General features: G+C 34.3%; 1 protein-coding gene and 1 long non-coding RNA gene across 6 annotated transcripts in view; one reads left to right on the forward strand and one right to left on the reverse strand.

Moving 5' to 3' along the window:
• LOC143257997 (uncharacterized) overlaps positions 1-5,086 on the forward strand; it is a 5,562-nt gene extending 476 nt beyond the window's left edge. Inside the window, exons 2-3 of the long non-coding RNA XR_013032082.1 lie at positions 4,640-4,801; positions 4,943-5,086. This is a non-coding gene — a long non-coding RNA (uncharacterized LOC143257997). The remainder of the gene's footprint in view (positions 1-4,639; positions 4,802-4,942) is intronic.
• An 18,013-nt stretch (positions 5,087-23,099) lies between these two features.
• LOC143255682 (serine/threonine-protein kinase 32B-like) lies at positions 23,100-98,846 on the reverse strand. 5 transcript variants are annotated; one of them, XM_076511731.1, is made up of 13 exons: positions 98,572-98,846; positions 97,902-98,027; positions 82,829-82,884; positions 63,822-63,986; positions 59,861-60,021; positions 52,323-52,360; positions 49,438-49,527; positions 37,922-38,025; positions 37,056-37,172; positions 32,982-33,107; positions 26,161-26,298; positions 25,507-25,574; positions 23,100-23,990 (listed from the first exon to the last, which is right to left on the reverse strand). In XM_076511731.1, exons 2-13 carry the CDS (start codon positions 97,972-97,974, stop codon positions 23,945-23,947), a joined length of 1,182 nt encoding a protein of 393 aa, XP_076367846.1. In that variant the 5' UTR covers positions 97,975-98,027; positions 98,572-98,846; the 3' UTR covers positions 23,100-23,944. The 5 variants fall into 5 exon arrangements, 3 of the variants coding, with proteins under 3 accessions (XP_076367846.1, XP_076367845.1, XP_076367848.1); XM_076511730.1 differs by having other exon boundaries at positions 26,152-26,298; XR_013030786.1 differs by lacking the exon at positions 23,100-23,990 and adding an exon at positions 31,698-31,865.
• Positions 98,847-114,826: the final 15,980 nt, after the last annotated feature.

The following is a 114,826-nucleotide window of genomic DNA, read 5'->3' on the forward strand; positions in this document are numbered from 1 at the left end:
TAAAACCCTATAATGCACCTTGTGTGTGTGTCATGTGTAATGAAGTTAATAAAATTGGTATTTTATCAGGCAAAAAAGTACATTATTTTTTATTAAGGTATAAGGTATAGTTTCCAATCCTCGTGTTTGAGGTTGCTTTTAAATTATTTATCTTAAACTTAGTGAAAATTATTCTGCAGTGCAAGTAATTCTCATCAACATGTTCTTTTCAAACAAATTATGATAACTGAGACTTTTGAAACAATCAGATGCTTATTTTATTTTGTTATAAGCATGATACGATTTTGTTGTTTTTTTGTTTGTTTTGGAATTTCGCACAAAGCTACTCGAGGGCTATCTGTGCTAGCCATCCCTAATTTAGCAGTGTAAGACTAGAGGGAAGGCAGCTTGTCATCACCACCCACCGCCAACTCTTGGGCTACTCTTTTACCAACGAATAGTGGGATTGACCGTCACATTATACGCCCTCACGGCTGGGAGGGCGAGCATGTTTAGCGCGACGCAGCCGCGAACCCGCGACCCTCGGATTATGAATCGCACGCCTTACGCGCTTGGCCATGCCAAGCATTATAAGTTTGCAGACATTCCGCTGTGCCACTGGGGGAAGCCAGTGATGGGGGGGTTCTTGGCGAAGTAGATACTAATGCCCCTCTGGTTAGATTTGCTTCTAAAAATATCATATTGATAATAAACAAAGAAAATTTTATATTTCTTATAAAAAGAGGTTTATTGTTGTTATTTATTATTGTACTCGCAACGCGTGGTTGGCCCTGGGGAAGTGCAGTTTTTGCCCATTGGATAAAACGATTCTAAGTATACCTATATTCTCTACTCTAGATAGTGTGAAATATTAAAATATTAATTTTGTAACATAGAAAATAATGTCCAAAAGTTTAAAAAACTTAACATATAATAATAACATCTATGCAAGAAAATCTCCACGCGATGTCATGTGACATCAAAAGAAAAAATATTAAACTCATTTCATTTTTTGGTGCCATGTCAAAGTGAAAACAGTGTCTAAGAATAATCAGTGATGTCGAGAAAACCCACTTGTAGAGAAGTATATATGCAATAACGGCTCGTTTGGGTTGAGGAAATATTTTACACGACAATATTTGTCGAGATTATTGTATAGCGAGATAAATCGCTATTTATATTTGATGGCATACTTAAAGAATGCCGTTAAGTAAGGCATACTTGTATATACACACACAATGGCTAAAAATAATACATTTTCATCATTTAAGAATAAGGTCGTACGTAAAGCTGAGAATAATTTAATGGAGAAAATTAAATAATGCATCCATAATTAATTTCTTCAGGCCATATGTTCTGTTTATATGAACATCTTGTTATAGACAGTGTTTCTTCAGACCAAAAAAAAACAAAACAACACTAAATATAAGGCACTGACACATGATCATGCTTTATAGTCCCCCTGTGGGGGAGTTGTACGTTTATGGATTTACAACGTTAAGCTCTGGGGTTTGATTCCCTGCGACGTAAACAATAGATAGCCTAATGTTACTTTGCTCAATAAATAAAGCATTATTCAAAAAACCAGGCACAAAACTAAGGTCTATACTATGTAAAAGCTACACTGACAAACACAACACCAGCATTATTTATAAAATACAATGTAATAAACGCCACAACTTCTATATTGGAGAAACAAGTAGAGAAATGGAAACCAGATTCAAAGAACATAAAAAGTTACCTTCACACGTTTTCGAACACTGCAAATCAAATGAACACAATATAACCATAGAAAACACCCAAATACTAAATAAAGAAACAAATATAAACAAATGCAAAATTAAAGAAACCTTACTTATACAACAACTCAAGCCTAAAATAAACCAATACAAAGGAACACCTTTACACCTATATTAATAAATGTATCCAACATATAAGCACGCCCTTTACATTCCTACACTCAATTACACAACCGCCATCAAACATGTGGTCAGCTACTGGTCAGTAACCCTTACTTTCTTTGTGAACCTGACGATGACCAAAGAAGGTCGAAACGTTGTTCGCTCCTCTACTAGTGCTTTCTCTATCCATACCACCCGTTTTTAAATAAAGAAATATTTAAACCGTTAATGAAACGGAAAACTAGTGGTAATTTAACGTTTTCCGGCTATTAAGATTTCCTAACTCACCACTACACAACGGAAGGATGATAACGAGAAACAAAACGTGTATTGAATTAGGTCTTGTTAACTTTGTTGGTACTAATGGAATACTTATTTTACTGTTTGAAACGTGAATTGATCTTACACGTGCCTTGTCTCCAACTGAAAGGAGACCCCACTGATGGCTCAACAGTACGTTGTAGAGTTTATAATACCAAACTTCAGGGTTCGAGTCCTGTAGTTGGCACAATGCAGCGAGCCTATTTGTGAGATTTGCGTTTAACAAAGAAATTCAACAGGGTCACACTGATACACATCATAAAACAAAGCCTTAAACATAATCTCTGATTAGAATTTAAAAGAAACTAACAATTTAGAAAGGCATAGATAGGGATGTTCAATGATTAGCGTGCGGGGCTGTACAACTGAAATTCCATGGTTCGCGCCCTCTTAACACTAGAAACGATGAAAACGTTATATTCTACACTTTGCGATCCCGGATGCGTTATAAAAATGACGGTCCAATCCCACTACTCTGTTTGCCATGGATGATGTTAACTAGCTGCCTTCCTTCTGGGCGGTCACTTCAAAATTAAGGATGGTTAAAGTCCATAGCCTTTGCGTTACGTTTCGCAAATTTTAAAAAAATTAGATAAAAAAATTTATAGCGTTCCTGTAATATGTTATTTGTAACATAACACAAATTATTACTATGGAGCACTGAAGTCCTTTATAAAAATCAATAATTAGGGATATGCAAACGCTCTTTGTAAGTCGCAATTAGAAATACAATTTAGGCCAACCACAGCCAAGTGGTTAAGGCACTCAACTCCTAATATGAGGGTCAGGGTTCAAATCGTCGTCACACCAAACATGCTCGCCCTTTCACCCGTGGGGGTGTTATAAATTTACGGTCAATTCCACTATTTGTTGGTAAAAGAGTAGACCAAGAGTTAGCGATGCGTGGTGATGACTAGCTGCCTTCCCTCTAGTTTTACACTGTTAAATTAGGGATAGCTAGCGAAGATAGCACTTGTGTAGCTTTGCGCGAAATTCAAACAAACAAACAAAATATAATTTGTTAGAACAACTTCTAATGCTACTGCGCAGTAACAAAAGTTACACACATCCTGGCAGAAATTATCCACAACTGATAATAACAAATGATAATTTTTTTAAACAAAAGCCTTTAAAGGAGTGGTGACCGAGTAGGTTGCTAATACTAGTAATTGCGTTTAAAGGATATAATAAAACATGGTCACAAACGTAAAAATGATAAAAATACTGTTTTTTTTAAACTAAAAAGAGCAGGTTTTTGTTTATTTGTTACAAAGCACAAAGTTACACAATGAGCTATCCAAACTATAGGCAACCGTGGGTATTGAAACCCCGCGTTTTTGGTTATAAGCCTTTATGCTTGCTGTTGAGCTACTGGGAAGGATTAATTAATAATTTGATTAATAATTCAAAATGAAAAGTCCTGACTTCCACTAATAGAACAAATCTATATACGTCATTTTTTCGAAGATCAACTTGATGGACTAAGTATGATGTGAGGTATTGTTTTAATATTTAAAATATATCTTAATTATTCAATAAACCAAAGATTTCAAATATGTGTGAGATTTTTTTAATTACAAGCATTTGTAAACAGTTAAATATGGCATGCTAATTGCACGAAATATTCAAGAAATTTTATCGTTATAACCTCAAAACTACCTCGCACTTTTAGGTATGTTGCAGCGCCATCTGTTGTGAAATGGCACACAAACAGCAATCAAGGTTACGACATTTGACATTTATAAATTGTAAACTCCCAGAACGTTAGATCCTTCTAAACATTCAACTAAATCGTATATAGTAGCAAAATATTGTAGGTACATTGTTTGTACCACCAGCACTGTTCAGTCATTCAGGGTGTCATAATGTTCAATTTTAATCAGTTTCGTAAAAATATCAAACTTGCATGAATATATAGTATTATGAAGATTTTAAGCAAGATTTATAACGATAAACTTTTGAAACAGTGAAAATACGTTAGAAGCTTACAAATTAATTAAGGAAATTAATTCCTATTTCATTAATTAGTACTATTTTCATGTACTGGGCGTACTTAGTAATTATGAGGACCCGATATGCTATTAAATATATTCCTCTCGTTTAGTTATGGGTACTTTTTAAATGTTACACAGCAATATTATTTTGTTTGTTGTTGTTGTTGTTTTTACAATTTCAATATCGTAATGAGCTTGAATTAGGTTGAAACAATAAATATTTCAATTAAGACACTTGCTTAGGGATAAAGTCATTGAATTAAATTATTATCATTTTATCGTGATAAGCGGTATATTTCAACCATGTACTTGGTCGTAAGTATTTAAAATCAACCAGTATATTAACTTTTTATCTCCTTTTGCCTTTTTTTTTAATATTAGAAATGTACACCAATTCTGTTCAGACACAACTGCTGTTTAAAACAGACTATTTTTACTTTTAAGAGCGTATTGACCTCGAGTTGGTGACAAAAGGTATTGATGAAAAACGTTGGAAAACTAAACTAGAGTTGCTTAAGCTCCAGAATGACTGCGAAACAGATTTGAGGTCATTGACCCATATACGTAAAATAGACCACTTGCCTCACTTAAGGATATGTTGAACAGGTAAGAGCAAGTATCTTGAGCAAGAAATTTTGTCTGGCTCAATCCGGTCTTTGAAAGCATGATTTAGAATACTTTTCTGACGAGTATGAAGAATGCAGTTGTTGTTTTAAATGCTCCTACGTATTTTGTATCTTTTTATAGAATGTTGGATGTGCTAAATTGAGGTTTCCAATGAGTGGAACAGCCGCCATACCTAGGACTTATTGCTATTAATTTTGCTTTTTTTGAGAAATGTAAAACGTCTAGTTAATGAGAAATGATGATTGCTAATAAATACAATGGGCTACTTTTTAAACAACAAACAGATGGATTGACCGTAACATTATAACGTTCCCACAACTAAAAGGACTAACATATTTGGTTTGACGGGGAATTCGAATGTGCAACCGTCAGATTGAAAGCCTAGCGCCCTAACCACTTGGTATATTAAGAACATAATATTCTATCTCATGAAGGTATACAGAATGATTCTACCCCCTCCAATTCATCTAATAGCAAACACTGTTTATTTTTCGATTTACTAATATATATATATATATATATATATATATACACTATATCAATAATACAAGGCAGCGATGTTTTTATTGTCTTGAAATATTTACATATTCTACAGTAATTGTAGTGCTCTTAATCCGAAAATAATATTAATTATTCTCAGGTATGTACAAAATATTCACAAAACGTCATATGTACTTTTACATAAATTAATCGTTTTTACTGAAATCGAGTTAAAATTTGTTGTGTTTAAAATATTAACAACTACTGGTTATAGACTTTTTATAAATCAACGCAACGTGTTTGTTTTCTTACAGCAAAGCCACATGGGCTATCTGCTGAGCCCACCGAGGGGGAATTGAACCGCTGATTTTAGCGTTGTAAATCCGGAGACATACCGCTGTACTAGCGGGGGGCCAACGTGCCGTTAAACTCTTATTGATTTTTCTCGAACGCACGAGAAACACATCACTAGTATATGAATATTTAATAGAATAGCATTTGTTTGTACGTGCACTTTGGTATTTTTTTTTCAATATAATTCATTCGTCGCTATGGTAACAAAAGGTTATGTAAACGACCCAAACATATCCTATTATATTCGTGGTAAATGTATCGTAAAGAAAGAAAGGCAAAACATGCCAGGATTAGTAAAAACAAAACAAAAAAACAGCACATTACGCGTATTTTGAAATCAGACTTGGGAACCAAGAGAAATTACGGGCTCTGCACAAAGTTTGGACAATTTTCGTAGAAGAGTTCAGACAATGGACTAAAGGTAAGATAAAAAGCTTTGCCTTTTGGAATCCCAATAGTCTTGAAAACACGCAGACGACTGCAACTTTTGCTCAGGTAACATGCAAGGCTACAACACTAAATAAAAAGAAAATTTCTTTCCGGAACCTTCACTCTGCTGTAAGACCTGTTTCTTATGATGTATCTGTTCTTACTCCACCAGAGACTCTTCATACAGTTTCATCTGATTCTGAATCTGATTTTAATAGAAATGATAATAGGGATTATTTTTAACCTGAAGTATCTGATGAACCAGAACTTTTAACACAAAGTGAAATTAATTTGGTGAGAAATCTGGGGCTTTTTCAGAGATTTTGAGGTAAACGATATAATGATTTGATCTAAGTAAGAGTTATAAGTTTTCAGCTTTATTATGAACTAACCTTGTTTACTTTTATCTTGAAGTATTTGTCTAAACCTTGAATACTAGAAAAAGAGGAGATGAACATTTAATTTTTTTTTTATTATCGAGAGTTTTCCTGCTTAAGATACAAACAATACGAAAATTCTTAATTTTCATTATTCGAACAGTGATAAACATTGTCTTTAAACATTCTCATTGTGTTACATTCAATTCGTTTTTCTAAAGACGTTCACATTGATATCGAGCGAAACACTTACCAATATGTTCATGCACGATAAAACTATTATATGTAGCTAGTACCTCTATAGATACGGTTTACTATAAAACCGTACTGAGTAGCCAGCCATAATATGCTTCACTATAAAACTGTATTGGAATAGCTAGCTAAACTTGCTTCTTACTAGATAAGTGTTATATGAAGGTACCTAATTGTATCTTTTTCATGTATAATATCAACACTAGGCTACTTAGTGTATAGTCGAAATTTAATCATTACTTTTAGTAACCTCGCCTATATATATAACCTGCTGTTTATACTTTGATAAATTGCATCAGGCTTTACTAATAGTTAGAGTTGATATTAAACAAGTGAATCATTCAGCTGTGATACTAAGTTCTTAAAGAAGTAATTTCTATCAAAAAAGCAGAATAGTAACGAAGGAAAATGCAGATGATTATTTTTGGATAAACAGACGAAGTTTCATGTTCCAAACTACCCGTCATCTCTTCATGAACTACTCTCGTCAGCAGCGTACAGCATTATATATATATATATATACCTGTTGTAATAATTACGTCACATAATTACAGTGGGTGGTAATGATTGGCTGCTTTCCCTCTAGTCTTACACTGCTAAATTAGGGACGACTAACGAAAATACTCTTCGTGTACCTTTGCGCGAAATTCAAAATAAACAAACAAACAAGCCATGTGTGAATAATATTCACAAGACAAGCAAAGCACAAAAAATATCCTCCGAAACTGTACAGGAACGCAAACTCCCCAGACCACAACTTTGGCAAAATTCCTAGGTTTAACCTTCGATACGAAGCTAACGTGGGTTAGACATACAAATAATATATTTACAAAAATTTGAAAACGCACAAATTATGCAAGAAGTCTAACCGGCAAAAACGAAGGAACCTCACAAGGCAACATAATTAAAATCTACAAAAATAAATGAGACCAATCATAAAATATGCATATCCAGCATGGTTAAATATAGCACCTAAACACATAAATAAAATACAGTCAGTTCAAAACTCAGTACTTACTTCAGCATACAAATTTCCTCACAGTACATCGTCAAAATTTATACACAAATACGCAAATATACAAACCATAGCCAATAGAGTCTTGCATAATTCTCTAAATTACTTTCAGAAAAGCTGACAAAAATAACACAACAAAAAACGATCTTCTACGATAACTTGATCAATACAATATACACGATGAAAGTGGGCCAAAGTATCTTTCTCCTGTTAATATATATTTTAGAAATTAACATTTTATAAAACCACCTGTTACTAGACTATAAAATACACACTATTTTTCGGCTAATATATTAATATCTAAAAATAATGTAGTTTTTATGTGAAGAATGTTATTGTGTCAGTCGAGATTTTTAAATACTAAAATGTTTGTTTAATTGATTGGTTTGAATTTCGCGCAAAGCTACACGAGAGCTATTTGCGCTAACCGTCCCTAATTTAGCAGTGTAAGACTAGAGGGGGAGACATCTAGTCATCACCACCCACCACCAACTCTTGGGCTTTTCTTTTACCAACAAATAGTTGGATTGACCGTCACGTTCTAACGCTGCAACGCTCCAGGCGAGCATGTATGGTGTGACGGAAATTCGAACTCGCGACCCGCAGATTGCGAGTCGAGTGCCTTAACCACCTGGCCATGCCGGGCCTCCTTTAGTTGAAAGACATTTCAACACAGAACGTTAGAGACGATATGCACAACACATGAACGCTAATTAGGATATCTACATGGACATTTGCCCTGAAAGGGGTCGGAGCAAGTACGGTGTACTGCGACCTTCATGTAACATCACCACCACTATTCAATAGAAAACAAAACAACAGCATAGACAGGAGGAGGTCCAAATTAACCTGACCCTTCCTGGTCTATAAGACTAAAAACCCAACAAGTAAAAGAAGGAGGTCTTCTCTAAATATACATAATTTGTTATGACTTACAGAAAAATAAAAACTCACGATTGGTTTGTTATTTGATTGACTAAATTATCACAAAAGATAAAGATAATCACCAGTTATAGAATGAACACTAAGGAAAGCACCTAGTTGTTACATTTATGTGAAAAGAAATTGCTCCCAGTAGTTTAGTAGTAAGCTTGATATCTGCATTAAACACATCTGAGGTAGCTCACTATGCAGCTGTTCGCTTAAACAAACAAACTAAACGAAATACTTTATCTGAATACAACAGAATTCTCAAACTGAAGTATCTGTTCTTCGTAAAATACATAAAACGAATCAAGTCTTTTCGGCTGAAATTAAAAATAGTAATAATCAAGTTCTTTGTGCGATGCAGTTGGAAGAACTCAAAGAATTTGTAAAAAAATTAACAAATTTTCATTCAAACTAAATTTAGTAATTTCCATGTTTTTTCTTTGTGTCATAATATCTTTTGATTAACAGTTTTTCTTTTATCTCATTCTGATGAACACTATTTTCGAGGCTATGAAGATGAATAAAATTCAGAAAAAAGAAAGAATACATTTCACAATGAACAGCTGAAGTAGTTTGTATCGTATTTTATTTAAATATAATTTTGGATGGTGTATTAAAACATTTATGTTTTCTTTAACCATCAAAATTAAAAGTACAAAATGAAATATTTTTTTCTTTCAGAAGAGAAAGAATATATTTTTATGGTTAATAATCTTACAGTAGATGTTTGTTTTTGGAATTTCGCTCAAAGCTTCTCGAGGGCTATCTGTGCTAGCCGTCCCTAATTTAGTAGTGTAAGACTAGAGGAAAAGCAGCTAGTCATCACCACCCACCGCCAACTCTTGGGCTACTCTTTTACCAACGAATAGTGGGATTGACTGTCACATTATAACGCCCCCAGGGCTGAAAGGACGGGGATGCGAACCCGCGACCTTCAGATTACGAGTCGCACGCCTTAAGACGTTTGCCCATGCCGGGCCCTTACAGTAGAAATAGTTATTTTAAATTTGTACCATTTCTCACGGTATGTTTATATTAAAGAAACAGAATGAGTTTTAATTCACGATTAGGAATTTGAAGAAAGTATTTTTTCGTTTGTTTATTTTCTTGAGATGAGACAATTTATTCGTTTTTATTTTTGTCTGGTGCCCTCACATAACTTCATTTCTTACAACTTTTAAAACTAAATCTCTTCGCTTGTAGACGCTTTTGATTAAAATTTTGTTTCCTTTAAGTTAGTATTCATAATTGGATAATCAAACAGTCTTCTGTATATTCATATTATTTTAGGTCCAATACTTCGTGTTAGACTGTCTTATAAACCAGTCTGAGAAGCGTAAAGGGTCAAACATACGATCCCAAATCCAGTGTAAATATATAAGCTCCTCTTTTGTAGCGTGTGAGTACTACGACAACACATCTTCTGCATACAAAATTTTAATTTTGATAACGTAGTGTATTGGAGAAGGAAGTAGACGTTTTTAATTTCGTAATACAAAGTAAAACGTTTTTGCAACCTAAAGTATAAGAGCTGTTGACTTCTTATCCTCATATATTATTATGGACCCTGTAACTAATAACGTCACGGATGCATAAATAGATTCAGAAAAAGTAGTTGAAAATGGCGATTATTTTAACGTTACTAACTTAGGTTAGTACAATTCACAATGTAATCATTGATAAATTTTATACGAAATTGAATTTTTTCTTTACGTATATAAATGCATGTGTACCAGTTGAATGAATAGTCAGCATCTATGTTTTGGAACTGATTGATAATATGTTTTAACTTCATAAATTTTTCTTAAGTATTCTTAAAACAACATCCCTAAAATCATGGTGAGGATAGTGGCACTGTGTGTTATTAATATTTCAAATTACGTAGTTTTTATTTATGTTTCGCCAAGTTTGGCACTGTCTGTCGTTAATATTTCAAATTACGTAGTTTTTATTTATGTTTCGCCAAGTTTGGCACTGTCTGTCGTTAATATTTTAAATTACGTAGTTTTTATTTATGTTTCGCCAAGTTCTTTGGACTACGATACAATATAAGAAAAAACGTATTTTCAAATTTCTGCGACCTATAAGGAATGTTATTTAGGTTGAAGAGTTAACAGTTTTCTGCTAAGTTCAAGAGGATGAATAACATTACCTAATCAAATGATTACTCAAACTGTCTTAAAGTAAATACTGAATCTATCCAACAATGTTTTGGACTTTCTTAACATAAAATAAATTAACGAATATTAAAATCCAACAGAGAAGACAAAGAAAGAACAGCAGAGAGTGAAAGAGAAAACAATAAAAAAAAATTACAATACAGCATGAATTGTTTAGCTAGAGGAAAGCGGAAATATTTTTAAAAAAGAAGGGAGGAAGATAGCTTAGAAATTTTTCAGTTAAACTGCTTTAAGAACATTTGAACCTCGCGAATTCGAAATGTCTGTTTTTTATTGATATATATATATACATTCACCAGCTTAATAGTTCATTGAGCTGACAAACAAAACAATATTTATTAGCTGTCTTAGGTGCAAAGCTATTGATGTAACTTAAGAAATTAGTACAAAAATAACCAACTACACGAGGAAAAGGGAAGGTAGATTGCCTCAACATTTTCTGTAACATTTTCCTGGTCAGTGACTTGGCAACTGCCAACTGGATTTTATTTTTATCTTTGTGTTTTGAGAACTTTCTTATTCTTTTGATGTAGACTACCTCCTAGAAACCAGGAAAAGACATATCTAATAGAGTTTTTTGTTATTTTTTTTCAGAATCTCGTACAAAGCACATAAGGACTATCTGTGCATACCATTTCCGGGCCCGGCATGGTCAAATGATTAAGAGACTCGACTCCTAATTAGCGATTCGCGGGTTCGAATCCCGGTCACATCAAACATGCTCGCCCTCCCAGCCGTGGGGACGTTAAAATGTGACGGTCAACCCCACTGTTCGTTGGTTAAAGAGTAGCCCAAGAGTTAGTGGTGGGTAGTGATGACTAGCTGCCTTTTCTCTAGTCTTACACTGCTAAGTTATGGACGGCGAGCGCAGATAGCCCTCATGTAGCTTTGCGCGAAATTCAAACCAAAGAGTTCTAATTTTACTGATGGAAAGTCTTATGCATTGTATACTACTCACCGTTCCATAATGCATGTACTAGCTCTAGAGTTAATAAATGCATACTTAAGACTGTACTTCTCGATATAATTATCATAACTCCAGTCAGTCTTGTTTCTTAAACACTATTTCACGCTTAGGTTATGGAACAATAAAAGACTCGTATTTATGTAAAACCATCATTGATTTACAGAAACAAGAAGATTCATGAAAAAAATGTGAAACGTTACTCGTTAAACGTTTCTAGAATTGTGCTAAAACATGTATATTATTTGTTAACTCACAGACATAAAAAGTTCCAGACCCGTATCGAATTTTTTACAGTACGATCACAAATAACAACTAGTAACGTGTTCTGTAGTAAAATCTTTCTTCAAATTAATGTGCACATATTATCGTTCTCGCATGCATGACGGATTATTTAAATAAGTATAATAATACAAATTACAATTGAGAAACAAATTACCCGAGTAACTACCGAGACCCCAGTAGCTAACATACAAGTATACAGTTTATTAGTATGTATAAATAGGTCTCTATGCAAATAGCTATGTCTCCTAGTAACTGGCTTAGCTTCCCGTTTGCTAACAAGGTCTTTATATAGTTTTTAAGGAGGTGATAGTTTTCGAATAGCTAAAAGGTTCTCTACATCATTAGTGAAATTATAGTTTTACTTGAAATTTAGGAATGTCGTTTTAACCATCAAATAGTCATAATTAAGTAAGAACGTTAACAAAATTACAGTATAACAATTAGAAGTAAAATTATTATTTGATTGTTTCTATTATAATTCACAGACTCACAGAAACAAAAGGATATGCAAACAAAAACATAAAAATTAAGCCTAAAGTTTAATTTCTGAAATATAATACAAGAAACAAAAATTATTTACCACTCTCTAATAATCTGTGAGCAACAAAAACGTCACGTAGTACCAGGGATGAGTGTCTGTAAACAATAGGAATACAGTGACTGAGTAAAATTTGTTTACGAGTAAAGTAAGCTACCATATTTTCTTTATTTTATTTTTTTTTAAAGATTACGTTTCACTAAGTTTAACTAGCATAATCAAATTAATATATTTAAACAACAGAATAAAACAGTGATACTACGTCTCTAAGCAACAGAATAAAAGCAAGTCAAAAACAATTGTTAAATGGGGAAAAAATTAAAATAAATATTATTTTACACTCAAGTTCTGGTTAATGTTATGTTTTTACGTTTTAATAAAAAGATATTATTTGATTTCCTTGTATTTCTATTATTTTCTGTCAATGATTTTAAAGTCCAGAAAAATAAGAGTGATTCTTTTGAGTTTTGTATCTAAATACAATGTGAGAAGCTTTTAAGCGTTTCTTTAATCTCGTAGACACTTGTTGGCAAGGTTCTCGGATATATGATTGCCACAGCTCTTATATGTAGTTTGATACATGAAAACTGAAGTGCCCTTGTCAACAAATTTGTGTGATACGAGTTGACCTAGTTTTCTTGCTCGTTGGAAGGAAATTTTCACACATGAATTCACGTTATAATACTTAATTGTTTTTAATTACGTTTTTTGGATGGAATGTGAATGTCTGTTGAAATATATATATATATACACATATGATATAATACAATCTGGTTGCTATTCATTTTCTAATCATGAATACATGGCTTACTGAAATGCATAAGCCAAATTCTTCTTTATATTCTATGATTTTTGCTTTTAAAACTTCTAGAAACACCCCACAAATCTGAAAAATTTTGATCCAAGTGCCTTTTGGGTCAAATTTGACGCAAAAAAAAATATATTCACACAAGTGCCTGTTGAAGAAGCAGTTAACTGTACTCTTATATGTCAAATGAGCTTCAGTCTTAAATGTTTTGTAAATGTTTACGCCGTTACATAATTCCTTCACTTTTCAGGTGGTTAAAACACTCGACTCGTAATCTAAGGGTTGCGGGTTCGAATTCCCGTCACATCAAACATGCTCGCTCTTTCAGCCGTGGGAGCGTTATAATGTGACGGTCAATCCCACTATTCGTTGATGAAAGAGTATCCAATAGTTGGCGGTGGGTGATGATGACTAGCTTCCTTCTCTCTAGTCTTACACTGCTAAATTAGGGACGGCTAGCACAGATAACCCTCGTGTAGCTTTGTGCGTAATTCAAAACAAACAAAACCATTTTTCTGCTTTTCCGATAAAATTTATATATCCACATCAATAGTCTAAGTACAGAAAATTTTGTTTCACCTTTTTTAAGTAATTTATTCATGGTAAGATTTTTTTTAAAAATTCTGTTTAAATAACCTTTTAGTTTTTTGGATCCATTAAATACCTGACATTTTCACGGTTTATTAATGAAGTTAAATATATCGATAGTTTTCTTTCACATTTAAATGTAATACACTCCACAATCAAGTTTACAGTTAAAATGAACTTTATAGAAAAATTTCGTTTTTAAATATTTTGACTGAAGAAAGTGAAAATGAATTTCATAATGCCGATTTTCTTAAAGACACACATTCGGTAGTTCTTCTCATTGGAATTTTTTTCATGATCCTAAACGAGAAATATGGATCATCCAGATTCTTTTCAGCTAAAAATGTTTGTTTTTCTTAATACAAGTTTGAAAATAGAGATGAACGTGTTAAGATTAAAACTTAATTCACAAATCAATCATAAATAAATAAAATTTTATTGACCCCAGAAAATGAACTATAACTTTAAGATATAGCTAATGATCTTAAAAAAAAAAAACATCTTTTTGTTGTCTCATACCATACATCTAGTGACCTAGAGTATACAAAAGGAGGGGGAGCTGAGCTAAAAAGAGGACCAAAAAAGGCCTAACAGACTTAACAGTTGCCGACAAATAATTGAATTTGATTGAATTAAAGGGCTGTTCAACTCTTCTGTTAAGTTAATGGCATCATAAAACCCTTTTCTTTGTGTTTAAATACATGACTCAAAATAAACACTTTTTTGTCCTTTGGATATTAAAGTCATCGACAGAGAAAATAGTTAACGTATAAAAAAAACACGAAGTTTTTTTATGAAAAATTAAAAACTTAAAGTTAACCAATATTTGGAAGTAAAATTATATTTCTGTTAATTTAACGATGTAACGTCTCTGTTGTTTAAACTTATTCACCTTATAACTGTAGATAACTCTAGCGAAACATGAAGTGTTTTTCAACTTTGATTATATGTTCGTAGTTAAGCACAAACCTACATCATGGGCTATTTTTCTATGGCCACCGTGGATATTGTAGCCCTGTTTCTAGCATTAAAAACCTTCAGATTTGCCACTAACGGACTTTAAGAAAAATAAATAAGAATAACCTTTTAAAATATAATTACTTTTTTAAATAAAATAATGAAACTATAATTCTCATATTACAAGTTTTTCTTAAATTTAACACAGTAATTAACTAATATTGATGCTTATGTACAGAAATGGAGTGTATGAGCATACCAATGTTCATTAATTATATTTCTACCAACTATTTCCATTGAACGACTAACAAGTTTAAAATTTTATTAAATCATATAACCATAGGTATGTGTTTGTTTGTTTTTTATAACAAAGCCACATGGGGCTATCTGTGAAGCCCACAGAGGGGAATCGAACCCCTGATGTTAGCGTTGTAACTCCGAAGACATACCGCTGAACCATAGGTAAACCTATGTTGTTGTGTTCAGTGTAAACTAAAGTCACATGGAAGGATATTTAGCTTATTAATAACAGCTGTTCAAAAACATTTGATGTATAAAAAATAATCTGACTTTGATATAACGAGAGACGCCCCCTAGTGGCACAGTACTATGTAAGCGGACTTTTAACGATAGAACCAGGGTTTTGGTACCCGTTGTGTGTAGAGCACAGACAGCCCTTTGTGTAGATTTATGTTTAACTACAAACAAACAAACAAACAGAACGAGAGACTACTTATCTTTAGCTGGTTGTCTATACAATAAATTGATTTTATTTTCTTAAACTCCGTATGGGCTTAGCTAGCAAAAAGCCCACAAATCAAAAATAACCAAACGAATAAAAAATGCCAAAAAACAAACATTTGTTATCCTTAAGTCAATTGCCCTGTTAAGCCATGAAGTTAATGTAGACTTACCGCTGTACCAACGAGGGACAAGTTCGAGAGAAAAGGTCCTCTGGCGGTCAGCAACAAGATTATAGAGTTACGACGTTAAAACATGGGGTTAAATTTTCAGTAGTGGATAGGGATTAGGTCATTCATTGTGTAGCCTTGTGCTAAAATGAAACACATTTTAGAAACAGGACAGCGCACTGTAATTGTAAATAAATGTTTTTCGAATACAAACTGTCAATTAGACATCTATGATAACTATTTTGCGTTTGTACAAACTTTCTTATTTTCTCTGTTGCTGTCTTATCAACCGTTTATCTTGTTTTTCATTCTCATTCAATTAAACAGTTTCATGTTTCTTTTCATTAATGTGACTTAAGTTCTAATATATCATTCATACAAATGCGTATATATATATACTCTTCAAAAAAAGAAACGCAAAAGGCAAAATTTGAGACATATTGTTAACAAGTTTATTCCGGGTAGTTCTGTATGACATGTGTGAAACTTTGCACATTCACTGTTGAACATCCAAAGTCTGCAAAGGCGAAGTTCACGCTCACTAGTTGACGTTTAACGTCACTCAACGTCAATAACGAGTATGCCCCCCGTGAGCATCAATAACTGCTTGGAATATGCTGCCCATGGAAGCGATGAGATGACGGATCACATCCTGTGGAATGGCTGTCCACTCAGCCTGCAAAGCTGCTGCAAGCTGAGGTAGAGTCTGCGGTTGAGGTTGTCGCCGTCGCAGACGTCGGTCCAACTCGTCCCAAAGATGTTCGATGGGGTCTAAATCTGGTGATCTGGAGGGCCAGAAAAGAACGTTGATGTCGTGGTGTCTCAAGAAGACAGTGGTGAGTCGGGCTGTGTAAGGACGGGCGTTGTCATGTTGAAAAACGTCGTTGACGTTCACCATGATGGGTTGCACATGGGGCCTAAGAATCTCGTCGACGGTTGCGTACGGTCTGATCGGAAATCCTACGCAACCCTGGTATGGTTGAGGCAGTAGACGTCGCAGTGGTGGTCCTATCCCGAAGGTGACGTAACCGGATGTAGCGATCTTGTGCAGGCGTGGTCACACGAGGTCTGCCAGATCGTGGACGGTCACGAGTTGATCCATGTTGTTGGTGACGATTCCATAGCCTTGTGATGGTGCTTGGGTAGATATTCACAGCTCTGGCAACATCTGATCGAGATTCGCCTGCTTCAAATCGACCAATGGCGTTGTTGCGTTGTGCTTCAGTCAGTCTTGGCATAACTGTATTCCGTGTCGGTGGCTTAACACTGAGCTATGGAAACCGAGAACCCGTCACTTTTATACGGATTTTGCACATGTTGCATTTGCAGAATATGCAGATCTCTCAAACAAATTTATTGGACACGAATGCGTTTTGGCGAAAAATTCGATGTTTTCCTCCGTTTTCAATGTGCACAACTTTTATTGTAATTTTGGTCTGACAATCAGTGCCTTAACACGTGTAACATTACATACTCTGAGCTTGTAACGTTATTACATATATTTCTCTTTAAAATAATAAAAATATCCTTTTGCGTTTCTTTTTTTGAAGAGTATATAATCAGCGATCACTACGTATATAGCAAGACTGATTGTCTCATGTATACTTAGTCATGTGAAAACGTTAGGACACCCTATGAAAGCCTGTGTATTTTTGTAACATTTTTGGATATATAGATATTTAATCTCAATTTTAACATTACTGAGAGATTGTAGGAATATAACTAAAGAATTGAAATAGAAGAAAATGTAATTCTACAAAAATGCATATTCTAACTGAGGAAAAAGTTAGGACACCCTACCCCCTAATAGCTAGTGTTACCCCCTTTGGCTGAAATAATTGCAATGAGACGCTTCTTGTAGCCATCTACCAGTCTCTGACATCGGTCTGAAGAAAGTTTGCTCCACTCCTCAATGCAGAATTCTGTCAGCTGTGAGATGTTTGAGGGGTTTCTTGCATGTACAGTCCGTTTCAAGTCACCCCACAGCATCTCAATGGGATTAAGATCTGGGCTTTGACTCGGCCATTCCAGGACTCTCCATTTTTTAGTTTTCAGCCAGTCTTTGGTGGATTTACTGGTATGTTTTGGGTCATTATCGTGTTGAAGGATCCAGTTCCGCTTCAGCTTTAATTTTCGTACGAATGATCTCACATCATCCTCAAGCACCCTCTGATACATAATAGAATTCATGATGGATTCTATGATTGTGAGCTGTCCAGGTTCTGCTGCAGCAAAGCAGCCCCAAACCATGACATTTCCACCTCCATGCTTCATAGTTGGTATGAGGTTCATTTCCTGGAATGCTGTATTTGGTTTACGCCAAACATGTCCTCTGTTCTGGTGTCCAAATAATTCAATTTTGGACTCATCTGTCCAAAGAACATTATTCCAAAAGTCCTGGTTTTTGTCTACATTCTCTCTGGCAAACTTCAGTCTGGCCTTGATGTTTCTCTATGAGAGCAAAGGTTTCCTCCTTACACACCTCCCATGCAAGTTAAACTTGTGCAGTCTCTTTCTGATTGTAGAGGCATGCGCTTTCACATCAACAGTAGCCAGAGCCTACTGTAGGTCCCGTGATGACATGTTAGGGTGTTTGGAGACCTCTTTTAGCATTTTGCGGTCTGCTCTCGTGGTGAACTTGTTTGGTCGACCAGACCTGGACATGTTGGCAGTTGTTTTGAAAGCCCTCCACTTGTTGACTATTTCTCCGGACAGTGGAATGGCTGACTTCAAAATATTTTGGGATATTTTTAAATCCCTTACCAGACTCGTAAGCTGCTACAATTTTCTTTCTGAAGACCTCAGACAGCTCTTTTGCTCTCACTATGGTGCTCACTCTCACTTCAACAGTCAGGAGCACACCAAACTAAATGTCTGAGGTATAAAAAGGGCAAGCTTCATTCAAAATGCTGAGTAACGATCTTCTAATCATGTGCACCTGGTGTGATACACCTGTGTGTGAGTTGAGCCATTTTAAGTGGGAATAAATGTGGGGGTGGTCCTAACTTTTTCCTCAGTTAGAATATGCATTTTTGTAGAATTACATTTACAGAAAATCTTGAAAAGTCTTTTCTTCAGTTTTAATTGTTTAGTTATATTCCTATAATCTCTCAGTATTGTTAAAATTGAGATTAAATATCTATATATCCAGAAATGTTACAAAAATACACAGGCTTTCATAGGGTGTCCTAACTTTTTCATATAACTGTACCACAAGAAAAGGAGTCGTTGACTGAAGAGCAGTACTAAAGCTACGAAAGCGCAATTAACATATCGAAATTAAAAAATATATAAATAAACATACACGATATGTTGAACCTGGTGGTGCTTCGAATATTTATATGTGTTTATTAAGCTCGAAAAGATAACGTCCTTATATATAGATAAATATCTTAACATACTGTCCACCCATAAATGTGATTACATAAGAGTGAAAGAATGGCTTCTCATACATATTTTTACAATATCAGTCTATATTCTTCCTATCCCATCTATGAAACTACCTCTCTCACACTTCTGAAAACAAATTCTCATTGTAGCATTAATAGACTATTTACTGTCCCCAGTGAGACGTCGGTAAATTTGGAAACACACTAACTCCAAATTCAGAGTTCAGTTCCTTGCGGTGATTACAGTAGGTACCTCAATGTGGCTTTGCTGTAAAACTAACTTAATCTTATTTTCTTTGTTCCTAAACAAGCTACTAACTTTTTCCTTTAAATACATGATCTCACCTGAAGGTTTAATAATCTCGAGTCGACATTATTTCTAATGATTTTCCTGGTACTATTAAATAACTATCTTTTGCATTCTTACAATATTAAATTTTCAGTATAAAAGAAACAAGACAAACAAAATTACTTATTATTCTGCTCAATTATCTCGTCTTCGAACGATATTTACGATTTTTTGTGTCGTGATACAACACATGGTCTTTTACCTCTCAGTAGATGGCGCTTCTAAAGTTGATGAACCTAAATATATTCATATATGGCTTGAGTATTTATCTTATTTTATCACTGCTATTAAGTTTTCTTCTCTATCGATGTAATAAACAATTCTTTCATCGGTCACTACTTCTGGTGGATATTGCTACTCTTTATTGTCACTGGCTGAAAATGCTGCTAATGGTTGTGATTGTAAACACGAAACAAAACTATTAATTACGTCAAAACAGAAACATGAGTTAATACTGAGGTCTGGCATGGGTAGGTGGTTAAGATACTCGACTTGTAATCCAAAGGTCGCGGATTCGAATCCCTGTCACACCAAACACACTCGCGTTTTCAGCCGTTGGGCTATTATTATGTAACAGTCAATCCCACTATTCGTTGATAAAAGAGTAGCCCAAGAGTTGGCGGTGGGTGGTAATGACTAGCTGCCTTCCTTCTTTCTTACACTGCTAAATTAGGAACGGATAGCGCAGATAGCCCTCGTATCGCTTTGCGCGAAATTCCAAAAACGAAATCTGTTAATACTGAGACTTTCCTCAAATGTTTCGTGTATACGCATTCAAGCAGCACTTTAATATCACGTGTCGTGAAGAGTTTAAGTTTTGGAGTGATTGCAAGAATGACATTAAGTATGACTTAAGAATGTATACTGCATAGTCCAAACACAAAATGAGGTATTCTACTTATCATCATGGTGTCATATACCAATAAAACACCACTGAGCTCTCAAGTGAAATTTTCAGTAAACCGTAATGATGATTAAAGTTGTCGCGTAATCACGCGATAGGAACATAATTTTCATCAATGGGATGAAAAGTACATCTTGTTTTGAAACTTTGCCTTAAATTGTGCTATTGTAAGAACACAATAATAATTTTAGTTCACTTTTAATATATTCTGTTATAAGAAAGAGAGCGGTTAACATACCACACACACACATATATATATACATATATTCGAATATTTGTGAATACAGCGTCAGTTCTTCTGGTTTATCGAATAACACAGAGTTGCGCATGCTTACTTCCACTCTATTGTGGTAAAAGTATTTGTTACTTATATTTTACTGTTGTTCCTAGTTTTGAACTACTGCCTAGAGGGAAGGCAGTAGCACTCTCCCAACCATGCTAAAAGACTGGTTATCACTGTTATAATGCATTCAGTTTAATGTGGGAAAACGGGAATTTCTTGGTTTGCAGGGATCGAACCAGGAACGGCAATTTTGAAATCCAGAGCCACAGGGCCAACACACGCCCAAAAATATAAAATAAATTATATTTTAACACAAATTATCAGTACAATTGGAACGAAACTAAATGACGTTTCTATATCATCATTATATTATGTGTTATCGGAAAGACTTAAGGCTTTAACACTGCTTTATAAATACTAAGGTCGTTAAATAATGCAAGTAAATTACAAATTTAGGTCGTACCCAATACCACCTGTATGTACGCAGGATGAGATAGTTTCTTACCATGCACATTTTGGTACTTTTTTTGTATTTGTACACATTTGTTAATAAATTGTGAAATACAAGTGTACAGTGGCTCACAACTTGATGAAAATTGCGAAGATGTAACTTTTTGTGTGGATAATATGAGTTATGGTATTGATTGAAAGGCCTTTTAAGCAGTAACTTGTGGGAGGCAAAAGATAGCTCTTAAATGCTATTTTTACATGCTTCTGATTCTGAATAAGAAATACACAAATGACATGGAATATAAGGAAAAATTACACTTTACGTGATTTTTATTACTAGTCTTACACGTATTATTATTTAGATAATTATATGTGATTTAAAACGTCACACTCTCGCATTATACAATTTGCGAATTTAAATCCTGATAAGTATACATTATACCAGTTCTGTCAGGTGGTAACACTACTTTTATACTAAATAATGGTGGAACGAGTGAAAAACAGACTGCTGAAAATAAAGTATGTGTACTTCAAAGGCTTTAATATAAGAAATCTTACCACGTGTCAGATCGTTCCACGACGGTTTATTCACTTCCAGCAAAAATGTTATATTGTCATGAGGATTTTCATTTCTTGAACAGACAGATTGCATTACCGAGGGTCTGAATTGTGTTTCTTCTGAAAAGTTTACAAGTATATCTATTTACATAATCGTTTAAAATACAATTTATTAGGGAATAGTACGTATACTTCTCTATTTAAGATTGTGCCCTCCTTGCCAAAAATTGTAGCAACATTATTAAGTACTTATAATGTTATTTACATCTACATTATCAGCAAAACGTGTCAGAAAAATTAAGTACGGGTTAATTACTTAAACTTGAGTAACTAGAAATGAACTGAATTTGTAGATAATACTGTGTTTTATTTCACAACTAAAATGGTAAAATAGTGTTTTCATAGTCTATTATGGCAGACAACCTGTACTTGAAAGCGTAAACTGGAACACAACTCAGAGAATTTTACCTCCGTCTGTTAAGTATAGTCTTGGATAACACAAAACAGTTGAATAAAATTTCTCATTGGCTTTTAATTTCTACATCTCTGAAGCATTCGATAGCATGTTATTATTTTCGGTTTATGGTTTCCTTGTCACAAAATAATATCACATTTTTATTTTACTTATCAAGTTATTACTTCAATACCTGGATATGTTAAAGTCTGGTAACTAAATCTACGACTTTCTTATTGTTAATGTAATCAGCTTGGACAAACAATGTAAACACTGTAGCTGGTAATTGTTTATTAATTTTTCATAGACTAATTCAATGTTTTTTTATGTATAATCTCTTTTATGTACCTTCATGCAATTAAATAAACGCACAAATAACGTAAATACAAACAAAAACAGAGGATATACTTGATGGTTCACGCAGTGTTAAGATAACGTCAGTTAACAATCTTTGCACATTTGTTTCTTGTTTTAATTGCAGTATTTTCGTCTTGATCAAAACAAAGATATTACCAGCTTTGAACAATGGGTTCGATATTCCCTGTGAATTTATTTATTCGGTATAACTTAATCACATTAAAAATATGCTATAAAAGCTTAAACTACGGCAGTCTTATTGCTTTGGTTTCTCCTTATCCGTTACTTAAGCAACACGTATATTTGAACTACAGAAGTTGTAAAATATAACAGCGACATTTGAATAAGATCTAATAAGATTTCTTTTACAGCAAACTCAAAGTCAACTATTCGAGATTTCTTTGTCCCACTGGCTATTTTGCTCACACACACACACATATAAAAGTTGCGAAAATAATACAGTTCTCAGATTAGTTAAATTTTTATTATAACTCAATACATGCGTAATTATGTACAAATACATAGGGATAATATTCCCCATCAGTGAAAGAACATTTGACGTTATAAATTCTCTCGATGCACACATTTTGCATGAGAATGTTGTCTGGCAAGAACATATGGTTTTCAAAAGCAACTAACCATTCTTTTCCAGCTACCATCAAAGCAGTGTAGCATGCAGTCACCATGGAATATTTCAATTCTTTTAAGTCTTTTTTAGGATACACAAGTTAGAAACCAAAGCAAAGGAGATCCTAAGGAATTATTTTTTACTGGTAAGAAATATTCTCTTGTGAACGTTAAATCTCGAAGTTTATCTTTCGTTCTAAGAGCAGTTGTGATTTTTTGTTTTCATTGAGATGTTATTCAATAATATATAGTTTACAACAACAGTACTTTCTTTTAAGATGTATCACGTAGCATTATATGTTTCTTTCTACGTTCAGCTATATACTCAACACCAAAATCAATGTTATGTATATATTACACCACGTTAAAGTTTATGGCCGAGAGAGTCCTCTTTCGTTGTAGCGTATATTTTCACAACTGCTTTGTTTGGATAAGGTTCGTGTCGAAGAACTTATTTTTTATGCGTGTAAACCTTTATGTAACTTTAGGTAACAAGGCTTCCATATAAAAACTTTCTTAATGCTTTCTTTGTTATAGGCCAATGCACGTGCAAGACGTGAAAAAACTAAACAATCGTTGATTAAAAAGAGAGAATATTTGAAGGTATATTTCAACGTCACAATAAAAAACGTTTGAATAATGTATTACATCAGTTCATGCAGATTCTCGTTCCTCACGTCGGTCTACCTATGTTTATCATTGTCTTCCTTGACTTCTTTTTTAAGATCCCTACGGAAACGAAATATACAAAGTTATTTCAGTAGCAAATTATAAAAGTAAACAATATATTTTCTGTTACAATTTTAAACGATGATAGCAGATAAAATTATAATAAAACAAATAAGCTTAATATTAGTGATAGAATCACATCAGTCTGAAGAGGGTTTTCACGATACTTTTAATCAGTCCATTATGAGTCCATATTAGGAGCATGTTAAACTCAGTCTTTTGTCTGTCATCACAACAAGGCTATCTGATTTTATCATTAACATCAGGCCACATATCTTTACTCTTTACATTTTATCATTCAAACTAATTTATTTAATTGGTTTAAACCAATTTTCTTACATAAAACAAATATCGTAGTTATACGGAATTCGGAAATGAAGACTTTTAATTAGTTTAAGTATGTAATTTCTAATAGACCAACTTAAATATATTTAACGAAGTTACACACACAATAACTTCTAATCAATTATTATGTTTCATTCCATTTAAATTCATTAAAATAAAGGGAACTCTGTGAAATTACTATGTCTGCTTAATTTGTTTGTCAATTAAGGAATATAGTTATGTATAACCATAAAAGAAGGTAATAAATATGGTACTATTTGCTGTCGCGTGCTCCAGGGATAACACCATACATGTTAGAATGTGCTTCGGCTCGTGACGTACAAACGTTGACAGCGCATTGAACTATTAGTTTAGAAGCAAAGAGAAGCGGTGTTGTTTACATAATACCAAGGAAGGAATTTGATATTGTTACTTAATTACCGCCAGTCAATGACAATACACTTCTAAAAATAATAAAAATAAAATGCAATTCACATACGTTTTCAAAAATTTGTCACTACAACAAACGAAGTTTCGTTCATACGGGGGCCTATAAAGTACAACAGTTGTATGCATTCAGTTTAAATGGTATTATAATAATAACAGTTTAAAACATATTTCTTTCTTCTCTCTTCACTTGGTTTCCAGGAGAGAGGAAATGCTTGAAAAGCTCTGGCACTGTCCTTTTACCTACCGTGGAGGTTTTGCACCCATAAAATGAGTCCGTAAGACCACCTTGACACAGTCAGGAGAGAAAATGTTTTTCACAGTTAATACTGTTTTTACCACAAGGAACTCTCGCATAACCATTTCTTTGTTATTTCTATTCGTAATTAGTATCTATAATAATAAATATTCATACTTATTACTTATTAGGGTTAGATGATTATTAAGGTTATCAACCATGACATATATCATACAATGTGATAAATGAATTGTAAGAAACAGAAAAACAACATTAAATTATTTCAGTTCTATGTTTCTGATCTTACTCAGATACAAAGTTAAAAATCTCACTATTCATCAATCTTTTCAACACCTTCCCCCAGTGACACAGCAGTATGTCTGCAAACTTACAACGCTAAAAACCGGATTTCAATACCGTAGTGTATAGAACACATATATCCCTTTGAGTAGCTTTGGTGTTAACTACAAACAAACTTTCCAACAAACTAACAAAGAGAATGGTTACCTTTCTCTATTATAAACTATAAAATCCCTTTTAATAGACTCTAGGCGTAACTGTAGAGGCGTCATTTCCTAGAATAGAAAAAATCAGAATGTATATATCTTTAAACAAAGAAGTATATTAAGAAATCGTTAGATCAATTTTGGTCAATATTGCGTCAAAATTCCTGGTTTAAACACATTAGAGAACAGTTTACGCTGAAACAATTTAGTAAGGTGTCTAGCAGTATTAATTACCATTAGCACTGACGCTTTGTTCCAGATAGTAAGTCAAATAGATATGTTGGATTTATATCAGTGGATCCGTTAAATTATTACGAAATTACTATACATGAATAACAGTGATAGTTTACTAAATTCTAAGATACGTGATACAACAAATCTGGTAGATTTTCCAGTTTTATTCACTTTGTTATGATCAAATTAATTTATTAAGATAAATTGATAGCAATCAGTTTGACAACGAATGTACGAAAGCCATAAAAGAAAAAAAATTTAGAAAGACATCATATTACATAACACTTATAAACGTATAAGTTCTTCTCTTAATATTATGCACAATCCTTTCTCCTTGTAAATATTTCTGAAACAAGATTAAAAATAAAACTATTAAACAGGATTATAACCAGTTTTGATCAAAAGATCTTACTTTTCTTACCTCTCCACTGCCAGATCCAGTTGTACCTTCCTTCCCACAGTTACGTTTTGAAAGTCTCTTTTTCTTCTTATGCAATGGTTTCGATTCGATGATCATCTCCTCCAGTTCATAGGTTGGATCACAGTTCAAATGATGTTTCTGAAAGTGAATATTTAAGAATAGTTGAACTGCTAACAGTTTTGGTAATTGAAAAATTAAATAATTGTGTTTTCCAGCCCAAAAAATGTGATGCATTTTATTCTAGACCATTAAATGTTATTCTCTCAAGTAATTTAATCTAATTTTGTTTTACTAGGTAGTGATGACTTCGCTGGAGAGAATATGTTGCAAAGAAGTCCAGTCAGATATTATGGTGTTATGAATAAGTGTTAATACCCATACCAACCGTTCTGAGATACATTTTTATTTCACGTTGGTCACGTCATCAAGAAGTCGATTTTGTGTTTTTCACATATCAAACTGGCTGTTTTATCAGAATTATTATTATGATAAAACAAAAAACTACAAGAATAGCAACTCCTTTTTGCTCTAAACAGTCATTTAGCTTTTTAACCATATATCTTACAAGTACATTAAATGTATGCTGATAGTAAGTTCACAGTTGTATTACTTGGACAACAATTTACCATAATGGCTGAAATTCTCTGTGACCATATTTTTGTGTGCTTTTAAATTATTTTTCACAGACTTAAATGTGATAAATGGATTGTAAGAAACACAGAAAAAACAACATTAAATTATTTCAGTTCTATGTTTCTGACCTTACTCAGATACAACGTTAAAAATCTCACTATTCATCAATCTTTCCAACACCTTCCCCCAGTGACATAGCAGTATGTCTGCAAACTTACAACGCTAAAAACCGTTAAAACTTCTGTACAAGTGAAAGCCACTTTCTATGGGTAAAAAGTGGTATTTTTTCTGCAGAATACAGCATTACTACTTCTGAATACTCTATTTGGAATAACATTTTACGTATAAAGTAATGCGATAAGTACTTTACATCAGAAAATTATTTATTTTGCAGATTCAAAATTTCAAATGTTTTTGTCTTGTTTATTATTTCTAATACAAAAATAAAATATTTATTTTTTCATAATTACCAACATTTTAAAAATTCAAGTCAGAAACACACACTTCCAAAACGAATCGTAGTATTATTACAACAGTATCCACAAGTTTTAAAAAGTATGCTATTCCTTGCAACGCTACTTATTTTAACACATGCAAACAACAAGCAATTATAAAAAAGTGTCAATAAAGATTTCAACTGTGTTACAACTGAGTTACAATGTAGCACCACGCCATCTAATGATGAAAAATATAGTATTTTTTTAAGTTAACCAAAGTATTTTTTGTCACTTAAACGAAATCCTGTCTTCAATATTTACCATACTTTTAAAAGGACGTACATGAAGAGCTTCTCTTCACGGAAATTCAGTACTTCACCTTTTTTTTTACAAATTTTTATCACAAGATAAAAACTTAATATAAAATGTAGGATAATTAGAAAAAAACTGCCAGTCCTTTACAAAATAAAAATAATAGAAGTTTAGTAAAATGGATCAAAACCTTCTGTACAAGTGAAAACCACTTTTTATGGGTAAAAATGGTTTTTTTTCTGCAGAATACAACATTACTACTTCTGAATACTCTATTTGGAATAACATTTCACAAATAAAGTAATACAATAAGTACTTTACATCTGAAAAGTATTTATTTTCATGATGCCAGTCAAGCGCTCTAACTATCTGTTCATCCCGCACCCAGTAAGTAAAGAGGCTATACTACTACCTGATCAGTATTGCTTGGAATAGCAGCACGAACAGGAAAACCGAAAGTCAGAATGGTTCGTTATTCCAAAAGTTTAAGAACTATGTGATTTATCACAATATATATAAGGTAAAGGAAAACGTTATATATCTGAGATACCATCTGAAAGTGTGAAAATGTTTCCTTACTGTATAATGTTATATTTTGAGGTAACTGACAGTTACGTTGGTGATTGTCAAACAACGATCAAGAAGACAATGAGAGGATTTAAAATACGAGTTGAAAGAAAACATGAAAAACATAAATAGATCTGATTTAAGACAAGATCGATGAATCTATTGGAGACGTACAAAAGAATTACAAGATTGAAAAAGTAAAAAAAAATGTGATGGTAAAATCGGTAAAGTACAAAAATATAAATCATTGAGGTACAAAAAATAACAGGCAGAATAAAACATCTAAAAAACGAATTGATAATTGCAAATATTAAACCAATCACACCTCTCTCTGCATTTACTCAATAATTCCAGCATAAAATATCATCTAATACAAAATATGAGGAGGGGAACTTTATGGTTACACCTATTACCACTATTGCAGGACATTTCTGGACTGCTCCAACCGTTATTACCAAATCCAGTACTAGAATTTAGCTGGTCAATTCAACAATACAATTGAAAAACTAGCTTACTATGATGAAAATGTACCATGTGAGACATGCCAGGCTCAATTCGATATAACTTACAGAATGAAGAGATGGAATAATAAACAACAAGCTATTAATCTTGTTTTGCACTTAAAATATTAAGTTTTAATAGTATTAAATAATCTTTGAGTTGATAATTGTAACAACTGTCAAGTACTGGTAGCTTCCATATTGAACAGATTCAAAACAGAGTACAAAGAAAAGAAGAAAGAGACCTTGGCCTAGCTTATAGAAGATTTGGAAAAGATTGTTCAATTTTCTTACCCAGATGCTCATTATAAACAACTGATTCATTGATACGTGAACAGTCGATGATGCCATAATAGTTGAGCATTTGAAACAAATTAGGTGAAGATTTTTAAAAGGAGCTCCTCGTTGGCAGTGGAACTTGAATTGTTAAATACACAAATGAACGACTAAAGTTATCATCCAGAAATAATGGGATCATAAGATAAAATATTATTGAAACATTAACTCACATTCACGATAATCTAGAGAAACTGAAAGGATTGTTGTTGCAGCTAGTTACACTGAATGTGGGAAATAGCTTCACAGTGTGTGAAAAGGAAATCTGTGTATAACATGCCAATTACTACACCAGAGATGGAACTTCCCGTGGTAACTAGCATGACAATCATTTTTTCATTAAGAAGTGAAATACTTATAACCTGACTTGATAGTTACATCTAGAACTTGGCCATGGTAGAACCAAACACTCTAGCATATTTTGATTAATTAATGGTTGGAACTATCGTGGATCTGAAGAATAAAAATGTCATCATTTGTGCCACAAACACTACAAACTCTAAAATTTAAGTCAAGTCTGGTTGTGATATTGAAAGATCTGATGTTCTACAGGTAATACAGTACCTTTACATCAAAGAAAATCATAAGTAGTTATCTTTGAGATATGATGTAGGCATTCTGATGTCAAATCCTTACATGAGCTAGCTTACTACTTCACTTACAGAGATGCATAACTTACAGCTGATCCATATCATTAATTAAGTAACTTACTCATGGAATATCAATATAACTTTTCCAGTAAATCTTACGAGTTAGGTTGAATAAATACAATATTGGAGAAACGCTGTCCCAGTAAGCCAGTCTGCTATACAACCCCACTTGTTTAAACAGGTTAAGGCTTTCAAGAAAATAGAAGCTACAAAAAACAAGGATTGTTAGAACAACTTAGTAGTATTTTACTATTCTACTTGTGGAGAATAATAATAATAGATCCACAAGGTTTTGTATGAAATATTGCATATTAACAATAATACAGTATGATTTTTCTAAATTACCCTGGAATGGCATACTCATTTACTTAAATGACAAAATCACGCATAGGAAGACCTTAAATAATGGTTATGATGGATTAATGAAACTACTGCATCGTTGAAGAAAGAGAACCTTAAGTAGAATCCCAAGAAGTGTGAATTATTCTGTCAGTACGTGAATTTTCTAGGACACAATCACCAGAGAAGAAGTGTCTACAGTCCAGTCTGTTACTGAAAATGTTCAGAACTGGCCAGCAACAATGAATTTGTATGGGATGAGAGGATTTCTTGAACTATGTTCTTACTGATGTCATTTTGTAACATATTTTTTCACGAAGCTTATCCATTCTCTATACAAACTACTTGAAAAGGCAAACAAGTTTTGTTATACCACCTGTTGTGAATAGGCTAAAAAATAAATTAAATTAAATAAATAAGTTAACCACACTACAGTACTAGTGTACTAAGCTGTGGAAGACATACTCATTTTGTATGCAAATTCCAGTAAATTTCCAGTGAGAGCAGTATTATCACAAGTTAAACGTGGGAGAGAACAAGTGATTGCTTACTCTAGTAAAGAAATGCCTGTCACAGAAATGATGTGTTTTACCACTCAAAAAGAGTTGTTCGAACCCAGATTCAATTCTTAAGTTCCTATGTTGACAAACGTGTACAGTCAAGATAGATTATGTAGCATCAGAGTGGTTGGTGAAGTTTTACAATCCAGAAGGCCAAGTAGCAAGATCGCTTTAAAAATTGTGCATGCCAGGATGAAACGAGAAGACCACGTGTTAATGAAGAATGGCAACATTGTGAAAAGTGAAGTATGAGATAGTAATGATGACCAACATAAGATACAATAGAGTATAATCCAAGATGGGACGTCCATAAGTGAGGATGATGAAGTACTGTGGCCTAACACTCAACTGAAAGATGCACAAGTTTGAAACTAGTATTCAATATCCATGAAAAGTGCAAAAAAACTCTTAAGGCAAACAGTCATTCCAAAGAGCTTGATAAGAAAATTTTACTGGGCATAGTAGAATTAACAAATACATCATGGTTGTGATGGTCTAGTTCATCAAATAGTCAAAAGCATTTGTTATTTCTAACCACGAAGTAAAGATTCCACCAAGGATGTTCAGCAATGAATACGTTTGTATGGAATTTCATTCTGATCGGGAGTGAAGTCTTGTTTGTGCAATTGTGTCAGATCCTTTACATGAAGAAAATATCAGTAAAAAACACTTCATCCATCTTCTAAAAGGATGGTAAAGGTGTACACAACTATACACTTTAAATCAGTTAGTCATTTATGTGCATCAGCATCAGAAACATGGGATCAAAGATCTTCTACGAGTTATGAGTTATCAAACCGTACTACACAGTTACAGGCAAAACACCACAGTCAGTGACGTTCAGAAGAGAATGTAAAGTGTCATTGAGTCTTCTCTACTCACATCTAAAGGTTAGTCACTCACAAAGGCTTAAACATAATTTGTAAAAATACTAAGGCGGGAAAATCATTTAGGTTGTACATGATTTTACATTTGAAGTACTTAAATCAGATAGCAATAAAATGAAATGTTGCTATGATTTTGATACTGATAAGTCTGGATTTCATCAATATGACAAGGTATTGCTGTGCCATCCCCACTACAAGGAAGGATGAACCCCAAAATTAAGCATGTGTTGGAACAGATCAGATGTTGTAAGGAAAAAAAATGAATGATGCGGTTTAAAAAATCCAGAACAAGTGTAGCAAGCCAAAGGACATTCACCATTATTGTCTTTGGAAGTATGTTCGTGAGAGAAAGGTCAGCTGGGCATTTTCAGAGAAGAATTTGCCAGCAGAAAGGAAATCTACTGAAGAGTTCAAGGTTCCTGTTGAGCCCACTTCCAGAAGATCACCAGGATAGAGATATGATTGGATTCTCTCTACCACCGACCTAGGAAGAAATCCTCCAATTATAGAATAGCAGCTGACAACAGTGAATTGGAGGTTATTACATATTTACACCATAACTCTCGGAAAAGAAAACAATAAAAAATGCTTGGTGAATATATATTTTAACATAATGTTTTGTTTATGTATTGGTATTTTTGAAAGGACTCCACTATTCAGGGAGGGGGTAGTATTACAAGCTATGTTTTCAATATTATAATTTATTTGTTTGCTAGAGGGAGATGCTAATTATGATAGTGACGCTAGTTCTAGAAAGTTCGTAAAAGTAGTCCTAGAATACCTAGAAAGGTAAAAAAATATAGTAATATAAACATTTTATGAAATTTGAAGACACAAGAGCACATTAAAATTACGGATATTTAATGTATTAAGTATTCAGTGAGTGCTTTAGATGTGTTAGTCGTGGCATTTATCACGTCCATTGAACCAATGGATACATTAGCAAAGAAATCCTGTAATTAAATTTATTTGTAATATATGCATACCATCAGTTTAAAAAAATTTGTCATATGTTTTTGTGAACTTAGCCCTATGGCTTTTCTAAAAATGAAAATAATCCTTCAGTAATGGATAAAAAAGAAATAATTTCATTCGTTATCGTTACGTGGACTAAAACTGACATTATTTTCAACTAATAATCCAAAATATTTTGTCCCAACGACAGAACATGTTACAACATTTTTTAACTGTTTTATCTTTTCATTTTTATTGATTACTACGCCCATTACAACGACCTTTCATCTTTGTTATAAATATTTGTTTTGTAGCCTAGAATTACAATAAATTGTAAATTAAATGCAGATTTACGTTTTTACTTATATGACAATGCAATCGAGATTTATGCCTTTTTCAACAGTTTACGAGATGTGTGAATAACGAAACTTTTATTAAATACCCTTAATATTGTAACAAGGCAGTTCTTTATTCATGGACTATTTAGGAATTTGTTAAAAATAAAACATAGAAAAATATATCTTCTTTTTCTTTCGGGTGTAATTATAGCAGAAAGACATTTTTCTTCCTTTGCACTGAAATGTCAGAACACACAAAAATATAACACAATTATTTCACTATATTGTACTTGTATACAAGCACTTACCGACGGAATGAAGGACGGTGTGAGTTTTTTGTTATAGAGAGCGGTAAAATCGATTGTTGTTAAAAATGGATGCTGCTTCATCTGTTCTAGGCTTGATATTCGCTGCTTAGGGTCAGCATGCAGCAGCTAATACAAAATTATGAATAAATTATTTACAGACGTGCAAATACGGATTATTTACATTCATATGTGTGAAACTTGTTTCAAGTTCCCCAGAATTAAAAATTTACTTATTAAAGCAACCAGAAGTGAAAAGTATTACAAACTAAAATATTTTAAAACAGTTGTACTTCTAACACCGACTACTTCAGTTATATCCAAACGCTCTTATCTTCTTTTATTTCGAAATTAATTTCTAAGACTTAAAACAATCTTTAAATAATTATAAATAAATTGAATATTTAAACTTTTTAATTTAAAAAATACTAAATTTTTAATTTTTAATCATTTAAAAACTCAGTTACAAAATAATTTATTTTATTAGCAACAATTTAAAATTAAGGCCTAATTGAAACAAGTCTATAACTTCATTCTAAGTCAAAATAAACTGGAAAATTATGTGTCACAAAAATTGTGTAAAAGTTAAATTCTGCTTGTCTTTGAATTTCGAGCAAGGTTACATGAGGGCTATCCACACTAGCCGTCCTTAATTTAGCAGTGTAAGACTAGAGGGAAGGCAGCTAGTCATCACCAGCCACTACTAACTCTTGGGTTTCACTTTTACCAACTAATAGTGAAATTAACCGTAACATTATATCGCCCTCACGACTGAAAGGGCGAGTATGTTTGGTGTGATGGGGATTCAAACCTGCGACCCTCAGATTACGAGTCGAGTGCCTAAACCATCTCTATGCCGAGCTATCAAGTACTGAAAGAATACTTATGGAGAGAAGGTCGCCCTACTGTAGGACGCAAAAATTAAATTATTGAGGCGTTACGTTATTTAATGAATATCGTTTAGAAACCTTCTCTTTTGAATGTGAAACGCTACATGAAAATCAATAAAGATTTCGTCAATAAGTTGCCTAAAAGAAGATGGAACCAAATCATCTTTGAGCGTCAATTAATGTTATTGTTTTATACCCGACTATTTCACATTATTTTAGATTGAAATAAATTAAATTTTATTTTCATAATTGTATATATTGTATTACTAAAAGGTCTAAATTCAGTTTATGTAACTGTTTGTTTACATTTGAAGAAGAAAATTTTCACCAAATCTAGGAAACTACTATTGGCACTAAAGTTGCACCAACCTAACCAACGCTAGTAATGAGTTTTCAAAAAAGTAAAGTATTTGACCTTTCTCCAAACTATTTTGTCATTAACTAAGTAAATTACTTAAAGATAACATGGAAAGTTTTTAGGTTACTGATTTATTATTATTTCAAAAAAAGTTATGACATTGAACTTGTTTTCTGAGCTTTAAATTGATTAAGTGGATGAAACGATCAAACTTGCATATGAATTTATTGAAAACAACACATCGTTCTTAGATGTGCTTGTAATTGTTAAAGAAAATTATGAAATTATGACTAATGTTTATTACACTATGTGAAACATATTTTGTTCCTGGAGAGTATGTGTTACTTCTTAATTGCTTATGCTATAAAAGTACACAAAATGGTTATTATTTCTTTAAAACTTTGCTTTTGTGACCTGGATAATTAAATTTAGAATTTAACCTATTTTATATGTAAAAATGGCCAAATTTGCACATTTTCATTTACATAAGGTCTGAATAAAACAGTATATAAATCAAGATTTGCATGTATTTATACTAAAGATATACAAAAATGAACAAAGATCTTTAGAAGGGAGTAGTTTTTCGAGATTTGCGAGTGTATACAATGTAAATCACTTTCACTTATCAACTCCCAAACATTGTCTCCCATCATGTTTCGTTATACACTCCCAGGTCACAAAAGCAAAGTTTGAAGAGAAAAATAGGTCTTTTCCATTAACTTTAGGTAAAAGCAATTGGGAAATAACACTTTCTCCCCAGGAACAAGTAAAAGTAAAAAAAATTGTTACATGGTGTTATTATGGAGACTAAAATTATTTTAAAATTAAAATGCAAAAATTTTGTTACATAGTGTTATAAAACAATCAATTAACATAAGTTTAGAATTTTCTGGCAGTCATCCCAAATTAGTAAAATGAAATGTTCATATTACTTTGACACAAGGATTATTACGTTAATGAATAATCCAGGGGTGCGAAATTTTAGAATAGAAGAATTGAAACAATTTTGATGAAATGTCATTATCCAGAGAATATTGGTTTAGTTTGGTTTTAATTTCGCGCAAAGCTGCCCAAGGGCTATCTGTGCTAGCCGTCCCTAACTTAGCAGTGTAAGACTAGAGAGAAGGCAGCTAGTCATCACAACCCACCGCCAATCTTGGGCTACTCTTTTATCAACGAATAATGGAATTTATCATCAGATTATAACGCCCTCATGGCTGAATGGGCAAGCATGTTTGGTGCGATGGGGATTCGAACCCGCGACCCTCAGATTACGAGTTTTAATTAAGTAAAATGGTCAATTGGAGGATAAAGAATTAAATAAAAGAATAATAATGGAAATGTTATACTACCAGTCACAACGAATTTCTCAGAAATATCGATAAATATGAACTTTATTAAAAATAAATTGACTATTTTGTAAGTAAGAAGCTGAAGAATGTTTCCGAAAATTGTAAAATAATTTATGCTAAGCGGAAATTGCAAAATTTATATATAGATTATAAACTTTTAAAAAATTATAAAGACTGGAAGAGATATTTGATTATGTAAGAGAAGAAGTTGTTTAATATACACAAATAGATATCTTGAATTAATGAATTGAACTGTTAGACCAAAAGGACAAGGACTGTTTAAGATGAAATATTATTTTGAATGCATTGCTAAAAAATATAATTTGTGTAATAAAATGCTTTATTTGTGGACAACTGTATGTTTGAAAATTTAATGATTTTTAGAGCAAGAGTTAAGTTACATAGATATAATTTTTAAAATCCTAAAACATGTTCCCTCCTTGTAAATAAACATCTTTATTTCTGTATTTCTTTTACGAATTGAATTCGCCCTTTTCCAAGTTTATTCCCTTTTGTAATTATGTAAGAACATAAAGAAGATAAATCTTTGAAAAATACTTTATTGGCCGTTTTAATGATTTTATAAATTTTAGTTGAAAACCTTTAGGAGGCAAAATGTTTGATAATTAAGAATGAAGAAGTTTTGGTGCATATTTTAAACGTATCTTAAGTATAGTGTGAGAAAACGTTAAAAACATTAAATTTATTCAGGGCAAAGTAACTATATCTGTAAACTGTGATTTGTTTATTGTATTGTAATAATTGTACCGTTAACATGAAAAATATTTTAATGTTGATGCTAATCTAATTATCACTGTAATTGGGTTTTGATTTTTACTTTTTAATAATAAAATAATTTATTTTACAGGTCGAGTTTGTTTGAAAAATATAATACCAAATTGAGGTAAATTGAAAGATCAGACTTACATATTTAATGTAAATTTAAACTTAAATTGTATTGCTTTTCATAAACATATTTAGCTGTTTTCTGAATTTCATAGTTCTCTATTGAAGAATATTTTGTGATGCTACAAGATTGGTTAAATATAAAAAGATTTAGTAAAAACAAGAAAGGTTTGTTTGTTTTTGAATTTCGCGTAAAGTTACACGAGGGCTATTTGCGCTAGCCGTCCCTAATTTAGTAGCGTAGAACTTGAGGGAAGGAAGCTAGTCATCACCATCCACCGCCAACTCTTGAGCTACTCTTTTGCCAACGAATAGTGGGATTGAAGGTCACATTACAATGCTCCCACGGCTGAAAGGACGCACATGTTTGGTCTGACGGGGATTAGAACCCGCGACCCTCAGATTACGAGTCGAGTGCCTTAACCACCTGGGCATGTCAGACCCAACAAGAAAAGATTCGAGTTTTGTTACAGTAATCTTGAAGTGAAACAACCTAGAATTATAGCTTATATACTACATAGCTTATAAAACAATTACAAAATGAAAGTGTAAATAAAATACTTGAACTTACCCTTTTTAGTAATTCAGCCATCCCTTTGCTATTTTCACGTGGAAAACGTAAGCAAGTACTCTCCACCATCTGTAACACTTCTTCCTCTGGTGTGCCAGAATGGATTTGGTATGGAAGCTAGAGATTGTTGCAAGAATATCAGAGTACATTTAATTTCACTTCAAATAAGATTGAAGTACCTCTATTACAAATAACGACTACAAATGGGATATATGATTATTTTTAAATATTTTCGTTGCTTAAGTTTGCAATGGTTGAGATGTGTTCATTGGTAATTATTTAATATAGTTCTGTTTTGGTACTAGCTTGGAAGTGTTTGGAGACAACGATGTTTCAAAATAATATTAGAAAACAGTTAATATGGATCACCTTCTAAGATTCGACATATAGCATGTATGCAGCACTGGCCGAAAGAATGTCTGTTTGTCTTTGCTCAAAGTTACATAATGTGTTATCTGCGAGTTGTCCACTGCAATGAATTGAACACTGGATTTAAGCCTTGTAAATTCGTGAACTTCAGGCAGGCCTACAAGCTTTTGGAAAAAAAAACAACAAACCTTCTAGAAATTTCTGCTTGAAAACGTCACTAAGTAGTTGTCTCTTCCTAATATTTTACTAGAAGTTTAAATTTAGTTTAGTTATTTCTTATTCTATGTTGATAATGTTATTACTCTCATTGGTGAAATTATAACAATTACATAGCAACGATACGTGCCACTATCATCTCGGATAGCCCAATAAGAAAAACCGTTGTCACACGTTTTACACAAGTGTTTAATATACATTTATGTATGTATTAGGTAATACCGTCACTCAATAAGAAAACAGTATGTGAAAGGCAAAGATATAAATTAATATTGAATTACCTTCCCACGTAACATTTCAAACCCACAGACTCCAAGAGACCACCAATCTGCAGCATACGAGTAACCTTGATTTCTTCCTAGTCCACACAGAAATACTTCTGGAGCTAACGAAGAGAGAAAATATTATATTACCATTTATCAGCTGATGATTTTTTGTGTGCATACGCGTTTCTAGAACACATCATCCTGAAGTAAGTCACAATGAATGGCTGTGTAATTATGGGTAATAAATAGTTCCGAAATTACCACACTGAACTTATATACATGTAGGATTTAAACACACTGATACAATTTTTTTTAAATTATTCAGCTCACAAGTTGTTTAACATATTAAATTTAAATGTGAAACCAAAATTATTATCAGGTTCACAACTTGCAACAGAGTTATACTGGTTTCGAAATATACCACCTATCATTAATGGTCCTGGGCAATAGTAGACCAAAAAAATAAGGCTAAGCTTTTTATAATGAACGTTATACTTATAGCGATTAGATAGTTCTTTCGATAAGCGTATTTTTTAAACTGAAAATTGATTGATTTAGTGTTTTATGGCACAAAGCAGCTAGGCTATCTACACCAAACGTCCGGTAAAAAGGTAAAAATAAATTAAATGTAATAAAATACATAAAAGGAAATGAAGGTAAAACAAAACATCATTGAAAAACAGAAAAAGTATAAAACCAATGTTGACACCTAGTCTACAATGTTGAGAGAGAAAGCAGAGTAAGAGAAGTTGTAAAGGGCTTTCTCTAGCAAAATGGTAATGATCATAACCCGCCATGAAGACTAACAGGTAAGTACAAGAACCACCGTCAGTCACCTGAAGTTGGCCTTTCCAGTCCGGGTTGCGGGTTATGTGTCATAACAGTCATTAACAAAAGGTAAAATAATAAAAGTGTTAAAAGTAAAAGACATATAGCAAAATCGTAATAATGAGTAGCCAAATGTCCAGTAAAAAGGTAAAAGTAAAGTAATGTAGTAAAATTCGTAAAAGGGAACGAAGGTAAAAACAAAACAGCAATTAAAACAGAAAATGGCATAAAACCAATGTTGACATCCAGTCTACAAAGTTGTAAAGGGCTTTCTGTAGCAGAATGTTAATGATCATAACCCACCAGGAAGACTAACAGGTAAGTATAAAAACCACTAGCAGTCACCTGAAGTTGGTCTTTCCAGTCCTGGTTCTAGGTTGTGTGTCATTATGGCCAGAACCAAAAGGTAAAACAATAAAAGTGTTAAAAGACATGCAGCAAAACTGTAATAACAACTCGCCAGGACGACTAACGGATAGTTCAAACAGCAGCGTTTGTCACCTGAAGTTGGCCTTTCCAGTCCTGGTGTCGAGTTATTTAATGTTTTGGCCATTTTCCAATTTCAAATTGAACTAGAGAGATTGAGACTCTGAAAAGGGAACCACAATTAAAAAAGTTGTAATAAATAAATATCAAACACTTAAATGAGGTTAAAAAGATTAATGTCCATTAAAAAACTAAAAACTTTATCAAGGTGGACAATGTCACCATCACCAATAACACTGTCCAATGTTACGGACAAACCCTGGGACAGAACATGTTTAAAATAGTGCCGTCGTTGAGAGTCGTAACAATGGCAAAAAAGTAAAATGTGGCTTATAGTGATTTGAGTGTTACACAAACTACACACTGGTGCATCAGTTCCAGATAAAAGAAAACGATGAGTTAAAAAACTGTGACCAATGCGTAGTCTAGTTGGAACAACTTCTTCCTTCAGAACCTTACGGAAGCTAGACGGCCACAGCCCAATATAGGGTTTTATTTGTAAAAGCTTGCTGTCGCGTTGCTCACTCCAAGTGGACTGCCAGCTGGCACGGAGCCGAGCCTTGAATACAGGACCATAGTCCTTGTACGGAATAGGCACAGTGGTGATAGTGCCAGAGCAGATAGATTTGGCTGCCGTGTTTGCAAGCTCATTCCCACGAATACCAACGTGGCCTGGTATCCAGAAAAACTGGATAGAAGTAAATGTTAATGAGAAATGAGCCAGTTGGTTTTGAATATCAGTAAGAACAGGGTGTGAGCCAACGTGAAGCAATTCCAGGGCCAGTAGAGAACTAAGCGAGTCAGTATAAATAGTACAGTCGGAGTACTGCTCAGCTTCAATATGATCCAGGGCAAGAGATATGGTGTACAGTTCAGCAGTGAACACAGAAGCTGTAGAGGGGATTCTGCGCGCAACCACCGCATCGCAACAAACCATGGCAGAGCCCACAGAATTACCCGATTTGGAACCATCCGTATAAATTGGAATGGAATGATTGTTCGAAAGATGCTCAGTAAATAAAAGACGGTATTTCCAATCAGGAGTATCTGCCTTTTTCAGATGACTTAAAGAAAGGTCACATTTGGGGACTGTAATAAGCCATGGGGGGATGAGCTGACCAGTAGATTCTGCAATGTTATCCAAGGGCAAACCCAATTCATCCAATTGCGCCTGGATGCGAAGGCCAAAAGGAGCAGTGGCAGATCGTCTGTTCTGAAAAAGTAAAGCCCACTGAGGAAGGAAACACATCCCCAGATGGGATGCTTTGGTAAGGAACGAAGTTTCGAAGAATATAGCAAAGACAGTTGCAAACGGCGAAGGTGCAGAGAAGGTTCATAAGATTCTACGTATAAGCTCTGAACTTGGGAAGTGCAGATAGCCCCAGTGCAGAGCCGAAGTCCTTGATGATGAATGGGGTCCAGCATCTCTAAGGCCGAAGGTCTGGCAGAGCCATAGACCATTGATCCATTGATGAGTTTTGATCGAATAAGAGCACGATATATCTTTAACATAGAACATCGATCTGCTCCCCAACTGGCGGTAGAGAGGACAAGGAGGATGTTCAGCGCTCTTGTGCATTTGACCCGTAGCTGCTTTAAGTGTTGTATAAAGGTCAGCTTACGGTCAAAGGTAAGCCCCAAGAACTTGGTCTCAAGGACCACTGGCAGCGATACATCACCGATACGGAGTTCAGGATTACGGTGAATACCCCGTTGGCGGCAAAAGTGCATGCAAACGGTTTTTGAGAGAGAAAAATTAAAGCCGTTTGCCGTAGTCCACTTCAGTACACGATTGAGGGCAGTTTGTAGTTGCTGCTCAATATATTTAATGTTCGACAACTGACACGAGATGTGAAAGTCGTCGACATAGAGCCCATTCGCAACAGTGAGAAGGAGTTGTTCAGTGATGGCAGTTATCTTTATACTGAAAAGTGTGACACTCAAAACACAGCCCTGAGGGACCCCAAGTTCCAGTACAAAAGAACGGGAAAGTGTCGAACCTACACGGACTTGGAATCTCCTGTCCATTAAATTTTTTAAATAAACATGGGTAAATGGCCACGTAACCCATATATATGGAGGTCTCGCAAAATGCCATACCTTCATATTGTGTCATAAGCCTTCTCAATGTCAAAGAATATTGATACAAGTTGTTGGCGTTTGAGAAAAGCTTCTCTAATTGATGTTTCAAGTTGAATTAGGTGGTCCGTGGTGGAATTCTTTCGTCGGAACCCACACTGGGTGGGCGAGAGGAGGTTGTTTGATTCAAGGAACCAAACAAGACGAGCATTAACCATCCTTTCTAAAATCTTACAGAGACAGCTCGTCAAAGCAATTGAACAGTAGTTTGAAAGAATCTTGGGATCTTTCCCAGGCTTAGAGAAAGGTGAGATAATAGCCTGGCGCCAGGTATCAGGAAAAACATTCTCCTGCCAGATCCGGTTAAAAACAATTAGAAGGACATCAAGAGAAGCAGGAGATAGATGGTGCAGCATGTCATAGTGTACATCATCAGGTCCAACAGATGTAATGCCAGACCGATGAAGGGCCATTTTCAGTTCCACAAGTGTAAAGGGACAATTATAGTTAAAAAGACAGTCAGTTCGAAATGAAAGAGGTGAACGCTCTGCCCGAGTCTTGATGGCCAAGAAGGTGGAGAAACAAGCAGAAGTGCTAGATACCCGGCAAAAGCTTTCACCTAGAGTATCGGCGATGCTCTGGACATCAGCTACCTCATGGCCGTCAGAGAGTAAGATCGAGAGGGGGACAGAATTGTAGTGCTCACAAACTTTTCGAATCCTATCCCATATGTCCTTGGAACTGGTGGTGGAAGATATGCTAGTTGTGAACTTAATCCAAGATTCCTTCTGGCTTTGACGTCTTACCCACCTAGCATGTGCACGGGCCCGTTAGAAAGCGATGCGGTTCGAAAGTGCGGGATTCTACGGAAAGTATCCCAGACCCGTTTTTGAGCCTTCCGTGCCAAGTGGCAATCAGGATTTCACCACGAACGAGGATATCGTGGAAAACGTGTCGAGGTTTCAGGGATACACTGAGCAGCTGCTTGTATAATACAGTCAGTTACCGCTGCCACACGGTCGTCTATTGATGGCTGATTCACGATGGCAGGATCAAGTTCTGCGTGACCAGTGAAAGTGGACCAGTCTGCGTGATCCAGCTTCCACCGGGGCACGCGGGTAGGATGGCATCGACCACGGCCAGTCTCTCTCAAAAGTATAGGAAAATGATCACTGCCTGGTGGATTATTGTCAACCCTCCATGAAAAATGGGAAAATAATGAAAGGGAGCAAACCGAGAGATCAATAGCAGTAAAGGACTGACTAGGTGTGTGAAAATAAGTGGAAGAACTAATATTGAAAAAGGAAAGATTGTGATCAGAGAGCATACGTTCTAAAGAGCAACCCCTCCTATCAATAACAGCACTTTCCCAGAGGGGATGATGTCCATTAAAGACCCCCAGGATTAGAAAGGGAGACTGCAACTGTTCAACGAGAGCATCAAGGTCTGATTGATCATATGTCTCTCCAGGGGACAGGTAGAGAGAACAAACAGTGATGGCATGACCCAAGGAAACACAGATGGCTACGGCCTCCAAGGGTATGTTGAGTGACAAAGACAGGGTGGGCACATTCTGATCAACCAATAGTGCCATCCCTCCATGTACTCGTCCATCACACAGCCTGTCATTTCTGTACAGAAAAAAACTGCCGAATGGTGACTGTATCAGCAGATTTTAGAAATGTTTCTTGTAAGGAAAGACATACAGGATGGTAGGAAGCAATCAGTGTTTTGAGATCATTCAGATTAGAACGTAAACCTCGAAAGTTCCATTGTATCAAGGTGGCCATTTTTAATGACGGGTAGGCGAAGTGGATGAAGAACCCTTCTGTTTACGACCACGTCTTTTTTTCCTTACTGTCCTTATTCGGAGGAGGTCTATCGACCTCCATGGATCCTGCCCTGGGTCGATTGGGCAGGCGTTTGTTGTTGGAAGGGGATTCCAGTGACTGAGGACGCGAACGAATGATTGTTTTGCCTCTTGGGGTGGGAGAAAAAGATGTATCAGAAGAAATGCCTGTATTTGAAACCGAAGGATGTGGATCTTGAGCTTTGTTGGAATGTATGGGAGGAACAGAGATGGGTGTAAGAGTCGATTCATCAACCTTTTTAACTATGGAGGTCAAAAGGTTTTTAATTTGTTTTGAAAACGATTCTCTTGGAGGCACAGAAAGATTTGTTTGCACTCCCACTGTAGTTGTGGAACAAAATGCAGCAGCATATGTCCGAGATGGAGTCGCAGACAGCAATTTCCGAACCTCAGGATAACTAATGTTATGAGTCTTTTTCAAACGCTGCACCTCTTTTTCCTCCAACCATTTTGGGCAAGAACGAAAGTAGGAAGGGTGGGAGCCATTGCAGTTGACACAATGTGGGTCCGTGTCACACTCATGAGCATCGTGGTCCTTGCTACCACAACGAGCACATGTCAGGTAACCATGACATGCCGTCTTTGAGTGGCCGAATCTCTGACATTGGAAACATCGGAGAGGGTTTGGAATGTACGGCCGTACCCTGCAAATTAGATAACCTGCCTTAATGGTGGCATGTGCACATTGTGATGTAAACGTCAAAATGAGGATATTTGTCGGCAATGTAACTCCATTTTTGCGAGTGGAGATGCGCCTCACTGCAGAAACTCCTTGAGTGGAGAGACCAGCGAGAATCTCTAACTCGGGGACGTTCTTCAAATCCCTCTCAACAATAACTTCTCGTGATGAATTCAATGTAGCATGAAGTGTAACCTCAATAGGTACATCCCCAATTGCCTTTGAATTCAAGAGGAGTTCACTGTGTTGGGATGAGGATGTTTCAACCAATGTGTCTCCAGATCGAAGCTTCTTTACTGAGTTTGGAGAGCCAGCAAGTCCCTCTAGTCCCTTCTGAATAAAAAGGGGAACATTTGTCCTACAGGTTTTTCTGAAAGAGAATGTAATATAATAAAATGAGGTACAGGTGTTACAGATGTTGAAAATTGCTGTTTAGAGTCTTCAAGACGTGGTCGTTTACCTATTGACTGTTATTTCACAATTTTATTTAAATTTTTTGTTGGAGGATCCATAGGAAAAAAAGGAAAATTTCGGTACCCACTGACCCCTCCCACCATGGAGTCCTAGGAGGGGACTCACTACAATGTCATGCAAGGACATTGTAGCAACGCCAGGTTGTCGTGAGCACTATACTCAAACACCAGCATCAGATACAATGTCCACAACACCAGTTGAGAACTTTCAACACTGGTACTTGGTTGACTCTAGCCCAAGTGGACCAGCCGATCGATTCAAGGGGGGCCACCCAAAGGCCTCCCGTCTACAGGAATTCAAGGCCAAAGTTGTATGTTAGGGTTGGACCCCTCAACCACCAGGATCCTCTCCTCCCCTTCACGGGTCGCCACGCACGGCAAACATGTGAGTGGATGTTTAGATCCCAGAGGAGGTAAACTGAAAGAACATAACCTTTCCTGGGAGGTTCCCTCACCACGTACAGAAATCCACACCGAGGGGTTAACTGAAAAATAACAGTTTTTAGAATGCTCTATACTGAAGTTGTAAAGCGTCATTTATTACTAGTTTCTGACTCAAAGAGTTATCTTTAATTGGAAAGTAACGAATGTCATTAGCTTCACAGAGGAAGAAGTGTAACAGTTTTAGAAAGTACGAGAAAAAGCTACGTCGAAAAGGTAATAAACTTAGTATTGTTTTACAGTGAGCGAGTTGGTTAATTGTTGCCCAGAATGTGTTTGTTTTGTTTTTGAATTTCGCATAAGGCTACACTAGGGTTATCTGCGTTAGCTGTCCCTAATTTACCACTGGAAGACTAGAGGAAAGGCAGCTCGTCATAACCACCTACCGCTAATTCTTGGACTACTCTTTTACCAATGAATAGTGGGATTGGCCGTAACACTAGAATGCCCTCACAGCTGAAAGGGCAAGCATGTTTTGATGTGACGGGGATTCGAACGCACGACCCTCAAATTACGAGCCGAGCACCCTAACCACCCGTCCATGCCGGGCCTCCAGAATGTGTAACATGACTATTAGCCATTAAATATTATTTTGTTGTAATAGTAATAATAGTAACTTTTATGATAATAACATGCAGCCGACCAAAATTACTAACTGATTAGGAATGGTCCATTCTACAACCACTTCTTTCGAGTGTGGGGGATCACTGGTACTACTAACATGAATATCATGCAAGGTAAGCTGTTTAAGTCTACTTTTTTTACGAAACAACATGTCTGTCAATAACCATGTTTTATGTAAAACTGCATCAACACTGCGCAAAACTTATTATTCTTTGAAATTTTGAAATTTCATTAATCACCATTACATTTCTTTTCTGACACCGATGGCTATAAATCACTCTTTCATCAGTTAGTTCTTAGTGATTGTATTTTATTGTATATACATAGATGTTCATTCAAAGTCATGAATTTCGAGATTATCGTATCACACTACACAAACTGCTTTTAAGTTTCAATATTTAATATTCAAACCAATGCGGCCACTTAATACACAAAATTTCTACCCTAACAACACTGTATTAACAATAGTTAGCTCACCTGAAGAAAATACTTCGCACTAAAATATTTAACGGTAATTAACTGCATGGTGGAAACGAAGTTGTTTTAGTCCATTAACTTGGCTACCGCTACATGTCATATACTATGGTGTAACATAACGACCCTAGTTTCACATTTAGTGCTACTTTGCAGTATACTGAATACATGTGTACTGCCCTAACTTTAGACATTATTTTTGTGTGCAACATGAAAAGGGGTAAGCCAGCTCCTACCGTAGCATATAGGCGCTCGACTCGTAATCCATGGGTCTTGGGTTCGAATTCTCGTCGCACTAAACATGACTATTTCATTTTGATGCATGTGAGATGTATTGTAGAATGTGTATTGCGCAAGTACTTCCTGTTCTCTGAATTTGTAAAAGATTCTGGAGAGCAAGAATCAACAATATATGGTTCACGAAAACACTAGTGTGCCTTCGAGCATTGTTGAACATTCGAGAGAGTCTCGCCTTAAATTATATAAACCGACGCGCCGAGAGACAAAACAGATTTTTTTTTTGTCGTTACAGTCAGTATACTGTAAGTCTCGGAAGCTATAGTTGTGATAAAAGCTTATTTATCGGAAAACTACAGATATATGACCGGGAAAGTTTATGGATTTCGAACATTACGAACTTCAGTGCATTAATCGCGAACATTAGTTTTCTACGAGGGTATTAAATATCAGCTTGTAAGTGGTGTGAGGCCAGCCAGAAAAAAGACAGCTAGCTAGCTTAAGTGAACTGTAACAATGTCAACACAGAATTAATTTGTTTGCTACGGACGTGAACCATCGATAAAATATTCAGTTTTAGACCATATAGAAGACTTAGTATAGTTTGTAAATTTACAAAACTCTGGTATATAAGCCAATATTTGTAATAACTTTTTGTACTGAAAACCGTTATTACAAAATTGTATTGTTGTTTGTATAATAAAATATATTTGTGTCAAGAAAGAAAGTTGTGTGTAACAATTTTGTTGGCAAATATCATAAATTTGACATTTAATTTATTAACTTCTAATTCAAATTAAAATATTCGGCTCTCTGAAATCTTAATATGTAGTATACATAACATAAAATCGGAGACTCGTCCGAGATTAATTATAATGCGTAACACAGAATAGATACATCTTTGATGAATTCAAAATTATTATTTTTTACTGTAAATTCAAATAATTACATGAAATTCGAAAAAAAGCCTACAAAAGCTTTGCTAGCTTGTAAATGAACGTACTGATACTTCATGCAGTTGGTCTGAAGGGAAATGTATATATTTTAGGTAATCCATCCAATATCAACTGTTCTTTCTTAATTTTTAACAAATAATTTTGTAAACGTCTTTCTTTCGTTATTGTAGGATCCAATTACAATTTCTTAAATTTAAAATTTTCACTTAGAAAATTCAAAATTTTATCTATATAATATTTTTATTCGAAATTACTATACCATTCCTTTTATCTGGTTTATGAATTATGAACTTATGAAGTGATCCAATGAATTATGAAATTATGAAGTGATCCAATGAATTATGAAATTATGATGTGATCCGAATTGTTTTAAAATTTCATATTTAGATAAAGTTCGTTTGAACTTTCTTCAGACCAAAACTGTAGAATTCTGAAAGTGCTAGGCCTGAAATTTCAATAACAGCATTGTGAAATAAAACTTTTCCCTTCCTACACTGGTATATGTTTTAATTTCTGTACTTACTGTTCAAACCTAGAAAAATATTCTGCATAACCCATTTCTTTAGAAGTGACTGAAAACTTTAAGCTGCGTGACATTACTTTTGTTTTGTTTGTGGAAAAGTTAACCGGTAATCTGGAAGATTATAAATGACCTGCGTATGGTCTTCTACTAGTTCAAAATTGAAGATAACAGCAGACAGGTTTAGTATCTTTACCCTAAGTACCAGTACAAAATATAAATTGATATAGTGTGACGAAGCTTCACATAAGAACAAAACAATAATATGGGTATATTTACTGCTGTTTAAGGGATTTCTTGAAAAACATGTTAAGGAAATTAAGGTAGAGTTTTCACTCTAAGTGGTGAATAAAACTCATAAAGTTAGTATGATCTTCTGAAATTAAGTAAATTGCAATTTGACTCATTTTTTGAGTGGAAAATTGTATACTCAACTCTGACCTTGGTGAAATCCCGACAGATCCGGTGAAAGTCTACAAGTAAAAAAGAATTATTAATTATAACGGGATTTCTTTAAAAATAATTTCAAGTGAACGTTAAATGTCTTACGTTAAAATTTGTGCAGATTATTTCAAGGAGACTACACTCCTTCGGATTTTATCTCTTGAAAACGCGGAAAACACACACAAACTTGAAAAAAATGGGCATAATCTCTGCGTGAATTTTCAATAGGGTTCATTCTCCAAGCAAATTGTTGTAAGATAGGAGAAATGGTATAGGTGTAGAAATAGGGTCAAGAAGCTTGTACAAAGCTGCTCGTTTCACTGTAGAGATGTGGTCAAGATTTTTATTAGATTCAATAATAATATTGAATTTTACTTCTACGGAAAATTATATTCTACATCAAGAAGTGTATATTTGTGTGTGTTATTTTTTTCTTATAACAAAGCCATACTGGGATATCTGCTGAGTCCACATCAAGAAGTAAGAAATATTCTAAAAGTATTTTAATTATGAAATACTTCTCATTTCAGGTTTAAGCGCTTATTCTAACCCAAGTATACCCCGTAAAGTGGTACGAATCAGAAAAGAACAGGAACTTAAACAGTAGCAATATAGTTATTTTTCACATTGATATTTTATTGTATTATACTTTAGTTTTGTATTGTATTATACTTTAGTTATTATGGGACAAACAAGCGAACGTGCCGAAAATCTTATTTACAATCTTTGATTTGTAGAATTTTGTCGTGGTGTGAGTTTTGCTCAGACTCAACTACTGACAATAGTTACTGCAGTAACAATACCTGTCTTATAAAATACTTTCAGTTTACAATACATGGGAGAGTATCATGAAGCTAAGTTCGATTAGGATAAGTCAAATCGCTTAGGAGAAGATGTATCTACAGACAGACAGAAAATTTCCCTTGATATTGGATATTTATCTCACATGTATGACTTAATATGTATACAGCATATGAGAAGAACATCTGTACCACAGTTCTGTTTGTCTGATAACACCAAATAGTTTCCATCTGATCGAAATAAAAACGCTACTGTTACCAATCTGATGATTTTCAGAAATTTTGTTAATAAAAAAACTAAACGATTTCCGAAAAATTCATATTCATGAAAACACCAAATATTTTCATCAGACCAAAGCTGACACCACCATCAGACGGACTTCTCAGAATTATCGTACTTATTTTGTTAATAAAAAACTACACAATAGACTGTTTCTGTTCTAACAACCCCAGGAAGTCCCAAATGTACAGAAAAAAAAAAGAGGAGTCTTTTACCGGGTTGAGGGACGTTTTCAGGTTATCTGTTAAATTTCACGGAAGTCTTAAAATTTAAGATTCTTTATGGCCGCTGAAGACGTTATGCTAACAAACTGTGAAAACGATTTACCAGATTCACCTACCTATGTATGGTTTTGTTCCCGAGATTGTAGTAGCTAATCTTCCTTCCTTAAGCACAGTGGCGACGTTGAAATCTGTAACATGCGCATGACCTGAAATAATCACCATCACTTGTAAATGCATGAAACCTGACAAAGAACTAACACTTAAATTGTAAACGCTTGCATAGTTTAAGAATTCAGCAAATACAAACACCAAAGCATCCATTACTTCTAAAGAAATACTTTCCTTTTGGTTTCCTTGTTTACTATTCATTTAGACGTGACAATAAAATTACTGAATGATATATATGTGTGTGTTTTAGCACTTTTTTCTCTCTGTGTGGCGTTAGGAATTGAACTTCAAATTCTAGTACTTTAAGTCCGTAAATTTACCGCTAATCCACTGAGGAGAGGACATTATTGAATGAAATTCAATGATGCACTTTTATATTACAGTATTATCAACGTGAATTCAGAATAGGCCCCTTAAGATTAAAATGTGGTCGGCCATCGACTAATTTTAAATTTGTTAGGCTTACAAAAAGGTACCCCGCTGGTACAGCGGTAAGTCTAAGGATTTACATCGATAAAATAAGGGGCTCGATTCTCATCGATGGACTCAGCAGATAGCCCAATGTGACGTTGCTATAAGAAAAACACAAAAACACACCTAAAAAGAGCAGTTAATACGAAGTTAATTTAGACTCTGTAGTTAAGTGCGAATGATCAAGCTATTTTAAAACTTGGAAGAACAAAAAGTAGTTTTTAAAGAGTTAAACTTTGTTTTGGAAGAAATAAAACAAACGTGGTTATAAAGGATACCGAGAAGTTATATTGTTTATAAATATTATTAAATTTATATATCTAATAAGTAAATAACTGAAAAATATCACTTATATATAGAATATATCCCAAATGTAAAAAAAGTACTACCCTTCAGGATATATATATAAACACACTTAACGAGTCATAGCTTTAAGCAGATGCAACCATGGCGAACGTATCCATTCACTTTGAATTTGAAAAGATAAGTCCCTAAAACCTAAGTATGAAGATTGGGTATTTTGTATTTAAATTATTCAAGTCTGTGAATCGTCACGAAGAATTCTTATTTAAGAACCAGACTTGATGAATTGAAATAACAGATTCATCCCACGTTACCTAGCGATGACGTTATTTGCCTCTGAACATTTTCTTTTATAACAAGTCTTAGGCGCTCTTGGGCTAAATCGTCAGGACCCTTAAAATTCAAATACGGTTATCTATAATTTTGTTAATTTTACCAAAGGGAAAGCAACCAGTCAGCAGCATCCGATGCCATAAGAACTTTTAGTTTTTTTTACGAATAATGAAAGTGACTGTCACTTTTATAATGCGACCACAGATGAAAGTATGGAGTGGGCTCTTCACACCACAATTGGACAGTTATTGAAATTATTCACATATTATTACAACTTCATCATAACTATTTCCATTAGCTACATTGAGAATAAGTGTTTACTGCAACTTGAAAGCGAAATCAAGTAGTTTGTGTTAATGGGTGTGATGTTTTCCTACAATAAAGAAAAGAACTTGCGAATTGAAACAGATACAAAAACGTTTTTTCTGACTGTATTTGTTTTAGTCAAATATTAAAGCGAACAGTTTTAAAATGGCCTATAACATTTTAAAGAAAAAACAACCATTTCATTTTGTGAGTTTCATTCGTTTGTTTTTTTTTAACCGGCAAGATTGAAGGAATTTAACTAATAAATTATAATAACTTTTAACAGTGAGCGTTAAGCTTACAAACTAACAAATTCGACTAGAGAAAAGTTATAAAGAACATGCTTGTATAAAGACATAAAAATAAATGAAAACTTGTTGAAGTTTGGAGCTGAAATCTTTGTAAATTATATTAAATATGTCACATCGGGCTATCTGCTGTGCCCATCGAGGAGAATCGAGCCCCTGATTTCAGCACTGTAGATCCTAATACTTACCACTGTCTCAATGGGGGACATCGAAACAGGATGGCAAAGTTTACTTATTTGGGATTTGTAGGATTTCCAGAAACAAGTTATTAATTCAACTACGATAATAATAAAGAATATTCAAATGGTGTTAAAATAACATAAATAAACAGCATTATGTTATTAATCCTTTTCTTAAAAATCTGATTTGTAAGTGACTTAAATAAAATTGATAATAATTGGAATTTATTTATTTAATCTATTTCACACCATAACATATAAGAGTAATCATTAATCTATCTATTAAATTTGCACCTAGCTATATTAATGTCATTTAACTTCAACTGGTCTTTCAAGTAGGTACATACTGTCTTAATGAGACACTTTTTATCCTTTGCAATTTATTTAATCTATTTCACACTATAACAGTTGTTATTCGTCAAAATTAATGATATACTTATTATCTTTTTCGTATCCTAGCAGGCCTTATGAGCCCTGGTATTACGAAAGGCTTCTTCGGCACTGGATGTAGCAGATGTAATGTGGTTGGCATATTATAACATGCTTTCTATAACTTCACACGTAAATTCTTGGAACACGGGAGTTTTGATCACTTATCATACTTAAATCGTATAGGTGTGGAGTGTTATTATTTCGTTCAAAGTCACGTTACAAATACAGTCTGTTTGATATTATTTATATATATTTAGGAAATTATCATGTTTAATAAATTTTTATTTTCTCTCACCCACATCCCATATAAGAAGTTATTCTAGAGGATTTTAAATCAATGCGAAAGAGAAAATAAAATTTCAACCTTACAGAAATGCAACAAGCAGAAGTTCACTATGGTATTTTTAATGCAAAGTCACTGGTTTTCAAAACTTTCTCTGTAAAATGTACTAAAGATATTATGTTAAAGAAGCGACTAATAGGTTTTAAATCAAAACCAACCTTCGTCATCCAACAAGATATTGTCTGGTTTAATGTCTCTAGAAAGATAAAAAAAATAATTCGTTTGGTTAAAACTGTTTTTATAGTTATGACATTGACATAGTGAAATATGTAAACTTAGTCTTCATAGATTTTGTATTTTATCGTTATTTTTATAAACTGTAATGATTTATTTTTCCTCTAATTATAACAAAATTTATACAGAGTAGCTGTAATTTTGGAACTATTTAAATCATAAATTTAAAAAAAAAGACAAAGAAATAATAGAAATATTTCGAAATTTAATCTAGTACACAAAAACAGTTTCAGAATAATATTGGGAAACCCGGATTTTAGCGTTGGAAGTCCGCAGACATACCGCTGAGCCACTAAAAGTAACTAGTTCTTTTCTAAGTTAACGTTTTATGGTGAGAGATTGATAATGTTGAGCAGAGAAAAAAAATTAGGAACTCAAACATTAATTATTACAAACAGTATGATAAATTAGATTTTCTGTTTAGTATTTTTTACAAAATATAAAGGAGAGAAAACAAACATAAGCCAAACGTTAAAATAACATTTAATAACAGTGGCCAAGATTATGGTACACAAGTGTAATTAATGTTAACTACTGCAAACTACATAATTAGAGAAACTAAAAAAATCAACTTCTTTCGTTTATTTTGTTAGATTTTCCATAAAGTTACTCGAGGATTACTTGTGCCACCATTCCCATTTCTGATGTAACAGACTAAAAGGAAAGCAGTTGATCAATACCATCCTCTGCCAACCTTTGGGCCACCCTTTATCAGTGAATAGTGGTATTGCCTTTCACATTATAACGTCCCCAGGGCTGAAAGGACAAACATGTTCTGTGATGAGGTTCGGTCCCATGACTCGCAGGTTGTGAATCAAACGCCCTAACTATCAGGCTATCCCTGACCAACTCAATGAATACAGCTAATTAAATATATTATTCTTACGTATAGATATTAGATAGAATGTACTAGGATGAATCCTTGAATTTGGTACCTTCACTTTCAACGGCGTTTTCGTGTAAACCCAATAATACCTCACACAGCTAGGCTATCTTAGGAGATTCAGGCTAGTTCTAAATACACATATTAAGCTAACAATGCAAAACCTCTGTAATAAAAGTGTACTAATAAAAATAATAAATTTCCCATACTGAACATTCCTACCGATAATTTTAATTAAATTAATAATAAATAAATGATAGAAATATTAGCTGTTAGCACAAGTACTGATGTAGACTTAATGTAATAATATAAAAATGAAGAAATATTCTGAAAATATTAGTGACGTACAGTTACGACAGAAAGTGTTCGAACCACTCGTGACGCAGGGGTTATATACTAACAAACATCTACATAATTTTTTATGTAAATTAAGCGACAAATAAACTGTTTATAAACAAATAACCAAAAATAGGAGGAGCAGAAAGTGTTCGTACAGTTCAGAACGTGCGAAAAAATTGATATTCCCGTAACAATTCTGTTTAGTCCAGTGATTTAAAAACCGAATTATTGTAAAATACAAATCTCGTGTGTCTTTTTCCGGTATTGCTACACAACTTAATGTGCTGAAATCTACTGTTCAAAGCATAATTGCCAAGTTTAAGCTTACAGGATCAACTGCTAACCTCCTTCGTTCCGGACGCCCCACCAAAATCCCAGAGAGAACCAAGAGAAAGGTTCTTAGAGAAGTTAGTAGGAACTCTCGTTTAACACGTAATGACATTCAGAAACTGGTAAGGGAAACTGGGGTTGAAGTAAGCACCTCTACAGTTCTGGGTTCAAAGCATGCCGTTCTCGCAGAACTCCATAATTAAAGCCAGTTCATTTAGAAGCACGATTGAGGTATGCAAGAAAGCATGTAGATAAACCCTTTACCGATTGGAAGAGTATTCTTTGGTCAGACGAGACTAAAATCGAGCTTTTCGGCCATAATGATGTTCACAATATTTTCCATAGGAAGGGGGAACGAAATCTTCCAAAGAACATCATCCCTCCAGTTAAACACGGAGGTGGATCGATCATGCTATGGGGTTCCTTCAAATCTTCTGGTGTAGGCAGCCTTCACCGCGTCAACGGAATCATGAAAAAAAAAAAAAAGAGTACGTTGATATATTAGGCACTTATATCAAGAATGATGCTCGGAACTTGCGGCTTGGGCGTCGTTGGATCTTCCAGCACAACACTGACCCTAAGCACACATTGAAATATGTGCAATTCTAGTTGCAGAGGAACCATATAAGCATTCTAGAGTGGCCATCGCAGTCACCCGATCTCGACCCAATTGAAAACGTTTGGCATGAGTTGAAGACCAGGGTTCATCAACGTCATCCGAAAAACTTGCAAGAGTTGGAGGCCTTCTGTAAAGAAGAATGGAAGAAAATGCCGGCCGAGTACTGTCAACCGATCATAGAGAGCTATGAAGAGAGATTGCGCCAAGTAATTTACCTGAAAGGCTATACTGACCATTAAAGTAGACGCACGAACACTTTCTGCCCGTTCTATGTTTGGTTATTTGTTTATAAACAGTTTATTTGTTGTTAAATTCACATTAAGATTTATGTAGATGTGTGTTAGTATAATATTTATAATATACTATACTTTCATTATCCTAGTCGTGATACTTTTTAAGTTATAAGGAAAAAACTACTCACGACGCAGGGGTACGAACACTTTCTGTCGTAACTGTGACAACAAACAGTTCAATAAAACTTAATATCAACATTAACAATTTTATAATAATTTGCTTCAACTCAACTACACTTTTTTCATAATTTGTATTAATTATATAGCATGAATTCACACACACAGTTGAAAAACTGTTTTAAGTGGTCGTGTAGAAAGTAAAAAATTCAATCAGTAAAAGTGGAATTAGACTAGCCTTTTAGTGATGTGTTCTGTGCATTTCTTTCTTGGAAGGATCAGAGTCTGATATTTTGCACTTCTTTTTTTGGAAGGATCCGAGTGATATTTTGCACTTCTTTTTTGGAAAAATCGGAGTTTTATATTTTGCACTTCTTTCTCAGAAGAATCTGGGTCTGATCTTCAATAATTTTTAGTACAGTAGCTGAAGTAAGTTTAAGAAGTGTACTTGAACAGTTAACTGTTTGATTTCTGTAATATTTCGAAATCCAGTTTAGTTTACGTAAAACAAATGATTACGACTGTAAATGCCTTACAATTTTTCTTTATTCCATTCTTCCTCATAATGAATCCAAAGTGTTCATGACAGTACCAACTACAGCCACTGTTTCTTAAGCTTTGGGTTTCCACTTTTGATTCACCATTTCTAACCACTTCAGTGCGAACGTTTATTTTTTCTACACTCCTAATAGCCCTCGTGGAAGTTTTATTGCACCACCCAACAAACGCCCAGTGTTGTGATAAAGATATAAGTATACACGCTTGTCTAAAAAATGCGATACAACTAATGATATCCGATTATTTACATAATAAACAGAAACAATGGCATTATATTCATGAACTGGCGACGAACTGTTATAAGTTTATTAAAATTCATTATTGACTGGAAAGTTCGTTACCATGAGAGTATTAAGTTTGGCTACCGAAGAGAAAGACAGTATCCTAAGAATGTTAAATTTAGCTAGTAATGGGTAAGTTGTTTGATAGTGTTATGTTCAACTGTTGAATGGGGTGTTACCACAAGAGTGTTAAGTTTGGCTGTTGAAAGGGAAATCACTATCCTAAGAGTGTTATGTTCGGCTAGTTAAGAGAGAAAGACGATATCCTGGGAAAGTTAAGTTTGGCTAGTGATGGGGAAGTTGACTGAGAATGTTATGTTTAGTTGTTGAAGGGGATATTGTTACTATGAGAGTGTTAAGTTTGGCTAGTAAAGAGAAATGATATCCTGAAAATGTTGAATATGGTCAGTGATGAAAAAGTCGTTACCCTGAGACTGTTAAGTAAGTTTGGCTAGTAATGGAAAAGTTATCTTAAGAGTGTTAAGTTTCGCTAGTGATAAGGAAATCGTTACCCTGAGAGTGTTAGGTTTGACTCGTGATATAGTTGTTATCACAGCATTATGTTCTAAGGGCTGAAAAGTTTTCTAGTTTGCTTTAAATCAAATAAAAACAATAACCGGATAACGTGAATTCTGATTCTTATTTAGGTATAACAATAATTTTAATTTAGTTAATAATATTTTAACATTGAAAGCGGTAGTAAAGTATACAAGTATATGCAGGTATATTGTGTATATTTGTGTTAAAACATTACCATAAGACAGATAATTTAACCATTTTCCAAAACATTCCAGGTAGATTCAGTGGTAAATACCTAATAGAGAATATTCTCGAGCTTCCAAGAATTTTATAGAATGTTATAGAACTTACGAGAATTTTCAAGAACTTTCCATAGTAATGTATACACAGTGGCTCACCAGTTTAGTTTTAGCTACCTAAGTGAACACGTAGACCTGTTTGATTTTATCAGAGAAGGCATCAAGAAGCTCCAAGTATGTTCCAGATTCATTCGGCTATGTACGTGGCCAATTTATCAAGATAAGAGCGAAAAAGTATTCTGTGACAGCATCTGCTAAAATGTGTGAAGCCTACAAGGCATAGTTTGGCATGCCTGCTTCTGCCACAATGTATTCGGTCTGTGCGAGACAATGGAATTGCCTGTAACCCGAACGAGTGGCGTCTCTTTGTTGATAACTCATCCAGAAGCCTCAAAGCTGTGCTGCTCCATAACGGGAATGAGTACCCGTCTCTTTCCCTGGCTGATTTAGTGCACTTCAAAGAGTAAAAAAACAGCGTAAAGACCTTGCTAGAAGCCTTGAAGTATAATGAGTATGGCTGGGAGGTTATCGGAGACTTCAGAATGGTGGCATTCCTGATGGGTCTCCAAGGAGGCTTTACCAAGTTTACCTGTTATCTTTGCCTTTGGGACAGCAGGGATACCGAAGCGCACTACAACAAAAAGCACTGGCCACAACCGACCGAGTTCTCTGTAAGGATGCACAATGGCAAGTGTGAGCCACTAGTGGACCTCCAGAAGGTGTTGTTCTCACCATTGCAAATAAAACTTAGTATTATGAAACAATTTGTCACAGCTCTTGATAAGGAGTCTGCAGCCTTCAAGTGCCTTCGAGATTTCTTCCTTAAGCCCCGTATCACTGCGACAAAGTTGTCCCAAGCTTTTTTTTTTTTTCCTACTGAGCTTCTTGGGCAATCACAAGGCCAAACATTATGTGGAACTGATTGAGGCTCTGGTGAAGAACTACAGCAAAATGGGCTGCCGGAAGTCCCTGAAAGTCCATATACTTGACGCTCATCTTGGTAAGTTCAAGGAGAACATGGGAGCATACTCAGAGGAGCAAGGCGAGCACTTCTACTAACATATACCGGACTTTGAACGCCGCTTCCAAGGAGCGTATAACAAAAACATGGTGGAAGACTATATTTGGGGGCTGATATGTGAAAGTGATTTACATTACAGTCGCAAATCGCGAAAAACTACTCAATTCCAAACATTTTTGTATTACTTTAGTATAAATACATGTAAATCTTGATTCATATGTTGTTTTATTCAGACCTTATGTAAATGAAAATGTGCAAATTTGCCCGTTTTTATATAGAAAATAGGTTAAATTCTAAATTTCATTATCTAGGTCACAAAAGCAAAGTTTGAAGGGAAAAGTGGCTATTCTCTGTACTTTTACAACGTAAGCAATTAAGAAATAACACCTACTATCCAGGAACAAAATTTGTGTTACATAGTGTAATGACCATTAGGAATCGCCAGTCCAGTATCCGGAACTTAAAACAACAACTGTAATTAATACCAGATACAAATGATAAGAAACACTACTCCAGTTTAGTGTCGAGATGCTCTGTTTCTCACACAGCAACGTTTAGCTTGTTTGAGGTTTTCAAAGAGATCGCCAGAATTGGCAGGAGTGTCACTGAGCGCCTGTACATTTCACACATGGCTTCGTGTCTCTACACACGACTGTTGAATGAATAAACGAAGCTACTAAACTTTAATGGAATTTCAAATTCATCCTTCCAGTTGTTGAAACCCACTTTATCTTAAAGAGTTTGTCTGTTTCTAACTAAGCACAAAGCCACACAATGGGCTTTCTGTGATTTGCCCACCACGGCATCCGGTTTCTAGTGTTATATGTCCGCAGGCATAATGTTATGACACTGGGGCATTTTATATTCAAAACCTTGTCTCCGTAATTTTGTGAATGAGTTAAAACAAACCTAATAATACAGTTTTCCTACCACTTATTTATTACACTTTGTCTATTAAAATTAATTAGTTTATAGTTAATAACTTTTAAAATTAAAAATATGTCATGTGGCTGTACTTATGAAGTATCACACGTCACAAGAATTCTTCACATAACTTTGACTCAGACATTTTCCCATAGTATTTAATTAACTTAAAATCTAAAAACACATCATTTTACTCTGACTTTCTGATTTGAAGATCGTGTTTAATTCGAAATCTTAAACCAATATTAACTTCTTTACTTGTATATCTTTAAAATTTCGAGCAGAGCTACTAGAGGGATATTTGCGCTAGCAGTCCACAATTTAGGGGTAATAGACTAATGTGATCTTCGAGCAAATAGCTGTGCCATTTGGCGCTGGTTCACTTAAGTATGAAAGTAAGTGTATATTTATTAGGAATAACGTCCCTCGCAATGTTTAATTCACTACATTTCATAGGACCTTACTGAATTATTTCTCTGCACACACGTAATTTTGTGGAATTTGAGTTTCAAGCGATACATAATACATACTTTCATTACAAATGTAGGCCTGATTTCATCTCTAAATAACAGATGATGTTCTGTCATTTAATATTTCAGAATAATTCCAAATAAGTTTCTAAAGAGTTTACCAGTGAAAAGAAAATACTTATGGGTACTTTTCCTTAATACGTGCACATTTTAGAATGGTAAAGAAAGTGTATGTTTTATTATTGCAAAGCCACATCGAGCTATCTGCTGAGTCCACCGAGGGGAATCGAACTCCTGCTTTTAGGGTTGTAAATCCGTAAACTTACCACTGTACCAGCGGGAGTACGGTAAAGAAAGACGAAACACAATACAGTGTACTTTAAAAAGGACCGGATATGTTTCTGCGAAAGTTCTAGTAGTAAATAAAATAAATTCCTTGATCTAAAAGGTCGTATAATAATATTCTCTTTGCAACACACTGTGCTGCTTTAGAACTATACTTTTTACTTCGTTACATATACAATAGTTAAATAGTTTCCTAATAATAATAATAATAAAAAACACTCAGAACAATCGTTACATATACAGTAGTTAAATAGTTTCCTGATAATAATAATCAAAAACACTCAGAACAATCGTTGCATATACAATAGTTAAATAGTTTCCTAATAATAATAATAATCAAAAACACTCAGAACAACAAAGACAAAATCAGAAAATAATTCCATTTAACCCTGAAGAAGGAAAACCCACTTTCCAAAATCACAATTACTCATATTATTTTAACTTTTATTTTCAGTTCTTCTTACCTGTGGATTATTTTCTTTGACTGTAAATAGTCCAACGCCTGTGCCACCTCGCAGACATAGAACGAAACTCTGCTTTCATTAAACACACCATCGTGCTGTATATGGTATCGTAGGTCACCACCAAGAAGAAGGTCAACCACCATAAACATATCTTCATCGTCCTACACATGGTAATAGTTTGACACCAGATAAAAATCATAGAAAAAGACAAATTCAGTTCCTGCTGCTAACTTGGCATTAGAATCAAGTAATATAAACTACACAGTCTTCACGAAATGGACAATCGGTTGTGCTTTTATCATTTATTTCTTTTATTAGTTATGCGAACTTTCAATTCTTCATACACATGAACACTTAATATTCAAAAATTTTGTGTATCATAAAATACCAAAAAAAGTTAAATTAGTTGTGCACTCTCATTGAACTTTTTCCAAAGTAATTTCTTAAATTACACATTTTATTCGATTTTACTTTATATGTCAGGAGTTTTATTTCAGAATTTTTCTTGAGTGTTATTTGGTGACAAATGTGATGTGAAGTCTTCGAGTGCCAAAGACGCAGTATGTCTATGGAAATGATCTGGTTGCACTCGCAAGATATTTTTGTCAAATTGTATAGTTTTGAGGATACCCATCTTTCTCACGCCAAAGGTTATCATCTAGAAATAAAACCGTCAAGTTAGCAAATAAATCTAGAAGGGGAACATTCCCCCTTGTCCAATGAAAAGAAGACCACTTGCATATGATATTAGAATATGAAACTGCTTATCAATAGATGAAATAATCTTTACAAACGAAGACCGCTATTGAAGAATGTTTAAATTAACTTTGATGAAGCATTAAAACTAGAAGTCTGACAAAACTTTTATATGATCTTCTACAAGTCTGATTCAGGAAACACATTTGTTTTTCTTGTTACTAGTAAATTTATCAAGCAAAACCTGATGACATTAGGTTGAAATTCTTGATTAATTGTATACTGTACATCCTTTCAAGAGATGCTTATAGTACCTTAGAAGGCTTCCCGTTAAAAAATACCTACAAGTAAAACATTCTCGAGTGATCTCGTAGCCTATGTGAGAAATCTGAATTTACTATGCGTTTAAATATCAGCAATTTTAAAATCTGTTTTCATAAAATTTGGTGGCAACTTTAACTGAAACTATGTACTTGAAATTTAATAGAAAAAAAAAGATAAATGGCAAAATATGGTATCCAGCAAAACAACCTTATTGTTCGTTTTAGTTTGATTTAATATTTTTCTCAAACCTACTAAAACACCGCTGCTTTGTCAGGAATAACATTATCACCAGGTTATATGCGTGCTTGTCAGTACCCGTTTTTACTGCTTTGTCAGGAATAACATTATCGTCAAGTTGTGTGCGTGCTTGACAGTACCCGCTCTTACTGCTTTATCAGGAATAACATTATCGTCAAGTTGTGTGCGTGCTTGTCAGTACCAGCTCTTACTGCTTTATCAGCAATAACATTATCACTAGGTTATATGCGTGCTTGTCAGTACCTGCTCTTAGTGCTTTGTCAGGAATAACATTATCACCAGGTTGTATGCGTGCTCATCAGTACCTGCTTTTACTGCTTTGTCAGAAATAACATTATCACTAGGTTCTATGCGTGCTTGTCAGTACCCGCTCTTACAGCTTTGTCAGGAATAACATTATCACCAGGTTATATGCGTGCTTGTCAGTACCTGCTCTTAGTGCTTTGTCAGGAATAACATTATCACCAGGTTGTATGCGTGCTCATCAGTACCTGCTTTTACTGCTTTGTCAGAAATAACATTATCACTAGGTTCTATGCGTGCTTGTCAGTACCCGCTCTTACAGCTTTGTCAGGAATAACATTATCACCAGGTTATATGCGTGCTTGTCAGTACCTGCTCTTAGTGCTTTGTCAGGAATAACATTATCACCAGGTTGTATGCGTGCTCATCAGTACCTGCTTTTACTGCTTTGTCAGAAATAACATTATCACTAGGTTCTATGCGTGCTTGTCAGTACCCGCTCTTACAGCTTTGTCAGGAATAACATTATCACCAGGTTATATGCGTGCTTGTCAGTACCCGCTCTTACTGCTTTGTCAGGAATAACATTATCACCAGGTTCTATGCGTGCTTGTCAGTACCAGCTCTTACTGCTTTGTCAGGAATAACATTATCACCAGGTTCTATGCGTGCTTGTCAGTACCCGCTCTTACTACTTTGTCAGGAATAACATTATTACCAGGTTATATGCGTGCTTGTCAGTACCAGCTCTTACTGCTTTGTCAGGAATAACATTATCACCAGGTTCTATGCGTGCTTGTCAGTACCCGCTCTTACTACTTTGTCAGGAATAACATTATCACCAGGTTATATGCGTGCTTGTCAGTACCAGCTCTTACTGCTTTGTCAGGAATAACATTATCACCAGGTTCTATGCGTGTCAGTACCCGCTCTTACTTGTCAGTAACATTATTACCAGGTTATATGCGTCTTGTCACCAGCTCTTTTTGTCAGGAATAACATTATTACCAGGTTATATGCGTGCTTGTCAGTACCAGCTCTTACTGCTTTGTCAGGAATAACATTATCACCAGGTTCTATGCGTGCTTGTCAGTACCCGCTCTTACTACTTTGTCAGGAATAACATTATCACCAGGTTCTATGCGTGCTTGTCAGTACCCGCTCTTACTACTTTGTCACGAATAACAATATCACCAGGTTCTATGCGTGCTTGTCAGTACCAGTTCTTACTGCTTTGTCAGGAATAACATTATCACCCGGTTCTATGCGTGCTTGTCAGTACCCGCTCTTACTGCTTTGTCAGGAATAACATTATCACCAGATTCTATGCGTGGTTGTCAGTACCAGCTCTTACTGCTTTGTCAGGAATAACATTATCACCAGGTTCTTTGCGTGCTTGTCAGTACCCGCTTTTACTGCTTTGTCAGGAATAACATTATCATCAAGTTGTGTGCGTGCTTGACAGTACCCGCTCTTACTGCTTTATCAGAAATAACATTATCGCCAAGTTGTGTGCGTGCTTGACAGTACCTGCTCTTACTGCTTTACCAGGAATAACATTACCACCAGGTTGTATGCGTGCTTATCAGTACCCGCTCTTACAGCTTTGTCAGGAATAACATTATCACCAGGTTCTATGCGTGCTTGTCAGTACCCGCTCTTACTGCTTTGTCAGGAATAACATTATCACCAGGTTGTGTGCGTGCTTGTCAGTACACGCTCTTACAGAATTGAAACATCACATAGTAATTTGAAAAATATTGGCATATAGTAAGATACTTCCAGTTAAGGTTAAAGTTTAAAATATTCGATATTGGTCACAAGGTCAGTAAGAGGTGTTAAAACTCCAAGACGCTGTTTCTTTGCACCAAAACAATTGTGGTGATGATAACATAGTAACTAAATATTTTAGAGAAACAACTGTGGAATACCATTATTATGCAAGTTTTATTTATTATGAACAAACATATTTACCATGAAATATACTTGCTTCAGCCATATGTATATATATATATATTAATTTTAAAATGTTATTAATTTGGTGATGGCACATAAATTATTCTACAGGGTGCGCCAAAAAAAGAAATATCGAAATTTTGAAAGAAATATATTTATTTATATAACAACTGTTTGGGAAAACTAAGGTTTTCTCAATATATTTTCTTTGCCATGACTATAATGCAAGAAGAAATTGAAAGGTAAATTTAAAATAGGCTTGTACAGGGGATCTTATGATCTAACAAAAAATGTAAATTTTACAGCCATTGTTTAGTAACTCTTACAGTTTTATATGAAATTGGCTAATTTAGTTGAATTTTATTAACTTCAGTATGAAGGTGGACTGTGTAGAAAAGAAATGCAATATGTTAAGTTTCTGGTGATTATATCAGCAATGAGATGTTGCTACGTGTCCTATATCGATAAAATAGTAAAAATTTACCTGAAAAGTAAACCACAAGTTGACTAAGAATGGATGGTCCAGAGTTGATAAGATTTCGATTTCTTTCAGCACGTGCCGGAAAGCGTCCTTTTGGAAACACTGAGCTTTACTCATGTACTTCATCGCATACATTTTGCCTGTGGTTTTCTTTTGAACAATGCAAACCTGAGAAAAAAGAAGAAAATAGCACAGAGTTTAAACATCCAATATAGAACTTTAATATCCTAACCAGTCATAAGCGATAGGACAATTAATGATTAAATTGCTAAACACTTGTTAACAAACACTATGAATGCACTTTAGAAAACAACACTAAGATCATTGTTCTAGCAGCAAATCGCAGAATCGTAAGAATCTTAAGACAGCGTGCAGTTACTATCATGAAACAACTGATAATTAGATTAATTTAAAGAAATAAATTTAAAGCTCTTCTCATAACTTATTGATCAAAACCTGAAAGTGAAATATTACATAAGAATTAATGAGATAATATGATAAGGTTTTCACTGGAGGTTAAAATATTGTTTACACTAATTCTTTTAAAGAGATAAATATATGGCAATACAATGTACGAAATTAATTGGTATAAAAAAAAACAGCCACAAGTAACAGAAACTGCCTGAGACTCTCCAGGGCACAGCAGTCTGTCTGCGAACGTATACTACTAGAACCTGCGTTTCGATATCCGTGATGGGCAAGCTACAGATAGCTTTTTCTGTAGATTTGTGCTTAATAACAAACAACAACACTCTAAGCACGATCTTATTACAAATTATTTTTCTTTTAAAATTCACTACCGAAATAAAAACATAAGATCATGCTAATAATTATACATGAATGTTAAAACAATGTGCTTGGAAAGTTCAGCATGGATAAAAAGGAAACAACGGGTGTAAAGACTTATAATGCTAAAGTCAGAGGTTCATTTCCTCGAAATCAAGAACTAAATATATGTGTACGTAAACACTAGTGTACCATTTATATAAAGTTCAGGCTAAAATTTCTAGGAACTCTCCTCATGCCTATAAATGTAACCAAAGCGACACGCCAAGAGACAGTATATATTATTGGTTTGCTATAGTTTGTATACTATAAACCTCGGAAGCTGTAACTATGATTATCGCTTATTAATTGGAAACTTCAGATATTTGACAAGGAATGTTTATAAATTTAGAACATTACAAATCACTTAATTTCAACGGATTCACAAGAAACATTAACATTTTTAAGAGAACATTGCATACTTCATTCATGGAAAAACTTGATGGCTGACCGGCGAAGAAAGAATACAGTTAGCTAGCTCCCTGTAAAGTGAATTGTATTTACATCAACTCGAAATTGATTCGTTCATTGTTTGAAATGTCCAAACCTCTCCAAAACGACATGATGACATCACATTATATTGTTGTTGTTTTTATCCTACTGCCTGCCATATTGAATAGCAGCACGCATATAGTCTAAACAGTGAAAAAGAAATCAAAAATGTTTTTTTTACTGTTGCACTTTTGGCTGCACAAACAGCGAGTATTTAGAACCTGGTGTATTTTTTACAGGTTCTCAACTGACACAAAAAGAGAATCAAGATGGGTTACTGCAGTATATGTTTTGTGAAAAAGTATTAGAATAAATTTGTTAATTAATAAATTTATGAATTTAAATTTCATGATTAATTATTGAAACTACTAGTATTTGATAAGGGCCTCATATTTCTATGGGCATTAATGAAAATGTAAATAAGTGCATTGATATAGGTTTTATTGTTAGATAGGTTTAGCTTGATTTTCGCGCAAAGCTACACGAGAGCTATCTGCGCTAGACGTTCCTAATTTAGCAGTGTAAGACTAGACGGAAGGCAGCTAGTCATCACCACACACCGCCAGCTCTTGGATTACTATTTTACCAACGAATAATGGAATTGACCGTCACTTTTTAACGTCCCCACGGCTGAAAGGGCGAGCATGTTTAGTGCGGCGAGGATTCAAAACCGCGACCCTCGGATTACAAGTCGAGTGCACTAACCACCTGGCCATGCCGGGCCTACTTTTGGTAAGACATAAGGCACTTTATACCAAACTTACAGAATAAAGCAACTATGCCGGAAATTGAAATAGTTACATGTCAAGTAACCAGTGTTTCATTTTATAAAATAGTGTTGAGTATTAAGTTTATATATGTGTAAAATAAAGACTGAGCATTTTCTTATTAAGGCACTGAAAACGTTCTATTTGAGGAATTTCCTAATTAGCCTCCCAGTGGCTCAGCGGCAAGTCTGGGTTTTGATACCCGTGGTGGGCAGAGCACAGATATTCCATTGTGTAGCTTTGTGCTAAATTCAAAACAACAATTACTAATTTGTGTAATATAGTTGTATGTAGGATCTCAGATCAGAAACCGTATGATTTTGATGCGGCGGTAAGTACAGTACATCTATAAAAAGTACCAAAGTCCAACTGCTATACTTATTTAACTTGTATGAAACTTTCATATCGTAACACTTGTATACGATTAAACCATTAGTCAGGACTAGGCCGATATAAAAAACAATAAACCGCCTGATAACGTTATCTGCAGAACATACTAATACGCTGAGTTGAAACATCAAGTAGATAGATAAAGAAAACATCCCACAGCTATACAAACAGAACGAAAACGTTCAGTAATAAAGAGGAACGAAAACATTTAACAGCGGACATTTAAAAGTCGTAGAAAGAGTTTGTTTTGAATTTCGCGCAAAGCTACACGAGGGCTATCTGCGTTAGTCGTCCCTAATTTTTCAATGTAAGACTAGAGGGAAGGCAGCTAGTCATCACCACCCACCGCCAACTCTTGGGATACTCTTTTACCAACGAATAGTGGAATTGAGCATCACATTATAACGCTCCCCCAGCTGAAAGGATGGTAAAAATAAAACAAAAGATTTAGGATATATATGTATAGACAGAATGAAAACAAAGTATTATGGGAGAGAAAACGAAGACATTCAGCACAAGAAAAATTTTGTTGTGTTTTTGTAGAAGTTGGCATACATTCTACATGCAGTAATGTGTATACAGTTGTTTCGATCCTTATTTTTGTCTAACACAAAAATAATTGTAGCTTTATATTTACTGTCCGTACACAGTCACTTTTATTGTATTCACCATCACGGGATAATTAAAGTGTAATCCACTAAAAGATAAACCTAAAAATGCTTTAATACGGCCTCGTTACCGGTACAGCGAGTTTTCTTTAATTTTTTACCAATAGTCAGAGAATCAGTTTTTTTAAACTCTCTCACTAGATAATGTTAGATGTAATCTACTAACATCAACTTAAAAACGATTTTATATAACCTCGCTATCAGTACAACAAGCTGTCTACTACTTGAGCTGAAAGTATGCAACCCTGCGCCAAGGAGTCGATAGCAAAACGACACTGAACCAGTTATTATAATTCAAACCATTCGTGCTGTATTTAAATTAGTTTCCGACGCCCTTAACAAGATGTGTAACATAGGTTACGAATAATGGCTAGGAAGTGTTTGGTTTTATTTGCTTTCATTAACAAGTCACGAAAGACTGTGAAAAATAAAAATGTTGAGCTGAAATATTATTTAAAAGATGTAGTGTGTTTGTTTTGTTTTTTTGTTGCACAGCTTATGAGCAACGCAAATAAAATTAAACAGGGCGGTGATCTTGTCTGTTTCAAGCTTAAATTAGGTTGTACACAAACAGAACATGATTTGGGAATACCAAGAACTGCCTCGTGCGTCTAAACCCATCGTGAGCTTTTACTAAATGAACGAGATAAAGGTAGTAGAAAATTCATGTCTGTCGCTTTAATTGTCTCTTCTTTATATGAAACCCAACGCAATTTAATTTTCCGCATCGCGAGAAGCAAAAGAAAGTTTAAGAATTAAGATATTCGACCCAACTGCAATAAACATGTACGTTTTCTAAGAGTAAAACAATAAAACCAGTAAGCAATTTTGTAGGATCCGAATTAAAAAAACAAATACTCTCTCTTGCAGAAGAGTATTACGGTCTTCCAAAAAGAATTTCTAGTCTTAACAAGCCTGGTTGCTGTTACCACTGAAGGTTAATAACACGTGAAAACTAGTTTTTATCGAACATACCGGTTTTCCAGTTGCACTGTCAAAGCACTTTCTTTAATTATTTCGTTTTAAATACCTCTTCACGCTAATCTACCTTCGCGAAATGATATTTAGCTAGTGCCTGAGAGTATATTATGTTGTTGTTCTTATAAATCTATTATCAAGAGATGGAAGCTCAAGGCAGAGAGGGTTACATTAATTCCTCACACAGCGAGTTTTGAAATATTTTATGCAAATTATTTTTATAATAAAATGAATGTTGTTGTCTAATTATTTAGATAATCACTGACTTATTTTGTAAAGATAAATAACTTTCTAACAAGTGTTAGGTTTTGTGTGTATATATTATTCCACAAGTGAGTGTATACACGCACATAATACTTGAACAATAACAATTTCTTTTATAACTCATGAAGTCTTCATTTATTAAAAGAAATACACATTTTCTATCAAACCAAAATAATTCAGGTAAAGTCCATTATACAACACTATTTACAATGGTACATAAATATTTTTACAGATAGCGTTTTTACTTTGAAAGTTGCAATAACATTTTAATTTCAAATATAAACCCAAAATTTGTCTAAAACATTACTAGTTTGACGCTAATATGTTTACTTTTGATCAAATAACCTCAAAATACCTGATAATAATATTCAGAGCACCAAAAGGAGAAGGAGTAGCTAATAGGCATAACAACAAACCAGCAAAACAGATATTTACTATTGGTTCTACTTATGAAAAGAAGACCTATGAAAGATTCCTAATTTAGTTTAGTTTCAAACCTTTAACCTCCATAGTTCTAATGCTATAGGTATAAAATAAAATGTAGCTTCAGTTCTTAAATTTTATCATCTTAATTCTGACTGTTCCCTAACTTGTATTAAATATTTTTAAGATTAGCACAGCACAATTATCCAGGTGCCTGCATCCTGTTGAAATACGTGAATGCTTCTTGTTTAAGGTGTACATAATACAAACAAATCCATTGGAGCAGAGGTTCTCAATCTATTGTCCAATAACTTCTTTCACAATGTCCGTAGAAAGGTTAAATAACTTATGGACAGAGTTGCCTCAAAAATTGAAATACATCCGAGACTTTAAAATCTCGGCAGACAGAAGATGTGCGAATATACATGGCTAATATATCAAGTGAAAAAGGCCAAATTCCCTGTTATGCGGTTTAGTAAATTGAACATACTAGTTTGGACAATAGATGTCACTGACTGAAAACTTGGATCCAGTTGAAATCGTAATTATTCAGTTTTGTTTATTTGTATCTGATATTAGAGCACAACTACACGTGTTATCTGCACTAGCCGTTCCTAACTTTGAAACGATAGACTAGAGGGAAGTGAGCTAGTCAAGAGCGCCCACTGTTGATTCTCTTACTATTCTAATTGAACAGTAGGACTTGATGGCATTCTCATGAAACATCCACATCCCTGAAGCACGGAGCAACATCGGCACACGAGCCTTCAAAATCACATTCCGGGAAGCTAACCACTGAGTCACGTTCCATTCGATTATTCAAGATAAATGGTGTTTTTATACTCAGGAAATGTGAAAGTTTGTCAAGGTGTTTTGTTTATTATGAATATTAATAAATTAAAACAAACAGAAGATGTAATTTTTGTCATAACACTTACTTTACTTAATAGAGAAAACCATTATAGGCGGCCCGGCATGGCCAGGTAGTTAAGGCGCTCAACTCGCAATACGAGGGTCGCTGGTTCGAATCTCCGTCGCACCAAACATGTTTACCCCTTTTAGCCTTTGAGACGTTATAATGTGACGGTCAACCCCACTATTCGTTGGTAAAAGAGTAGCCCAAGAGTTGGCGGTGGGTGGTTATGACTAGATGTTTTTCCTCTAGTCTTACACTGCTAAATTAGGGACGGCTAGCACAGATTGCCCTTGAGTAGATTTGCACAAAATTCAAAAACGAAACTATTATAGATAATAATATTATATTCGGGTACACTGATGCACGGGCTTAACTACCTATCTTACAGTCTGGATCAAAACCATCGCCTTCGAGACTTCCCTTGTCATAGTTAACACAATTTTGCTCCACTAACCTCTAGGAGGTATAACTGCGCCAATAAACCAATACATTTCAGAAAGTTGCATGTGTTTAAAATACGCAGGTTCTGAAAATTCAATGGAGAATAATTTCGAAAGCGAGCAAAAAAAGTGGAATAAAGAAACAAATGAAATAGTTTATTTATTTGTAGACAGTGTAATATTAACCTATTTGTCCGCTTTCATTTTAGCTTAATGAGACTTCTACTTGATGCTGGAGTGAAAACATCAAACTTTCGTATCAGATGAAGACAACAGACGGGACAAGAAGGAAAGCAGCATTGAAAATCTTCACGTCTGTGTCAGACTGGGTTCTTAATACGGTATCCAACAAACTTTAGATTCCCTAAATCAATAACACAGGCCTGATAATTTAAACTTCATTAAAGTCGATTTGGTTTTAGTAACGGAGTTGCCATAGTTCATGTCGCGTATTTCGTAAATAATTTCCTTTTTTTTATCATGTGGGAATTTTTTACAAATTGGGAAGAAAAACTATTACTCAGATCAACTTTACCACAGATATAACAGAGTATGTTTGGGTCATTTACATAACCTATTACTGCCATTGCGAAAAATAAATAATATTGAAGAGAAGAAAATAATGTCAAAGTGCACACACAAATAAATATTATCCAGAATCGACACGTTCTACGTTCTGTTAACAGCTTATATACTAGCAGTGTGTTTCTCGAGGGCCCTAGAACTTTCGATAAGATGACTCTCACGTCACGATTGATCTAGAAGAGTCTATAGCCAGTAGTTGTCAACATTTTTTTAAAAACAATTGTAACCCGACTTCAATGAAAATGAGTCACCTACGTAAAAGTACATATGACGTTTTGTGAAAAATCTGCACGTGATAGAGAAAAATGAACATCACTTTCAGACACAGCCTACACGAATTACTGTCGAATATGTAAATATTTCAAAACAATAAAACCATCACAGAGCTCTGTAATAATTCTTCTAACTCATACTAGTTTGTACAAGTTTATGTACCACCCCTTGAAATAAGCGTAACCCCATTCCAGTTTAAGGATAAGTGTAAGTTTATGATATTCGTACATCCGATTTACAAGGATGTCATTAACTGACTGCCTAACACCTACGTGAAAATTTGAAATATATCATCTGAATAAGGATATGTTCTATAACAGCTATAAAAGATAAGTTTAGCATCTCTTCCATCTGCGACAATGATATGAAGGATGAGTGGCTGTACAAACAAAGCCAAATGAATACATAATTTTTGTTATGACTTTACCAAAATAAAGACTGGGAGTACCCATAAAATCGTTTATCTTCAATAGTTTACAAAAATGTCATGAATGGCATACGAGTTTTAACTTGGACCTGAAGATATATTATTTTAAACAAAACTTTATAAAATATGTTAACACACATACAAGAAAAAAAATATGTAATTTAGGAGCGTTGTTTTTAAACCAGATTTGAAATACGTGTATACATATATATAATCCATATGCCTATCAAAACCATATGTTAAATTTAATTGCTAAAATAAGTTAAGAAAGTGCTTCATATTTTTGTTACCTGCATAGCACTTTATTTCTTAAAAACTATTTTCATACTGTTGTCCACGAGAACAATAGGTTTCCATACAATGCACATTACTATCATAAGTTCGCAAAAAAGTCTTTTCCCCGTTTTTTTATGTATCGAGTTTAACACCCAGTCTCTCTTCCTATAACTTTAATGTTCTTACTACTTCAGTAAAAACAGTTCTGTTGTTCACTAAGTTGTATATAGTACTTCTAGTATAAGCAATATGGTATTATCACAAACCATAGAAGTAAGCACAGCGACTCTTAAACGTTCAACTATTTCTGGTGAATTGCTATAAATAAAGTACACATCAGTGTCCTCGATGAACTCAGCAAATAGCCCAACGTGGCTTTGCTATAAGAAAGACACACGCATACATCAGTGTCCCTTTTAAAGTAAAAAACAAAAACATAACGCAACGAACACAAGAAAAAGTACCTATTAAAGTTGACTTCATCATCTTCTAAAAACTAACTCAGCATCATTTGATTACATTTCTATGTTTGTGGGCTATAAATTATTCGTGTATAATAGCTTGGTTAATTTTATAAGTCGGTTTTCTTAAACGAAGTGTGTGCTTTGTATATTACTTTTAATGGACTTCTGCAATATCTGAGTGGTAAACTATAGCCCTTCATAGATATAAGCTAACATTCTTCTTAGGTTAAACTTTATAGTGTGTATGATTTACACGTGTATGAGATGTAAAATTACATTTTGTTCGCTGGGAATTTATAGAGTAAAAGAAATAGGAACAAAAACCAAACCTGTAACTTGAGCAAGATAAGGAACACACGAAAGATAAACATCATCAAACTATAATTAGTTCACCATAATGTTCTGCATGGGGGCTGATAATTATTAGGGCTATAATGACTGACAGCGAGGGACATAATTATATATTGAATTAACAGTTTTTTTTTATGTATGTTTCATTGCACAGCAATAGAGCAAGAAGTACAACTGTAAATATTATAATTATTTTGAATCTTTAGGGCAAAAGCGTCGTATTTAAACTACATAAATTGTAATATTATTTACTTTAAGTTTTGTTTTATAAACGTCACTGATGATTCGGACCATGGCTATAGTTTTATATCTAAAATTTTTCTCTATTTCCATTCAATAATGCCCTGGATAAATCTTAAATGTACTGGAAGAAAAATATATGAGAAATCACGCCTGTAGCAATATATAAAAATAAAACTTTAAACTAAATAAATATTAAGGTTACAACAGTTCATACATTCTCTGAGTGGGGAAGAAGTTTTACGAGATTAAATTTATATTATTACCAATTTAGAGTGATATTATTACACAAAATTGTGATAACCTAGTTTGGAAAGAATAAGTGTTCTACACCTCGACTTTGAACACAATGTATATATGGACGAGTATGTATGTTGAAATATACCATTTGTGAATAAAAAACAATAGAGTAAAGGAGTTAAGTAAAGAAATTAAGTGTTAAAATAATTTTTCCGCACTTTGTGGTTTGTAAAGTGATGATTGATTTGTGTACGTGTGTATATGTATACGTAAGCAAACTGGTCTTATATATTACAGTTTTGTTTGCCACTATATGAATATATCTAATTACAAGAGTGCATTATATATAGTATAAACATAATCATTATCTAATTAAGGAGATATTTTATTCTAGTATATTTTATTAGTTGTGCTACTAACACTAGTTTATTAATATGAGCATTTACAACTATAATGGAGATGGAGTGCAATTCTAATTTTAGAATGTAAGGTTTTCTTACTCGCCGTCCCCAGCGGTAAGACTTTTTTTCCCTCATCTAATCTTTACTTCTGAAAGCAGTCGGCTTCCCATAAATGCCTGCAGATAGTGAAGGGTGATACAGAGGTGGATCTTTACAAATTTTAGCACCCACATCTTGTTCTCTTATCATATTATTTTAGTTTTGCTTTGGATGCGAGATTTTGCGAACGGAAGACTGATAAGTGGTGTATCCCCACCGTTATGTGAGTACTATTTATTCAGTCACCTCCAAAACTCAAGAACCATTTATTTCTCACATTTGCTTTGGTTTTGCAGCGTTCTAATTAAAGTTCATATATATATATATTAATATATATATATATTAAATAATTCCTTTGCTATCCGCCGTTGGAACAGCGGTAAATTTATGAAGTTACAACACTAACGTCGGAATTTCATTTCTGACGCTGAACAGAGCACAATACCTCTTTGTGTAGCTTTGCGCTAACGAATAACAACAAACTACATTTAAAACTAGTGTTCTTGTCTATAAAAAATTGTGCTAGTCAGAAATCGCATTTATCAAATAAACTGCTTGTGCATAATAGTTTTATCTTTAAGTTGTGTTTGTGCAGATCCGCTTTCATTCATTTATTTTATTTTACACGTATAGTATTTCGTGCTTATATGAAGTTTCTCTTATACTTCCTTCGTTGACATATATGTGTGTTGCAAAGATGTTCTTGTGAAAAATCACGCAAAGAGTAAACCTTCAACGCAGATTTTCCAAGTGTAATAAATATTCTTGAAACAATAAACCTATAAATATGGTTATCAACATAAAAACAAGACTAACTTGAGATAGTTTTAAATCTTTTCTCGCAGAAAAAAGCTTTGGTTTGTTTGGAATTTCGCGTAAAGCTACTCGAGGGCTATCTGCGCTAGCCGTCCCTAATTTAGTAATGTAAGACAAGAGAGAATGCAGCTAACCATCACAACCCATAGCCAAACTTTTAAGATACTCTTTTACCAACGAACAGTGGGATTAATCGAACAGTATAACGCTCCCACGGCTGAAAGGGCGAGCATGTTTGATTTGACGGAGATTCGAACCCGCGAACCTAGGATTGCGAGTCGAGTGCCTTAACCACCCGGCATGGCCGTGTCACCCAGAAAAAAAGGAAAAGAATTGTTGAAGACGATTTTATGTTAATGTGAAAGTAGATTGACAAAAGATTATGAGTACTAAGTCAGTTTAGTGCAAGTAAAGTTAGGCCTGGCATGGCCAAGCGCGTAAGGCGTGCGACTCGTAATCCGAGGGTCGCGGGTTCGCGCCCGCGTCGCGCTAAACATGCTCGCCCTCCCAGCCGTGGGGGGTGTATAATGTGACGGTCAATCCCACTATTCGTTGGTAAAAGAGTAGCCCAAGAGTTGGCGGTGGGTGGTGATGACTAGCTGCCTTCCCTCTAGTCTTACACTGCTAAATTAGGGACGGCTAGCACAGATAGCCCTCGAGTAGCTTTGTGCAAAATTCCAAAAACAACAACAAAAACAGCAAGTAAAGTTATAAATAATATCAAAAGTTCGAAATAACATTAATATAGAAATAACTTGCTGTTGAACTTTGCTATCGGAATCAGGCTTAACAGTAACAATATTTTATATACAAGAAAAATCGAAAATATAATTTCCTATCCAAATGAATTTAATTTTTATTTATTGCAAAACTACTAAGGCAATTTACCGCCGTTCCTAATTTTTTAGGGCCCGGCATGGCCAAGCTTGTTAAGGCATGCGACTCGTAATCTGAGGGTCGCGGGTTCGCATCCCCGTCGCGCCAAACATGCTCGCCCTTTCAGCCGTGGGGTCATTATAATGTTACGGTCAATCCCACTATTCGTCGGTAAAAGAGTAGCCCAAGAGTTGACAGTGGGTGGGGATGACTATCTGCCTTCCCTCTAGTCTTACACTGCTAAATTAGGGATGGCTAGCACAGATAGCCCTCGAGTAGCTTTGTGCGAAATTCAAAAACAACCAGTCAACAACCAACCTAATTTTTAGCTACTGATAAGAGGAAGGCCAGCTAGGTAGTAAGCAGTACCTTATAATCTACAATCCTAGTTTAAAACTTACTGTTACTTTTATAACGCAACTACAGCTTAAAGTTGCCCGACGTATTTCATAGTATCTCGCAGATTAGAATCCGGCTCTCCAGCTTCAAAACCCATAAAATTCTAAAATAAACATTATTTGGAACATTGGAGTCAAGTACCGTAATTTCAAGCTAATTTATACGCTCGCTCTTAATATTCCAATTTGTGTAGCGCATAATTCTTAATAAATAATAGACAGAACAAAATAATATTGTCATTTAACAATAGGCGATAGAACAATTCACTGATGAAATCTTTATCTTTTATGCCCGGCATGGCCATGTGGGTTAAGGCGTTCGACTTGTAATCTGAGGGTAACGGGTTGTTCGAATCCCCGTTGCACCAAACGTGCTTGTCCTTTCAGCCGTGAGGGCGTTATAATGTGACGGTCAATCCCACTATTCGTTGGTAATAGAGTAGCCCAAGAGTTGGCGGTGGATGATGATGACTAGCTACCTTCCCTCTAATCTTACACTGCTAAATTAGGGACGGCTAACGCAGATAGCCCTCGAGTAGCTTTGCGCGAAATTAAACAGAAACCAGTCATCTTTTCTGCCCCTTAACTGGCTCAATGGCAAGTCTGTGGACTTCACTAAAAAGCTAGGTTTCGATACTCGTGATGGGTACAGCACAGATGGCCCATTGTGTAACTTTGTACTGACTTACAAACAAGAATATTAATATTTGGAAAATAATTGTTCCTAAGTTTGTTTGTTTGTTTTTTACCAATGCACTTACCTTAAGTAAATTGTTTCGTGAAATTAGAGTAAGGAAAATGTCACTTTAAAATATTTCCATGCCATAGTTATAGATAGAGACAAATATTATTTTAAATGTAGGTTAACTGAACGTTTTCAACCTCAATTTTTTTTCCTGTATGCCCACAAATGCTTTAGAATTATCAAGTTGTTCTTGTAATGTTGTTACAAAACAAAAACTCTCTACTTTGTAACAATGATATATTTTAGGTTCAGAAAAGGCGAAAATTTAGTATTTGTGAACGAGCAGTTACATATCCGCCGACAAGCTGAAATTGCTGTATAGACGTATGCGTCTCATTTCGTCACTGTTGTACTTGAAACAGCTACATGTTAACAGGAAACTGGTATAAAGAGGCAAACGTTTCCTGTTTATTTTCACAAAACAAAATATCATCAGATGGAAGTTTGAATAGTGAGTGTGTGAGTGTGTGAGCGCGCACGCGAGTGAGAGAGACAGCGAACAACTACACAGTCGCGAAATAATTTTTTTAATGTTACTGCTCTTTACCCAGTAAATATATTTTCACGAGTGTTTAAAAGTTGTTTTTTTAATGTTAATGAATTTTAGCGGATACGACAAGTACAATGACCTAAACTCACGAAGCAACTAAAGTTTATCTGTTCTTGCTTACTATCTGTAAACAAGAATGTGGCAATAAAACTTCTCGCTGTGAAGTACATTTGTAAGTTATAGGAAACGTTTCTGTATCTACATGGAAGATTTCAATCTTCACAAATATACTTGTTTAAAACATTCAGCGGCGCCATTTGTATGGCATGGGTCTTGCGTGTATATTAAATACGCTCTTCATTTTGGAACCATAAAAGGATTTATGTCAGACAGTCCTTGCATAAAAACTGTGCAGTTGTACGTTAAATAGAGCATGGACTTAACCTACTAGTTAGTGTACTCAGATTGTAAATTCGATGGTTCCTGGTTTGTTGACTGCTACTGTAAACACATATTCTGCGCACTAGGGTCGGGGGTGTATTGAAAAAGCAATGGTCAAATCTCGTTATTCGGTCAGACAAGAGTAACTCAAGGGTTGTTGGTGGATTTTGTTGGCCAGCATATTTACAGGAAAGAAAAGTGAATAATTTTACTTTCTATTGTACACTTCAGTCAGATTTATTAAGTTTTCAGCGGATGAATACCTTTATTTTATATAATCACAATTCACGTACACTTGCACATAATTTCAAAAAAGGTCACCTCCTCGGGTCGAAAGTCAAGTAAAAATCTAGGTGACTATGCTGAGAAGAATACTTATATCAAAAAGTTAGCGACAAGCCATTAAAGTCATCTATCAAGCACCTACATTTTCAGCCCTTATATTAAATTTTCTAACAGCAATAAATATGATATGAATTGAGAAAATAAACACAAACAATTCACTTCGTTACGATAGTGTTACACATTTCAAGTTAAATGTGAAAAGTGTATTTCCTGAATAAAATATATCTAGGTTTCTACTATCAACTTATTGATCCAACATTCAAAAAAGTTTCACAGCAATCATGACAGGTCTTTTCATATGTTTGAAATATTTACATCCACATTTCTTGTCTATTTTAACAAAACGTTTTTTATCGTCACGATACGGTTGTTTGTAGTGAAGCACGAAGCCCCACAGTGGCTGTCTGATCTCAGTCTACCACGGGTCTCGAAACCTGGTTTCTAGCGTTCTAAGTTCACAGACATACCGCTGTGTCACTGGGGGATTATCGTTGCGGCTAGTTATTCTTAAGGATAAAAACAGCATACTAATTATCTTGAGAATAACAGAACCTAAGCCTCTTATCAATTTATTTCCCAAATATAAAGATGAACACTTCTTGTTGACTTATTATACATATACATGATTGTTTATAATGCTGCACTGTATAACTCTTCAAAGTAATAAAGGTTCACACCAATGATATTTATCTGACATCCCTATATATCAGTAATATCTCATTTATTACCATGTCTTATGTATTCCAAATTATCAGCCATGACACACACTCATACATAAAGTAGACCTATTTCACTAGCCTGTGACCACTTATGAACCAAAGTAGCTCTCATGGAAATATCGTCAAACCTCAAACTTATTGTTTTATAAGCTCAAATTTTTCATATTTCATCTTTATGGATGACTTTTGATTTGGATTGCTTGTTCTTTTGGATTTTGTAAAGCACAACAATGGTTCTTTTCGGTAAAGCAAGTAACCTCTTCCATACTTTGATGGAGTTCACTCTTAAGCAATAATATCAGTGATTTTTCATTTTATTTCTGCAAGAATTAATACTGTATCATGTATATTCATATAAACATTCTGTGTAAAAATCTTCTGAGTGACTATTTTCCAAAACAAAATATGGAAGGTTTAATGACTCTAAGTTCTATTCCAAATACTTTGAAATGGTAGTTGTGTTGCTGGAGTTTTAATATACAATAACTCAACAGTAACAGTGGAAAAACTTTAACATACTTTTTCTAGTGCTCATCCACATACCTGGCTAACTAATATAACAGGCTGTGTTTAAATATCTTCATGGAGTTAGAATGTGGATGCGGGGCTGTTGTCCTGGTATTTTTACTCGTAAAAACCAGACATTTCCAAAATTAAGTCTGATCCAAAGTTACGTCCCTGATATGAATGAAGTCCCAAAGATATATCAAAGTTCTAGACAAATTCGTTGACAAGTTTCTTCACAGGAGTTTCTTCTTCCTGGTTAAGAACAGCATATGCTTTAGGCCATTTGGTACATCAGTCCATCTTCGGTATGATATATCTATTTCCACTATTACTCTGTGGTAGAGGAACAAGCACAGCAACAGAAACTCACTCCAATAGTGCTTCAACACAATACTGCTGTAACTGTTCATGCTGGTTTTGTTGGTGGTGGTTGTTTTTCGTGCACCTTTTTGCTCTTATTAAGAGTTCACATGTTTTACACCAATTATTCACAGACCTGTGGCACTAAACCAGTAAACGTTTTCTGTTATTTCCTTCAGTGTCTAGTTGTTAAAAGGTTTTGAATATGACAGTCATTCAGGATATAGAGAATGTGGAAGTACCACTATAGTTGTTGTTTCTGTCCACTGGTATTTTCCGCTATGATAAGCCCTCTGATAAGCATAAAGAATCCCACTGTGTACAATTTTTCTTTGGTTCGGGGTTATATAAAGCGACTGCTTGCCATGAGGTTCTCTGTAAACTATCTGAATAATTCATCTCAAACTCTTATCTTTAGGTTGAGCAGATTTCAGTTAAGTGTTGAATCACAACAGTTATTCACCATGTTTACACTCATCATTAATGTACGGCCTTCAGGAGAATGCATTATCATTTCCATAGTTCTGTCTAGAATGCAAACTAATGTTAACTTGTATACTTGCAGTTTCTGGAGCCATCTTGCTCTATGGCCTTCTGGATTACGAAAATTCAACAGTCACTTGAACGCTGCATAATCTATTGAGCACAAACATTTTTTTCATATAGAGAATGAGGGAAGTGACTCAGTACTTGAACAATACAAGAGTAGCTCCTTTCAACATATTCAATGCTTCCTTTCAGTAGCTTTCACTGCTTTGCTATAGTTGGTAAGCACAAGTTCTGTTTGTGGTTGTAATTGTGATAAAACTGTTTGTACTACAAAAATCATTGTCATCTAAATCTATAATGAGTGGATCTTCTATAGCTGAATATGTCAGTATAGAAATAATGGTTAATTCCTTCTTCAGGTTTTAATTCTTATTAGCAATTACTAGTTCAAGAAACTTTATTTCGCTTTTTGTTTCAAGTAATTTATGTAGAGGACGATATATTTTAGTGATATAATTTACCTTCGAATTTAGTAAAAAAGTTAACGTTAAATCCACTACAATTTTCCCGCAACTCCCTCTTGATAAAAAAAAAGAGTACAATATTAAAAATATGGCTTATTAAAGTACATTGGATAATTAGATAACAATAAATTTTAATCCTGTTTGTGGTTATTGAGAGATTCGAGGAGAATTTCATGAAATACTAAAACTTAAGCATTAATAAACTACTAAATAAATAACTTTTGTTTTTGACATCTAAAAATAGTGTAAATCATTCAATTACACTTTAATACTGATGTCTTAATTCAATAACATCTCGTTGTTACTGTCAAAATAGAGTGGTGTCATAGAAAAAATTACTTGACATTCTCTACAATTATGAGAGAAACTACAAAAGGTTAGATGCATTATATTATAATGCAAGTCATGTAGCAATTGCAATAAAGATAATTGTTGACATTGTTTAGTATGGTGTAGTGTGATCTGGATAGGACAGCTTTATGATAGCTTATTTCGCAATGAAACTACGCTTCAGCGTTATTGTCAACGTGCACGGTTGTCATATAGAGTACGTATGGACTGTAACAATAGGATGAGGCTGTAAAATCGTTTTAATATAACATGCTCAATTTTTATACTCTCGCTAACAGAGAAAACATACATAACGTTTCTTGAATAAAAATTTTAAAATACTTAATGTTGATGGTTATTTTATTATGATAATTACCATAAAGATAAAATGTTATTTTACTTTTTGACTTGGATAAATGTATTTGAAGAACTCAGCACGTTAAGCCTATGACACTACTTCTTTAAACCGTGACTTCTAGTTTGTTTTTTTTCTAAGGTGTTTCACGAATAGTATGAGTTTGAAGTGCAAAAAAGGTAAGCGAATGGTGTCAAGTTTTACAGATGACCAGTATGATCTTTCATATTTCTGTTTTGTGACTGCGAATGTTACCTAAAATGAATTATCAAGACTTACAGATGCAATCCTCAATTGCACAATAAATGACATTCTAGCTTAATCAGCTTTATGAAGTTAATCTGTCCGCTCAAAATGGAATCATTTATCGACTTGTTTTACAGCCACTTTAAAACTGTATTTACCTAATGCATTGTGGTTTATCTTTTGGCCTTTATTTATACGATACGTGTACAAAAACTAAAACACTCTCGACCCACACGCGGTTAAACATAAGTTCACGTGCTTAAGTGTACACCCTAAGGTAATAACATAATAGAAGGTTATATACATTCTCTGTTGGTTTTCATGGTAAACTATATAGTAAGCACTGTCATGACCACAGCTAACTTATTTAAGCTAATGCATTTTGGAAATTACTAAAATCAATATTTTCCCTTCTTCAGAGACAAAATTACATTTTATAAGATAACTGTTTATTTATTACATAATAACTGTATATATTTATCGTTACAGAAGAAACTATATTTTTGAATTTTTAAAGAAATATTTCTTATACTTTATAAGACCTGATAATTTGGTTTATATATAAAACCTAAAAACAAAGTTGCTATCAGATTCTTTAGCCACTCTGCAGTACCATAACTGAGAAGTGGTACAATGTGTAAGGTTAAAAATCAGGATGCAAGACGAGTAAATAAAGATAACTTAATAAACGTGTCAAATGAGTGCGTATTACCACATTACACGTTCAGTATGTTGTGTCCTTTTGTGAAATTTTCAAGTAGCTGATTTCTTCTGAGTTACAAATCCGCTTAATACCGAAAGCTTCCACAAGATACTCACTGCAAAATATTTCTGCGTTTTCTGACTACTGCTCTCATTGTAAATAAAAAAGGCCAAAGACAAATGCATAAAGTGAACAATCTTTACTTAGGGCAAACGCACTGAAAATGTGTACTTAAACTGTCATAACGGGCAGATGCCTTTACTGTAGAGCTAATTTTGAAGATATTCTAACTTTGTGATTTCTTGCTTTAAGATATCTCTTCCAAGTCATGTTCCAGGCTGAATAATTCTTAGGTAAGCCACCTAAACTGTTAATGTCAGGCTTACCAAGCACTAATCACGTGACTAATAATTCTCCAATGAAATATAAGAGGTAATTCTCTTTAAAGGTTGCTAGACTAGAAGTGGAAAAAGGTATCATTCTAACTTTACCTATCTTAGGTAACTTTAAAGCTATCTTTCTCGCCAATCGGTAAAGAGTGATACACTAGGTAAATGACATAGAACAAGTTAGCTAGAGCAAAAGAGGCATATATACCAAAATAATATGTGGAAACTGCACATTCCTATGCATATAATACATATTGAAAATTTCCGCATCAATATTATGAGACAGGTAGCACATCGTATATTTAAATACTACTCTCCTTCTCACTCAACTGCAGTATACAGTCCAGGAATAATATTAAAAACAGACAACTGAAAAATGTCGCAAGGATTGTAAGCAGCTTAGCGTCAGACTGCGTCTCTCAGAATAGGTAGTGATTAAATAGTACCCTGAGGTGACATCATCATGAACAGTAATCTGTTGGGTTTAGGCCTCTCCCTCTTATGGAGTCGTACTAAAAATTCTTTTACCTACCATTAGTGATTCAGCATTTCTTTTTATTTGATTAGCTATTAAAGTAATAGTCACGTGTTTCTCCTGGCGGCAACATTTATTAATTTACTTTTATTGGCTCTTCTTATCATGCATACGTTAATAATCATGTTCTGGAATTCTCACGTTTATACATTATAGTGTTTTTCATTTATGACACCGGAAAATGGCACAAAGGACCTGATGGCTACCTTGCATGTGCACTCACCTTTCCGAAACTTCCTTTTCCTATAGCTCGAAGTATTTGAAAGTCTCCCAAACTCACTGAAAAATAAATTGTTAATATTTTAAAAACTATCAATAACAGTTTTAAAAAGTTTGAAAATACTGTATGCTAGAAAAATAAATACAAAATACAGTCTTGAGGACAACAAGTCTATATAAACCGAGACTGCAAGTGCAACCATTTGTATTTTGTATTTCTTAGCAATATACTGTGAAAAAGCATAAAATATAGCTACTAAAATTATTTGCAGTCAAAAATGACATTGCTAACATTAATACGAATCATAGTACATTACGAATCCACATGTTATAAAGCAAAATCGAAATACAAATTATGAACTATGTAACGGATTTACTATTATACATTTATTTTAATGCTTACGCTTGTTTCAGAATAGATTTCTTTTTGCCTGTGACGTATATTGTTGGCTGTATATTGCGCAAGTTCTGCCTATTCTCTAAATTTGTATAAGATTCTTGAGAGTAAGAATCAATAATATTTATTTTACTAAAATGGACTATAACATTGTTGAAACTTCAAGAAACTCACATGATTCGTACAGAAGCAGCTAATCGAAAGACAGTAAAAGATTATTATTGGTCAGCTACAATCAATGTGCTATAGGCCTCGAAGGCTATAATTGTGATTAACGCCTATTAATCAGAAAACTACAGAACTGGACCAGGAACTTTTATGGATTTCGAACATTACAAACCATTCAACTTCAGTGAATTAACTTTGAACGTCAGTATTTTTACGAGAGCATTAGATATTGTCGCCGGTAAAACTTAAGGGTGCTTCAAGCCTTAATTAGTTGCTAAAAGAAATGTACAGTGTATCAAGAATTAATTTGCTTTCCGTGAACGTCGATAAAATATCCAGTTCCAGACCTGATATAAGACTGGATATATTTTTTTAAGTTTGTAAAACTCTTGTATAAACCATCATTTGTAATAACTATTAGTAATAACCGTTATTACATAATGTATTGTTTTTTTTCTTGTTCTTGTTGTTTGTTTATCAAAATATATTTGTGTTTAAAAAGAAAATACTGCGCATCAATCTCTTTGGCAAATATCCTAAATTTGATACATATTAAAATGTAAATAACTTCTAAATTAAAATTAAAATTCCCAGTTATTTGAAATAGTAATACGTAGCATAATAAATCGGAGCCTCGTCCGGGATGTAATATAATACCTAACAGCTAACATATTATAAAACAAAATTCTAGTACCTTACACTATGTAACAAATTTTGTTCCTGGATAGTATGCGTTATTTCTTAACTGCTTAAGTTGTAGAAGTACAAAAAATGGCCATTATTCTCTTCAAACTTTGATTTTGTGATCTGGGTAATGAAATTTAGAATTTAACCTATTTTCTATGTAAAAACAACCAAATTTGCACATTTTCATTTACATAAGGTCTGAATAAAACAACATATGAATCAAGATTTACATGTATTTATACTAAAGTTATACAAAATGTTTAGACGTAGTAGTTTCTCGACATGTGCGACTGTAATGTAAATCACTTTCACGTATCAGCCCCCAAATATAGTCTCCCATGATGTTTTCGTTATACGCTCCTTGGTAGTGGCGTTCAAAGTCCAGTATATCTTGGTGGAAGCGCTCGCCTTGTTCCTCTGAGTATGCTCCTCCCATGTTCTCCTTTAATCTATCAAGATGAGCGTCAAGGATATGGACTTTCAGGGACATCCTGCAGCCCATTTTGCCGTAGTTCTTCACCAGAGCCTCAATCAGTTCCACATAATTTTCGGCCTTGTGATTGCCCAAGAAGGCCCGAACCACTACAACAAAGCTGCCTCAAGCTTTTTATTTCCTTCCAACTGAACTTCTTGCCGAATTCTGTGCACTCTAGGATCTTCTTTATTTGTGGTCGAACGAAGACACCAGCTTTGACCTTTGCCTCAGACTGCTTAAGGAAGAAATCTCGAAGGTACTTGAAGACTGCAGACTCCTTTTCAAGAGCTGTGACAAATTGTTTCGTAAGACCCAATTTTACGTGTAATAGTTGGAACTACACCTTCTGGAGATTCACTAGTGGCTCACACTTGACAATGTCCCTCCCCACAGAGAATTCGGTCTTTTGTGGCCAGTGTTTCCTGTTGTAGTGCACTGCTGTGTCTCTGCTGTCCCAAAGGCAAAGATAACAGATAAACTTGGTAAGGCCTCCTTGAAGACCCATGAGGAATACTCAACATACCTCAAGGCTTCTTGCAAGGTCTTGACGCTGTTATATTCCTCTTTAAGGTTCACTGAATGAGCCACGGGAAGAGACGGATACTTATTCTAGAAAATTCTTGTAAGTTCTTCAACACTCTGGAAAGTTCTTGAAAATTCATGCAAGTTCGAGAAAATTCTCTATCAGCTACTCAGCACTAAATCTACCTGGAATGTTCTGGAAAATGGATAAATTTGAAAATTTCCTTAACCAGGTCACAAGAGCAGTGTTTGAAGAGAAAAATAGGTCTTTCCCATTTACTTTAGGCATAAGCAATTGGGAAATAACACTTTCTGCCCAGGAACAAAAAAAAAGTAAAAATTTTGTTACATAGTGTTATGAAATGACTTGTTATAAAATAAAATCCGTAGCTTCAAAAAACCTGACATTTTTATTGGGGAAACACGACAAATGGCCTGAAGTTATTTTGTTACAACAAGTTATTAATGTATGACAGGAATTTTGTATTATACGGATTATCTTTTAAAAAAACAGCAACCCATTTTCTGTTATTTAAATCAATTCAAGTTCACATACAAGAAACAAGTAAGTAACACAATACTTTTTTATTTACATAAGTTCCTTATCGATTACACGTAGTCAAACTTTTATTTACTTTATTCTTGTTTCACTAGGATTACAGCCGTTGGGGCGTTATAAAATGACGGTCAATCCCACTATTCGTTGGTAAAAGAGTAGCCCAAAAGTTGGCGGCGCGCGGTGATGACTAGCTGCCTTCCCTCTAGCCTTACACTACTAAATTAGGAACGGCTAGCACAGATACCCTCGAGTAGCTTTGTGCGAAATTCGAAAAACAAACAAACACTAGCATTTTCAGTTCAAATAAAAGAACGCTGTGAACAAAATTTAAAAACTTTTACTGTATAGAACCGGAAAAAGTTGATTAAATAAACAATGAAAAACAGGGTTCTTTCTAATTTTTAATTCACGTTTCCTTTCTATCTAATTGAGCATATATACAACGTAGCGATCATATACTATTATCAGTTTTGAAATGACTCATATGACATTAAAGTATTATTATCATAAATAGAGCTGTAGTTTCCATACGTGTAACATTTAACAACAAATAGCCACTAGAGAAGCGTCTGGTACGTCTGTATCGCACTAATGAACCTGTATTTTATTACGCAACCTGCACGTAACTCACATATCCTAATACTTTAAAAGCAGAACAAGCAGTTTTCGAGCCCTCTCCTACTTTTCTACTCAAACTCAGTGGATGGGTTTTATTTTACCTACAGTGTATTTAGCGCGAGTTACAAAGAAATACACAATTCCATTTGAATTGTTTTAAAACGTTGGAATGTGAAATGTGGTGTCTACAGGAATGTAAAATTAAACACAACACAAAAATCAGTTAGCGGGATATCAATATAAGTGCAATACCACATATATCTCAGTAAAAACGTGAAATTACGTTGTTTGTCTCTTAAATAAAACAGTTTTATGTTAATAAGTTAGTTGGTATCTTTTCTGCTCTTATTTTCTTGGACGCAACAAATTTACTAACACTTACACCAATCAGAAAACAGAAGATATTCTGGTCTGTAATATCCTGGTGGTAGAGGTGGGATTCCAAAAATTTACGCTAATGAATCAATAGTTGTACATTACAGAACATTCTGGCCTATATTATTAGTCACAACAGCAAGATTCCAAGAGTTAGTGGTTGTATATTATACAAAATTCTGGCCTACATAATATAGTAGTAGTGACGGTGAGGATCCAAGCATTTTCATTAATACAACAGTAGCTTTATACTACAGAATATCAAGGGTTCTGATCTGTAACTTCTTAGTATAACTTCGATAAGATTGCAACTACTTACGGTAATAGATCAAAGGTGGTAAGTATCATGGAACAACAAGTAACGCCACATCTCCAATTACAGCAATAGGTTCAACCTATAGCTATCAGATATACTGGAAGGAGAAGAGGAATTGTACAAGAGTACTGCAACAAGAAAACTGAAAATATGTATGTAGTCCAAAGAGCAGTCGAGCATGAAACTATTACTATCGTTATAGGAATGTGAGTAAAAGTGTTCAGCGACACAAACTAACGCTTCGCAAAATAAAACAGTTGTAAATGGAGAGTATGAAGTACTGTAATAAACAGCTAAAACATAAATACCAGTTTGAATTAAAACAGGATATCACGGTCAGATAACAGAAGACAAATGTTTAAATATAAAAGTCCACGTGTTACAATGTGTTGTCTATAATGAAGTATAATGAAGAGGAGGGATAACAACTATGTACTGTTATTATGATCCAAGTAACCAGTAAGCCATATGATGAAGAGGAGGGATAACAACTATGTACTGTTATTATGATCCAAGTAACCAGTAAGCGATGAAGAGGAGGGATAACAACTATACGATGAAAGAACCAGGGATAACAACTATGTACTGTTATTATGATCCAAGTAACCAGTAAGCTATACGATGAAGAGGAGGGATAACAACTATGTACTGTTATTATGATCCAAGTAACCAGTAAGCCATATGATGAAGAGGAGGGATAACAACTATGTACTGTTATTATGATCCAAGTAACCAGTAAGCCATATGATGAAGAGGAGGGATAACAACTATGTACTGTTATTATGATCCAAGTAACCAGTAAGCTATACGATGAAGAGGAGGGATAACAACTATGTACTGTTATTATGATCCAAGTAACCAGTAAGCTATACGATGAAGAGGAGGGATAACAACTATGCACTGTTATTATGATCCAAGTAACCAGTAAGCTATACGATGAAGAGGAGGGATAACAACTATGCACTGTTATTATGATCCAAGTAACCAGTAAGCCATATGATGAAGAGGAGGGTTAACAACAGCAGCTACATATTGTAATGGTCCAAGTAATCAGTAGACCATATAATGAAATGAGGAACAAGAACAACAGCTACGACTCAAGTAGTCAATAAGTCATACATTGAAGAGGAGGGACAACAACTACAAACTACTATAACTTAAATAAAGCAGTAAGCCATACAATGAAGAGAGGAGCAACAATGACAACTATGAAACGTTAGGTCATATGATAGAGAGGGAGGACAACAATAATTATTAACTGTTATGGTACACAAAACCAGTAGATCATACAATTAAGGGAGTGAAAAGAACAACTGTGTAACATTATGACAAGTAACCAATACGCCATAAAATGGAAGGGATAGGACACTAATAACAGCTATGTACTGCTTGTTGGATGATTAACGCTAGAGGAAGAAAGTACTGGTGAACAACAGATGTAAGCTGGGTTTACGAAGAAGTAAATAATTTACAGATTTGACTCAAATGCGTTCTCAAAAATTTCCACGGAAGTAATCATCACCACAGAACAGGACGTGACAGCATAAAGAAGGCAGTTACTAAGACTTACAGCCAGAACTAAACAAAAGTGGCAAGACCATAAGCATCATTCTCGCAAGCAAGACCTATAATTAAGAGGATACTTTAAAGACGACTGTTCTGTAAAAAAAGAAGGCCAAGAAAAACAGGAAAATAGGCCAATTCCGCGTACTACTGCAATAACGATGATGTAGAATCAGCCAAAAACAAAGAACCAGATAAAAATTAAATGGCTAAAATAACATATTGATTACTAGAAAATTATGTAGTTGTGATACGGATTTCAAAGATTCCAGCATATGTATTTCTGCATTTAAAAAGTCACGTGCACGTTCATTACAGAGAGAAAAAGGATGGTTGCATACAAAATAGTGATCAACGAGGAACAGAGGAATATTGTGAAGAAATAGAATTGATTTTTAGGAAATAATGACGCAGCACAATGAACTACACCATAATAATCACAAAGCTTCCTTCGTGCGTTTCTGACGGTAGCGTGTCCTTCAAGGAACAACTAAGTTATGTTGACTTCCACATAGTTGTGTTAAAGTGGCATAATAAATGTACATCCTACTGAGAAGCCAAAAAAAAGAAAGAAATTATCATGTCCTTCAAAGACTTCATAGAAATGTACTTTGCTTTGAGTATAGAATATTTAATTAATAATTAAATATCATATTGGGATATTTGTTTGAAATTAAGCGCAATGGGCTATCTGTACTCTGCTCACTTGAGTATCGAAACCCAGTTTTTACCAATGTGAGTCTGCACACATACCGCTGTGCCACTTAAATGGCGTATCATATTAGTAAAATCGTTGTTTTCAGGTCAAGACAATTTTACCATTTAACTATCTTTTTACAGTCATATTTCAACCAATAATGCATTGTGGTTGCATTTTGACGCTCATACTTTTGGTACAAACATTAAAAGCATAAATAAGGCCGTCCAGTGAATATTTACGGAAAAAAAACCAAAAATCAATGTAATTTTGTACTTGTTAGTGATGATTTTACTGTTTTCTCTCCATCACAGCACGTACGAGTGCAAGCTTGCACTAAGACAATACTGTCATCTTTTAATTTGTATTTATATCAAAGCTCCTAAGGCTGTCTGACACAGTCCCTTATTTCGATTGACTGTTACTCTTGTAACGCATTAATATTTCTTCTTGTAACGTTCTCACGCAATTTTATACATTAAAAAAACATCAAAATTGCAACGTCAAGAGCGTTCCTCTTTGATATTCAGATCTTTTATAATATATTGTTGGATCACTCAGTATCAGTTATTTTTATTTATTTCATTCTAGAAAAACTAGTTTAATTTTACAGCTATTGCACCAACAACAAAATGAGTATCCTAGTTTTAGGAATAAGTTGCATACAAAGTGCACCACACGTGGCCCCATTTATAAAATTAATATCATAGTACTTTTATTGAAATACTATTTTTAATGGAGACATTATATATGAATTGTGTTTTAGTATTAAGCTTTACAATGAGTCATTTATGCTCTGTTCGCCGCAGGGAATCAACCCCTGGATTTTACTGTTGTTACCCCTTACCCCCCCTTGGGCCTATCATGTACTAACGAAATGTTTCGGATATAGCTTTTACATGGCTGTATACCCTTGAAAAATAGTGTTCTAAAACTTTTCTTGCTGTTTTTAAATAATTACCATTTACTGACATGAATTATTTTTACGATATTACTAAATGAAAACAATGTATTCCCTTTCTGAACTGTGAACTAGAAACAAAAAACATGGGATAGAAATGTGCATATGTAACTATATTGAGAAGTTTTATTTATTGTGAATGGAAAGTACAAAACTCCACCACTCAAACAATTAGAAAAAAAAGCGTTTACTCACTACATTCTCCTGCAAATGCTGCCTATATCAAGGGTTAAAGCCAAGTCTACTTCTAATTGAGTACATATAGTAACTTGGGCGTGTTAATATTTTATTTTAGATTATTATATGTCTGTTGTATCTTGGCACAAAACTACTCGAGGCCTATCTGCGCTGTCACTAATTTCGAAATGATAGGCTTGAAGGAAGGCAGCAACTCAACGCCACATACAACGTCCTCACGAATGAAAGGTCCAACATGTTCGATCCTGAACTTTACTTGTGAAAAAGTCAATCCCCTTGTGAATCAGCGGTAAGTTTGGAAACCTTTAATTTTGAGATACGGGGTTTAATTTTATGAAGTGAACAGAGTGCTAGCCCATTGAAAAGCTTTGCACAACGACAACAAGCTAAGGTTACTTTTTCATCAATGAATAGCGGAATTGGCTGTCACATTATAGCACTCCCATATGCTGGAAGAGCAAACACGTTTAGTAACAGAGATTCAACCCGCGTCGTTTAAACCTCAAGTCAGAAGCCTTAACCGCTGGTTTGTTTGTTTGTTTTTTAATTTCGCGCCAAGCTACACGAGAGCTATCTGTGTAAGCCAACCATAATTTAGCAGCGTAAGACTGGAAAAAAGGCAGCTAGTCATCACCACCCACCGTCAATTCTTGGCCAACTCTTTTACCAACAAATAGTGGGATTGACAGTAACTTAATAACGCCCCCACGACTGAAAGGGCGAGCATTACGTTCGATCGCCATAACCATTCGGTCATGCCGGTGGTCATGTATTTGTTAAACAGGAAACAATATTTAATTAATAATGACTGACAAGTATTGTGTGAGCAACTGAGTAGTTCCATGTTTACCACTGTGTTCAATAGCTTAGACTGAAGAGTATTCGTTACAATTTGCAATGGCCCAGTCAGGCTAGCAGCAACAACGCTTTAAGATTACAATGGAAAAAAACAGCTGCAAAATCAAACAGAAAAATGGTACCACTGTTAGCTTTTCGCACTCGTAGCACAATATATATATATATATCAAAATATAGATTTTCATTTCGATGTGTAGGCTACATTACTTACCTAAATTGTTTCTTCAATGTAACAGAAAAATAATTTTTCAAGTTAGATGCATGCGTCTGTATATTGGGCCTGGCATGGCCTAGCGCGTAAGGCGTGCGACTCGTAATCCGAGGGTCGCGGGTTCGCGCCCGCGTCGCGCCAAACATGCTCGCTCTCCCAGCCGTGGGGGCGTTATAATGTGACGGTCAATCCCACTATTCGTTGGTACAAGAGTAGCTCAAGAGTTGGCGGTGGGTGGTGATGACTAGCTGCCTTCCCTCTAGTCTTACACTGCTAAATTAGGGACGGTTAGCACAGATAGCCCTCGAGTAGCTTTGTGCGAAATTCCAAAAACCAAGCGTCTGTATATTAGTATGTCATAAACACAAATTTGTTCAACTTATTAACTATTATGTACTTGAAACCTAACAGAAGGAAATATATTTTAACAGCGTTGTTCAAATGTTTCGTTTCTGAACAGGCATATCTTCCAGCTTTTCAAAGTGAGATAATGAATCGAGATTCCATCATTTTTATTCTATTATTTACAGAATATATGTTCGATATTTCTTACTTGTAAGCCTCAGATATTATAATACTAAAAATCGGGTTTTGATATTCGCTGTGAGTAGAGTAGAGCACAAATAGCCCATTGTGTAAGATTTGTAATCATTGAATATCTAGAAATTCGCTTGCTATCCTATCTACAATTCGGTCATAGTAAAGGTCACCCACATGCCATTTTGTCTGTCCTCAAATGATGTTTTTTGGTATGAAACTCAGACAACTTAATATGGTGTAAAACTAGGTTAGTCTTGAGAAAACCGTGGGATGTTCAGAGCGACATCACCTTTTTTATTATTTTTCTGTAGCGGCGTTTTTCGTGTTACACCTTCATACTCTACAATGTATAGAAGTGTGTTAGGTTGTTTATTCAAATTGAACATGCTTTGTTCAACAGGAGTATCTACTTCTGAGTTGTGTATGAGAGCTGACCGATAGCGGTACCAAAGAGGACTGACAGTTTTCATTTAGTTCCCCATAACAGAAAAGTGAATGTTGGTAAATACCACATCCAGAAACTTACAACATTTTACGAAACTGTTTACTGCTTTTATCACACGTTGCATTTTTGTGACAAACAAACATTCAAAGGCTGAATTCCTCTGCACGATAATAGTTCCACTTCCTTTTTTATGCACCCACAAAAAATGAAGTGCGGATATTCACATCCAGTTCAATGGAAAATTCCAAGGCAACCCCAACTCCTTTATCTGCAATAACCACATTGTATGGTTGTATCCATGTTCGAATACTTTCAGTGGCATTTTGGAATGTAATTAGTGCGAATCTGGACGAGAATTACTTAATGGTTAACGTTCTCGGAATACGAGTCTTAAGGTTCATGGTTCACAGCCCATTGTTTCAAAACGCATTCTACATATTGTAACCCTGTGTGCATTATAAGGAAACTGTCTTTCCTCTAGTCTGCAAGTTTAAAATTGCGAACGGCAATTATTTTGTGTGTGTTTTTGTTCTGTAGCTTTGCCTGAAACTTTCTGAAACAAACACATTTCGCTTATCAGCATAATGTGGAACAAAAGCAGAAACAATGTATCAATTAATGACTACAACTACCACTGCTAATGAATATTTTCAATATAGAATATTTACTGATATGTTTTTTATTTTAAAATTGTTTCTCCTGATTCCCAGTTTCGTTATTTAGTGCAGTTGCAAAACAAACAAAAGCAAATCGTGAAAAGGACAAAAATACACATTCATATAAAAGTCATGGGAATAAAAGATAGATTTTGAAAGCTGGTTAAAACCATCAGCACCAAATGAGTCAAAGTTTTGCACTTTCTTTAATACTATTATTTGCTACGTATTATAATTTATTTCGGACGAATCTCCGATTTATTACGTTACGTATTACTATTTCAGATAACCGGAAATCTGAATTTGAATTTAGAAGTTAATTAAATGTTAATGTCTATTAAATGTCATATTTACCAGCAAGATTGATACACAATTTTCTTTTTCAACACAAATATATGTTAATATGCAAACAGAAAACGAATACAATTTATAATAACGGTTATTACTGATAATTATTACAAATGATAGTTTGTAGATATATACAAGAGTTTTACAAACGTAAAGATAAAACTCAGTTTTATATCCGGTCTAGAACTGAATATCTTATCGACGATCCAAGTCCACGACGAGCAAATTAATTCTGAGCTGATAGTCACACCTCGCTTAAGCTAACTAGATGTCATTTCTTGATTGGTTTCACACCGCTTACAAGTTCACTTCTTACTGATGAAGGCATTTAATGTCCTCATAGAAATAATAACGTCCGAAGTAATTCACTGAAGTTGAACGGTTCGTAATGTTCGAAATCTATAAACATTTCTCGTCCAGTTCTGTAGTTTTTCGATTAATATGCGTTAATCATAATTAGTTTTCTAGGCCTGAGCGTATTGACTAACTCTCCAATAATAAATTACTCTTTGTCTCTCAGCGAGTCTGTTTTTATATACCAATCACACAAGTTTCTAGAATGTTTAACAATGATCGAGCACACTCAAGAGCCTTCTATAAATTTCAAGAACAGGCGGGACTTGTACAACAGACAGCCAACAATGTATGTCACAGTAAAAATAGAAAACTACGCTGAAACAAAGTACCAAAATAAATATACAACAGTAAATCTGTTTGGATAGATAAAAATATTAACATAGGCCTGAGCATCACAAAAATAAAAGGAGATTTCTGAAAGAGCAAGAAAATACAATATCACTTTAAATTTCATGTCAGGTGCACATAAAAGTCGTGAAAACTTAGATTTAGACATATTGAAAAGTAATATTAAAGATATGTCCTGTAAGTCAGTAACAGATACCTGAATATTGTTTGAAGTTAAGCATAAAGCTACAACAACGAACCATCTAAGGGACAAGACACTTGGAGGGTAGGTAATTAGAAAGTAACCAATGTCACCAGAGAAGCTAGATCTTGCATCATTATTAACTGGTATAGTGGCTGTTCAATAACCATAAGCACAACTACTAAGTTGACAGCGTGTATGGTTTATTGTTATGACTGTTTTACACTAAAGTTGTCAGTCTAATTAGTTGTTGACACTGTCGCCAAATGCACCGACATATTATTTTCAGAATGAAAACAAAGCAGTTTTAACATTTATTATTTACAGCTCCATAGAGGCAATATTGGCTTTAGATTGAGGAGGGGCCACAAAGAGAACACTGCCCTAGAACTTCAAACACATCAGACTTGTACTCGATTAGTATTAGGGTTATTACATTTTCAAACACTGGAATTTTTATCTATAAAACTGTACTAATAGTTAAAGGACTTCACTAAATAATGTTCTGCAACACAGCCATAGAATCCTGGCACCAGACCAGCATGAATAATGTTCTTGTGTTTTTTTCTTATGAATAAACGTTTGTCTGTTTTAATTCAAAGTGAATCTTGGGATTTTGCACATTGAAGATGATGTCGAGATTATAGCTGAAATTAAAACAAAAAATGCACTACTTACAATTCAACCATATTTTCTATGTTTAGTAATTTGTAATCCGTCATAGAATATAATGTTTTAATTTTTGTTTGCGAATGAAAACATGTTTCTTGTAAGGCACAACTAGGATTTCTCCTTTGTAGCTACAGGGAGAGTTGGCTACAGTTTGATTTGGTTTGTATGGAATCTCTCACAAAGCTACTTGAGGGTTATCTGCGCCAGCCTTCACTAATTTAACAATAATAAAATAGAGATAAGGCAGCTAATCTCTATCGTCCACCACCAACGCTTAGGCTACTTTTTTTATCAATGAATAGCGGGATTGACTGTCACATTATAACGCTCCCATATGCTAAAAGAGCAAACACGTTTGGTGATAGGAATTCAACCCGCGACATTTAAACCGCAAGTCAGAATCCTTAACCCCTAGTTTGTTTGTTTGTTTTTTGTATTTCGCGCAAAGCTACACGAAAGCTATCTGCGCTGGCCAACCATAATTTAGCAGCGTAAGACTGGAGAAAAGGCAGCTAGTCATCACCACCCACCGTCAACTCATGGGATATTCTTTTACCAACGAATATTGGGATTGGCCGCACAGTATACCGCCCCCACGGCTGATAAGACGAGCATATTCGGGGTGACGGGAATTCGAACCTACGATCCTCAGATTACGAGTCGGGCGCCCTAACCACCTGGCCATTAATACTTAACTAACTACCTCGTGTATGTTATTTGGTTTGTAATTTTCACTTTCCTTAATTAATCTTTTTTTTTTACATTTGATGATGTAAATTAATCCAATAACTACAACTAGTAGTCAAATAGAAAAAAATGCTCCAAATTTGTATTTAAAAAACAAACAAACTATAGTAACTCAAGACTTATTCAAAGTTATAATATAACGGTCAATCCCACTATTCGTTGGGAAAAAAGAGTAGCCCAAGAGTTGGCGGTGGGTAGTGATGGCATGCTTCCTTCCTTCTAGGTTTACACTACTAAATTAGGGACGGCTAGTGCAGATAGCCCTCGTATAGCTTTGGGCGAAATTCATAACAAACAAATAAACAAGCTTTTTCCAAACATAACTTGTCAATCTTCCGATAGATTTACACACATCGCTAGGATTTTTTTAATCAAATTACTTCAGAAAATAAACAGTAACTCTGCGTCACAAACTAACCCAGTCAACCCCACTGTTTTTCGTCTACGAAAATCAGGTATAAGAAACACATGATTTTCACACTTTATCTTCTTTTAGATGGAGTCACAAATTATGTTTGATAATAGTTTTATATTTCTGAGATACAAGTACAAAGCTCGTTATTGCAATAATTAAATTCCCGCAATTACGAGATAATTTTATTTCAATTCATCTGTACACGCAGTTTTTCTGCACGTGCAAATAATGTTTTAGCTTACCAATACCTCTGTTGGCATTTTAAATCTCACTAATTATAACAGTTTAATTTTTTATTGTTTAGTCGTAAACACAGTCATTTTAATACGCTATTTTTGTCATCAAATTTCTTTTTCGTTTCTTATTAAATGATGCAATACCCTCATAATTTCAAGAATCTCATATTTCGTATACTAGTAGTTCAACATTTACATATCATCTGTAACATTCATGGTTAAATTATACATCTCAAGCACCTAAAAAATTCTGGTTGCACACTTAAGTTTACTTTTGTGTTTATTTTTTACATCTCCCACCTCACACGATAGGAAGGGGGGGGGGTTGTCGTGGAATTGTCATTCGTGAAAAAGCTGGGCAGACAAGCCTGCGAAACCTGAGGGCATAATATGCTTTTCCATCTCTTGTACGGTCCTTTGTTATATTTTCTAAGCTATCACATTTAACAACAATTTTAATATTACAAAAGACGTCTTCCACTGAGCACTGTGATTAACACGTATGCCTTTTGACTGTTATCTTTTTGTCAAGTTCGTAGTGTAAATAAACACTAATCAGTAAAGTCAACTGTAGAAAACACGTTTAAAGCAGTTATGTAGAAGATATACAAATAAACTATATAACAGCTAATGATACTTCGTAAGTTTCAATCAAGCTAATATACAATAACTATTGTCTCTTTCCTTTATATATTCTTCTAGATAATTCCTTTCTCCTTCGTCGGCTTTTAGTTTCATTCTTAAATACTAACTTTTAAGAACTACATTGTTCACACAACTAGTTTTGTTATTCCTTCTTTATTATTTCGTAAATTAAATTTTAAAGCAAACCGGTGGTTTATTTTCCTTTTGTTCCAATTAATAGATGATACGTGCAAAGATACTTTTACAATTAAATGAAAACATTGACAAAAAATACATACTTTATTAAGCTGCTACTTAAAATTTAACAGTTACAATATTTAAAAACTTTATCACCCATTTGTTTGAAGTATTATTGGAAATTAGATGGTTTAGAACTTTAGAACGTCCTCAACATATAAGGACAGGAATAAACATAGAACAGCATTTGGCCTTTACCTTTAACAGCTCAATTAATGCTACGCTAAAACATTTTTTTTTCTAAATTAGATTAATGTGAGTTAGTTGTTGTTTCTCTCAGTTACTTCTATTAAAGTTAAACTAAATACATATAGTTATGTATACATATACGTGTAATACTTTCTGTTGTTTATTTAGCTTACTTTAAGGCCAATACTTATTTTGATTTTCATGTCATTTTTTAACAATTTACATTTGGGTAGCAGTGGCATGTACATAAAATACACTGTAAAACTAGCTTCCTCATTCAGTTTTACTGCTAGAATAATCGTTACTAAAGATCAACTGAAATGCTAAAATTCGATACTATCGTGCATCATAATAACCTCAATAAACAGAGAACTACATTAATAATGTATCAGTCTAGGAAAAGCTACTGTGAAAAACATACATTAAACTATTTTCAAACCAGAGCTAATCACCAACCTTCGTCTTTGTCCAACGCTTCTTGGTGTAACTGGTAGGATGCTTTCTTGCTGCTTGACTGACCACTGCCCATTTTGTAGTAAAGATCACGCTTGAGTGACCCTGATCAGTTTTGCACATGTGGCGCTGACGTCACAATTATTGAAAACAAAGTTAATTCTTCACACACTGGAGAATGTAACTTCATACACTTGTTTGCATTAAACAAAAAATTATATATATATATATGTTTCTTGACTTCTTATCTGTATATTAATATATAGGGTGTTTTTGTTTGGCTAAGATCCAAAATGTAATTTAAAATAACTTACTTTAGGTTTTATCGCAGAAGTTTGTCTTAGGGAAATAACAAGAACTGTTATAAAATCATGGTTATAGTTCCAGATAAAACTCACTTTTATTCTACTTGAACTTCGCAGAATGGCAAGAATAATGGATATTTCGCGGAAAATGCCAAAAAATGTTCCATTACATGGGAAGGCATATGACCTACTTCACCAGAGATGATAATATTAATTAAACATTACAGTAAAAAAAAAATCTTTGTTCTTAAAATAGTCACTAGTGAGATTAGAAGTGTCAGCAACGATATAACGTAGTAATAGCGAGTAGTAGTTTCAAGTATGCGTAGGAATTACCACACAAGTTACAAAGAAACGATTATACATACCATTTAACGAGAAATGAACTTTCTGGTGAACATCATTAAGATAAATATTTTTCTCGGTGTGAAAATGTGACAATCTTTACTGAACTTTCAGGCTGCTATTTTCCTAGTAATTTACATTTTTTTTCTGCAAACATGACAAACAGTAAAACAACTTTTTTCCCCGTCTTTCTACGCACTACCTATGAAAATTAAGTTTTAAAAATGCATGCACTTGGAACTATCAAACCGACCACTACACACCCCGGTACTCAGTTCAGCTCATTGAACAATAAACGGGCGTGTTGACTTCTTCACGCATCCGGACTTTGCGCATACTACATATCAACCAATCAACAATCTTTGCCTGTACGTTTGTATCACAGAGGGAATGTATGATACGTCAAATGGTCTGTTACCAGATAAAATCATAGCACAAGAAAGTACAAACAAATGTGTAGGTTGACAAAGCAAACGATATCTTTCGGTTTAGGATTTTGTTTCAGATCTGCTTATAATACCTTCCCGTTACATACATATATACATATAAGAACGAAGAATTACAACAAATTATTTTTACAAAGATATAAAATTATCGAACAACTTATTACTTACTACGTGATGCTGAATAGCTTATTAAAAACTAATAATAGTTCAATTAATCATTTTATGCATTAACACGATATAATACCATCTGTATACCCGTAAGATCACTAAATTCATGTTTTATAACTAGAATGACATATGAGCATCTGTTCTATGTTTACGACGCTACAAATGTTGGACTGTTTATATATATATATGTATGTATGTACACACAAAAACTGATAAAGGAACTTCGACATCGGTTTTGCACTTTACTGATGTGTCATAAAAAATATCATGATTGACAGTGACATCTATCGATGATTATTTAAACCTAAGAGCAAAATAGTAACGACACACGACGATTTTCCCTGTCTATGCGTAGCAAACTGACATCTAAACGTCGGAATTTAGCCTTCCAGTTCAAAATATATAATTCGAACAGGTCGTGATATTGTGACCTTTTATGGAAGTAAAATTTTAACCAATCATGTTTTCTCGAACAGTTGAATGATAATTTCCAATTGGCCAAGAAAAAAGGTTTTAACAAAGACTTTTTTATCTATAATGTGCTCATAAAAGATTTAGTTCTGTTTACATTACTGTGATTAAATTTACGAATTTAGCGAAAATATACATACTACAGGGACATTTCATTACGTAATCCATTTCAAAGTTTAAAAATATTTGGTACAACAATAAAGTGGTTAAGTTGGTAGAAAGGTAAGAAAGCGAGCAGGTGTGAAAATAAAAAGGTACAACTGAACATATCTAAAAAATATGAACGGCTTCATTTATTTAGTTAATCTCTATCAGTTAAGTAGAACCAAAGAAATACCACTAATGTGTCATAAAAATCGATATGTTTGTGTTATGTAAAAGTTTTGTTGATTTATGTGTTACAACTTTTTGTTGTATTTTTTTTATTCCGTGAACTTCCAGAAACTCGTATAATATTCTGCTTAAATTACTTTGAACCTACAGATATGGAACATTTTTCAAATCTGTTTTTCTAACTGTAGAAGCATTCTATATAACTGAAAAAAACAAAGAAGGAATCTATTTTATGTACTCGACTTCAATGTTTTAGGCTTTGGTTAAACATTTTAGTGACGAGTTAGATAAAATTTCATCATTTTCGTTTGTTTTTTGAATTTCACGCAAAGCTACACGAGGGTTTACTGCGCTAGCCGTCATAATTTAGCAGTGTAAGACTAGAGAGAAAATAGCTAGTATCACCACCCATCCCTAACTCTGGAGCTACTCGTTTACTAATGAATAGTTGGGTTGACCGTCACATTATAACGCCCCCACGGCTGAAAGGGCGAGCATGTTTGGTGCGACGGGGATTCAAACCAGCGACCCTCAGATTACTGCTAATTTGTATCTATTTTTTACTATTCAGCGAACTGGAAAATATTTAAAATCTTATACTTAATAATTTTTACTTGTCATTCGTAAATCAACTTTAAATTTCACCACGTAAAACGAAATAACAAAACCTGGTACCTATAGTTGCGTGTTCGTTTGTTTAATATTAAAACAAAGCTAAAAAAAGGGGCTATTAATATTGCGATACTTTATATGAAATAAAATAAAAACCTGAACGTGGATAATTTGTATTGCCACGAGGATATACAAATGAAAAAAGAAGAACAAAAGGCAGCGAAGCTCTGTATATGGAGGACTGAGCGTGGCCTACTCATCAGCGTATTATACTACGAATTTAAAAATCGCTTCATGTTGCCTCAAAATCGTGTTTTCCATTTTGGTTCCGTGGATGCATTAAAAGACTGACGTTTAAATCCCAGTATTTGATTGCAGTAACTCAATAGTTAGCAGTGTGTATTGTTAAATAGTTTCCTTTCTTATAGTTTGGCCCGACATGCCCAAGCGTGTTAAGGCGTGCGACTCGTAATCTGAGGGTCGCGGGTTCGCATCCCCGTCGCGCCAAACATGTTCGCCCTTTCAGCCGTGGGGGCATTATAATTTACGTTCAATCCCACTATTCGTTGGTAAAAGAGTAGCCCAAGAGTTGGTGGTGGGTGGTGATGACTAACTGCCTTCCCTCTAGTCTTACACTGCTAAATTAGGGACGGCTAGCATAGATAGCCCTCGAGTAGCTTTATGCGAAATTCAAAAACAAACAAACAAACCTTATAGTTTATCAGTTCAAAGCTACTAACGTTTAGCGCAGATAGCCCTTATTTAGCCTTGCGCGAATATCGTAATCAAACAGAATTATAAACTGTATTTTTTATATTCAACCTGAACAATATCTTATGCAACAGAAACTACACGGCTAGGCCAGAGACCCTCAATGCTCGTGCAGGGCCATTCCAAATTTTGAGCTTGTGACTCAACAGTAAACACCAACAGTCTGCACAACTACAGTAAGTCAAGTTGCGGGATTTACTACCATTTACAATGTCCCTATAGCTGAAAATGCTAAGATGCATATTCCTTCTCAAATCTTAGAATTATTGATGATAAGTTCCCTTGGTAGCTTATTTGTTTTGTTCATTTGTTGTTGTTTTTCTTTGACAATGTGAAGATGGGTTACTCCTGATGTCAAAAAAATAGCCATTAATTTGCTACCTTAAATATTAAATTGCTATGAAAAGTGTCTTGCTAGAAATATCAAATTAATCAATCACAAAGGAAACATGCAAAATAAAAGAACAAAAAAGTGTAATTACCAGAGAATGTTTGGGTTTTTGTCCCAATAATAATATTCGTTCATATAAACGAAAGTTGATTAGTTATCATTATTTTGTGTGAATACGAAATACGTTAGCCACTTCAATTACAAGTAATGGGAATGGAATATAATCTGGCTGGCTATCTTAGAATACTGTTACACAACGGGCTATCTAAGCAGTGACCATTACAAAGATCAAACCATAATTTTAGCGTCATAAATAGTCCTCAAGTTAATTGCTGAACAACCAAAGAGCATAATTTAAAGGCCCGGTATAGGCAGCTGGTTAAGGCGTTCGACTCGTAATCTAAGGGTCGCGGGTTTGAATCCCCGTCACACCAAACATGCTCGCCCTTTCAGCCGTATGAACGTTATAATGTGGCGGTCAATTCCATTCTTTGTTGGTAAAAAGAGTAGCCAAAGAGTTGGCGGTGGATGATGATGATTGGCTGCCCTCTCTCTAATCTTACACTACTATTTTACTCGTGTAGGTTTGAGCGAAATTCAGAAACAAACATAATTTAAGATAGTGCTTTAGCAGTATACAGACGGTGAATGTTAGTTTATAAATATGGGAAATTTGGGCTAGATCTCACACTCACTTTGAATTTAACTCCCCCTCCCTTCACGTGTAAAACTTGCGAATAGTGGTTAAATTTAATGCATACAGAAATACATTCAATGCTGTGTAGTTTCTTCCTACAGTTTTATTCGTCTGCTTTTTTTCATTTACAACACCCTTGTTTAAGTTTGCCGTATTTGTTTTACAAAGTGTTGTGTAATCTCTATTAATAAATATATATAAGTGATGTGTATATATTTATACATCTATAACAACTTAACTTTAATGAAATATGAAAAGCTAATCACAAGTTGGCAAGATTTTGGACAAAAATTCAATAACATTACAGCTTATGAGATTTGTTGTTGACTGAACTCCATACACGAAATCAACGACACAAAAGATGTTCATATAAGTATCAATATAATTCATATAGCATGAAAATGCATAAATCTTACAAAAAACTATCAATAATAACTCAGTTACTATTTAGATATAATTATTTCGATGCCCGGCATAGCTAGGTGGTTAAGCCACACGAGGGCCGGGGGTTTAAAACCCCGTCACTCCAAAAGTGTTCTCTCTTTCAACCGTGGGGGCGTTATAATGTGACGGTCAATCCCACTATTCATTGGTAGAAGAGTAGTTCAAGAGTTAACGGTGGGTGGTACCTTCCTTCTAGTCTTACACAGCTAAATTAGGGACGACTAGCGCAGATAGCTCTCCTGTAGCTTTGCGCGAAGTTCAAACAAACCAATAAATACTTTGAATGTTAATTACTTACTTCCTTTCTAATTACAATAAATAAATATCCAATAAAACTTAAACCAGCGGTTCTACCTATATAAAATGGATATAAACAATGCATGTTGCCAGTTAGATTTCCAAGAAGGAATTAAAAAAAACAACAAATCACAATGATATTAATATCTGCTATTATCTCTATGCTCAAATACATGCACGAATGAATTTTAGTGTTGGGGTAATGAAAGGGGACAGAGATAATAACATAAAATATGACGTAGTTATATGAAAAAGTATTTTCTAAAAGTAAGGGTGTTTTTTTTTCAATTGTAATGGTATATAATGCCTTATTCCGGCGAAGCGTAATCGGTTGATCTTGTGACATTGCATCATAATAACAAATATTTCTTTACTTGTCATATAGGAGATTGCAATAAAAACACAAAAGTATCTCGATTGCACACCTTATGTACTGCACGCCGCAACCAACAAGGCCTTTTGCTCAACACAGGATCTTATCCGGGCCACTACGAGTGCTATTATTTTTTTTTTACTGGAAACCCGTAAAAGGCAATAATGTAGTAGGCAAGTGAGGGGGCTGAACCTAACTCTTCAGATTGTCTCAGTAAAAATGTATCAAAATGAGGAAAATTACTCCCAGGAAAAGCCGAAGAATGCATCATATGTAATACAGTAGCCAAGACTTTCCACGGTTCTAAAGTGAGCCCTGGACTTCGGCCAAATTCTGACACCAGCTTAACTGGACAAAGATAATTACGAAAGGCGAGTGGTTGTTATATGTGTTTTTTCAAGAATTCGACAAGGATATCAATTACGGAGACTAACGTACCCATTTTTACACGTGTAGACGAAGAGACCTCTTTCTAGTAATAACAGTAAAACAAGCTGAGTCTCAAGTCCAAACTTACACAACCTAATTTTAGTTGTTAACAAAAAGCTTGAACCTTTTTCTAAGAAACGTAAAACGGTAAAGAGATCTACAAAAAGCTGTATCTTTCCTGACCATGAAATTAGTGAAATCGAAATGGGCATAATTTATCATGTAACAGTGGATGACTCAAACAAATCACAAATACAGAACAACAGTCATGGTTTCATACTTGTAACTAGTAAGAAATATTAACCAAACACAAACACGCTTACAAAACAACCACAAGTTAAACAAACAACAAAATAACTTCCCACGATAATTGAAGGTGAAGGTATACCAGGCTCATATGTGTATAAAGAACCAGAGTTAGCGGCTGAAGACAGGAGATGTAAACCAAATACTAAGATAACAGCCATCAAACGCTTAGCTAAAGGCAGCTTTTTAATCAAAGATGCAGAGACGGATGATCTAAATAAACTACTTCAGGATTCACCAAAAGATGCTTCCAAACCTGGAAATATTTTTTTAACAGATAAAACCAGTAACAAAATCTTTTGAAGTCAGAGGAACTCGTTACAACATTCAAACACAACAAACAGAAGAAGTAAAACACAAGAGAATATATCTTTGACAAAGGTGAAAAAATTGTTGTTATTGTTTGAAGTTACGCACAAAACTACATAATCAACTATCTGTGCTTTATCCATCACAGATATAAAAATACGATTCCAAGTGTTGTAAGTCAGTAGACATACTGCTGTGCCACTAGGGGGGGAGAGCTTGGAAAGAATTACATCAATAAGAACACAGAAACCTATAAACATAACACAGGTGATGGTTTTACCGTCTTGAAATTTTTACATGTTATACAGTATTTCTTGTACGCTGAATTTGAAAACGATATCCATTTTCTCCATCATGTACAGATTTTTCACAAAATGTTATACGTACTTTTATATAAGCGTGAATCATTTTCATTGAAATCGGGTCACATTTGGTTATGCTTAAAATGTTGAACTACTGGCTATAGATTTCTTTTGATCAATCGCGATGTGAGAGTCTTACTGATCATTCTAAAACCCACGAGAAACACACCACTAGTATATAAACGGTTAACATACCGCATGACGTGTCATTTCTGGATATTGTTTGTTTTTGTGTGCATTTTGACTTTTTTTTTTCTTTTCAGTGTTATTTAATCGTCGCTAAGGCAACAATACTGTTATACTTGTGGTAAATTTGTTGTAAAGAAACAAAGGCAAAACGTTACTGAATTCATCAAAAATATATGGTTGCATACTTTGTAAATATCTAAAAGTTTATAAAGACCTTAGGGAGTGTTTGAAGTTTCTATGTGGGCGGTTCCAAGCTTTTTCAAAAATGAAGCTCAAAGAAAGTAATTTTGTTAGGCTTCAGATTAGGAAATTTAATTCGGATGAACAGTTCAAAACGACAACAATGAAAGTTAAAAACGAAGCGCTGATTGCCTTTAAATACGCTATTTATAAATATGTAGGAACCAAATTATGAAATGTTGTCAATAACATGCTCGATAAATTCAAAGAGTTGTGTTACAATATGAACTTGAAAGTTCAGTTATTACACTTACATATTGATTATTTCTCTGAAAATCTAGGCACCGTCAGCGCAAAGCGAAGGGAATGGTTTCATTAAAACATCAAAGAAATGGAGAGGATATATCGGGGAAGGTGCAACATCAGGATGATGGCAGAGTGGTGCTGGTCATTGAAACAAGATGTTCTAGATACAATACATAGAAAAGACACAGTACGAAGTTTTATGTAGTTTATATTCGGAGGACTGTGTAATCCAAGTATATAGAGAAAACCCACAAGATATCTAGAGTTTCATATCAGATGATAACGTCCTTTGATATCAGAGGCTTTAGGTAGAAAAAAACTAAGTTGCCTGCAGTAGTTATATCGCAATGATACAACTGCTAACGGAATGGTCATAGAGTATTGGTCTTTAAATCTTTCCTACGTTATGCGGTTTGCGGTGGGAACATCACATTAGTCAGTACAAGAGAGAACAATAAAAACCCATTTTATTGTGATTGTAAAGAACAACATATAACCAGTTATAAAAGCTGACAAAATACACAAAGAAATTAACACAAGAATATATAACATTAACCGTAACATAACATGACCAAACTCAGAGGAAACAAAACAAACACAAGTTAAAACATCTCTTATACCTACATCTAACATACAGCAAACAAATACATACACATATGCAGCTGCAGTTTTCAGCCAAACAAATAACAAACATTTAAACAATCAAAACCACAAAATAAGCAAACAAATAAAATTACCTCCATTCATCAACATAAACAAACGATAGGAGAAAAAAACTACAAATGCAGACGTTACACCAAAAGAAAAACATCCAATCATTGAAGCAATTAAAAATGCTTTCTATGACTTTGTTAAAGAACTCCAAAACCCTGAAAATAAACAAGATCGCATAACATTTATAATTTCAATAGCGAAAAAGCACATTCCATCAAACCACTCATTTCAAAAACTCCTGAACATATTCATATCTTAACGTTTCACTGTACAACACATAACTATCCAGAATGGTCTTGCTTCAAAGAGGCACAAGAGTGAAGACTTATGTTTAGATGCAAATACTGCTGTTTTGTTATAGCAGAAACTATGTTAAATATATATAACACTTTAAAATGATTGGTTATAATTCAATAAGAAAAGACGGAGTAAATAACAATGACCCAAACAGAGGTATTGCTGTAATTTATAAAACAATCCCATCTGTAACACTGATAGGGACTGAAACTACCAACGAATGTACAACAATAGATATACATTTATCAAATAACAAAAGTATAAAAATAGCAGGAACATACTGTTCTCCAGCCATAACAACAGATATTAACTTACTAAATGACCTAAATCAACACTATAATAATCCAATAATTAGTAAAGATGTAAATAGGAAACAAACATTTTGGATGTAAGGAAACCACAACTAATGTAAGAAAATTGTTGGAATTTCTGGAACGTAGTGAATGTATACTGTTGAAAAATACAACTCCAACACACTGAAGCTTTCAATATAATAGTAATGATATATTAGTTCTGTGTATATACTAATCAAATGTTAGTAATAAATGTTCAAACTGTAATATTGGATTTGATATTGATAGTTATCACCTATCAAAAACGTGTTTTCCATCTCGTATTCCATTATAATAAACCCTTAATAAAATTTAATTCAAACTGGTTTGAATAATATACACACTTTTAGCTCAGTTTTTACCAGAATCAACAATAATCTAGCAGAGAAACCATCCGATATTAATGATTATTGTCAAACAACTACTCAGTGCCTTACCAAAGCTGCAGAACAGACAATACCCATGCAAAGCCAATACATTACTCAAAATAGATGGAAATATCAGACCCAGATTAAAAACACGATTAAAGTACGTCGTAGCTTGAAAAGCCAATACATTAGCTGAAGAGATCCATACATCAAAACTTAAATAAACACACCAGAGAACAAAATGAAATAATTAATATAACTGGAACAATTTTTGTTCAAAACTGAATGAACACACAAATCCTAAATAAAACTTTTGATCTCATCTGAAATGGTTTACAAATAGCCAAAATAAGTATAAAACATATCCAACATTACGTCATGAAAACGAAATACCACACACAAACAAACAAAAAGCAGAAATGCTTAAAGAACAATCGAGGAAAACCATTAAAACACATAATGAACCAGACATGGACAAATACTATTTTAATACAGTAAACAACTACATAGAATAGAATAAACATATAAACACACCAGATTTCCCAGTAACTGGAACAAATACATATAATTTAAGCAACAATGATTATGCAAGAAAGATAACACAAATAGAATTATATGCATACAACAAACTAAAAATAAAGTTCCAGGGCTCTTCTAAAATGTCCCCCGCTGGGACAGCGGTAAGTCTTCGGATTTACAATGCTAAAATCAGGGGTTCGACTCCCCTAGATGAACACAGTAAACAGCCCGATGAGGCTTTGCTATAAAAAAACACACACATTTCTAAATGTCATCACATCGGCAACATTTCTTGATATAAATTACGATTCAAAATTAACATGGAAGAAGCCTATCACTCAAATAAGGAATAGCAATGAGGAAATAATGTTGAGAGAATAACAGGTAAACCCAGAAAACATAACCAAAACATACAAACAGTACACTAGATCAGTAATGGAATATGGTTGGACTAATGCAATACAGACACATAATCGCTACATATTACATAGTATCGAGATCAACTAATATTAAGTTCATGCATAAATATGAAAACAAAGACAGATTGGTTATTCCAATACTTAAATAAAAATTGTTTAAAAACTACTCATTAATCGCAGTATCATACATGATTACTAGAGTCTTAAGTATCTTTCCCACTTATTGTTTACTATAGGTCCACCTGCACTAGAACGTAACTTATCATTCAGAGTTAAGTATCGCGGGTGTATTTAAAAATATAATTTTATATGTGAAGTACACACTTGATAGTTATTTTAGTTTCCCATGGAACTGTTTGCGAGAATGTATGACCATACGAAGAGAAATTGTGAAATAGCAATAAATGCTACAGATAAGGCTCTGAGGAGGAATGTAAAATGAGTTTCTACGCAGTGTTCTACGTCAGCCTTGATTTCTTGAATAACTTTGTAACATTCCACATTTATAAACAATAAATAGTAAAGGATGGAGGAAGAGGTCTGAAATGATCCCGACTCTCCCAGGTCGAGCACAACAACCAAATACCAACAACGCTTGGATCTCGAGAGTAATGGGTGCGCCTATGGCGTACATTCCCTCGATTTGCTTGGTCAAATAAATCTTGCCCCAACCCAACTTTTAATTTGCGTCCTACACTTTTACAGTGCCTGTAAGAACTATCATCAGTTTTTGTAATGTCACACAAGAGCCGATCTAAAGAAACTTGTTTCATTAGGTTTCAATATAGATTTATATATAGGTAGTTTCCAGATACTAAGCAAATTTTGTTATATTTACTAAAATAAGAAGGCAAATATCTCCGAGCAAGTTCTTAATACAAATCTTTTTAAAAATAATTAGTCCCAGTAGTTGTTATTTTCTACTTTATAATTGAATAAAAAAGCCCACAATATACAAAACTTTAAAACTCAGTTATCTCCTACTACTTTCCTCATGTTTTACAGTGAAAAATGATAAATTAATACGATTACTAAGCATAAAAAATTATAAACAAACATATACAGCAATTTACACTATCAACATTTAGACAGTAGTAAAGATGGAAAGAAAAAATAATAATATAAAAAATTGATTGATTATGAAACTTCTAGAGAACAAACTTTCTGTTGTTGTTCAGGGTTTCACGATAACAAACGTTCAGTGACTTTTGATTGTTCACTTTGTACTTCATGCTGGAAGTGTCTAAGATGGTACAAAAACACAGATTTTTTTTCCTTTTTAATATACACTCCAGTTATTCCAAGAAATAAATATTACAGCTCGACATCAACAACACTTAATCATCTTTACGCAATACAGCGTGAAAGGCAAGTTGAGGAGTGCTGGTTTTGAACGTTGATGTAAACATGCATAATAAATAAAAACAGGCGTGGTTTAGTTTCCATGGAAACTTAAGTATAACTATACTTATGGGAAACGTCTAGATGTTATAAGAAGCTATAAATTTGATAAAAAGAAAAAGAGAATAAATTTGAGGATAACAATTAGATAAAACACGACCATATCGCAATTCTTTCAATTGAATTTGAAAACAAACGAACATTCATTTATGATTCAAAAACACTATTTAAACTAATATAATATGGTTGAATTGTAGAGACTTCACAAAGCTTTAAGACACAAACAGTACTAAATAAAATTCCAGAAATATAGCATGTAAGTGATTTATTTTGATAATTTCCTAACGTTTTGAATACACGAGTGGCCATTCTCAGTGTAATGTAGCGTATTGTTTGAAATATTCACGAAATATACGACAGTTTCCCACCTGAATATGGCCACACGAGTTGTAAAAATATTATACCGAAGCTAAAAAATAAATTATCCACTTATCTTCAATAGATCAAATTGTTTTCAAAGTGTTACAGTATATTTCTTTGACAGAAGTTATTTTACCACATAAAAAAATGTTGATGACAAAAAAAATTTTGGAATTTCGCACAAAGCTACTCGAGGGCTATCTGTGCTAGCCGTCCATAATTTAGCAGTTTAAGACTAGAGGGAAGGCAGCTAGTCATCACCACCAACCACCAACTCTTAAGCTACTCTTTTACCAACGAATAGTGGGATTGAGCGCAACATTATAACGCCCCCACGGCTGGGAGGGCGAGCATGTTTGGCGCGACGCGTGCTCGAACCCGCGACCCTCGGATAACGAGTCGCACGCCTTACGCGCTTGGCCATGATGACAAAAAACAAGACTATTTGTTTACTTTGGTATTGCAAAACATTATAACATATGTTCAACATATTAATTTTACAAAACGTAAATGTTTCCTTCGAGTCCTAATCTTATGTAATTATATATTAATTGAAATTAGTGATACTTGTAACAATTGCTTCGAGTTTTGCTTAACAGTTACTTGTTGTCAAATTTCAGCAAAAAATATTTAAGATTTACTTCAACATCCATACCACCGAATTACAGTTACCGACAAAACCAATTACTTGATAGTTATATATGTATTTTTTCTTCTCCACAGTAGCGTCGTTAGTTTTGTATATACTAAGCTTCCACACTTATTTCGTATTATATAAAATACGAAAACGTTATTTTTCCTTAAAAATAAATATACAGTGTAGTTACAGAAAATTTAGTCTTACGTATGTTATAAAGGTTGTCACGAAAAATAGAAACTTTTGGAAAACATGGGGTAAAACGAAATCTCCGTCTTTGAGTAAGGAATGTAAACCTTTAAGTTTCGAAGTGAAAAATTTGTTTTCCTAACCCAACTGCCCAACAGCGGTATGTCTGTGGACTTACAACGTTAAAAACCAGGTCTCGATAGCCGTGGTGGACAGAGCACAGATAGCCCCTTGTGTAGCTTTGTGCTTAATTCAAAACAACAACAACCCTAACCAACTGTTATATACTGTGATGGATAACAAGCGTCTGATCTTTGAACTTCTGCCCTGTCAGAACAAAAACGAGAAAAGGCTTTTATTTCGTGCTTTTAAGCACTCGCAAGGGGATAACTTCGTGCTTTTGTTTAACGAATTTTCACTTGAATCTAGACTCTATCACATTATATCTTTTATATAATTATTAACAAATGGTCTCCGTTCTTAATATAAGGTGGAGGCTATAAATAGTTTGCTTTAATACGCCAATAATACATAAAGTAGTAAACTGAAATCAACAACGTAATTTTTTTTTCAGATTCCATTTTCAACTTGTCAATGTTTTTAAATTTTTGATATACATCACACAATTACTTTTTTCATAAATCCCTACATTCGAATGAAAAACACCCCAAAACAATCAAATACTACACGTATTCGATATATAGTTTCTTTTTATTTCGCACTTAAACCTTAAGGAACGCAGTTTACAGCTTTTCAAGTTTAGACTCATACTTTTACAGTGATCAGTACTTTGTTCGCAAGGATAAGGTACGAAAAACAGAGTCCTCCTATATGTGACTGATGAAGTTTTATCTTAGTCGTCGAAAGGTAAGTTCTAGCTGTGGCCAAGAATTAGAAAAATAAATTCCAACAAACAAGGTAAGACAACTTTGAGAAACGGCGGTAATACAAGACAGGGTGATTATATTATATTAAAACAAACTTGCAGCACTACTACATCGTTACAGTGCATGTTTTCATGTCCTGTGCTACTCTGTCTCCTGAAAGTACATATTTAACATTAATCCTCTTATGGGTTCTGTCATGAGGCTATTATATTCAATTTGGGGCGAAGGGGGTATCAATATCTCTGAACACCCCAGTTGGTAAGTCCATCTTCTTGTAAAACTAAACACCTGCCACGGTAATTTGTTGTTTTTTTCAATTCGCACCCGCTCTGCAGGCTTTCCAATAAGCTATATAATGTACGAAACCGACAGTTGCTCAGCGACCTTTTAACAATCGATTTTCGAAAATTTAAATACCCTGCATAGGGCGATTTGATTTTAAGGTATATCTTCGGATGGAACAGCAGGATAAATGGAATACCCATTTCATTTTTTTAGTAGCTTGGAATATGCTATGGATGAATGTATACGCGAGGAAAGCAAGTTGTTCACACGCGACGTTAATGCTTTTGTTGTTCTCTTTACGAAAAGCTGGACTACAGACTATTTGCACTTTGTCTACCACAAGGGTTTCCTCCTCCCCCCCGGAAGACGTGTTGCTTTTACTAACGCAGAAACTTCTTGACTATGTTGTGTACTTTTGCATTGGGCACGTGAAATGTTTTTGCCATTAATGGCATTTGTGGATTCATTCGTTGAAGTCTTTCTAAATGATGTGTTTTTCTTATGGCACAACCACATCGGACTATCTGCTGGGCCCACCAAGATGAATCGAACCACTAATTTTAGCGTTGTAAATCCGCAGACTTATTACTGTACCGGCGACAGACTTCTAAATGGTCTTCACCACTGAAGTTGCTCCAAATTCCCTTGTTTTCTAATGACATTAAGTAATAGAAACGTTTCGTTTTTGTAAATTTTCAATCCCAGGTCTGATCATATCTTTATGATTTGTATATGTTTATTTTACATCGAAAGACTTTTCAAAATTTAACAAACAAAAAACAACTAAACTTTAGATAGCACCACAGTATCTACAAATTGTGAATACTGCATTTTCTTTATATCATCTGTGATTTGTCTATTCAAAAGCTTTTCAGTATATCGTAGTCGCCCATCTTTATTACATGAAACTTTGGATACAACTACGTTTAAAACTGTTCAACAGTAGAATAGTTGGGCGAATGTCGGATTGCCATGCGATATTCGTATAAATAAAAACATTTATTATACAGATATTACAAACGAAGAACAAAACTTGCTGTATTATGAAAACGGTGGTTAACGAACCACTTAATATCGGATATCAAAATATACGTAAAAATTAGTTACCTTGAAAAATGTCCCTGCAAGTACATAAATTATTTCACCAGATCGTCCCTAGGCTAGTCGATATTTTCTTTAATTGTAAAATTATTCGTATCATTATTAGAATAATGATATGTATAATTACTCTATAACAATAATAATTATTCTAATGTCTAACTTTGCAACATCTCTCACCACATCATCCTAAATTACCATAAACTTTTACGAGTTTAAAATCTTTCATCAGATTTCACAAGTTTTTATATTAGTTGTACATGGCGAAACTATCATTTTGTTTACGTTTACCTGACATCATTAGGTGAGATACAATAACTGAAGCTTACATTTAATTAATAAGCTGGAAAATGATACTTTTTAGTCTAAATTGCTTCATATTCTGATATTGTTGGGAAGTAGTTCTGTTTAACTTCAATAACAGGTTGCCTTACAAACCAGTTATCTAGAATCAAGTTCATTCCTTCTGTGTTTAATGCTTATCATCTGTTTCAGGGAGTGTCCTGGTGAAACTGTGGTAAGATTTAACATTGTAAATTCGAGGAAGAGGTTCAAACCCCATTGGCAGACACAACAAATAGTCCAATGTAGCTTCACTATAAGAAAATACTAAGTATCTCGGGAATAAAGTACCCCCACCCACCCCAAAAAAAAATCTCGTTGTGTAAAATTTTTCATGTGTTTATATATGGGTGTGCTGTCAGTCTTTTACCCTATCACACTAACAAATTGCCTTAAAAGAATATAAATGAACAACATACTGAATGTAAATTATCTAAATATATGCAGTATTTAGAAAATTATCAATACTGTTTGCAAATGACTCCACATGGTGTCAACTGGATACATTACTAATACCAGATATTTAAAACAAAAACAAAAAATTGTAGATGCAATGAGGAGGAAGGAATAGCAATTTGCCATAAATTAACTTACCACTTTTTAAAAAATATTTTAAAACTATTTCTTGCAGTGTGACCTTATGATAAACACTTTTATTACTAAAGTAAAACTACCAGAAGCAGTCAGATTACTGTTACTAAATGGAAACAAACACCACTCAAGTTGAAAAAAGATCTAAATATTTCATGATGTACCCCCCTTATGTCTTTTTTGTAGCACCACAAAATGTCCCAGAACAGTTTTATTAAATTCAGGCCAGAGTTGGTTAATGAAAATTTTGAGCATTATCTATCTCAACCTATCACTCAATAATGAGTGTGGTACAGTACAGAGCACTGACTTGCTGAGAGACATTGTTCTATCCATAAAATGCATCAGTGCAGATAGTTCATCATTATTCAAAAATCGACAATATGAAAAAATTTGATGATTCTCTTAAAATTTTCCAGGAGACAAAGTCAAACTAGTGAAAACAAGTCTACATCATAGTATTAATTTCAGGACTCAAGTCTCCAGACTGTTGTTTAACCAAAGACTTGCACATTTGAAATAAACAATAATTACTGGGATTCATTGTTTTATATAATAGTTTTCCCTAATTCTTCATATCAATTTTGATGCTCATTCCACTGTGACATTCAAGACTTTACATTAACAACTGTGATGAGCAATTTAGGGCTGCAACAAACATGTTGGCCTGTAGTTTGGATCCTCACTGTAGCTCA

Source organism: Tachypleus tridentatus, chromosome 7 (assembly GCF_004210375.1).
Source record: "Tachypleus tridentatus isolate NWPU-2018 chromosome 7, ASM421037v1, whole genome shotgun sequence".
In the NCBI taxonomy this organism is placed as follows: Eukaryota; Metazoa; Arthropoda; class Merostomata; order Xiphosura; family Limulidae; genus Tachypleus; species Tachypleus tridentatus.

What these genes read in the sequence shown, in the direction of transcription:
- LOC143255682 (XM_076511730.1), bottom strand. Translation starts at nt 97,974, where the DNA reads ATGGGCAGTGGTCAGTCAAGCAGCAAGAAAGCATCCTACCAGTTACAC. An exon ending in AGCGTTGGACAAAGACGAAG is followed by an intron (nt 82,885 to 97,901) that starts GTTGGTGATTAG and finishes TTTATTTTTCAG; the next exon opens with TGAGTTTGGGAGACTTTCAA. An exon ending in GGGAACAAAACCATACATAG is followed by an intron (nt 38,026 to 49,437) that starts GTAGGTGAATCT and finishes TCTCTTCGTTAG; the next exon opens with CTCCAGAAGTATTTCTGTGT.